Source organism: Marmota monax, unplaced genomic scaffold, assembly GCF_021218885.2.
Source record: "Marmota monax isolate L192 unplaced genomic scaffold, Marmota_monax_Labrador192_F-V1.1 WCK01_AAM20220418_F8-fsc00003, whole genome shotgun sequence".
In the NCBI taxonomy this organism is placed as follows: domain Eukaryota; kingdom Metazoa; phylum Chordata; class Mammalia; order Rodentia; family Sciuridae; genus Marmota; species Marmota monax.
In genome coordinates, this window is record NW_026694084.1 from 28,312,507 (window position 1) to 28,451,114 (window position 138,608).

Consider the following 138,608-nt stretch of genomic DNA (forward strand, 5'->3'; position numbering starts at 1 on the left):
CAAAGCTGTCCAAGGAAGGGACATGGCCTTTGTCCTTGGAAAAACCCACAGAGCACTCCTAGGCACATTCCCACCCTGCTAAGTTGTTTATCTACAAATAACAGGAGAGATCTGCTGAGCCAGGTGTCCCTGACTCAGTCAGGCTAGGTGGGGATTCATAGCAGCCCCCTAGCAGCCACCAATCAGCATGAGACAGGGAAATACCTGGGATGCCAGATAACCCTCCCAGTAGTTTATGGTAGTTGATAACCTGTTGGGAAACCATGTAGTTAAGCACGTACACCCCTCTTGGCTTAAACCAATCAGTTCAAACGAATACCCTTTTTGTACTGACCAATCACCCCTACCCAACTTGTTCCCGCCAGTGAATGTGCTAATCATGTTTTAGAGTTGTTGTTTGGTTTTCACGCAGCATGAGGTAATTTGTTATGCTGTATGTGAAGTCCCTGCCCTTTTCAAAGAATGTATATAAGAATGTATATAAGCTCTGCTCAAGCTGTTCTCGGGGCTCTTTGCTCTTTACCTCTTCGAGGTAGGCTTGGAGCCCCAGCATGCTGGACCCCCAATAAACCCTTTGCTGTTGCATGAGACAGTCTCTTGGTGGTTCGCCTGACCTTTACAATAGTTTTAGCAGAGTCCAAGATCAGCTGGCTCCAAGGCAGAAACATCATGGAAGGATGTGATGGAGGAAAGCTTCTTTACTCATGGGAGCCACGAAGCAGAGAGAGAAAGAGGAAAAGATTGGGGACAACATATAGTCCCCAAGGGCATACTCCACCAAGAACCCCTTCATTCATAATTAATCCACTGATGAGATTAGTGCCATAATGATCCGATCACTTCCTAAAGCCTCACCTGTGAACATGATTGCATTGGGGACCAAGCTTTCAGCACCTGAGCCTTGGGGGACATTCCACATCCAAATCATAAGAGCCTCCCTACAATCTCAGGAGATACTAGAGCCAAGACCTCAAGGGGGTGAAAAAGCAGGCAATGTGGCTCTCTGGGAGAAGAGCAGTTCAGCAAGACGGCAGAGAAAAAGCCATGAAGTGGCAGGGTGCTCACCTGAAGGCCACCAACATGAAGACCAGTGTGGCTAAGAAGAGTGAGAGTGGAGAAAAGGGTCAAGAGTGGAGACAAGGAGAAGGTCACCAGGAATCCTGGAGGACATCACAGATGATTAAAAGGACCTCACATTTTATCTATGCCTGCCCTCTAGTCCACACGGCCTCTTAATAATTCTGTTGAACTGATTTCTAGGAATCGGATTTAAAAATTAGGATATATGAACAGCCTAATTGTTACCACTGTTGACTGGTGACGAGTCCTTGCTTCCCCAATGTTGAAGAATAACACCAGAGAAGCACGCCGAGGCAAGGTCAGAGTGGAAAGTAGAAGTTTATTAAAGGACAGCAGAAAAGACTTCTCCTGGAGGAAGAAGGGGACCCCAAGAGATGGAATCCGTGGAAGCAAGGTTGTCTCCCATTTTTATAGCTGAAGTCTTCATTTAGCTTTCCCTCATTCCTGTCACATTCTTGTCCTTTGTTCTGTCAAGGGTGGGGCACACGTGGGCCGAAGGAGGAATCTGGGCAGGAAGGACTTCTGAGTCAGCATCTTCTAGTTTGCTGGGGGCTGTTCATTAATACTTCTTTGGGATGGGCTCTGGGCCTTGGGCTTTTCCCAGACTTCATTAACATTCCAAGAGTTGTTCAACTTTTTCCAGAATTCATTCTCAACATGGCCTCTATTTTAGATCTGACTCGATATTAGACCCGATTTACCTAACTACACTGACTACCTAACTTTAAATCTGGCTTCATTTTGACTGATACTCCCAGACAGTTTCTGTGAACCCAATCCAATTTAGGTTACAGGGCCCCTAAACCTAAATTCGAATAGGCACTGCCATGACTCTAGGCATTCCATGTTTTCATGATTTTTTTCTTTTTATTATTACCAAATATTTATTATCTCACTAAGTACTGTAAATGCAAACTGCCTCATAACACAAGGAGATTAATGAAAAGTAAGAGGCGTTTTGTTGTCATGATTCAATAAAAACCCAGGAGAGTGAAGAAAACAAGCTACACCCAAATTAGGCATATGCCACAGTGAGGCGTCAGTGTGGGATTGCCTTCCTTCCTAGAAAGGCGGAAAGGCCTTCTGTTCACTTTAGGGCAGCTGGCCTGGGGTTCACAGAAAGAAGACCTCTACCCAGAGAACACAGAATTGAGTACAATTAGCTCCCTAGCTAGTCTAGTCACCCAGTCTCTACCTCATCCTCATAGACTGCATCTCCCTCTAGTCTTTTGCAAGATAATCCTAGCAACTGTGTCAATAAACAACATACATAGAGCATAGGTTTTGCAACACTGGAAGAAATAAAGTGGGAAGCCTTCTTTCAACCAGCCTGCATTCATCCAATGATCATTCATCCATGATCATTTCTGTAATACTGTCATCCTTTACACGTGGTGGGAAATTCAAGGTTTTCGGTAACTCTTGATCTCCTGCATAGATTTAGCTTTCCCTCATTCCTGTCACATTCTTGTCCTTTGTTCTGTCAAGGGTGGGGCACAGGTGGGCCGAAGGAGGAATCTGGGCAGGAAGGACTTCTGAGTCAGCATCTTCTAGTTTGCTGGGGGCTGTTCATTAATACTTCTTTGGGATGGGCTCTGGGCCTTGGGCTTTTCCCAGACTTCAGAACCATTCCCTAGGCAATCTTTTTGATTGACTTTTCATCTCAATCCAAGTGGTTCCAGTTAAAATTCAACATGATTGCTGTATCCCAGAAGAGTGATACTCAACTCTATCAAACATTTTTAAAACAAATACCTGCTATTCCAAAATGGAAAACAGGTGACGAATCACAATTCCCCCCAAATAAATAGAATGCTCAGATTGCCATAGAAGCAGGAAATTGCAGAATATTTATTTTTTACTATATGCGTTATGTTAATGCCCAGGCACAACTATTAGCTGATGTAGTGAAATAGACTGAATGATTCTTACATTAAAAATAGAGTCACAATGAATAAAGAAGTACAGATGCAGACGGACACCTGTGTGTTGTAGCCATGATTCAAACAACACCACCAGTTACATTGTCTGATGACATGATTCTCCAAATGGTGGACCACTCAGGAAAGTTCTCAATGTAACAGAGTGCATCAAAATTCAAATATAATAAAAGAAAATAATAAAAAATATGTACGCATGACCAAAAAAATCCTAAAGTCAGAAGATAAGTGAGAAAGTGGGGGAAAATGTTTTCAAAAGATATCACAGAGCCAGGTGGGGTGAGGCACATCTGTAATTCCAGTTACTCAGACGGCTTAGGCAGGAGGATCACAAGTTCTAGGCCAGCCCCTCATCAAATTGGCAAGACTCAGCAAATTAGGGAGACCCTGTCACAAAAGTTTTTTTTTTTTTTTTTTTCCCATGGGCACAATGTCTTTATTTTGTTTATTTATTTTTATGTTGTTGAGAGCCACAGTTTAGTCGAAATGACGCCTGGCATTTTGCTAGAGGGAATGGTTAAAAGGTGACCCTGCTCCAGGATTAGGGCAGATCCTGCTGCCTTGGGTGCCCACTACTTTGGAGTTCCCCTTTAGTTCTCACGGGGTTCCAGGAGAATTGGCTCCCGGTGGAGGGAGTGTATTCCTGGGAAGTGTGTTTAGAGTGCTAGTGAGAGTTCCGGAATAAAGAGTTGCTGTTTGAACCTACAAGGCTTTGTGGCAGCTCGGTTATTTCGTGCCCAGCCAGACTGCGGCATTATGTGGTGCTGAGGATCGAATTTAGGGTCTCACAACTGCGAGGTGAGCACTCTACCACTGAGCCACAACCCCCAGCCCCAAAAATTTAAAAACCTGGCGATATCATTCAGTTCAATCCCCACTGCCAAAAAGGGGGGAGGTGTGGGATTTTAGTGGTAAAGAACCCATGGGTTTGATCCCCAGTACCACAAAATACATCACAGAAAAAGGCTAATATCCCCCAAGTATATAAAGAACGTGAAAAATGAGTGGGGGGAAAGGACAAAAATTCAATAAAAATGAACAAAATCTTTGAACAGACAATTCAAAAAATAAGATATTTTTACCCTAGTCCATATTAAAATATTTTAAACTTTTCTTGTAATAAAAGAAATAATAATTAACATTATACTAGATACTATTTCTCACCTCTTAGTTTGGCAAAAGATAACAAAACTAACCTCCAGATGGGGAATTTATAACAATAAAACCAAGATATACATTTATACTTTACCCCAAAGATAAACCTATTAAGAGTATAAAATATTATACAAAAAAGTCAGTTACAGGGTTGTTTAATATTGCATTATTTATTTATTTTTATTTGTTCCTTTCAGATATACATGATAGTGGAGTGTATTTTGACATACATACAAATGTATAACTCATTCTAATTAGGATAACTTATTCTAATTAGAATGCCACTCTTACATGGTGTGGAGTTTTACTGCTCATGTATTCACATTTGAACACAGGAAAGTTATGCCGATTCATTCTACTGTCTCCTGTTCCCATCCTCCCTCCCTTCCCTTCATCCACCTCTGTCTAATCCAATGAACTTCTAGTCTTTCCTCCCCTCTCCCCGACCCTTATTGTGTGTTAGCATCCACATATCAAAGAGCATTTGGCCTTTGGTTTTTTGGAATTGGCTCATTTCACTAAGCATGATAGTCTCCAGTTTCATCCATTTACTGGCAAGTGCCATAATTTCATTCTTCTTTATGGCTGAGTAACATTCCATTATGTATATGTACTACATTTTCTTTTTTTAGAATTTTAATATTTATTTATTTTTTTTAGTTTTCGGTGAACACAACATCTTTGTTTGTATGTGGTGCTGAGGATCGAACCTGGGCCGCATGCATGCCAGGCAAGCGCGCTACCACTTGAGCCACATCTCCAGCCCTGTACTACATTTTCTTTATCCATTCATCTGTTGAAGGACACCTAGGTTGATTCCATAGCTTAGCTATTTTGAATTGAGCTACTATAAACAGTGATGTGACTGTGTCACTGTAGTATGCTGATTTAAAGTCCTTTGGGTATATATTAAGAAGTGAGATAACTGGGTCAAATGATGGTTCCATTCCAAGTTTTCTGAGGAATCTCCATACTGCTTTCCAGAGTGGGTGCATCAATTTGCAGTCCCACCAGCAACGTTATGAGTGTACCTTTTTCCCCACATCCTCACCAACACTTATTGTTGCTTGTATTCTTGATAATTGCCATTCTGACTGGAGTAAGATGGAATCTCAGTGTAGTTTTAATTTGCATTTCTCTAATTGCTAGAGATGTTGAACATTTTTTTATATATTTGTTGATCATTCCTATTTCTTCTGTAAAGTGTCTGTTCAGTTCCTTAGCCCATTTATTGATTGTATTATTTTTTTCTGGTGTTGAGTTTTTTTTTAGTTCTCTGTATATCCTGGAGATTAATGCATTATTTATAATTACAACATATTAGAAAGAAACGAAGTGACCATACTTATGAGACTGGTTGAATAAACAACAGCAGCTTTACATACTGGAATAACATGCAGCTGTAAACAAAGAATGAGGGATCTCACATACAGAGCTTTTTGTTACCTAACAGTATCTTTCACTTATTCTCTGATTTGCTTACTGTCTGTCTCTCTAACTAGAAAGGAAGCTCCACGCATGTACAGTATTGTTTTGTTCACCATTATAGCCCAGCACCCGGGACAGTTCTTGTCTACAAGTAGGTGCACAGTTAGAATTTATTGAACTGTTGAAAGAAAATTCCCTTTGTAAAAAGAGCAAATGTAATCTTGGTATCATGAGGAATAGAACAATTTACCTGGAGAAGAGATGCACAAAGAACACCTGAAAACCAGAAGGCTTAAGAGAAAGTAGTTTGAGATGTTTTAGTGGAAGTTGGATGTGCAACTTCTTTTAGCCATGGAATATTACCGCCGTTGCTCTAGACGTGATGTGCATATGTTTGACTGGCAAGGCATATGAGCCGGAGATGCTGCACCTGTCATATTCATCTGAAGCCAATCCAAGCAGTCACTGAGAGAGCTCTGAGAGAATTTTATATCTTGTACATTCTGTCAAAAGCAATAGGGGGAAAATGTGTTGGGAAGAGAGAGAACACATGCTAAACAGCCAGAATGGTGCATGTGTGTGTGGATGCCTTCAGGGTTTCTCCACACAGACGCTGGGACACTTTGGGTTGGCTTGTTCTTTGCTTGTGAGGAGCTGTTCTGTGCATCCTGGGTCACCACATGATTCCAGCACCCTGGTAATGTCTGCAGATATTGTCAAATGCCCTTTGTGGGATGAAATCACCCCTAGTTGAGAACCACTGAGTTATATGACATCTATGATCAACCATTACCTGAGTAGCCTCTAATCTCTCCCAGGATTTATGCACTAATAAAGTTTCTTCCTACACTGAGTCTGGTCTTGATCACATGACTTCTTCAGCCAATCTGGCCGTAGCAGACCTGGCAATGCAAGCAGAGGCTTGGTAAACACATACACATTCAGGCATGTCCTATGATAGCATCTTTTCTTAGAAGCCAATGTCATATAAAGAAGCTCAGGCTAGGGCAGGGGCTGTAGCTCAGTGGTAGAGAGCTTGCCTAGCATGTGTGAGGCACTGGGTTCGATCCTCAGCATCACATAAAAATAAATAAATAAAATAAAGGCATTGTATCCATCTACACTAAAAATTATTAAAAAAAAAGAAGTAGGGCTGGGATGTGGCTCAAGCGGTAGTGCGCTCGCCTGGCATGCGTGCGGCCCAGGTTCGATCCTCAGCACCACATACAAACAAAGATGTTGTGTCCGCCGATAATTAAAAAATTAAAAAAAAAAAAAAGTAGAAGCAGCATCAGCTCAGGCTAGACTACTTAATGATAAGAGGCACTGATGGATGAAGAGCCATTTCAGATGTTTTAGCTCCAGCTGAGCTTCTGTTAAATGCAACCATGAGTGACCTAAGCTATACCATGTGGAACAGAACTGCTCACCTGAGCCCAGAATCGAGACAAACAGGAAATCATCATTGCTTTAAGTCAAAAGTTTTGAGGTGGTTTACTACACAGAGGTAGACAACAGAACATTATCAAATCATCAAATGTTTAAGTTGGTGAAAGCAAGTAAGAGATACAATGTAGGAACCAGCTCCTATTGGCTTATAGGAGCCAACCGATAAATTTTCAGGAATTTTCCGAGTCAATTATTAAACACAGCTATTATTTAAAATTAAATTATATAAACTTACATTAAAAATAAATTACGTGTGTTCCATTTGTGTACAATGAATGAATCTGGTGTCATGTATTACAAATTAGAACAAATAAATTAATTTTAAAAATTAAAAAATAAATTATGGCTTAAAAAGGTAATAAATGCTTCTTAATTATCATACTGCATTTTATTTTTATCTGTACTCCTGAGGTTGTGTCTTGTAACTGTGCAATTATATGATGAAATTTGGCTGAGAAGGGGCCTGTTAGGTGCTGATTTCTTGCTGATCATCCTTACATCGGTCTGTGGCCTCTCTCTCACACACTGTTCAGGATGGCCACTCAAGGGAAGATGCTATGCTGCCCTGGAACATTTTACTGGACAATAAATGCTTAGTTCAATCAGTTTCTCTTCCTACTTTATAGCAAGTAGAGGCCTTTTATTCATGGTTTACTGGCATCATGTCACACTTGATTGATAGCCTGTCCTCTGAGCCCACAAATGTTATTAGAAGCCTATGAATCAAGGCTGATTATCAAGGCCGCAGGAGATATTCCCAGTGTTCTCTGACTCCACAGCCCTCTGCCCAGGAAAGTCCTGAGGGCAGGCGCGCACCTGCACAGTATAATACTGCATGTTTAACTTAGCCAACAGAACCTTCCCAAACTGGGTATACTAATGCCTGCAATAACACAATCAGAAATTAATTTGTCTGGCACAAAGGTTGTAAATATTTTTTAATCTAATTGTCAACAACTAGGGAATTATAAAATTATGCCTCCTCCATAAGATGGAGTATGCAGTAGCGACCAAGCCCAAGTGTCCATAGAGTGACCAGGCTCCTCAAGACAACTTCAGATGTGCACAGTCTGCTAACTCCACACCCTTTTCCTCTCTGGCCACCTGGAAGGGCTGTAAAGGTTGGCAATTGCAGGCACAGCCCATTCTGTCATAGACTAGAGAGCTTCCTCCTTCCTTTGGTGTGGAGAAGGCCTTTTAGAAACACTAGTCTATGTCAGCAGTTTTCTCATTGGATGTGGGCATGAACTTGCTGCCAGTCAAGATCAACATCACATTTTCCCTCTCTTCTGATATTGTACTATTTCAGCTGAAGGTGCCAAATCCTTTTGATTAAACATGAAAAACTGCCCTTGGTTGCTTTCATGTATGTTTTATGAGAACACCTGGGCATGAATATTTATTTAAGCAGTTTGGAACACATCCCTTTGATTTTTTTTCCCAGTTCTGACTCATATTAAAGCTGGAGGGAGGTGCCCTATGTCATATTCACCTGCAGTGGCTTCTGCCTCTGTCCTCCCTCTCATAAGGCCAACTAGCTAAGTCATCTAGGAAATGGAAAACATTGCCTGGGTTTGCATCAGCTGGCAGCATGACACATATTTCTGCAGCACGGATGAAACAGAAGTTTCTTCTGCAGCGTCAGCTCTGCTTGTCATCCAGCTGTTGCCTTCTGTTGCCTTTCCTTCAACAGCTCTTTATGACTTTTTGTCTCAATTGGAACAACAGCTCCTCCCCCCAACCCCAACTCCTCATCCTCTTTCTGCCTCAAGCCTGGAACTAATTTTAACACCGCTGCAGTCTGAAGGAGGTATCCAGAGTTTCCCTAGAACCTTTCGGGATAACACCCCCAAATCCTTAGAATGGCAGTCTGAGTCGTTTTATGTCCTGAAGTTTTTCTGTCTCTTATTCTTATTCTCTCGCCATTTACGCACACAGTGATAATAGTCATTGTTATCACCATTATTATTGTTGTCATTGGCGGTTTCTAAGTGCTAAGCACTTTGTGTGTACTTTGTATAATGCCTGTGCCTCCTGTGCTCGTGATGAACAGAGTAACTCTGGCTTCTGGAAGGTACCACGTTGCTGCACAACCCCCTGCCTTTCTGCAGATGCCGTTTCCTCCTCCCACTTCTCCTCTGCCTTGCCAGCCCCTTTTCATCCTTCCAGCCTTGCCCCCTTGTATCATCATCTCCTGAAGCCATCTCTCGCTCTTTTCCCCCCTCCAGTTCCTACTTTAGAAATACAAGGCCAGTCCTAGCTCAGGTAACCAGAGTACAGCAAAGACAGGAGGTCAGGTGAGCTTCTGGGACAATCAGAACAAGGGACATAAATGCGGCCAAGATGACCACTTACCATGGCTTTTTTTTTTTTTCTTTCCTGCTTTCCCTTGAGCATCAGAAATTCTCTCTTAAACTGACCCTCACTACAAAATTGAAGTTATTCTGGGAGCTCCTGGGCTGAGACTTGCATTCTTCAGTCTCACGCAAAAAAAATCTCAGGGAGGGTTCTGATTGACTCATTCGAGTCAGGCTCCACCCCTGGACCAATCATATGACCAGTGAGGGGGAGGCTACGGTGCCAGTTTCTGCAAGTGTTTGGGAGAAAGCAGTATTTCTCGGGGATGGGCTGGAGGGTTGTACAGGGAGTAGACTGTCATTATAATCCTCCCACGCTCTTCCACAGCCCGACTTGCTTTGTGCTTTGTTATTATTTTAAAATTGAAATCCTCTGTTTACCAACAAGATTCCTTTTAATATGCAAATAAATTATTTTTTAGCAGAGGATGAAACAAAATCTTCTTATAAAGGTTCCTAGAGAATTTTAACCCAGGCTGGTGATAAATTCTTTTCTGGTTTGGGCAATGGGTCTTTGGAAGACATAGAATCACACCAACCTGGCCCCCAAAAGGGCAGAGAGGCAGGCTGAGATAAGGCAGCCAGCTAGGTCTACATTTGAATCTTGGCTTTTTAGCTGTGTGACCTTGGCAAGGCTCAGCTTCCTCATTAGTAAAATGAGGACAAAATTATTGTATTATGCGGGATAGGATATGTAGATTGCAGAAAAAGTCGGGGGAAATCCTTTCCTGCTCAAACAATTGCCAACACCCCTACAACAATACTAGGCTTAGAAAGAGACAAGAATAATGTTAAACATATTTACATGCATATGTATATAGGAGCCATGCAAAATACAAAAACTCAAAAATGCTTCATAAGGGAGAAATGGGGAGGCAGGCTTCAACAAGTTCTGGAAAAGGAAGGTGAGGAACTCCACAACAAACAAAATTTGTCTTCTTTTGCAAATAAAGTCTCTCAGATAAATTCTGGGAGCTGCCTTCAGAAGAACTGATGAAAAACCTGTTTGAAACAACCTAGATGCCCATCAATAGATGAATGGATAAAGAAACTGTGATACATATACACAGTAGACTATTACTCAGCATTAAAAGAGAATAAAATTATGGCATTTGCAGGTATATGGATGGAGTCGGAGAACATCATGCTAAGCCAAGTAAGCTAATCCTAAAAAACCAAAGGCCAAATGTTTTCTCTGATTACTGGATGCTGATCCATAATGGGGCGGGGGGGGGGGCACAAATGGGAAGAATAGAGGAAATTTGGATTGGACAAAGGGAAGGGTGGGGAGGAGAGGAGGAATGGGGCAGGAAAGATGGTGGAATGAGACGGACATCATTATCTTAAGTACATATATGATTACACAAATGGTGTGAGTCTACATCGTGTACAACCAGAGAATTAAAATGTTGTGCTCTATTTGTGTACAATGAATTGAAATGCATTCTGCTGTCATGTATAATTAAGTAAACAAATTTTTTAAAAAGCCTGTATGAATACAGAGACAATTTTGCAGTGCTGGGGATGGAACCCAGGGCTTTGCACACGCTAGGCAAGTGCTCTACCATTGAGTTACACTCTTCAGCCCATGGTGACAACTTTTAGTTTCCTCTGTTCCCAGGTGTCTAAATCTTTCCTGGTTACAGTGTTTAATGAGATTCCTAGGGTGGGACTTTAAGAAATTGTATTTCTTTTGGAATTAATTTTCTCAGGTAAGAGCACTTCAGAGAAAACCCCACCTATGCTTAGGAGAGAAACAAGGGAACATTAGAGAGACCTGGATTCTGAGATAGTTTTTCAGCTCCACGTGTCAAGAAGTCACACTTTGGGCTGAGGTTGTGGTTCAGTGAGCACTTGCCTAGCATGTGTAAGGCACTGGGTTTGATCCTCAGCACCACATAAAAATAAATAAATAGAGGTATTTTGTCCATCTACACTAAAAAAAAAAAAATTAAAACGAATGAGCAACAACAAACATGTCACACTTTGGGTTTTTACTTTCTGAGTTCCAGTAACTACTTTATATTGTGGAAATAAGAAGCCTATAAAACTAAGTCTTCCTTTTGTGCAGAAAGCCTTTTTCACCTCATCTTTCCAGGCCCAACTTGAATGTCACCCCTCTTTTTCACAGCTCTCTTTTTTCCCAGAGAATTCATTGCTCCCTTCTCTCAAATGTACCCATACCTTAATTGTAGCACTGATCACACGGCGTTACATTTACACATCTATTTCTCCATGTACCTCTTATTACATTGAAAGCTGTGATTTTTCCAAGGACAAAGAACTCATCTTATTTGTCCACTGCAGCTCAGCTCCTTGTACAGTGTCTGACAAGTAATTGGCATTCAAAATAATAGATAAAGACCAGCTGATGATTGAATCAAAGATGAATGACAAGAGCAAGACATGGCCTGCCTGTGGACAGAAGGTCTAATCCAGGCTCTTTACCAAATGTGATGGGAAGAAATTTAAAGACACGTCATTTGTAAGCCTTAGGTCTTTAAAGAATAGTTCAAAAGCCAGTATTTGAAGAGTCATTGAGTTGCATAACTGTCCTCAAATTGTGATATCAAAAATTGGTTGTATTGGGGGAACACAAGAGTAGAGGTATAAAGAATAGGTGGTCAGGGTTTGTTTATGTTTGTTACAAAAGTCAAAATAAAGTGACATGTCAGATGTGTGTTGTAAGAAATCGCAAAGGAAATTGTGAAATAAGTAAGGAGAAGAGCCTGTCTCCCACAAAACAGAAATCTTATTCAGAAATCCTGAACTTGACATTGATTATAATGAAGTGCATCCAAGTTATTATGTGTGTCAGTAGAAAATAATATGTGTAAAGGTGTCTGGTTGTGGTCCTCTGGATGCCTATCTGAAAATATAAAATGGTATTTTCTTTATAAGTGCACATAAGAATTTCAAGAAAGGCACAGATAAGCTTCCAAACTGTATATTATATAGAAATGGATGTAGAAGGGGGTTAACAAGGAACTATCCCATTCCTGCTATTTGCATATGAGAAAGTTGGAACTCAGGAAGTTTTGACTTACCTAAGATCATGCACCTATTTAGTGGCTGAGCAAGGATCATAAACTCAATTTTCTTATTGCTTTCCCCTTTTTAACTGCTACTTGGCATTCTTTTAATTTTAAAAACATAGTCTGGAGTAGTTTAAGTTTAAATCATAGCTCAAGTAAGTATTTTTAAAAAACATGTTTTCAGTGTTTACCATGTGTCTGGCACTGTGTCAGATGCCAGGAGGCATAAAACAAGTGAATGCCTCCCCTCAACAAATTTATTTTGTCCTCTTTTTTTGTGTCAGGCTCTATGCTACATTCTGGAGAGGTCCTTGCTTTTATGGAGTTAACAATCAAACACGGGCAGGTTACATTAATCAGTGAATCACACAACTAGTGAGTATGTGACAGGGATAGAAGAGAAAGATTAAATTCCGTGAGTCTATCATCTTTTCCACATTTTAAAGAGGAAAGATGATAGCTCTGGGTTAGCCTCTGGATTCTTTTGTCTGCAACTGCTGTTAATAGGGGTGGGGGGTTTAAAGAAAGACAAAGTTGAATCATATAACAAAAAAGTGAGAGATAGGAACCCTGGTGCTCTATGGGCTTTAAGGAAGCTTTTAAGGAGAGAAGCCCAGAGGTTTGTGGAGGTGTACTTTAGATACTGGGAAACAAGGATGATGTAAGAGTTTTCAGTTCTGTTCACCAAATATTTGGGTTCTTCCTCTGCCTAAACACTTAGTAGTTATTGTAGGTTGCATGATGGTCCCCATTCTCCACTCCTGCCCAGATCCATGACCACTGTGGAAATTCTTAATGCTTTCCTGAAATGAGGAGAACATAGTACTCTGTCCCTGGACTCAGCCAGCCACTTACTTGGCCATTTGAAAGAGGTACAAGTGATAACATGCCAGCTCCAAGCCTATACGTATTTCGTGCCTGTTTGCTCATCCACACTATTGTCACTGCCATGAAAACACACCTTGACTAGCCTGCACGAGGATGAGGCACGAGGTGAGAGACACTTGGGACAGAGTCAAGTAGCCCCAGTTTCCCTAAATGAGGCCAGCTTATAAAACTATCAATCAGAAGCCCCCCAGACATGTAAGTGAGACTAGCCAAGATCAGGAGGGACAGCTGGCTGGTCCAGATACATGAGTAATAAATGTTTATCATTGAATGCTGCAGAGTTTTGGTGGGGTTTTTTTTGTTTTTTGGTGTTTTTTTTTTTTTGCTGTTTTTGTTTTGTTTTGTTTTGCTTTGTCTTGTTTTTTGTTTTTGTTTTTGTTTTTACAGCATTAATGTAACTGCACATAACTGATTTAGTGGGATTGCACTTCCTTGCCCTTTGTGTTTAGATGGGGCCATAGTTCTGGTAGTGAATGCAAAAATAATGATGACATTTCTGTTCTAGAGCATTTCATTGCTTGTGTGAAACTCTCTAAAACCATTTTTTTTCCTCCTGGCATATAAACAAAAAACTCTGAAATAATGGCAACTCCATTAGCCTGGGTCCACAAGAGACTAAGGTGAGCTCAACACCCAGATATAAGGAGTTGTTTTAGGCCATTGAGAATTTGAGTTCTTAATTATTGTGGCATAACAGTTCAGCCTGCCTGAAGGAGGTGGGAAAGGGCATTTTAAGACGGTTGCTGAAAGGTTATTAATTACTTCCTCTTTGATGTTCTCAGAGAGATTGCAGTAAAATTCTTTAATTATATTTTAATAGTTTTTGTTAGTGTGCTACTTAATTTGCTTACTAACATTTGACTGGCCTTTGCTTTGGGGGAAGCATAGAAATGGTTGCCAAGGAATTGGGAAAGAGAATAAGCTGTCTTTCTTTACTTTCCAAATATCTTGGAACTTTCCCAAACAGAAAAGATGCTTAGATGTTGGGCAATCAAAATGTCAATTAAGCTTCAACAAATTGGCAATACTTCTCTCTCCCAACTATATATTATCACAACAAAAAAGAAAGCATCCTTCCATAGTCAAAGTATAGTCGGTGAGACGGCAAGGATAGAGGACTTTGCAAAGAAACAACTAAAAATCCCTTCTATGTACAATTTTCCAACCCTCTAAGGGTGTGTTTGAAATACATCCAAATAAGAAAACAGTTGAGGAAATCTTTGTGATCTTAATCTAGGTAATGATGTCTTAAATATGACACCAAAAAGCACAATCCATAAAGGGAAAGAAAGATTAATACTGATGAAGATCAGTTGATAAATATTTTTTTTGGACAATCACTGCTAAGAGAAGGAAAAAACAAGCCACAGACTGAGAAAAGATATTTATAAAGCACACGTATGATGAAGGGTTTGTATCTAGGATATATATAGAACCCTCAAAACTCAATAATAAGGAAACCAAACATCCCAATTAAAAATTAGGCAAAAGAGTGGACCAGATGTCTCACCAAGGATATATCAAAAGACAAATAATCACATGAAAAGATGCTGAACATCATTTATCAGTTCAGAAATGGAAATTAAAATCAGCAGATACCACTATACTCCTAGAGTGGTCAAATGATAAAGGTTCATTATAGTTCATTTGACAGTTTCTTAAAATGTTAAATCTAGGCCTATGCATGACCCAACTATTCCACTTCTAGTAATTTGCCCAAGAGAAATGAAAGCATACATTCATACCAAGATTTACATAGAAATATTCATAGCAGCTTTATGTGGAATAGCCCCAAACAGGAAACAACTCCAAGGTTCATCAGTAGGTGAATGATAAACAAGTTATGGTATATCAGTACTATGAAATATTACTCAGCAATAAAAACATGAACTATTAGTACCCCAACAATACAAATGAATCTCAAAATAATGATCTCAAGTTCATAGTGAAGGAATGAAGCCAGAAGATTGACACAGAGAGAAGAGAGAAAGGGAGAGAGGAGAGAGACAGAGAAGGAAAGGTTTATGAACTCATATATATTTCTAGAAAATATTAACTAATTTAAGAGATGTATAACAAATCAGCAGTTGCTTGTGGGATAGGAGGGGTGGGAATAGAAACAGGTTACAAAGCTATGTTACTGTCTGGAGGTGCTGGGTTTGTTGTCTCTGTTCAGCAAAAAATTTGAAGAACAGGACACAGAGATAGCAAGTAAGAAGTAGGATTATCGAAAAAGTGACAGAGATTGAGAGAGACTTGTCCAGAGCGGAAGTCTGGTGGGGAACTTTTGACTTCTTTTTATGGTCTTTTGACTTTCCATCTTTCTTTATTTCCTCCCATGTCCATGTGCTCCTCACTTGTTAGTGATTGGTGCCCGCTCTGTCCACTCATCTCTTTTCTATTGAATCCCCCGCTTAGAAGCATGAGTATGGAAGTGTCTGTCTGATTGGGTCCCATGCTTGTGTACACAAGCACTTTCGTCAGCAGGAAATTGACCTTGTCAGAAGACCCTCCCTGTGCTCCTTTATTCTGGCCCCTGACCCTGATCTCCTCACTTCCCATTTTACCCTGACTGCCCTTCTATATCTCCCTCAGATATATGAGGAAATTTTCAGGGGTGATGGCTATCTTCATTATCTGGTTTTAGTGATTTTTTTTGGGGGGGACTTATGTTAAAACTTACAAAACTGCACATTTCAAATATATGAAATTTACCAAATGTCAATTATATCTCAGTTAAGTGTGAGGATGAGCCATAGTTTGTGTTCCCAGGGATCCAGCAATGAGAGATACACAGCCCTGCCTCTTGATGGCTTCTCCAGGCACCATGCTGAAAAGCTCTTTTAATGTTGCTTTCATCATGACTTTCCTTTTATTTTTACATAGATAAAAGCTGAAGGTGACGGAAAAGAAGATGAATATCCTGGAAGAGAAAGCTATGTCACCATGGAAGCAGACAATGGAGTGATGTGGTCACAAGCCAACTAAGCGAGCCTCCACATGAAGCTAAAATAGGCATGGGAGGAACCTTGCCTAGAGCCTCTTGGAGAGGCTGCTGAAACTGAGATTTTGGATTTAAGGTGCCTAGAATTCTAAGAGAATAAATTTCTGTTGATTTACACCAGCAAGTGTGTGGTTATTTGTTGGGACAGCCTCAGGAAAATTTACATAAAAGTGGGATAATAGTGCTACCTAAATTGTAAGTTTGGTATGATAATTAAATGAGTCAATATATTGGTATAATACATAAAAGAATACCTCATACCTATTATGCACTACAGAAGGGCTAAGAAAACTTAACAAAACAAAACAAAAAAATAACTCTGACGTTAACACAACCGGCCGTTGATGACATTGTTTTGCTGGACTGCCAGGGGTGGACTGTACATCACCATATGGAAACCTCTTGTCAGATTGTGGAATTGAAAAAATAATACGGATGATGAAAAGGTGAAGAACAATAAACTATTCATCTATAGGATGCTTTGGAGCCTCAAAGTCCTAGGAAATAAACTCTTCAATCCTCAATGCGTTTATCTCTGTACAATCCCTAAATGCAGTTTATAATGGAAGAGAGGGACCTTGCCTCTGTTGGCAGCCTAAAACCCCCTCAAGGGTCAGACAAGCATTCCCACGCTTCATCTGCAGAAAACTACCATTCCCAGAAGGCTTTGGGGTCCTGGGGGCCGACCTCTGTAGGGGGCGGAGCCTAAGCGAGAAGGTCGTTGGGCCATCCCATTGTCTGGAGGGGTAGCCTGTGTGGAGTTTAGGAGGAATCCGCCTCCCTATTAGTTGTAAATAGAAAGGGGCGTCCCACACGCGGTTGGAACGGTCCACGGGGACCCGGAACGCCGCGGCGGGCGCTCGAATTTCCCGGGCCGGGAGCGCGGAGCCTGCCGGGAAGGTGCCGGGACAGTTACTGAGCCGATCGGCGGCGGCCGAAAGTAGGCTTGGGCATGCAGAGCACCGAGCTGGGCAACAAGGAGAGCGGCAAGATATGGCACCGCAAGCCGTCGCCGCTCACTCGGGACGGGTAAAGGCTGGAGGGCGCGGGTCCGTGTCTGGAGGGGAGTTTGAGGAGCCGCCTTGGGAAGGGACACGAGGGCCGGGCAGGGGTTCGGGTTCTGACCCTGACTCTGACCCTGATCCTGCCCAGAATCCCTGGGTTGGGGGACCTCAGGAGGAGTGGTCCTCTCTGACACCCTTCCGGATTTGGTCCCGGCCACAGTGCAGCTGGAGCAGGAAGTTCTCAGATTTACCTAAGGGAATTTGCTCCGCTGATGAGAGAGCCAGCGCTGTCCTGCTTTAATTATCATAGTGTCCTGATAGCACTTCTGGCTTGTAGTGCGTGCTCAGGAAATATTTGTCACCGCTGGAAAAGAACTCCAGGAGGGATGAGGGAAGGAGAACGTACCCTTTAGTACAGAAATTGAAGTTTATCCATCCTCAAATCATTGCATGTATTAGGTGCTCATGCATTCATTAGCTATTTGTTGAGCACCTGCTGTGTGCCAAGTACACTTCTAAACACTCTAGGAGAGCAGTGGAGCAAAACAAACTAACAGTTGTCTGGAGTTTAGGTATAGATGTGTACATGAGGGGCAGAGGGTTGCTTCTATAATGCTGAGAGCCTTCTAGTACAGCCAGCGATACTTTTCATTCTTTTCCCAGTTTTCTGCGCTGTTTGAGGGCCCAGCTCTCTTGCATGACTTCAGTGGAAGTGGGACCATTTGGGTTCCCATTACTTCTTGCGTCAGGGAGATGTCCTAAGATTGTCGCGGACTTTGCAGTAACGCTTGGATTCATGTTTCAGTGTTTCTTATTCTAGTAGGTTTTTTGTTGATTTTGGTTGCTCCTCAGCAGATCAACACACTGGCTTACTTTGTATGTCCACTGCACAGTGCTGGAGCAGCCACTTGTTTGGTTTCCAGTTGCTGTCTATCCTTTTTATCAATTCCTCTGTCCTGTTCACTCCGTGGGATAAAAAATTTTGCTGAAAGTGGAGAGGTTTTTCCTTTCTAGTTTTGGAGTTTATATAAATACCACCCCTGCCTCTGGTAGTTTCTAAGTGTTCCAAGAGTTAGAGCCAATCCACCTGTTCTTTTTCTTGCTGTTATCAAGTAGATATGCATGCAAGATTTTCACACCTCCTTGTTGTTTATTCCATCAAAACATGGCTTTCTTTTTTTGTTGTTGTTGTTTATTAAAACCCATTGTTTATGGAGTTGAAAGAGGAAGAGAGCACTGAGTATGGAGGTAGAGGCATTTAGCTGGAGGAAGTGTTGATGTGCACCTTCTGTGATTTTAGACCAGTTATCACTGTAAGCCCAATCAGGCAGATTTACTAGACACTGTTGTCTTATAAGTTTGATGGTCAGTAAAAACTTGATGTTCTTATGTTCATGAACTGGGAAACTGTCAGGCAACCTATGAGCAATTGAAATTGCTTGAAAATGGATAGTGATGTGTGATTTTTTTGTTTTCTTTCCAGGAAAGAAAAATTGAACCTAGGGGCACTTAAACCAATGAGCTATGTCCCCAGCTCTTTTAAATTTTTATTTTGAAACAGTATTGCTGAGTTGCCCAAACTGGCCTGGTACCTGAGATCCTCCTGCCTCAGCCTCCTGAGTAGCTTTTGTGTATGATTTAAATGAAGAATCAGGGACAAAATGGTGCTATTAGTCCTGAGTTACATTTATTTTTTTTTATTTTTATTTTTTTTTTTAAATATTTATTTATTTATTAGTTTTCCGCAGACACAACATCTTTGTTCGTATGTGGTGCTGAGGATCGAACCCGGGCCACACGCATGCCAGGCGATCGTGCTACCGCTTGAGCCACATCCCCAGCCCCCCTGAGTTACATTTAGATGGTAGGATTCGTGGGTTTTTTTTCCCATATTTTGAACAATGATCATTTAATTTTGTCATCAGAAGATGTAATGCTATAGAAAAAAGACTGGAGGAGAAAGTTGTCTGCCCTCTGAGGTTTTTTTTTTTTTTTAATATTTTTTAGATGTATAGACCTTTATTTTATTTATTTACTTATATGTGGTACTGAGAATCGAACCCAGTGCCTCACACATGCTCTACCAAGTGCTCTACCACTGAGCCACAGCCTCAGCTCCTTCTCTCTGAATTTTGATGGCCAGGAAGTATTTTGAAGTTATTTTACTACACAATTTTGTGTTTTTAATCCCTTGGGGAATATACAAAAATAAGCAGTGTAAGAAGTCTGCTGTTGCATCTTTAAGGAAGCCTAAAGAAAAGGATAGAAAGGGCCTCTTTCATTGCATGTCAATATACCTAGTATCTAAAAAGGCCCCAAAGGAGTCTCTATATACAGTTGATAGTGGGGAATTCACTTAAAGTTGATGGCAGTGTGATAATGATAAGGGAGAAGGTCAGGCTCAGAAAGATCCTGGACTCCAACCCCTTGAATGACTCTGGGGGAAAAAAGATTAAGTCACAGGGTTTTTTGTTTGTTTTGTTTTTTGTTTTTCTTTGGTATATGCTATGTTGTCCATCCCTCTCCTGGGAAGAAATTTGTTGTGTGAATTAAATGCACAGATAATATTCATAAGGACTGTTTCATAATATAGATTTAAGAAAGGGTCCCAAACTAGAAAAAATAGAAGAAAGTTATAGGTATGGAAATATATTTTAGTATGGAAAATTAGAAGGTTAAAGAAATGTTTCTGGAGGAGAAAGTATTTTATCTGGCAAAGTAATATTCTTGGGCTAGAGTCCAAGATGAAAGAGGACAAAACTAAGGATGTAAAGTTGTGAATGTTAAAATATATTACAGAAGGTAAATCTCAAAAAGTTTGTGTTTGTGATTAAATTGGCTATAATTAGCACAGTTAAAGTTATTTGAACTTTAATGTACTAATATGAAGCAAAGTCTGAAACAATGATCTGCTCCTATCTGTTGAGATAATTTTCTCGTATTTGTTAGGTTTTTGTTACTTGGCGAAAGGAAATCTTAAAGGGTTTTTACCTGTTTTAAAGTCTTAAATGTTTGCTTTGTAACAGGTTAAACAAACTAGTGTAATTTAGGTTGTAATAATAGTTGATACCCAAAATATATGTAACTAGGTATATGTATGCATTTGATAACTATATCTGTCTTAGCCTTGTTTAAGTGCTATGAAAAAGTATATAAAATGAAAGTTTATGTAAGTTTACTAGCAAGGTAAACAATAAGTGCTCTCTTTTATACAATGTATCTGACATAGAAGGGCCACACTATCATTTGAAGACCTGTCTTATATCTGTTTGCTTTGTCTAAGTCAATTTCTGATCATTAACACTGTTTCCTAAATGTATAAAAGATTTAAGGCTATCCTTTGATTTTTTTTTTTTGTTAACCCATGCAGACCTGTGATTATTGTTACCATACAATATGTATTCTAAATTGTACTTCAAAAGTTAAACTTAGTTACTTTGACAAGTTGGTGTTCTTTAAACCAAAATTATCTGTAGCAAAAGCCTCAGATTTGCATAGAAATAAAAAATTTGATTGGTATTTATTCATGTCATTTGATGTTTTATAACTGGATAAAGTAACCTATTGTCAGTCAGTTATATATACAACTTTGTGTTGCTCTTTACACTGAAACAGGAATTTAAATGTATTTTTGGAAGGTAATAAGGAGTGCCCGATCTGTTTAAAGGTGACATTGTAAAACATGGAAGCATTCTGCCACTTTTTCCACCAAAAGAAAGTTTAAAAAGCTCTCTTAGCCTTTCTTTGATTCATGTTTCAGATGTAATATTGTATTGTGTTATTTGTGAAGAGCTATGTCTTACCTGAGATAAGGCTCTGCCTCCCACCTTACTCCATGTTAGAATGGCTCCAAAATAGACTAGACTTCAGCTCATTTAAAGTTGTGTTAAAAAGATTGATTTTTGTTGTAAAGACTACTGTGATCTCAAGCAGGGGATAAAACGTATAACTAAGTAAAGGTTCAAGATTATAAAAGTCATTTTTCTTGCTTTATAGCTATTACAAAAAAAAGAATTTTGTTGTTGCTTCTAATGTGTTTTAAAAGCTGGTGTTTAGATAAACATGAAGAAAATATTTTCACATAATTCAATTTAGTATACTTTAATGAGGTTTATGAAGATAGATATTTCTAATTAAAATTAAAAATTTTGTAAAAATCAATTAAGATAAAATTACATGATTAAAAATTATTGTTGCAGTAAAGAATGTGATTGTTTTGGTCTTCAGGATCAGAATTTGCACACATATATTGTCTTGAGTTATTTCATGATGGAAGTTTTATAAATGGCTTTCTTTATTATACAGAATCCTCCTCTCAAAAAATAGTAACTTTAGACAATATAGCTGTACATTCTTAATAAGGTTGTCCATGAAAATAGCATGTGATCACTAACTAATATGTATAAAATATAGGAAAGTAGAAAGAAGAGGGAAATCATTCATACTTCTGTTACCTGCCAATGACTGCTATTATTTGGATGTGTTCATCCTTTTTTCCTATATATAGGTTTTTCCTTTTCTTTTCTTCCATTTTTTTCTTTTAATTGTGTGTTTACATGTATGCATATATCATCTGTTTAAAATCTGAGGTTAAAATATTTTTCATATAACCTCTTAAGCATTTTGTATATTTTTATAGTATACTTTTAAAAAAATAAATTTAATCTTTGGACTAAGAGTCTGATTAATGTGGGTTTTAAAAGAATGTCTTAAGCCTTCATTCATTTAGCAGTTATTTTCCCCAAACCCCACTCAGTGCCACTGAGCTATGCCCCCAGTTGCCTCAGCAGGCATATATTGGGTGCTTGTTGTGTATTGTGGGCCAGGTATTCAGCGCCAGGTGCTGGGATATAGTAATGAAGCAGCAGTGATCCATATCCTTTTGGAACACACCTGCTTAGGTATTTTGGTAGATCTGTTAGAAGTGAAAATAGAACTCATGTACATTTAATTCACTTTGGACCATTTTCTGTTACAAAAACAACAAAAAATATATCCTATTGTCTGTCATATTATCATAACTTATAAATATTGTTTATATGTATTTTTTAAATGCCTGTTTTTACTACTAAATTCAGTTCCATGATAACAGGAGTCATGTCTATCAGATATTCTTAATTCCTGGCTTATTCAGTGTCTGTCATAAAGTAAATTTTCAAGTGTTTGATGAATAAATGCATAGTAACTACTTTGATATTGAATAATTTTCTGAATTTTTTTCAGAAATCACTTTTAAGTAGCCAAGTGGCACACACCTGTAATCCTGGCAGCTGGGAGGCTGAGGCATCTTAGCAAGTTCAAAGTCAGCCTTAGCATCTTAGCAAGGCCCTAAGCAGCTCAGTGAGACCCTGTCTCAAAAAATAAAAAGGGCTGGGATGTGGCTTAGCAGTTAAGCACCTCTGGGGTCAGTCACTGGTACCAAAAAAAGAAAAAAAAATTGTAAGATTGGTTCTAGGGGAGAGAAGGAATTGCAACAGGAGAAGAGTAGGTAGGCAAAAAACCTTCAAAGTTTGTACATATATATATTACATTTTATATATGATATAATATATACTATAAATCTTTTTCATATGTCAGATAATACTTGGTGTAGAATTTAATATTGTTTTTTTTGTTTTGTTTTGACAGAATTATAGTGAACATCATTCATAACACTTCTGATTATCATTCAAAAACTTTAAGATTTCTGAATGTGGCTTTTGATGGCTCAGGCGATTGCTTAATTGCTGGGGACCATCAAGGAAATATCTATGTTTTTGACTTGCAATCAAACAGGTAAGCAGATGTTTTTGACATCTACCTTATTTAACAAGTTATTAATTCACTCACTATTTTAGTAACTTCCATTCATTATTGGTTCAGAAAGCTTTATTCTACATTTTAGGTACCTTATTTGTAAGTACTGAGAGGAGACAGTAGGAAAGGATAGATACTGTTCAATTTTTTTTAGAGATTTACAGCTTTGGTTTTAACAATATCTCTAGTAGCTTATTCTTTCTTAAATTTAAGTTTTCGTTACTGCCAGTTTGTCAGCTAATTTCTGGTACTCCAATAGTCAACTTAGAAAGAACATAATTTCCTTTGTACATAATTATTATTATGAACTAGATGTGAAAATTTAAAGCATTAAAAATCTGTACTCTTGGCTGGGGTCGTGGTCAGTGGTAAAGTGCTCACCTAGCATAGGCGAGGTCCTGGGTTCTATCCTCAGCACCACATATAAGTAAAGGTATTGTGGGCAACTACAACTAAAAAATAAATAAATATTTTTTAAAAGTGTACTCTTTTTCTTCTTAATTTTTCTCTTTCCTTATAGAACAGTTTAGTCCAGAAGCAGTTAGATAGGATTGATCAAGGTGGGTTTCCATATCAGAGTGAGTGGTGGAGAGCTGTAGCCCAAATCAGAGGAAATCTGAGGGTGAAATGGGGCAGTGATGGCAAGTGGTTATTATGTAGGGATTTGATCAGTAAGTAAATATATTGGAGGTATGAGAGCCAGCTTTCTCACTGTTGGAAAAGGAACTTATAAATATGGGAAGGGGAGAAAACTAGGATGAACCTTGTGGTATTAGATTAGAGTTGGAAATATGAGTGTGAACCCCTGGTTTGGGTATAGATATAAATATATATGTGTGTATATGGAGGGGGAGAGAGAGAAAGAGGAAGAAATAGAGTATGTATGTAAGAATAAGTAAATTTTATGTGCATATATTCCTGAGCTTTGGCCACTCAGAGATCTTGGGAACACCATCACACTGGTAACAATGAATGTACCCTACTGCCTATTTCTTATTTTGCTTTTTGGTACCAGGGATTGAACCCCAAGGCATTTTACCACTGAGCCACATCCTCATCTGTTTTTGGTTTTTATTTTGAGACAGAGTCCCACTCTGTTGCTGAAGGCCTTGCTGAGTTGCCTTGGCAGGCCTAAAACTTGTGATCCTTCTGCCTCAGCCTCCTGAGTCTCTGGGGTTACAGGTGTGTGCCACTATACCCAACCTATTTTTTGTTTTCTAAACACCATTGTTTACCAAAAGAAATCAGGGAGCCTTGAAGAAATGGACAGTTTCAGAACTGGGGCAGGGAAATACAGGATGAGCCTATAACATATATTGCCAGAAAGAGGAAATTTTTCAAAGAATGATGGGACTGTATAAGTAGGACATAGATGCCAGCTTGTAGGAGCTCCCTCTAGTCAAATTGGACATAATTTGAATGTCAAAATAATAGTGAACAAAAATGATTAAATAAATAATAATGGATGATAATCCATTAAGATAAAAATCCACAAATTCCTGTAACAATTTAATGAGGAATTAGATATTGTGTAGTCATAAAGTGCCTCCCCCAAAATTATTATTAATTACAGAAGAAAAAATAATGATTTTACAGTAAAGAGGCATAGTAGATACTACCTTAATGAAATGATTGAAGTTGTCAGGCAGAGTGGCCCACAGCTATAATACCAACAACTCAGGAGGCTGAAACAGGAGGATCACAAGTTCAAGGCCAGCCTTAGCAACTTAGTGAGACCCTGTCTCAAAATAAAATGGCATTTTTTAAAATCTTTTTGTAGGCTTCTGTCCTGATCTGGAGCCCAGGTGTCTGTGCTATGCAGAATCTGAAAACAAACCACAGGGAGAACGCTGAGAACCCTGAGAGCCAGGAAATGGAACTGTTAACATTTATGGATATAGCCATTGATTTTAGTGAAGAGGAGTGGGAATGTCTTCAGCCTGCTCAGAAAAATTTATATAGGGATGTGATGCTAGAGAACTATAGAAACTTGGCCTTCCTGGCCATGACTCCTAATCATATCCAAGAATATTCACCAGAAAAGGGCCTAAAACATATATTACATGAAGTGATAAGTGCAAAATATGGAAGTTGTGATCTTGACTATTTACCACAAAAGAAAATATGGAAAACTACAACTGAGAGTGAACACCAGAAATCATATAAAAAATCAGGCCTTGTTCATCACCAGAGAATTTATACTGGAGAGAAGCCCTACAAATATAAAGAATGTTGCAAAGCTTTTAGTAAAAAAAAGGGTCTTATTTACCACAGAGGAACCCACAATGGAGAGAAGCCCTACAAATGTAAAGATTGTGGCAAAGCTTTTGGTCGAAAATCACTCCTAATTTGCCACAGAAGAACTCACACTGGAGAGAAGCCCTACAAATGTACAGAATGTGGCAAAGCTTTCGGTCAAAAATCACACCTTACTTGCCACATCAGAACTCACACTGGAGAGAAGCCTTACAAATGTAAAGATTGTGGCAAAGCTTTTGGTCAAAAATCACTCCTAATTTGCCACAGCAGAACTCACACTAGAGAGAAGCCCTACAAATGTAAAGATTGTGGCAAAGCTTTTGGTCAAAAATCACACCTTATTTGCCACAGTAGAACTCACACTGGAGAGAAGCCCTACAAATGTAAAGATTGTGGCAAAGCTTTTGGTCAAAAATCACACCTTATTTGCCACAGCAGAACTCACACTGGAGAGAAGCCCTACAAATGTAAAGATTGTGGCAAAGCTTTTGGTCAAAAATCAAACCTTATTTGGCACATCAAAACTCACACTGGAGAGAAGCCCTACAAATGTAAAGATTGTGGCAAAGCTTTGGGTCAAAAATCAGACCTTATTTGCCACAGGAGAACTCACACTGGAGAGAAGCCCTACAAATGTAAAGATTGTGGCAAAGCTTTTGGTAAAAAATCACACCTTATTTACCACAGTAGAACTCACACTGGAGAGAAGCCCTACAAATGTAAAGATTGTGGCAAAGCTTTTGGTCAAAAATCACTCCTAATTTGCCACAGAAGAACTCACACTGGAGAGAAGCCCTACAAATGTAAAGATTGTGGCAAAGCATTCAGTCAAAAATCATACCTTACTTGCCACATCAGAACTCACACTGGAGAGAAGCCTTACAAATGTAAAGAATGTGACAAAGCTTTCAGTTTAAAATCACTCCTAATTTGCCACAGAAGAACTCACATTGGAGAGAAGCCCTACAAATGTAAAGATTGTGGCAAAGCTTTTGGTCGAAAATCACACCTTATTTGCCATAGCAGAACTCACACTGGAGAGAAGCCCTACAAATGTAAAGATTGTGGCAAAGCTTTTGGTAAAAAATCAAACCTTATTTGGCACATCAGAACTCACACTGGAGAGAAGCCCTACAAATGTAAAGATTGTGGCAAAGCTTTTGGTAAAAAATCAAACCTTATTTGCCACAGTAGAACTCACACTGGAGAGAAGCCCTACAAATGTAAAGATTGTGGCAAACCATTTGGTCGAAAATCAGACCTTATTTGCCACAGCAGAACTCACACTGGAGAGAAGCCCTATAAATGTAAAGAATGTGGAAAAGCTTTGGGCCAAAAATCAGACCTTATTCGCCACAGGAGAACTCACACTGGAGAGAAGCCCTACAAATGTACAGAATGTAGCAAAGCTTTTGGTCAAAAATCACACCTTATTCGCCACAGTAGAATTCACACTGGAGAGAAGCCCTACAAATGTAAAGATTGTGACAAAGCTTTTGGTCTAAAATCAGACCTTATTTGCCACAGAAGAACTCACACTGGAGAGAAGCCCTACAAATGTACAGAATGTGGCAAAGCTTTTGGTCGAAAATCATACCTTACTTGCCACATCAGAACTCACACTGGAGAGAAGCCCTACAAATGTACAGAATGTGGCAAAGCTTTTGGTCAAAAATCACACCTTATTTGCCACAGGAGAACTCACACTGGATAGAAGCCCTACAAATGTAAAGATTGTGGCAAAGCTTTTGGTCAATTATCAGACCTTATTTACCATAGAAGAACTCACACTGGAGAGAAACCCTACAAATGTAAAGAATGTGTCAAAGCTTTTGGTGAAAAATCAAACCTTATTTGCCACAGAAAAACTCACACTGGAGAGAAGCCCTACAAATGTACAGAATGTTGCAAAGCTTTTGGTCACAAATCACACCTAATTTGCCATAGGAGAACTCACACTGGAGAGAATCCCTACAAGTGTAAAGATTGTGGCCAACCTTTTGGTCGAAAATCAGACCTTATTTACCACAGTAGAACTCACATTGGAGAGAAGCACTACAAATGTACAGAAGGTGGCAGAGCTTTTGGTGACACATCAAACCTTATTCGCCACAGGAGAAATCACACTGGAGAGATGCCCTACAAATGTAAAAAATGTGGCAAAGCTTTTGGTCAAAAAATAGACCTTGACCACAGCAGAACTCACTGGAGAGAAACCCTACAAATGTAAGGAATGTGGCAAAGCTTTTACTCAAAAAACAGGCTTTATTTGCCACAGAAGAACTCACACTAGAGAGAAGCCTTACAAATGTAAAGAATGTGGCAAAGCGTTCAGTCAAAAATCACACCTTATTTGCCATAACAGAACTCACACTGGAGAGAAGCCTCACAAATGCAAAGTATGTGACAAAGTTTTTACTCAAGTATTACACCTTATTTGCCACAGAAGAATTTACACTGGAGAGAAACCTTACAAATATAAGGAATGTGGCAAAGCTTTTAGCAATAAAACAGGCCTTATTCACCATAACAGAACTCACACTGGAGAATAGCCCTACAAAAGTGAATAATGTGGAAAAGTTTTAATAAAAAATAAAACTGTATTCACCACAGCAGAAGACATCCTGGTGAATGTGAAATGTGAATAAAGTAATAATACTTTTAAAGAAAGACTAAACCTTGGGGCTGGGGTTGTAGTTCCATGGTAGAGTGCTAGTGTAAAGAATCAGATGTAACTGCGTTACTATTACTGTCCTTGATGGAGTCTGCCTGCAAACAGGATATTCTGTCAAGGTATAGATAGGTAACAGCGGACATGCTTGAAAACGAGGTGTCTACTGTCCTTGGGAGGGCCTACTTGCAAACGAGAGACTCCTTCAAGGTTTAGATAAGGTAACTATGGACATGCTTGAAAACAAGGTGTCTACTGTCCTTGGGAGGACTTGCCTGCAAACGGGATGTTCTGCCAAGTGGGCTAAGAAGGCACTGAGAAAAATTTTATTATCTGTTCTTAACAAAGAGCAGAGCTCATCATACTCCAGGCCGAGAATAGATTAGCCATGAGAAGCGGGTCACTTCTGATTAGAAAGTAAAACTTCTGTATGCTATGTTTAATTAGCTGAAAGACCTGATTTATTGATGTTGGAAGGCTGACTTCTTTGTTCATAATACTATAAAAAGATTGCTTGCACACAATAAAGGACTTTTTTTCTGCTGCTGCTTTGCTTGCTCTGCTTCTTCTTTCTTTTCCCATGCTGACCTGCAAGTGAATTACTGCAACATGCTAGCCTTTCATGTTTGAGATCCTGGGTTCGATCCTCAGCACCACATAAAAATAAATAAGTGAAATAAAGGTATTGTGTCCAACTACAACTAAAAAATAAACATTAAAAAAAAGAAAGACTAAACCTTATTAACAGAATTTATACAGAAAAGAACCCCTACAAATTGAAACAATGCTTTTAATAAGAAATCAATTCTTTTCACCACTAGGCTACTTATTCTGGAAAGAAGACATCTAAATGTAGAGAATGTAGAAACATTTTAATTATATATCATATATTACTAGACATCAGAGAAAACACACTGGAGAGAAGCTCTACAAATGAGACCAATGTATTACCATTACTCTAAGAAAGGGACAACATTTAATCCTCACCACGATAAACATAGCGTAGAGAAAATTTTGAAATGTGAAAATTGACAATGTGACAATGCCTCCAAAATTTATTCAGCAATACTCAGCACCTGTGGATGCATACTGGTTAGAGAAAATACAAATGGAAAAAAAATTGTAGCTACATGTTTCTTAAACACTGCTTATTTTTGGAGAATTCATTGTGCCCAGAAACCCTAAAAAGTTAAATAATATATCTAAAATGTATTTAAATTTTAAATTCATTAAACTTCTGAAAACTCATACTAGTAGTGAATATTGAACAGATTTTGTCCAAAATGTATGCCTCATATAACAATGAAACATTTATAATAAATGTGAGAGTATAGTAAAGTTATTATCTATATATTACACCTTGGTGTATATGAGTATCAGTAAAATACTTAACTCATTTAAATTTAGAAACAAGTAGTTGTCTTTAAATTTTGCTTAAATTTATTAAACATTATCAAGTTATTTTGTAGAAATATCAGTCATAAATATATGCATAGTGAAGAAACCTCATCTTTCAAAGAATATAATTGTTTTTCTAAATCAAAAATTACTATTTTCACTTTTGAATACTGAGAAAAGAATTATATGAAATCTATTTTTGATGTGTAACTCTCAAGTGTAATATTTTAAACTTTTTTTTTTTTTTTTTGTATTTCAGTTTAAGTTTAGGTATTTTTATACACTGAGCCACATTCCTAAGCCCTCTCTCCACTTTTTCAAATTTTGAGACTGTCTTGCTAAATTGCTTGAAACCACACTAAGTTGCTGAGGCTGAATTTAAATTTCTGAAATTACTCAGCTTCCCAGTTTGCTTGGATTACAAGCATGGACCATCATGCCAGGTTTACAGTGCATTTTTTTAACCTATATTTACCTTATGTATGCAATATGTCTTTATAACTGAATACTTGTTTATGTGTTAACACTCATGTATTGCATCCTGTTGTTAAATGACAGACATCATAGTAAGAAATAAAAATAAAAATGGCAGAGGATGTAGCTCAGTGGTAGAGCACCCCTGGGTTTAATCCCTAGTACTGAAGGAAAACAACAACAAATGATGAAAGTTAATATAACCAGTATTCTTTGATTGAATCCAGAGGTGCTTTACCACTGAGCTCCTTTTCTTAATGAATTCCTTTTCTTCCTTGCCTCTCCCTCCATTCATTTGCCATTGCTGCCAGGAACATCTTCCTAAAAGACATGCCTGATCCTGATTTTGCTTTGCTAAAAACTAATGGTGGGTGCTGGGGTTGTGGCTCAGGGGTAGTGCGCTTACCTAGCACGCAAGAGGCACTGGGTTCAATCTTCAGCACCACATAAAAATAAATAAAATAAAGGTATTGTGTCCATCTACAACTAAAAAAAAAATTTAAAAAAACTAACTTAATGGTGGCTTCCCATTTTGTGTAAGTAAAATTCAAACTCTTTAATATGACACGTAGCACTTTTCATAACCTACTTTTTGTCTATCAAAATGGCTCATTTTTCTGGGCCTCATTTTCCTCATTTCTAAAGACTCCTCCAGCATAAAATTTGTGGATTTATATATAGAATTTCTGATTATAACTAAGTGATCTCTTCATAGGTTTAATCTTGTTCAGCGAACAACACAAGCTTGCACGGCTCTGGCCTTTAATCTTCATAGGAAATCTGAATTCCTTGTGGCATTGGCTGATTATTCTGTTAAATGCTTTGATATAGGTAAGAAGTCCTCTTCTTTGAGTTTTGAACCAAAGCAAATCATAGACTGAAGAACTGCAAAGAATTAACCCATAAGACTGCCATCACTTCAGACACAGTGGCAAGCTGTGGGGTGAGAGTAGGGAACAGACCCAGGACCCTCTTCACTTCAGATAGGCTGCTTCCCAACTCATGGTTCCCCAACTACCTTCAGGTTCGGTGATTCATTAGAACAACTCACAGAATTTAGAAAAGCATTATACTTGTGATTATAGTCATAACGTAGCAAAAATTAGAGCCAGCCAAAGGAAGGAGAGGTATAATATAATCTGGGAATCTTCTAAAAGGGAAGCTTCCTTTGTCCTCGGGGACACATTACCCTCCCAGCACTGACCTGTAGCAGTCAGCACCAATGTTGCTAACCCCGGAAGTTCACCAAGGTTGGTGTCAGGTTTTATCACTAAAAAGGCATGATTGATTGAAATATCGCCCATGTGGTAGAATAAATTTCTAGTGCTCCTGCCCTCCCAAGAGGCTAGACTCATAGACCTTCTAATGATGTGATTGGTCTTTCTGTGCAGTCAGGCCCTACTGAGTTCTCTTCTTAACATAAACCATTTTTATGTTGCCTGAGGGACCACCATGAATAATGGGTTGGGAAATTACCTCATAGGAGCCTAAACAAAAACCAGACCTCTCTTTGGAGGAAAAACTCCTTATTCTATAGGTATATATTAAAAAGAAAATATAATATATGTATAATAACTGGTATGTTTTATACCACATTATATATAATATATACATATATAAAATGTATTATATATACTATTTATGTTATATATATATGTAATATATATACGTATGTACATGTGTATATATATAATATGAAAAAGCGTGTTCACTGTAGAAAATTTGGAAACAACAGAAAAGTATGAGGATAAAATAAAAATTATAATTTTACTGTAATATGTATACATATACATATACATATTGGAGGGGTTACTGGAGATCGAATCCAGAGGTGCTTTACCACTGAGCTATATCTTCAGCCCTTTTAAATTTTTTTTTACTTTAAGACAGGGTCTCACTAAGTTGCTTAGGACCTCTCTAAGTAGCTGAACCACTTAATGTATCAATTTTTAATTTTGCTAATTGACATTGAAAAAACATAATTTCATTTAATAAAGCAGGGACATTAAAGAATAATATTTTAACATTAGCTTTATGAAAAACTTACAGTATTATCCTTTTTTCATTTTACTGAAGACCAGTGAAAAATTAGTCATTAACTAATACCAGACTTTCCATTGGTGTTTGGAAGCCACAACTGTTTTCCTAAGAAATTTGTTCCTGTATCTTCAGTTTTGACCCAGTTTGAATGTTTCCATGTTGTTGTCTTGCTTTCTGACTATTCTCAGTTCCATCTTTATGGAGGAAGGATTCTGGTCATAAAAGTAAAGCTTGCCCACTGTAGAAAATTTGGAAACATTACAGAGAAATGTGAGGATAAAATAAAAATTATTATACTTTTACTACTTAGTGATAATTATCATGGATAGTTTTTGGTGTTTTCCTTACCAGGCAGTTTCTCTGCTTACACAAATACACCTCAAAATCAGTTTTTAAAATCAAACTTTTCTCTTTCCCATGCTGCAAAATCTGTTCTTCCTCTTGTTTTTCTTACATAATAGTATCAGTATCTACTTCCATAACTAGAACCACTGGAGTCATAATTCCTCCTTTATCTCAATACATTAATTTGATCACTAAGTCCTTTGATATTTCTCCTTCATAGCTTTTGAATTTATTTCATTTTTCCATTATCCTTTCTTAGTTTACCTCATCTCCTGCCTGGATTTTTATAGCAACACATAAAGGAGTCTTGTTGAATATCTTCCCTTCTTCCAGTACATACTCCATATGTGCTCAAAGTATTCTTTGTAAAATATGGACCATATATGCTACTCTTCTACATAAAACTATTACCCACAAGAGAATTCCCAGACTCAGTGTCACATTTGAGGCTATTCTGAAACTCTTTGTAGGCCTCATCCTCTGATACCTCCATCAGACACATGTTACTAACATGTCCCATGGTACACTTTATCAGCCAGCCATGTGGGCTTCCCTTTTCGTGGATATTGGTGGAGGTGCCTTATGTAATATGTAGTTATCAGTTAAATCAGTTCATGCATAGTGTTTACGTACAGTAGTATGTATAGGTGAACATGTAGAATGTATAGTGCTTCACTTGTGCAACAATTTTATTTTTACCATAGTCACCAAGGAGCTAGTTAGCTGGATGAGAGGACATGAATCATCAGTATTTTCAATCTCTGTGCATGCATCAGGGAGATATGCCATCACCACTTCTTCTGATACAGCACAACTGTGGGACTTGGATACCTTTCAGAGAAAAAGAAAACTGAATATTCGCCAGTCAGTGGGCATACAGAAGGTGAGTGATAGGCATCTTGGCATGTGCTTTTCAGACTAAGTTTTCTTTTTTAAAGTTTTATTATAATTACAGCTGTGAAAACCCAACTCTCACAATGTGATGGTTTCAGTTTCTAGCTGCAGCCCCATAATTTTGTTATGAGCAACTTCAATCATATAGCAATTTGTCTGTATTATGGATTTGTCCATCTTCCCATCCTTCTGTTCATTAATTCTTTGTAGTGTGTTTTAAATCATAGACATCAGTGTACTTGAGCCTGTGTTTAATTGACTATAGTTCAATATTTATTAATGTAAGATTTTTATATGATGAAATACATAGGTCTTAAGTATTCATTTGTTAAGTTCAACAAATGCATACAACCATATAACCTATATAGCCCTATCATTACCATTATCCCAGAAATTTCCAACATATCCTTCCTGGGTAAGCACTAGTATAATGTTTTCCACCATAGGTTGGTTTTGCCTTTTCTAAAATTTCATACAAATTAAATTACTCAGTAATAGTTTATGTAAGGTTTTTTCACTCAGCATAATGTTTGAGATTTCATCTATATTTTAGGTATCAATAGCTTGTCCATTTTATTACTTATTAGTATTACATTGTATAAATATACTACCTTTTTAAAAAATTTTCAATTTCTTAACTGGGAATGGTGACAGATGCCTGTAATGCCAGTGACTTGGGAGACTGGGGTGGAAGGACCACAAGTTCAAGTCCAAGCTCAGCAACTTAGCAAGACCCTATCTCAAAATAAACACTATATGGTCTGGGGTTGTGGCTCAGTGGTAGAGCGCTTGCTTGGAATGTGGGAGGCACTAGGTTTAATTCTCAGAAGTGCATATAAATAAATAAATGAATAAAATAAAGGTCCATCGACAACTAAAAAAATATTTTTTAAAAAACCTTATATATATGAAAAATTAAAAGTGCTCAGGGTGTAGCTCAGTTATAGAGTACCCTTGGGTTCAATCCCCAGAACTATACAGACAGACTCACAAATCCATTTCTTTTGCTTTTAAGTTTAATTTTTTTCTTTTTGATTAGCTAAGTACTGTTTTCAGGAGTATCTAGGTCTCCCATGTGATAGTTTACTTTGCTTGAGGTTATATTGTATTTGCAGTATTGCTTTTAATTTCTTTGTTATTAACAGGAATAGCTAGTAATGCATGTCAAACCAAAAATTTGTTTTGTAGTCCCCCTGGAAATCCCAGAGTTCCTTTGTGTGCCTTTAATAATTAAAAAGAGATAAAGTTATAGCCAGCTTATTCAGTAGGGCTTTAGACTAAATGTCTTAGTAGGTCTTTTCTTCTTTAATTGCTTTAGCACTTAAATTGAATTTTAAATTCCAAAGAAAAGAGCATTGGGAATTGGAGCCCACAATGGAAATAGAGTTATAAAACAACAACACAAAGACCATCTGTTCCTTTTACCATGAAATTAAAATTATACACACTAGATAGTTGCCAATGCTAACCTTGCTTGGTAATTTAGACATTTTAGTTTAAAAAAGTATGATTCCAAATATTAGTGGTATAAGAATAAAATTAAATTTGGGGAAAAAAAGTATATGTATGATATATGCATATAAGTGTACTATTTTAAGAATAGAACGCCATAGTCTATAAATTACCAGCAAACTCTTTCTTAAAGAACTAGATTGTAAATGTTTTTGTCTTTTCAGGCCAAGAGTAAAATTATGTAGCCCCTTAAAAATGTAAAACATTCTTAGTTCCTGGGCTATACAAAAATTAGAGGTGGGCTAGACAGTTCTACCACTGGCTTACACTGTTGAAAATAGGAAATAAATATCCTACTCTTAAAGTAAAATTTAAGTCTTTTTAAATTTTTACTAACCCTGGATTTTTATTCTAGGTTCTGATTTCTAAATTTTAAGTAGAACTTTGAAATATTTTTTTATTTTGCTGATGCATGAAATCCTTGAAGTAACTTTCTTTGGGTCTTTTGCTATGAAGTTCATTTTTTTTTTTTTTTTTTTGGCCTTCTGAGTTTGGTTTATTTTGCTTAACATAGGTGTCAAGATCCATCCATTTTCATTTAAATGACATAATTTTTTTCCAGATTCTTTTTTTAAATTTGTTTTAATTAGTTACACATGACAGTACAATGATCTTGACATATCATACCTTTGAATCAAATGGGGTATAATTTCTCATTATTCTGAGTATATAGGTTGCAGAATCACATTGATCATACAGTCACATATATACATACAGCAATACTATGTCTATTTTATTCTGCTGTCCTTCCTATTCCCCCTTCCCTTCCCTCCCCTCCCATATGAAGTTCATTTTATGATGGCACTTTTAGTGCCATCATAAAATATTCCACTTTTTAGTCTAAAAATGTTCCATTTTTTTTCTCCATGACATTAACTTTTTGGAGATATCAGGCCAGTTGTTTTGGAAAATGCCCCACATTCTGTATTTGTCTTAGTGTTTCATCATTGTTGTTTAACTTGTTTTTTGCTACTGTGCATTTCTTATGAACTAGAAGTTAAATCTAAAGACTTTGCGATAGAGTCATGTTAAACTTTTCAACAAAATATTTACCAATGCAAATCACTTAGCACAGTGCTGGTTGCCCAGAAGTGTTTAACTCGGTGGCAAAATATGTTTTGACCTTGGTTAATAGGGCAGCAAAAATTTGAGCTGAATTGATGTGAGGTTGTAATAACATATTTGAGTATAAGCTGTTGGCATAGGTCATATGATGCTATGGAATATGTGTTACATTGCAGTACTTAAGTTGAAAATAATTCTGAAATACATCTGGCCTCAAAGGTTTCAGACAAAGAACTATGGATCTTTGTTTCAAAGTGTTTTTATTTATTTATTTGCTACTGGGGATTGAACCCAGGGGTGCTTTTCCATTGAGATATATCCCTAGTCCTTTTTGTTTCTTATTTTGAGACAGAGTCTCACTAAATTGCCTAGGTGGCCATGAACTTGAGATCTTCCTGCCTCAGCCTACCAAATCGCTGGGATTATAGATATGAGCCACTATGTCTGACTTTCAAAGTGTTTTTTTTTTTAATTTTTTTTAATTGTAGATGGACACAGTATCTTTATTTTATTTATTTATTTTTTTAATGTGGTGCTGAGTATTGAACGCAGTGCCTCATGCACATGAGGCAAGTGCTCACTGAGCTACAAACCTAGCCTTCAAAGTATTTTTAAAAGGACTCTAACCCCTTTCCACTGATTTTTTTTCTTTTTTCTTTTGGTATGTATTAGGAGCAGAAATACTAATAGCAATAGATGCCAGTTGCTTACATACAATGTAACTGGCACTTTGTTTTTATAAAAGGATAAACTGAAGTTCAGAAACATGAAGTAACTTGTTTTTATAAAAGGATAAACTGAAGTTCAGAAACATGAAGTAACTTGTTTTTATAAAAGGATAAACTGAAGTTCAGAAACATGAAGTAATTTGTTTTTATAAAAGGATAAACTGAAGTTCAGAAACATCAAGTAACTTGTCCTGTGTTGCATTGTTTGCAAAAAGAGTTGCAGTTTGAATTCAAACCTGTCTTTCCGAAAAGCTTTCCATCACACCATATTGCTTCTCAGGTAAACCAGTTACACCTCTTCAAATTATTACATTGTGATTCTTTTGTTGAAGCTTCAAAGTAAGATATTCAGTTCTTCATGGATTTAGGAATAAATCCTGGCTTTATGATTCCTGTGGTTTAGTATGTATCAGAAAAAGTTTTTAATTTTATTCATTTATTTAGGTACTAGAGATTGAACCCAGGGGTGTGTACCCACTGAGCCATATCCCCAGCCCCTTTTTTAAAATTTTTCATTTTGAGACAGGTTCTCACTAAGTTGCTTAGAGCCTCACTTTGTTCCTGAGGCTGGCATTGAACTTGCAATCCACCTGCCTCAGCCTCCTGAGCTGCTAGGATTATAATAGGCACGCATCACCACACCCAGCCAGAAAAAGCTTTATGATGGATATCAGGACATGTTTAATAGTGTTGCCAAGCTTAATTCTGGGTCTCCTTACAATGAGAACTTGCTAAATTATGCATTTGACCTTAACTTGCTAATGTAACTATCCTAAAGTCTTCAGACTTTAAGAATAGCTTACATACATCTCAAAATTGAATTGGAAAGTTCTGATTTGGATATAATTTGTGTTTTGTCCCTCAGAGGTGCAAGTGCTGGTCCTTAATGTGGCAGTGTTGGGAGATGGGGCCTTCATTGAGGCTCCACACTTAGAAGGAATCAATGCAGTTCTTGGGGGACTCTGGTAAAGGAGAAAGAGATTGTGAAAAGAGCAAGCCTGGCCCCTGAATTCCTCTGGCTTCTTGCCTTGTGGTTTCTCCCTCTCTCTTACCCTTCCAGAGTGTTGCTGCTATACTGTCTCCAGAAAGCCCTCATCAGGGCTGAGCAAGAGGAGGTACCACACTCTTAGACCTCTATAAATGTAAACTATGTAAACCTCTTTTACAGATTCCCTAATCTCAGGTATTTTATTATGGAAACAGAAAAAAAGACTAACACAGAAAGTTTAGGATTTTTACATTCTACAAGGAAAAACTGCAACCCCATCCCTGAATTCAACACCCCCAATATATATTGTTAATGTTTTTCCTAAGTTTTTTATGGTATCAAGAGATGACACTATCTAAATAATAGTGACATATGATTCATTAAGAACAATTTTGTAATCATTAAAATCTGGCAATTAAAATCACAAATCTAGTAATGAATAATCATGCAGGCACTAATCTATCACAACTATTCCCCTAAAATAGCAATTGATGCTCATTAACTTTTAAGCTTTTGCTTCTCCAGTTGGAATAAACTTTATTACTTTTCTAGAAAAAATGACTGCAAATTATAATAAGAATTTTATTATGTCATTTTTGATATTTTTAAAAAATATTTATTTTTTAGTTGGACATAATACCTTTATTTTATTTATTTTTACTTGGTGCTGAGGATTGAACCCAGGGCCTTGCATGTGTTGGGCAAGCACTCTACTGCTGAGCCATAGCCCCAGCCTTTCAAACAGTTTCTTAATGTATTTATTATAGATTATAATGTATCTATTGTAAATATCTTCTATAAGACCTTTATATTATAAATTTTCCTAACATAATCAATCTCTTAGCAGACTACTAGGAGTTGTGTTTAGCAAGTGAGCCAAACACAAAAAGTGACAAGGTGGATCAGATCCTTGTATGATCTACCAGAATTTTATGTAGTTATTAGCATTTTTATTGTGTCTGATTGACATTAATCCAGAATAGATGGTTTTAATTAACCAGTATATTTCATGGTGTGTTGTATATGTGTAAATATTGTGCAGGGCTGAGGATGTGGCTCAAGAAGTAACAAGCTTGTCTGGCATGTGCGGGGCACTGGGTTCAAACCTCAGCACCACATAAAAATAAAATAAAGATGTTGTGTCCACCGAAACTAAAAAATAAATATTAAAAAATTCTCTCTCTCTCTCTCTCTCTCTCAAAAAAAAAAAAAATATTGAGCAGATGTATTCATAGAATTGAATTTGAGGCCGTTTAAGCTCTGGTGAGAAAATGTTGGTCAATTTTAATTAAAATTTTGTACTATCAAAAGGAAGTATTATTAATGCTTGTATAAAATGGAAATTAAGAGAGTAAAATAAAGACATTTTAACTCTGCTATTAATGAATTTCTCTCTCAGTTCTTTATATAAATCAAATCTGTAATAAAATATGATCATGTATGCCTTTTCACCTTTTTAGTCTTATAAATAATGCTTATATTTATCTTAAAATGATTTCCAACTATTCTCAAAGGACTGTCTCTCTCTCTCTTTTTTTTCTTTTTTTGGTAGTTGTGGTGATTAGGGAGTAGGGGTAGAACCCAGGGGTGCTCAACCACTGAGCTACATCCCCAGCCCTTTTTATTTTTTAATTTGAAACAGGGTCTCACTAAGTTGTCAAAATTGGCCTTGAACTTGGGATCCTCCTACTTCTCAAGTTGCTGAGACTATAGGCGTGCACCACTGCGCCTGGCTGCCTGAAGGGCTAACTCTAGGAAATGAATTAACTACCTGAGAGATGTATTTTAAGACTGCTGAGACAGGTTGTGTAATGTCTTTAGCTAGTGTTCACTCCCTGCAGCAGTGTGTGACACTGCCCTTTCCCTGCACTTTCACTGGTATTTTTAATATTTATCAGCATTTAGTATTGGAACTATTGCTGACTGACAAGGGTCATGTTCTGAGAGACATGTCGTTTGGTGATTTCACAGTTGTATGTTGTGTGAACATCAGAGAGTGTACTTAACACAAACCCTGATGGCATAGGTCACTCACCCTATGTGGCCTCTTGATGTGATCAAGAGATGGGGTGAGCATGACATATATGAGGCTGTTTCCAGGGCAACATAGCATACTTCTTTTTTTTTTTTTTTTTTAATGAGTAGAGTGAGTACAGTCTAAAGTAATGATAAAAAATATAGTATAATAAAAACATAGAGCAGAAACATAGTCATTTATTATTATCAGCTAGCATGTACTGTACATTATCATGTGAACTATACTCTCACAACTGACAGTGCATTAGGTTTGTTTACACCAGCATCACCCACACACTTGAGTAATGAGTTGTGCTACCACCTCACTAGGTGATAGTAACTTTACAGCTCTATTATGATTTAGGAGACAACGATGTTGACCGAAAAGAAACAATGAAACATTATGTGGCAGATGACTGATAGTTAGTTAATTTATAAATATGTGTTGGGTGTGTGTGTGTTTGTGTGTGAAGGATACGTTCTGAGAGATATGTGGTTTGGTGATTTCATTATTGTATATTGTGTGAACATCAGTTTGTTTATGTGTCTGTCATTGGTTTTTGAATAAGTTTGATGCTCAGAATGTTATTTTCATTTGAGTCCTTTAATAAAAGATAAAAAGTTTTAGATTTTTACTTAGAATTTTGTGAATTGTCTAGTCATTACAGTCACATAATCTTTTAGTTGAAAAGGTTTTACCATTTCTTTTTTAGTGTATTATAATTTATGAAATATCAGTATTATCCTGTCATGTGTTAGAAATGTATTTTTCTCTAGTTTAAAAAAAGGTAATTTTTTTAAAAAAGGAAAATTTATAATTTTAAGAGGACTATCTGAACCTTACATAAAAGATAACTTGTTCTATTGCTCTTTAGGTTTTCTTTCTTCCTTTAAGTAATACCATCCTCAGCTGTTTTAAAGATAATTCCATCTTTGCCTGGGAATGTGATACTCTTTTTTGCAAATATCAATTGCCCGCTCCACCTGAAAGCTCAAGTATTATATATAAAGTGTTTGCTGTGACCAGGTAACGTGCATTTTAAGACTGGGAATTTTTAAAGAAATGTAATTTCTGCTGAAAATTACAAATTTTCATTGATTACCTTCTTGTTGAGTAAGGAACAGTTTTCTTCAAATTTAGATGTGGTCTGCAGGCTTTTTTTTTTTACTTTATTTTTGCAAAATTTCAAAAATACACAAAAATAAAAAGGTGCATGAACTCTTAAGTACTCTGACCAGCTACAGTAATCAACTAATGGCTACTCCTGTTTTTGTCTGTATCTATTGCTCCTACTGTATTGTTTTGAACAAAGATTAAGTATATCATTTCATCCATAAATATTTCAATGCATACCTCTAAAAAGAGATAAGGGCTATTTTAAGAACATAACCATAGAGTCATTATCACGTTTTAAAAATTAAATATTTCTTAATATTGCCGTACATCATTGTTAAAATTTCCCTGATTTGTCTTTTTTATGACTGAATTGTTTAAATCAGCCACAGAACAAGGTTCACACATTGGATTTGGTGGATATGTATTTGTTAACTGATCATCTCTCCTGCAGTTTTATGTATTGTGGATTTTACTCTTTATGTCTATGTTGTATTATTAATATGTTCCTATTATGTATGTATTTCCTATACGCTGATTATATTTGTATATCTAAAAACTGGAGACTTTATCTGAGCAAGAAGCAAGAAAATCTTATAAGTGGTTTGTGTACTTTCTTCAGGAGCAATCTAGAACCCTTTCTCTTCTGATTTTAATGGCCATTAATAATCATTACCTAGATCCACTATTGGAAAAGTGGTTAGCACAATGGTGCTATTTTGACTTTCCTTCTTCACTTATTAACTAGTTCTAATTCTGTCATTTCTTCACTTATTAATTAGAACCCTTTCATAGAAACACTTCCACTCGTCCACCCTGATTACTTTGATATATAGTTTGTAAAGGAAAAACAGGAAAATGCTTGATTTTCTTCTCTTTCTTTTTTCAGCCAGTTTTCTATGTAAAAATTGATTTATTGGCATTTTTCAAAGGTGGTCATTGAAGTTTTTTATATTTAATCTTTGTAGACTCATAGATTTAACATAGTTGGTACATTTTAATGCAATGTAGTTTTAGGGGTTTTTGTTTGTTTGTTGTTGTGTGTGTAGATTGAACCCAGGGGTGCTTTAACACCCACCTACATCCTGTCCTTCTTGTTTTTTGTTATGAGACAGGTCTCTTGATAAGTTGCTGGGGCTGGCCTTGAACTTGTGATCCTCCTGCTTAGCCTCCAGAGTCGCTGGGATTACAGGCATACTTCACTGTGCCCAGCTTGCCATTAATAGCCTTGGTGGTGCATTGGTTCTTTCATCTTTGACCAGTGGGATCCTTTTCAAGTTTGTTCTTGAATCCCTTTTGATACCACCCCAGTTGCCTATAGTAGCTTTTATGCTTTCTGATAGGTCTAGATATTCCATGTCTATCTTGTACATTTTGTCCCAAGCCTGGAATCGGCTATTTCTCTAAAGAATGTGAGTTCAGTTTATTGGAAGATGGTATTTTGAGCCCCTAATCTTGTTGTGATTGGGTTGATCAGTATTTCTAGGCCTCTTCAATGGAAGAGCTGGGAAATTGGGGTCAATTCCTCTTTTCTCTTACTCTTCGTCTAGGTCATCAGTAAATCCCATCAACTATCAAACCATCATGGATCTCACACTTTAACAAATTACACTCATCAAATCGAGTTGTTCAAATTTTTTGTCCATTGTCACTGATCTTACCCTAGCCCAAGCAACTTTAGTCTCTTTTCAGACTGCTGTACTAGCCTCCTTATTTAGTCTACTTATTTTCACTTCCATTTCCTAACATCAGTCTCTGCACAAGCAGATAGAGTGATCTTTTAAATCATTGTCAGTGACGCTGGCGATATAGTTCAGTTGGTAGAGTGCTTGCCTAGCATGCATAAGGCCCTGGGTTCAATCCCCAGTAGTAATTAAAAAAAAAAAATCATTGTCAAGTCCTGTCACTTTCCTATATAGCTCTCTTCAAAGAGCTTTATTTCCTCCTCTGTCCCTGGCTGCTACAGTGATAGCTGCCTTTTAGTAGGAACTTGATAAGTCCTCGAATAAATAAGCAATAGCCTTGCAAACCAATACTACTTATCCTTTTTGCACCTTTCCTTCTTTGAGTAGGAAAAGTTTGGCCTTTTTTAATGTTTTTATATGTATAGCAATGCACTATCAATTCTGTATAATTGTATGTGAAATATAAAAGTTGTATAGTTGTATAGTGAGAGATTATGCTATAAAATGTAAATGTTACTCAGAAAACCCCTGATCAAGTGGTCACACAAGTGTTTGTTAAGCTGATGCCTTAACACAAAAGGTGAAAAAAATGTATGCATATACACACCCCTGTAAATGTAAACTGTCCTGTCTGGTAGCCACTGGCCACATGTGATTATTTAAATTAATAAAAATAAAAATTAATTTCCTCAGTAGCACTGGTCACAATTCAAGCAGTCAGTAATCATGTGGCTAGTGGTCACTACTTTAGACAGCATAGAGAGCATTTCTGTCATCACAGAAAGTTCTGTGGAACCGTAATGCTGTTGACAGGTCAGCTGGTCTTACTTTTTCATCTTTTTGGTAATATAGAGATGGTCGAATCCTGGCTGCTGGAGGCAAATCAAATCACCTTCATTTGTGGTGCTTGGAAGCTACACAGCTCTTCAGAATTATCCAAATGCCAACTAAAGTTAGAGCCATTCGCCATCTGGAATTTCTTCCTGATAGTTTTGATGCTGGTTCTAATCAGGTTAGTAATGGAATTGTAGGACATTAAACTATTTTAGCTTATACTTATTTAACTTATACCCTGACAGACAAGAATCTGAAATTCTAAGTATATTTTTTTTAATATTTATTTTTTGCTTATAGGTGGGCACAATGTCTTTATTTTTATGTGGTGCTGAGGATCGAACCCAGTGCCTCATGCATGCTTGGCGAGCACTCTACCTCTGAGCCACAACTCTAGCCCCTAAAGTATATTATTTTTGTGAAGAGGCTAGACTTGAAAAAATTGCAAAATCTTATGTTCTTTATATTTCTCACAAATATTTACCTTAACTTTCTTATTTTAATTGACCATCATGGACCTCACACTTTAACAAATTACACTCATTATGTTTTATGCATACGTACATACATACATATGTATACAGAATGTTTGCATATATATATCATATCTATTATACATACATTTTTGAATAGATAATGCATTCACATGGTTGAAATTATAAAACTTATAAAAAGCAGGTAGTGGTAAGGGCCTCAGCCCTCTCTCCCTTGGGTCTGATCCCCTATAACCACTGTTTTTATATATAACATCATGTTTTCCCCTCTTTTTATACAATCCTTGCACCTTTTATCCTTCACTTAATTTGGAGATTATTCTCTATTAGTATAGAACTTCTTTTTTATAGCTGAGTAGTGTTTCATACTTATTTTTTTAAATCAGTTTTATTATTGGGCTCCTTAGTTAATTTTAGTCCTTTCCTGTTACAAATAATATAGCACAGAACAGCTTGTAGCAAATGCCATTTTACACATCCTATTTGTAAGATAAAATTCCAGAATTGAAATAATGGCATAAAGATCATGTGCATCTATAATTTGGATAGGATCTTACCAAAAGGTTTCCATTAGCTGCAGATGAGGGAGTTTGTTCTCTACCAGCTGATGAAGAGAAAAACACATTTTTGAGACTGTCCCCTCCAAACTAGTTTTTGTATAACAAGCAGCATCTGCATTTTGAGGAATCAGTTGGTGTTACCACTTATAGCTACCTGCTCTGAGAAAGAGCCTATGCCTAAGGCCCAGAGAGCAGAGAGTTTGTTTGCTTAAACTTTTTTATTACATGCTTTTAATGTTTCAAATTCAAATTAATTTTTTCTCTTAAAAGACTAGCTTCCCTCTAACTCATCTACAACAAAGATGTTTTGCAACCCCAAATCTTTCTCCACTCCCCAAATATTAGTTACAATTGCAGAAGACAGGTAAACAGTGGGGAGCCTCACCAGGAGACGTGGGTGCAGGTAGAGGGGAATTGGTAGATAAACCCTGTCTTCTCTGCTTCTGACAGCAGTGGAGGTAAAGGTTTGAAACTGTTAGTCATGTATCCCCTCTGTATGTCATCAGTGGACATGGCATACCTGTGGGGAGGGAAGATTCTTGTGTCACCTTTCATAGTCTCCCAGGATGCATTCCTGGTTCTGGTTAAAGCCAGATTTGGGCTTGAACAGAGCAAATCAACATGAACCATAATTAGTGCTTTTAAAATGTATAATGTCTCACTGAGAATGGATCTTCACTTGTCCCCCTACCAAAAATTATATTCATATATGAATACACACATGCCTAGTAAAGTATACGAATATACAGTTTGACTTTTAGACATTGGAAATGTTTTTTAATAATTCTTTGTTTCTTTCTACCTTTAGGTTCTTGGAGTGCTAAGTCAAGATGGTATTATGAGATTTATCAATGTACAGACTTGTAAACTTCTCTTTGAAATTGGAAGCCTTGATGAAGGAATTAGCACATCAGTAATTAGCCCACATGGACGATACATTGCATCTATTATGGAAAATGGAAGTCTGAATATATATTCAGTTCAGGCTTTAACACAAGAAATAAATAAGGTATGATATCAAGTAAACATCAGTTTTTTTAAAAACATTTCAGTATTGTATCAAGAATAAAATCCATTGCACGAACAGTGCAACTCTACATCATGTACAATCAGAGAATTGAAATGTTGTGCTCTATTTGTGTACAATGAATTGAAATGCATTCTGCTGTCATGTATAACTAACTAGAACCAAAAAAAAAAAAAGAAGAAGAAGAAGAAGAAGAAGAAGAAGAATATCCATGCTCCTCTTTTCTGACTTGGAATTTACCACCTATTTTTTTGGTGTATTTTGTTGCTCTTATTCCCAGAGCCACATTTCCAGTTGTGATTTCTCACCAATGTTCCTTGCTTAAGTGGTTGCCTTTTTAAATGACCTGTTTGGTGTCCTTGTCTCATGCAAGATATCATTCATGATCTCCTTCCCACAAGAGGTATTTAATCTTAGTTTCTTTATTTCTGTCTCCTCTTTCTTCCCATCTTGTGGCTAGAAAACTTGAAGCTCTGTGACTGTTTCTTTATTTCCTAAATCTTGTTAATACTAAGTCATATAATTTCTTAAATTTGAAATATCTGTGTGCTGCTTCTCTGTCTCCATAATAACTGTACTTGTTTTTTTTTCCTCATAAAGTACCCATGAATAGCAGTAATTTAAACAAATACCCTAACCTTAGAGCCCACGGTGCTATCCCTGCCCATCAGTCTTATCTCCTGTACAACATTTTTCTAAAATACTTTCATCATTATTTCTTAAATAATGACACTTTAGTGGCTTCCTTCTTTTGCATTCTGTCCAGACTCTTCTACTTGGCTCTCAATGTCCTCTCTAATCCTTTTACCTCACTTATTTTCCCATTCTTAAAACTTTTCTTATTGTCCATAATCAGTAATCAGCCCACATGGATGATACATTGCATCTATTATGGAAAATGAAGTCTGAATGTATTCGTACATATTCATGGTCCCTTGTTGGAACCATTTTTATTTCTGCATCTGGTACCTACATCAGATACACTCCCAGCCCTCTGCTGTGGTTCTCTAAAAGCCCTCCAGCTAACAAGTTAGATTGTATGCAGACTCCTAGTCGTCCTAGGGAGGTTTGTGCCCCAGCCTAGTCACACAGCTAGTCGCTAGTGGAGCAGGTGTCTGATTCTTTTTTTTTTTTTTTTTAATTTTTTATTGTGGGTTGTTCAAAACATTACAAATTTCTTGACATATCATATTCCACACTTTGATTCTAGGTGTCTGATTCTTAACACAGTATTTGTGTGTGTGTGTGTGTGTGTGTCTCTTTTTTGCCTTTACCTTTTTAAAAACATTATACAAGTAATAAGTGTCTCATTTCAGGAAAAAAATCAAAAACTACCGATAACAAATAAATAAAAATTACTTAATGTCTCAGCATTCTCAGATGACTTTAATGTTTGCATTCTCAGTCTTTTGTCTTTTTTGTATAAATATATGCAGTCACCCCTTGCTATTTGTGGGTATATTTGAGAATTTGCCTATTCGCTAAAATTTATTTGTAATGCCAAAATCATTTCTTGCGGAGCTTTTATAGTCATTTGCAGATGTAGTGAAAATTTTGAGTTGCTCTGTGCCCTAAAGTTGAACAAGGCAGTGCTTTGCTTTCTTGTTGCAGCTCTTGTATTCTAATCTTGTCTCTTTTTCGTGGTCCTTTTAGTGTCATGTTTCTGCACTTTGGGGCTTTCTGTTGTGATTTCATGGTTTAAAGTGAAGCCTAGTCATAGTGCTATAGAGTTGTCTGTGGTGTTTCTGAGCACAAGAAGGCTGTGCTGTGCCTTAAATGAAAATATGTATGTTAGAAAAACTCATTTAGTCATTGTCACACTGCTTTGGGCTCTGGGTTCAATGATAATGAATCAACAATGTATATTGAATGAAGTTCTTTCTTTAAACAGAAGCACACATAAAACAAGGTTATATTATTGATCAGTTGATGAAAATGTTGTGGCCAGAGGCTCCCAGGAATTCAACTCTTTTCCCCTAGAATCAGGATTCAATATTCACTCATTCAGTGTTTGAAGTAAATCCACAGAGCTGCGAATAATCATCTAAACATGTGTATGTGTAGGTGTCTATAAACATGCATCTTCTCTAACATTGGATTATGCTCTGTGGTTCTTATTTAGATTATTATGTTTACACATAACATATAGCAATATTTTATGTATTATAATATTTATTATATATTAATATATTTTAAAATATTTGTACATTATCTATCCTTAATGAGAGACTTTTCAGCCTTATTAGTTAGTTTTTCAGTACTAACTAAACCATAGAAAGAGGCAGGGAGGTATCTGAGAACAACTGTGGTAGGAGTGACTCATAGAGTTCCTCCATGCTCTTATTTATTGAGCAAATTGAGATGACATTGAACAGAAAACCCAGCTTAATTTAAACAAGGTGGAATACTCTTTCCAAGTTTTGGGTACATCCCCTGCACCATCATTGTCTTTATGGATCTTCAGCTGCATATTCTCTAAAAACCTGAACCCACCTGTGTACCATTCCTTCCACATTTTGTTTCTGCACTTTCCTTGTCCTGAGAGAATTTCTGATACTGGGCTAATAATAAGTAAACGGATTCTTATGTGTTGAAATTGTAACAGTACAAAGGTATGTCAAATCAGGTCACATCTCAGGCCCTGACTCTTGGAGGTTGTAATTCAGGTGGACGATGAAGTACAACTAGGGGAAAACAACATTAGAATAAAAAAAAAGTTTGATACAAATTTAGAAGAAAGGGTTGAAGTCAGAGAGCAGATAAACTAAGGATATTAAAGATGAGCATAATATTTAAGTCAAGACTACTTTTAATTCTATTCCATAGATGAAGAATTAAAGAACTAAATCATAGAATATAAATGGTCGTTGTGCTTTAATTGTGTTTAGAATGTGGAAAGTCTCAGTGACCTTATCTGCTTATTTCTTTTGAATAAGGAGTATCTTCTGATTTCAAAGAGAATCTGATGTATGGAGAACAGATTCTAATGAGTCCTTTTACCTTGCATACATGGAAGTTGTCGGTTATTTTCCCATTTGATATACCCCATAAAAATAAGGGTTTGGGTCCTAAGTCATGCCATCTGAGCTGCCTCAGAGCAGTTGATATAGTAAAGAACTGACAGTCCTCACTGAGTGGATTATAGCCTTGAGTCTGGACAGAGAGGTGGGGGTCCTGTGCTGTCAGAGGAAAGTCGTTTGGCAGTTTCCTCTCCCTTGGATATCACTTGAGCCTGAAGACTGCTAGGGTGGTTCTCTCAGAGTTTTGATGACCACGTGGGCAGCTATACCTTCTCTGGAGTAGAGTGTCACTGTACTACTAACCTTGTCATGCAAGCATGGAAATGGGTTTGCATTGTATGGTTTTAGGCCAGCTTTCAAGGAATAATTAAATTCTACCTATTGCTGCTATTAATCATGTATCATTCTTTTTCAAAGAAATATGGCAGAAATTTGCTTTATTAGTCAATAATCTTAAAGCTGGGTGCTATGGCACACTCCTGTAATCCAGTGGCTTGGGAAGCTAAAGCAGGAGGATCACAAGTTCATGGCCAGCCTCAGCAAATTAGTAAGGCCCTCAGCAATCTAATGAGACCCTGTCCCAAAATTTAAAAGAATTTAAAAGCGCTCCTGGGTTCAATCCCTTGTACAAAAAAAAAAAAAAAAAAAGAAGAAGAAGAAGGAAAAGAAAACATTGTTAGACATTTTACTTATACTTTTTACCTGAAGAATAATTATACATAATTTCAGAAATCATATATAAAGACCTATTTTCCAAGGATATCCACTGTGTGTGTACATATAGTTTTTTTTTCTCCTTTCAGCCACCACCTCCTTTAGTGAAAGTAATCGAAGATTTGCCCAAGAATAAACTGAATGCCAGTGATGTTAAGATGATGGTTCCTTCAGGAAGAATACAGCGGCCAACAAAATCCAGAGATAGCAAAATTCAGACTAGAATATTAAAACAAGACCTCACTGGTACTTTTGAAAATAAAGAGGTAAGAATATTTTATCATTAAATTCTGTTTTATCATAACACCATTGTAGGCAAATTTTGTGATTTGTAGGCCACTATCACTTCCCTGTCCTGGAACCTAAAGGAATATTATATGAAGAGAAGAACATGGTAACTGAAATTACATTGTGCTTTTATGCATTTTATGTTTTGACATAAATGTAGCACATGTTTAAGTACTTTAAAAAGACAGTACAGAACTGTACTGTCTAATATGCTAGCCACTAGCATGTGACTGAATACTTGAGGTGTGGCTAGTCTGAATTAAAACACTTTCTAAAACACACTCTAAATTAAAACACTTTCACAGTAAGAAGGTGTGAAAACTTAGAATCAATATTAAGCTGAATTTTCCCTATTTCTCTATGTTTTGAATGTGATTCCTAGAAAATTTTTAATTTTGTAGCCCATGTTGTACCTTTTAGACAATGCTGATACAGAAAATAATAAAGGGGGGAAATTCAAGTATGCCTTTCTTTCTCCTTGCTCATTGTCCCATCTTTATCCTCCTAGAAGTAGCTGGGATGCTAATAGTAGACTTACCTTTGAGGGTAGAAATTTCAGTGAGTTTTCTTCTTATATAAATTTTTGTGTGTTTTCCTAACTTCCTCTAAAGCACTGATAGTACTTTGGAATAGAAAGAGAATATAAATATGAATAGAGAAGTTATGTCATTTTAGAGGAATTTTTAAGCTCTTTATTGATGATAAATAAATACGCACACTTGCAGAGTACACGAGTATACACAAGTATACAATGAATTTTCACAAACCAGACACACCAGTGTTACCATGACACATATTAAAAAAAAAAAAGGAACTTTACCAGCACCTTGCCAACTGGTTGAAGCAAATTTACATGCCCACGAGCAGTATTTGAGAGTTCTAGTTGCTCCATGTTCTCACCAACATTTGGTATTTTTCACATTAGTTTAAATAACTTTATCTTGAAGCCTTTTAAAAATATGAAACACACACACACAGAAGAATGTATAAAGCATATTACAACTTAATAAAAATAAATAAAAAGATCACATATGTACCCTGTGTTGGGTGGCTCTAGTACTGTCTTCATATTTGGTGCTTTGTTACACACATGTAACAGTGAAAAGATCCAAAGCACAATTAGCAAAGGTGAAGTCTAGAGAAAAGCAGGCCACGTGCTTCCCTGAGTACTCTCCCCCTGGGTCACAAGGCATACTTGATTCCTCCAGCGGTAAATTCTGAAGGCATATGTGAAGTATTATCTATCAAGGAAATCATTAGACTCAGTGCCCAAGGCTTTTGCTGGTTATATAGGCACCTGCTTAACATGTTTTAAGTTCCAGACTTTGAGAGAAAAGTGAACACTCTTAAGTGTTCATCATAAACCACATTATACAATTTAGGCACATTGAACAATTCTTATTGGTTGTGAGGATGATAGAAATTCTTCCAAATTCTATCTTCTAGACACAAACATGAGCCAAACTTACAAACAAGCCTTCTAAGGGTAACAGGACTAGACATGCTATATTTACTTTTTTCTGCACATACCCATTTCTACATTAAGATATAAAGCATTAGCAGGAGCTTTGGAGCCTTCTAAGTGCTTATCACACTTTTCTCTTCACCCCATAGATGTAACTGTTGTTCTCTCTTGTGTATTAATGATGTCATTGATTTGCTTTATATTTTTATGACTTCTCTTCATGTAACCCTAGAAACTATCACTTAGTTTTAAAAAAAATTGAATAGCCAGCACAAAGCTAAAGCTGTGTGAAGATTGGGTGGTATTGCTCCTATTCAGTGAACGCTCTAGAAGAAGATGAGCTGAGTGCTACCCGACACTTGACCTGGAAGTCTTACATATGAACCCTGTGTCGGATGGTTGTAATACTGTCTTCGGATTTGGTGCTTTGTTTGATTCAGCATTCCAGGGAATTTACAAGAGTCTTTTCTGGGAAAACTAATGAATATGATCACAGGTGACTTATAAAAATAAAAGGCTTATCACAATCAGAGTTTCTGGCAGTCCTCTAGTGGACCAGTGTGGATCTCCTACCAAATGATGTCAGGGAGTGAGCTGCTTCTGAGGAACCCAGAGCCAGCCCTAAGGAAGAAGTTCAGTGAAACACAGATGTGGGAAGAAATGCATGTCTTCAACGAGGCTTGGCACCAGGAGCTGATGGCCAAGACAAGAACAGATAAAATTCATCCCCAACTCCCCAGAGTGTTCTATAGTTTGTTTAACAAGAGGAATCAGCGGTGGCCAGTATCTTGTTGGCAGTAGTCAGCGTTTCTCCTTCCTGGATCACTTTGCTCCTGACTGGACTGGTTGCACTCTGTGTCTGGTGTCTGGTTCTTGAATGGGAATCTTCTTTCATCATCATCTGGGCTTTCCTTCACTACTTTCTTGAATATTTAGTTTCTTGTAGCAAAAAGATCACTGAACTAAAACAGAATCGGGTGTCAGGTTTGAGCCAGGACTTGCAGATTCCTGACCATGAGCAAGTCACTGAACTCTAATCTTCCCATTTTCATGAATAAAGGAAGATAACATCCCACCTCCTTTATGTAGTTGTTAGCATCAAATGAGATAGTTTATGAAAATAGCTAAAGCCCATAAAAATTATTTTTCTACTAAGATTAAAAATTGACTTGAAAGTTTTAGATGTAAGGAGCTGTCAGAAGTTACTGAGGATAAAAGGCTGAACTAGATAAGATTTTCCACCAGAGTTGGCCTTCGTGCTTTCATTTGAGGGAACTGTTGAGAATTTTAAGAAAAAGAGAGAGAGATGGTGAGGGAAGAAAGAAAATTACAACCATGGCCCCAGTCAGGCTATTCAAGCTAAGAATAATTTTTACATTTTAAAATGGCTACATTTTTAATGGCTATGTAAATATCTACACAATATTTTTTTTATCTTTTCCGTTGGCTCCCAAAACCTGAAGAATTTACTAACTTTTTAAAAAAGTCCTCTCCTGGGAAAAGAATACATAATAAACTATATTTGCTGTGTATCTGTCTGTGCTTAAAAGGAAGGAGGGAGAGAGTGTGTGTGATATAGAATCTGGTGATGTGAATAATATTTCTTACTGTGTGTGTATTCTAAAGTTGGAAAGCCACTGTGGACAAGATGACCATGTTTTCAGTTTCATGATTATGTCACTTCTTTTTTTTCTTTTTTTAGAATGAATTGTCAGATGGATTAAACAAAAAACGTTTACAAATCTTATTAAAAGGCTATGGTGAATATCCAACAAAATACAGGTAAAGTTTTAAATCTTTTATTGTTAAATCATTTTTAAAATTTCAAAATTTTCAAAAAAAAATTTATTTAAAAATATATTTTAATTTCAGAATGTTCATTTGGCGTGCTCTACTACAACTGCCGGAAAATCATACAGCATTTAGTAGCCTAATAGATAAAGGTATTCATGAGGCATTTATCAACCTTCAGAAGCAATACCCCATCAAAAGTAGGAAACTACTCAGAGTATTACAGAGGTATGTTCCGAAGATTGCAGAAATATGTGTATATATAAAACCTGTAACTCAAAACTGCAATGCTTTACAATCCTCCCTTTGTATTGTTCAGTCAGCTTTGATTAGCCTGTGTTACATACTAGTAAAAATAAAACAGATATATATATATATATATGAAAATTAGTTTGCATTGTGTTCTAGAAAATAGGAATCTTTCAAATGATCTTCAGGAACAGAGCTGCATGGTAAAAAGAGTTTTGAATTTGGAGGCAAAACACCCAGTTTTAAGTCCTTGTTCCACCACTTGACAACTGTGATGTAGGAGATGCTATTTTACTTCTCACCCTTCAGTTATCTGAAAATGGGTCTAACAATACCAACATCATAAGATTATTGGAGTAATTAGATGAGAACCTCTTTTAGAATGCTTATGCTAGTGTATATTTCATATTAAGTACTCAACAAATATCAATAATATAGCCCTTTAAAGTACTTCTCATGTTTTAAGCACTACAAATATATATACTTAACTTATTTTACAGATAAAAAAAACATAGAAGCATAGGGGCTAGGGCTATGGCTTAGCAGTAGAGCACTCCCTCGTACATGCAAGGCCCTGGGTTCGATCCTCAGCACCACATATAAATAGATAGATAGATAGATAGATAGATAGAGCGATAGATAGAGCGATAGAGAGATAGAGCAAGCAAGCAAGCATGGAGAAGTTAGGAAATATGACCCAGTCATGTAAGTGCAAGACTTACTAAATTAAGCTTTTTTTATGAAAAGTTGTAAGCATAAGTATGCGTAGGAATATAAGGAATATCTCAGTGGGGCCTGTCACCCAGCTCAGTAGCTGCCCATTCAGGCAAGTCTTATTGTGTTAGTACTTCCACTCACTCCACACCCCTCTCACACCACCTGCCTTGTCTCAATTCACTTTCACACACCCTACTAAATAGTTGTACACATATCTCTAAAGGATAGGGGCTCCTTTAAGATAAGCAAGCACTTTACCATTATCACACCAAAAAAAGAATTAACAAATTCTTCAGTATCCTTAAGTACCCCATCATCTTTTCCATTACTCTGTCTTAGGAAATTTTTTATGGTAAATCAGGGTCCAAACAAGGTGCACACATTACATTTTGTTGTTATTCTTTTTGAGCTTTTGTTTTAATCTACCAATTCTGATTCCTTCTTTTTTTTTCGATTTAGTTGTTGAAGAAACCAGGAGTTAACTTACAATATGAATTGTCCATATTTTGGAGTTTTCTGATTTGTTCCCATGGTGTTATTTACCATGTTCCATTTTGTCCCGAATTTACTATAAAGTGATAATCAAGCTAGGGTCCTGCTCTGGTACAAGATTTTTATTTTTTACCCTTTGATGTTTGTTTTTTTTGTTTTTCAAGAAAACTTTGTAGGTGGCCTTATGTACATCTGTTAGGAAGTTTACTGATTGTCTCTCTTTTGGAGATGTTAATGGTTATTAATGATCATCCAATAGGCCTGTTACTTCCCCAGAGATCAGCAAAACACTGACAAAATCTAGTTCTATCATTTCTTCTCTTTTTATGAACTGGGAAATTTTTTAAATATTTTTTTTTAGTTGTAGTTGGACACAATACCTTTATTTCATTTATTTTTGTGTGGTGCTAAGGATTGAACCCAGTGTCTTGCATGTGCTAGGCGAGCACTCTACTGCTGAGCCACAACCCCAGACCCTAAACTGGGAAATTTTTTAAAGGAAAATTTCTGTTATTTGGCTACTCTAGGATAGAATCCACATAGGAAAGGCAGGTTAAATGCATAGTACTTTTTTTTTTTATTTATCAGTTTTCCAAAAACTAAATTGATTATCTTAAAACCTTACCCCAGGTGCTGGGGTGTGGCTCAGCAATAGAGCGCTCACCTAGCACATACAAGGCTCTGGGTTCAATCCTCAGCACCACATAAAAATAAATAAATAAAATAAAGGTTAAAAACAACAACAACACATGCAAGGCAAACACTGTACCAACTGAGCTACAACCCCAGTCTCTATTTTTGTGATTTTTAAATACAAAATTATTTCAAAATACAAAGTTTAAAAGAAACCTTAAAGGTATTAGAAGTAAATATTGGAGAATTATAATCCAAAGTATAATAAGCTTGACATATCAAAGAGATTGATATGAATACAATATCTCAACATGTGAAAAAAATTTCTACACAAAGACGTGAAATGGAGAAAATACAGGTAAAACATGACAGATGAAAGGCTCATTTCTCTAACATATGAAATATTCATATAAATAATTGTGAAAAAAACTGATCAATGAAAAATAGATAAAGAATTTAACATACAGATCACAGCACTGGAAATTGTTCTTAAACATGAAAAGATGCTGTTGATCTTCCTCATAATAAAAGTGTCATTTCTCACCTAGAAATAAATGGTTGATAATAAATTATGTTGACAAGAGTATGAGAAAACAGGCATCCTTTTACACAAGTGATGGGAATGTAAGTACTTTGTGGATGACAATTTGGTAGTGGTTGTGGATTTTTTTTTTTTTAAACTGGGAGTTAACTCAGGAGCACTTTACCGCTAAATTACATCCTCTGCCATTTTTATTTATTTGATTTTTATTTTTAGGGTCTCACTAATTTGGTGAGACTGGCCTCCAATTTATAATCCTTCTGCCTCAGCTTCCAAGTCACTGGGGTTCCAGCCATGCCCCACTGTGCCTGGTCTGGCTATTGAAATTACAAACATACACATCCTTTGACCCATCAATTCCACTTCTGGGAATTTATCCAAATTTGTATTACCACATGAAGAATGATGGACATATACTCATACTCAGCACAGCATTGTTTATAAAAGATTAGAAGACTCTTAAAGGCCCAAGAATGGGGATCATTTAAAAAAAAAAAGTGCCTGATATTTACTATTTCCAACAGATTATTATTTGTAAAATGCAAGGTACAGAAGAATGTTTATAATATACCATGATTTGTGCTTTTAAAAAGAGGTTTTATAATTAAATTGCTTTAGAGGAAAGGATCTAGATGATAGGTAAAAGGAACAATTTTCACCAAATATACCTTCTGTATTGAAATTTTTATCATGTGACGGTATTTTTTATTCACAAATTTTAATGACATTATTGTTTTCTGGTCTTTATTTTCTTATTTTATTCACAGAACCCTGTCTGCTTTAGCTCATTGGTCTGCCATCTTTAGCGACACACCCTATCTTCCACTTTTGGCATTTCCGTTTGTGAAATTATTCCAGAACAACCAGCTTATCTGTTTTGAAGTCGTTGCTACTCTCATAAGTAAGTAGATAATGATTACAGAATGAACCAAGAATGGATTCTTAAAACATTTTCCTGATGATTTGGCACCTTTGTGACACCTAACAACAATCCTAGATTTCTCTACTTATTTAAGTCAGGAAAGTGTGGAACAATCAGGTTTTACACAAAATGGACATTTCAAACATGTAATGGAATATTACTCAGCAATAAAAGAGAATAAAATCATGGCATTTGCAGGTAAATGGATACAGTTGGAGAAGATAATGCTAAGTGAAGTTAGCCCATCCCAAAAATACAAATGATGAATGTTTTCTCTGATATAAGGTGACTGACCCATAGTGGGGTAGGGAGGGGGAACATGGGAGGAATAGACGAACTCTAGATAGGACAGAGGGGTGGGAGGGGGCAGGGAGTTAGGAATGATGGTGGAATGTAATGGACATCATTATCCAAAATACATATATGAAGACATGAATTGGTGTGAACATACTTTATATACAAACAGAGATATGAAAAATTATGTTCTATATGTGTAATAAGAATAGTGATGCATTCCGATGTCATGTATTTAAAAAATAAAAGAATTAAATTAAAAAAAAAAAACATTTTATTTACAAGAAAATTTGGGTCAGGAGCTGTGTTACACACCTGTAATCCCAGCAGCTCCAGAGGCTGAGGCTGGAGGATCATGAATTCAAACCAGCCTCAGCAAAGGCAAGGTGCTGAGCTACTTAGTGAGGCCCTGTCTCTAAATAAAATACAAAATAGGGCTGAGGATGTGGCTCAGTGGTCGAATGCCCCTGAGTTCAATCCCTCATACAACCACCACCACCCACCAAAAACAGGGGAAATTTGGGTGGATAAATTTTAGAAGATATTCACACTGGATTTGGTTGTGAAGAAAGAAGCAGATCCCCCACTTACTGAAAGGCAGTTATTCTTCATTGGATTGGTGAGTTTGTAAAGCACTTTGCACACGGTGCCTGTTGTTTATCTTCGTCATCTGTGGCTAACATTTATTTGAGCACTTTCTGTGTACCAGACACTGTTCTTAGGTGCCTGATGTGTAGATCAAAGATGTTTTACTTTGTTAATGCATTTAATCTTCACAATAATTCTATTTGGTAGATATTACCTCCTTTTTACAAATGAGGAGACTGAAACACAGAGTACTTAGGTTATCCAAGGTTAGGTTGGTGGCAGCAAGCATCTGACCCAGGCAGTCACATTCCATAATCTGCTGCCATTAAGGTCATTGCCCACCACCATCATCTATGCCAGCAAATGGGTCATTATTTTCATATTAGTAAAATCATGTCTGTTAAATTGGATTAAATTAAATTAAATTAAAATTCAAGCATACATATTATGATATTATAATTCCCTCCATACTTTTTTATTACATTGTACTTATTTTGATAATATTTTTGTTGATCATTAGAGAAAGTATACAGAAGAAAATTCAGTATTTTTCCTCTCCAGAAACAATATTTGGTAATATATTGATAAATTTCTAATGGGTATTTCCTTCCAAATTTCTACATATGCTTGGAAAGCATTATTTATTGCCTGTATAATATAATATTTCAACTTATAGGTATACCATAACTTATTTACCTTTCTACTTTTTCTGTGCTTTAAGCAGTTTGTTATTTAATCATGGTTTTATTTAATATTTAATATTGTGTAAATTTCCCTAATTTTTATAAATTTCTTAGGTGTTTTTATTGATTGTAATATTTCATAGTGTGCATATACTAGCATAACCTATTAAAAAAAGAAAGAAACATAATTTAAGTAAGTATACAAGACTATACGTTTATTTCTAGTAACACACACACACACACACACACACACACATGAGTGTGCTATGCCAATAGCATAGATTGCCACCCTGTGTCTTTACCATGTCAGGTTTTGTTTTGTTTTTGGTGTCAGGGATTGAACCCAGGATCATTTTACCACTGAGCCACACCCCCAGCCCTTTTTATTTTTTTATTTTGAGACAGGGTCTCACTAAGTTGCTTAGAGCCTTACTAAGTTTCTGAGGCTGGACTTGAATTTGCTATCTTTCTGTCTCAACCTCCTAGTCACTGGGATTACAAAAGGCACAATAGTGCCTGGCCATAGTGTCAGTATTTATTGAAGGGCTTTAATAGATTCTCAGAGTACATCAGTTTCATTGGCTTTATTTCACTAAGTCTTCCTGGTTTCACTTGGTAATTACAAAATTTTTTATTCCTTTCCAATGAAATGACTTATATGTATGGCGCTCAAATTATATATCATACTTTACACAATTATATATCTGTAGGTTACCAAAAAAGCTGAAGAATGGTAAAGAGGTCATAGGATTTAAAGAGGCAATGTAAAGAATCAATATGAATGCAAAGAGTCACTGCAGGTGGTTAATTTTGGGGCTAAATAGAACTCTGACTTTATTTGTGTCTGTGTCATATGTCTTTTGTGGTGGTACCAAAGTGGAATAAAAATACTTAAGGCAAATGGTTAATGTAGATAGGATTTTTCTCTTGTTTGAAAACAGTATTCTATTAATGTTATGGGGAGGATAAGAGCTTTGTGTGTGTTGTGGCATAGAGTGACATTGTAGTGTCTGAGACATAAAAGGTACTTGGTAAAATGCTGCTGAACCCAATTTTCCTTTTTAAATTAACTTATTTTAAAACAGCAATTTAGAAAAATTGAAATATTTCTTTTCAAACTTAGTCTTTGGAAGATTTTATTTATGACTTAATAATCTAGCTCACATTTAAATGCTCAGTAATATAATAAAACCCAAAATTAGAAAGTCCCTACAAACCACATGTAATACAATATTCTGTTAATAAAGACTTCTTTTGCTAATTTTAAATAGGAGAGCTTACTATCAAAGGACGAAACCACAACTCAATACAGGTTGAACATTCCTAATCTGAAAATTCTAAATTCAGAAACTAAAATTTTGAGTGCCAACATGACACTTTCAGATTTTCAGATTTTGGAGCAGAACTTTGGGATTAAGGATGCTCACCTGGTAAAGTTTTGCAAATATTCCAAAACCCAAAAAACTCTGAAATCTGAAACACTTTTGGTTCCAGACATTTCAGATAGGGGAGACTCAGCCTGTATTTAAAATTAAAAAGCAGAATTTATATATATATATATACATTTATATATATATATAATTTATATATTTAATTATATAAATTGTATAATTAATAGAGTTGAAGAACCCTGACTTTATATGTGTCTGTATGGCTTTGGAACTTACAGTCCAGATGGTGCCTAGAAGAAAATTTGAAAGCAAACAGTCACTTCTGTGTATTATTTGGAATACATAGACACTCCATACCATTATCCTTTCTCTTTACTCTGCTATGTGTCTGTGTGGCTTTGGAACTTACAGTCCAGAGGGCAGGGGAGGGAGTGTGGGGACAGGAAAGATGGTGGAATGAGATGGACATCATTACCCTAGGTATGTGAATGACTACAAATATGGTGCAACGCTACGTCATGTGCAGAGAAATGAAAAGTTGTGGTGCATTTGTGTACGATGAATCAAAATGCATTCTGCTGTCATATATACCTAATTAAAATCAATTAATTAATTTTTAAAAAAGAATTTAATATGGGGCTGGGGTTGTGGCTTAGCGGTAGAGTGCTTGCCTCGCACATGCAAGGTCCTGGGTTTGATCCTCAGCACCACATAAAAATAAATAAATAAATAAAGGTATCGTGTCCAACTACCATTAAAAAAAAATTTTAAGTGTGTGTGTGTGTGTGTGTGTGTGTGTGTGTGTGTGTATGTATATATATGAATTTAATATCTAAAGGACAGTTGAAGCAGTAAGCAAAACTAACCAATTATCTTTTGAGAAGACCTTTTTTAGCTACACTGATTACACAGGGCAGTGAGTTTAAGTCAGCCTTAGAAACCTTTTCAGTGAAATGGAGTCTAATTTGGACTAGCTGACTTTCAGAGAGTACTGCTGGTTGGTTATGAAATTCAGGTTTACTGAAACAAAATGTCATTGATTAATGAAATTTAAAACTAGTTCCTATGGTACTTGTTATTATGGTTATAAACAATCAGTCTTTTCCTGGGAATGGGGACTTTTTAATTGTCATTTAATGGATAAAGGCTACAATATATAGACATCTGTTTTAAGTATGTGTGTATGAATATGTAAGAATGTAATTGTGAGCATTTTTCCTAAACTTTTCTAACTTTTTTTTTTTTTTTCTTTTGGTACTGAAAATTTAACCCAGAGGCACTCTATCACGGAGCACATTCCCAGCCCTTTTAACCTTTTGTTTTTCCCAGCCTTTTCTTTTTTTAATTTTTATTGTTGGTTGTTCAAAACATATAGTTCTTGATATATCATATTTCACACTTTGATTCAAGTGGGTTATGAACTCCCATTTTTACCCCGTATACAGATTGCAGACTCACATCAGTTACACATCCATTGATTTACATATTGCCATACTAGTGTCAACCTTTTGTTTTGAGATACTAATTGGCTGAGGCAGGCCTCAAGCTTGCAATCCTCCTTCCAAGGAGCTGGAATTACAGGCACGCACTATCGCACCTCCCAAAGCTTTTCTAACTTTGATAATGCATAAATTTTAATAGATTTAAGGAAGTAGGCATATTAACATTGAGCACATTTAAGGAACACCTGCATAGGAACCTTTTACAAAAGGGATCCTTTACTCAAGAGAAGGATAAAACAGGAGGTCCCAGAAACCAGAATATCCTATATCCTGTAACTAAGATCAGAAATACCTTGGAAAGGGGCTGGAGTTGTAGATCAGTGATAGAATGCTTGCCTGGCATGTGTGAGGCCCTGGGTTTGATCCTCAGCACCACATATAAATAAATAAAATAGATAAAATAAAAAGGTCCATTGACAACTAATATATATATATATATATTTTAAAAAATTGACACATTTTCTAATTGACATATTTTCATTTACTACTCTGAAAAAGTTTGCACCTAAGATTCTATTTCAACATAGAATTTTAAAAATCGCTTATTCTAAGAACAAATGTAAAAGGTTATGTTTTTATTCATGGATATATTGAGGACAGAAACAGTGGATACATTTAAGAGTTATAAAGACCTTTGATAATATAGAAAAGTATTTAAAGATGAATTTTCTGTTTTTCTTTTTCCTTTGTAGTCAATTGGTGTCAACACTGGTTTGAATACTTTCCTAATCCTCCTATCAATATTCTTAGTATAATAGAAAACATTTTAGCATTTCATGACAAGGAACTGCTGCAGCACTTCATAGCTCATGATATAACATCTCAGGTAAGAGGTATAAGAGTTTTAGAATAACATAACTTATTTGAGGAGTTAACGTTGATTCTGGTATAAATGGAACAGTATTTTTGTGAAGGCATATAATAAAAAGCATAGTAAGCCAGGTGCAGTGGCCTACACCTGTAATCCTAGCTAGTTGGGGGTGGTCTAAGACCCTATCTCAAAGTAAAAAATAAAAAGTGGTGGGGATGTAGCTCAATGATAGAGCACCTCTGGGCTTAATCCCCAGTACTTCAAAAAATAAAACAGTAAACCATTCTTTATATTTAAACTGCCTTCCTTAAAGTCTACGAAGAGGTAGTTTTTTTCATAATTATGTATTTAATATAATTATTTTCATAGCTTGAATATCAGAGAATATTATCAATGACTTCATTTTGATTTTTCATTAGAAAACTAATGAATTTTTTCCACATTTATTTTAGCTGTATGCTTGGCCTCTTCTTGAAACTGTGTTCTCAGAAGTACTGACAAGAGAGGAATGGCTCAAATTATTTGACAACGTCTTTTCCAACCATCCCTCCTTTCTGCTGATGACTGTGGTAGCCTACAGCATATGTTCTAGAGCTCCTTTGCTCAATTGTACTCTTAAGGATGATTTTGAGGTAAATATCTATTCTTAAGAGAAGGTTTTCAAATTTTAACTATTTCAGTTGAAAAATGTAATTGAGCACCTACTACTGTATGTTAGGCTGTGGTGCTAGGTGGCAGGAATATAATGGATAACAAGTTGGACTGCATCCCTGTAGTTTGTACGTGATTAAACAATGACAGCAGGCTCTGAGTCTTACAGTCATGGTGTCAGAAGAAAATTATGATAACGTTGGGGTTTTGTACTTATATTTGTTTTTCTTTAATTAAAAAAAAAATCAGCACTGGGTTTATGAGCAGGCAAGTGTTCTGCTACTAAGCTACAGCCCCTGGTTTTGTGATTTTTTTTTTCTTTTTCTTTTTTTTTTTTTTTTAGCCTTTGTAAAAGATGTTGACCACTTCAGTAGTCAGTTATTCTGTAATGATCTTATCAGTGACCTATCTGACTAGCCCGTGGTTGGGATGCTTATTACACATGCAAAATGGTGACTGAGGGTCCAGGGGCTTGCTAAGAAAGTGACTGAAAGAAGGCATTGGAAGTGGGTTGTTTTTTTTTAATAGTTTAATGTACTTTAATAGTAAACTTATAAGATAGACGATATCAAAAATGTATTTACATGTAGGACAATTTAGAAAATATAGTGAATAGGTGGAATCTACCACATGATAAAAATGCTGTAAACACCATTTAGTTGTTGTCAGTAAGACATTGACTTAAAAAAAAATGAAAATCTGAATGTGGGCATTGTACAGAATGGGGGTGGTTTTAAAAAGGAGAGTCTCTTTTGGTGGATTGGATGAATTCGTTCAGGTTTTTGTGTGTATTTGTAACCGATTTTGTGATTTCTACCAAATTAAACTTTACTTTTACTTTTTGGTTACATAGTACATACATATGTATTTTAGAAATTGGATCTGCCAGAACAAGATAATATAGAACTATTTCAGATATCTTTAAGCCACCCAACTAATTTATTTTCTAATATATTTATTTTGGATTTTGAATTTTTAAAAATCCAAACAGTGGAAATGGTCTCATTTGTTAAAGCATTCTTTTTCTACTATAATGAAAGTCTTCATATTCAGTTAAAATGTAAACTGTTTGATTTCAAAATTTCATAATATAGTTGTGGCATCTTATTATATTTTGAAAATACAAAATTGAATGTTTATTTTAAAACTTGGATTAAGAAAGCCTTCAGTGAATTTGCCAAAAAAAAATGTTTAAATTCACATTTATATTTCTGAAATCTTGTTTTAACTCTGCCTCAAAATTGTTTTGTTAGGTAAATCTTGATTTAAACATCAAGTTTTTTTACAGTATTTTTTTCACCATCGGAATAACCTGGATATAAATGTTGTGATTAGAGAAGTTTATCATCTCATGGAGACCACGCCTGCTCACATTCACCCAGACAATGTGCTGGATGTTTTTGTTGCACTGACAAAAGGACAATATCCAATATTTAATCAATATCCGAAGTTTATTGTGGACTATCAGACACAGGAACGAGAACGAATAAGGAAAGATGAATTGGATTACTTGAGAGAGAGGTAATCATGAAATACTTGTTCTTTGATAGAAATGAAATCTGTTATAAATATAAGCCAGAAAATTTTTAATGAAAAATCTATTAAATTTTAAGTATTTTTGCAAAATCAAAGTTTGAAGGCTGGAGGTATCTTTAAACATTTAATTCTTAATCTGGAAGTAAAATCAGTTACTGCATATTAATCAAGTATACATTTTGTGTTTTGATTGTCTTTGGACTAAATCACTAAGCTTGCTTGTTTGTGTTTTCATAATAATAAATATTGTCTCCTTAAGGCAGGCAGTTGAAGATATGCATGCTGAAGTGGACCAGCAAAGAATCAAAGATGAAGCATGGTACCAGAAACAAGAGCTGCTCCGTAAAGCTGAAGAAACAAGAAGAGAAATGCTCTTGCAAGAGGAGGAAAAGATGATGCAGCAAAGACAGAGGTATGTTTGCATCTGAAAGAAAACTATGCACATGAGTCAGTTGAATAACTTTTCTTTTCTTCCATTTCTTATATAGGAACAATGCTATATGCAGAATTATCAGTTTAGTTTCCATTAAGCAAATGTGTAAGTTAATAAAAAAATTTATACCACCTTTCAAAAAAGGTATAAAATAAAATATAATTTTAAAGCTATGCTGAATATGATATAACTTTGCACTGATTACTCAGAATTCATATGAGATCTAATGTACCTTGAAGAAGATTTCCTAGAAACATTACAGTAGGCAGAAATGCTTTGTAATAGAATACTGGGTAAATCACATTAGGTGGAGTATAATTGTATAATTTTTTTTTCAATTTTTTTTTATAGAGGGACACAATATCTTTATTTTGTTTATTTATTTTTTATGTGATGCTGAGGATTGAACCCAGTGCCTCACATGTGCAAGGCAAGCACTTTGCCAGTGAACCACAACCCCAGCCCCTGGAGTATAATTTTTTAAATTGTGTTTTGAACATAAGGATGTGACCTGACAATTGAAACATAAAATAATTCTCATTATTCATCTAATGCTTTGGAGAACAAGGGAAGAAATATTAAATGCTTTTTCAGGAGTATGTTAATGAGGTAAAAATGTTTAATTACGATTATTGGATAAACAATTAGACTAAGCCTGTTTGGAAACTTGTTTCTGTGTTTATTGATTTTTATTTTGGGGTGAAACTTTATGAAACAAAATTCTAGGTTAAAAGGAATTACAGAACTGAGCTTTTAGCATTCTATTAAAATTCTAAAAGAATAAGCATACGTCATGTTTGGTAACATTGGAGTATTTTTTGGCATTTTTCCTTCATATAAAGTTTATCAGCTCACGTTGAAACAATCTAACTGGTAGACCTGTTCGAAATGTGAGTGTAAGAAGAATAGCCCATTGTGTGTGGGCCATTTATCATCTACATGCCTACATGTGGACTTGTATAGTTGGGCATTGTTCATTTATGTGTTATAAACACCGTTGTGTTACCATGGCACCAGTTAAATGGGCAAGTGGCATCAAAATAAGTTGCAGGTTGTTATTGTGAAAAAATTAAGTCTGTATTGGGAAATGTTCCCTTTGATGTATTTTGTACCTAAGATTAGCTGCTGTGAAAAGAGAGCTGAAGATAAAGGAATTATACTTACAAGATGCTGCTAGAAGGCGTTTTCTGAAGCTTCAGCAAGATCAACGTGAAATGGAACTACAAAGACTGGATGATGAAATTGAGAGAAAGGTTTAGTATTCTGTTTTTTTATATATTTAATTTTAGTTGTAGTAACTAGTCAAATTGACTAGTATTCTTGATGACTATTTCTCCAAAATAAAAATGTATCCGTATCAGTTAATCATGAAGTTAATTGTGATTTGGGGAAAGGTTCCTTTTTAATGTAAATATTTATGTATCATCAATGTAGAATTTCCAGTATAAAATATATAGAGTTAAAAATGGACCTTTTCCATGCTTCATGTTTTCATCTTCAGAGATAAACTGTTAAAAAATAAATTGATTGCACAGCTTTTTGGGTCTGTTTCTATACATGAAAAGTAATCACACTTATATTTTTTTAAAAATGGGATTATTTTCCCTACAACTTGTTTTTATACCATGCCTTTAAAAATGATATATGTTGAATATCTTTTCCTATTGCTGTATTTCTCTTTTTTTTTTTTTTTGTGATTGCTACTATTTCTTTTTTTAAGTATTTAACATCTCTTTTTCTTTTTAATATCTTTATTTTATTAATTTATTTATTTATGTGATGCTGAGGACCGAACCCAGTGCCTCTTGCATGTGAGGCAAGCGCTCAACCACTGAGCCACATCCCCAGCCCTAGTTTGTATTGTATTTAGAGATAGGGTTGCACTGAGTTTCTTAGCAGCTCCCTTCTTTGCTGAGACTGGCTTTGAACTCACCATCTTCCTGCCTCAGCCTTAAGCATTTCTAGTAAGAAGAAAAAAATGAAATTAATTTTAATTATCTTAATTTTAGTTATTTTAATTATTCAACTCAGTATGTTGTACATCAATACTTCAGTATTCAACTGGTATAAAAACATTTTTGGTGGACTATTTGTTTACTTTTTTTGTACTAAGGCTTTGAAATCCACTATTCATTTTACACTAAACAGAACACCACAATTTGGACAAGTCACATTTTAAAAGTTCAACAACCAACAGCTAGTGGCTGCTTATACAGTGTAGGTTGGGGGAAACTAACCTGTTTGTCTGTTGAGGCCAGCCTCAGCAATTTAGTGAGGCTCTAAGCAACTTAGTAAGACCCTCTCTCAAATTAAAAAGTAAAATAGGCTAGGGATGTAGCTCAGTGGTAAAGGGCCCCTGAGGATTCAATCCATAGTACCAAAAAATAAATAAATAAATAAAGTAAAAATCAGTAGGTCTGGGGATATAGCTCAGTTTTAGAACACTTGTCTGGCAATGTGTGTGGCCCTGGATTTAGACCCTAGTACTAGAAAAACGAAAGAAAAGCAGAAGTAAAACTCAGACAATGGCATTTCATGATATTACATTTTTTAAAATATATATGAATTTCAGACTTCAGGGTCTATAGATGAAACTTTATTGGAACATTGGTGCATCCATTTGTTTCCATATTGTCTGTGGATGCATTTGTACTACGATGGCAGAGGCCAGTGATTGTGACAGAAACCTAATGACCCACAAAGCCTGAAGGATTTACTATCTGGCCCTGAACAGAAAAAAAATTGCCAACCCCTAGTTTGTCTGAAAATTGAGTGTAAGGTATGAGTTAGGTACTAAGCTTTTTTCTGTGCAGAAGGCTCATCCCTTGTCCCAGCACTGTCGAATGTTAGTAGTCATCTGCCAATGGTTATTACATATTGAATTCCCTCATGTAGTTGACCTTCTCTCTTGTTCTGTCTGTTCCTAAGTTAGTGCCATGCAGTTTCAATGTGTGATAATTGTGATGCTCTACTATCTAGGCCTGATTCTCACTCATCAGTCTTCCTTTTCAAGAGTTTCTTCAGTATTCCTAGATGTTTAGCATTCCAAACAGACTGAGAATTTTATCACACTCTGAATCCCCATCTCCCCACATCCTATTGAAATTTTTATTAGGATTACACTGAATTTAATTTACTTTAGGGAATTTCAAACTTGTTTTTTATAAAATACTAAATATTTTTAAGTCTTTGGGACTATTTTTAATTCATCTGTATTAGAAATCTATTTTCTCTTTTTTTATAGCATAATACTTTTGTTTAAAGCTAATTTAAAAAAATTACTGAGGGCCACACTAAATTGCTGAGGCTGGCTTCGAACTTGAGATTCTCCTTATGATCCTCCCAAGCGGCTGGGATTACAGGCAGGCACCATGGCGTCTGGCTAAGGCTAATTAATTTTTAATTGGCTTTTTTTATTCTCTTATCTAGTGGATCAAATTAATATTTCATTATTCTCAAAGAGTATATGTTCTTCCCCAAAAGTAAGGCAGGCTTAGAACTCTTAAATCTTTATTTCCAGGGTTTTTTTTTAATATTTATTTTTTAGCTATAGGTGGGCACAATATCTTTATTTTGTTAATATGTGGTGCTGAGGATCGAACCCAGTGCCTCACGCATGCTAGGCGAGCGCTCTACCACTGAGCCATGGCCCCAGCCTATATTTCCAGTTCTTGAGGCGAGGCAAAGCGTTTTGTGGTCAGAGTATCTTAATGTCCTTTCAGCAGCATGGTCAGGCATCTGCCTGCCCTTCTAGCCCCCTACTCTGCCAGGTGCCTGTTCTAACATGCTCTCACCCTTCCCAACTGCAAACGCTCCTCTCCGACTCCAGCAGGAAAGACTGCCTCAAAGTCCAAAGTGACATGTATATGTGACTTCAGACATCTGTTAGCAGCAAAGTGATCTGTTTTTGTTCTGGCACGTGGCTGTTTATGTCACTGAAAATTCATAAGCAGTGAGCTTCTGTAGCTAAAATCCTTAAAAGGCACACTGTACTGTGCCCGACAGCTCCTTCACCCTTTGGCTTCATCACTGCTCTTGCTTCCTAGACTCAAGCCCCCCACCTTTGAGCCAGCTGCTTTCCCACTTACAGCCTTAAGGTGGACCAGCTTCTTTGACCCCTAGGATGTGTATATTCCCACTATATTCTCATTTTTATTGCTTCTCCTATTACATGCTATTTTATAGCATGTCTTTTAATCAACAGTATCTAACCCTCAGTAGTTGAAGGTGGTAATTCAATCATCATATGTTTGTTGAATAAATGAATGGGGGGGGGGGCTGGGGTTGTGGCTCAGTGGTGGAGCACTCACCTAGCACATGTGAGACCCTGGATTCGATCCTCAGCACCACATAAAAATAAATAAGTAAAATAAAGGTATTGTGTCCAACTACAACTAAAAAAATTTAAAAAATAAAATAAAAAATAAATGAATGGGGATTGACAACTGATTGGTTACAGTTTGTTGTTTTGTTTGAAATACATACAATGTATTTTATTCTCACTGCTAAAAATAATTGGGGCTTTAGGCAACCAAATAGTTAAGATGATTTCTAAGATTCTCTCAAAGTATCTTGTCTGAACCCTCTAGTATATAGGAGGGAAAAGCTTTCAAGAAATCCAATTCTAGAGAATGGAGAATTCTAAATGAGCTATGTCTGTCTGATCAAAACACAAGTTGAATAATCCACAGTAAAGTCCAACCTGAAGTTATTGTCAAATTGATTTATAAAAAGTATAAATCAAAAAGAACATTAAATAACCATTATATTTCATAAGATTAAACATTCTGTATTTCTGTAAACCCCAAATTTAAGTTGTTCAAGTTTTTCTAACTCAGTGTTGGTTACTGTAGCATGGTAAAAACTGCTGCCTCTTTTTCCAGTCTATCCAAATGAGTCTATGGTAACTATGTGATCTTTTTTAAAAAATTAAGCATAACTTCAACTCAGAGATTAGTCCTAGATTCCACAGTGAATATTAACATATTATCAGTTACTCTGGTTCCTGAAACCAATTCCTGTTATTTTTTTTATATATCTTTACTTTTATTTGTTTTTATGTGGTTCTGAGGCTCGAACCCAGTACCTCACACGTGCGATGCAAGTGCTCTACCACTGAGCCACAACCCCAGTCCCAATTCCTGTTATTTTAAATACTGTCATTGAGTTTTCACTATATAAGATTACTAAATTTCTTAGAAATGAATTTGTAAATTATTTTTAATACTTGTGTTTGTTGTTTGGCCGTAGGTACAAATGAGAGATCAAGAAATTGCTACCACAACCAAAGACCTAGAAATGAGGCAGCTGGAACTTGAATCACAAAAAAGACTTTATGAGAAGGTAGAAGTCAGTTATTTCCAGTGTAAGAAAAGCAGAGTTTGTACGAACCCTTTTTAGGCTGTATTTATTCATGGTTTCTTAATGTTCATTTTAATCACTTTTGAAACAGCATATAGTGTCATCCAGGATTGTAAAGTAGCCAGAATGTCTGAATGTACAGTTTGTTGTAATTCTTTAATTCATGTTTCTGTAGCAGCTTAGCCTGGTGTCTGAAGCACCAGATGTAAGCCCCAGACATTGCCTCAGGATCTTTACCAGTTTACTAAGTTTTCCTACATTTGTGCAACTAACTGTGAAATTATCCCAATACAAGTTGATCATTCTTAATCTGAAAAGTCAAAATCTGAAGTGCTCTGATAGCCAAAACATTTGAAGTGCCAACTTGATGCCCCAAAATTTCAAATTTTGGAGCATTTTAAATTTCAGGCTTTCAGATTAAGGATGCTCAACCAGTAAAGATTATGCAGTATTTCAAACTCCCAAGAAAATTCCAAAATCAGAAATACTTCTGGCCTTGAGCATTTGGAATAAGGAATACTCACCCTGAGCCTTCTAAGGATCTTGTGAGGCAACATGGCAGTAACTGTAAAGTACTTTAAATTTAAATCTTCAGGAATTAGATCGGCAAATATTTGCTTAGAACCTACAACTCAGTTTTTATACCACTGGGGAAAGCTATGTTAACATAATTTTTATTGGAGGAAAATGTTTTGTTACTCATTTATGTTGAAACCATAGGTTTTTATTTCCTTCAGCCCCTTAAAATCAGACTTTGAGTTTAAAGTTGACTGCAGGTTCATAACAGGTAACATACACAAGATTGTTATCTACATTAATATTTAAAACAGCATCCATTATATCTGTAATACTTTTTAAGTTTCTTCTAGAACTGAACAAGGAATTTCCAGTAATTTTAAATTAGATGTAATTAACTTGGACTAAGCTAGAGTTTACTTTTGCTGTCTTTCCTCTAGAAATAAGAGGTGTGTGGCAATTAGGGGACATAATTTCAGAATTAATAGAAATTTTGCAAGAAAAATCCTAAAATTTTCAAGATATTTTTCTCTCAGCTGGGCACAGTGGCACATGCCTATAACCAGCAGTTCTGGAGGCTGAGGCAGTAGGATCATGAGTTCAAAGCCAGTTTCAGTAACTTAGTGAGGCCCTAAACAACTCAGCGAGGCCCTGCCTCTAAATAAAATGTAAAAAAGGGCTGGGGATGTGGCTCGGTGGTAAAGCGCCCCTCAGTTCAATCACTGATACAAAAAAAAAAAAAAGATATTTTTCTCTCAGATTCTCAAATATTAATGTTTTGCTAAATTTTTCTTTCCATCTGTACACATATACATATTTTCTTCTCTGGACTATTTAAGGGTAAGTTGTAAACATGACACTCCTTTACCCCTCAGCATTTCAGTATACAAGGAATCCTATTATATAGTTGCAGTATATTATCAAAACCAGGAAGTCAACATAATATTATCTGATCTATAAATACCCTTTTTCAGATTTGATCAGTTATCTCAAAAACATTCTTTAGAGCAAAAGAAAAATCTAAGATCCATATTTCCAGGTGTCTCATGTCTTCTTTACTCCTATTTAAACTCCTCCAGAATTTCCTTTGTATGTCATGACACTCATGTTTATTGAAGCATATAGGCTAGATATGTTACAGAATGTCCCTCAGCATTTACCCATTGTGTTTTCATGGAACGATTCTAGTGATGCACTTTGGGCAGGAATGCCACTTAAGTAATACTGAGTTGCTTTCTGAGTATCAGATTAGGAGGCAAATATTTATTAATCCCTTTTTGCTATCTTTTGAAGGAAATATTTAAGGAAACCTACAGGGTTAGAGAAGAATTAAATTAAAACTAACATAAAATCCTAAAATTTATCTGTTCATTTAGCTACAGATATATTGCTCTCACCTTTTTAAAAGTGGCTTTAGTGACCAACACTTTACCTGCCAAATTTCTCTCTTACATTACACATGAATTAAATATCTATTTCCAACCAGGTGTGGTGTTGCACACCTGTAGTCCCAGCGTTTTGGGAGGCTGAGGCAGGAGGATCGCAAGTTCAAAGCCAGCCTTAGCAACAGCAAGGTGCTGATCAACTCAATGAGACCCTGTCTCTAAATAGAATACAAAATAGGGCTGGGAGTGTTGCTCAGTGGTCAAGTGCCCCTGAGTTCATTCCCCATTACCTACCCCCAAAAAATGTCTATTTCCAAAGACTTTGGGCTGGGGGGCAGGTACAGGAGACTGGGCATTGAACCTAGATGTGCTTTACCACTGAGCCACATCCCCAAGTCTTTCTATTTTTTATTTTGAGACAGCATTTCACTAAATTGCTCAGGGCCTCACCAAGTTGCCGAGGCTGGCCTTAAATTTTCAGTCCTTCTGCCTCAGCCTCCCAAATTGCTGGGATTATAGGTATGCTCCATTGTACCTGGTTTCTAAAGACATTTTGTTCCAGAAAATATCATTATTAGCTCAATGGGAAATACGAGCTCAACATTCTATATACACCTAATTTGATTGGTATTTTTGTTTTGTTTTGGTTTGGTTTGATTTCATTTGGTTTGGTTTTTTGGCGGTGCTGGGTATGGAGCCCAGAGTCTTGTACGTGCTAGGCAAGCCCTCTACCACTGAGCTACACCCCCGACCCTAATGAAAAAAGAAGAAAAATAAGAAAACTAAGCATAAAGACCAACAAATAAATTCTGACCTGTGATCCAGATCCCTTCCCTTCACCTTCCAGGACCTTGTTTTAATGAAGTGGGTTTTGTCCTTCTCTCTATCTTTCACATGTAAGCACCTTCTCTGTGGAATAACAGCATCCTTGAAAAGATCGTTATGAGGATTATAAATGAACTAATATGTATATGTCGCAGGGTCCCCAAGACCACCCTTGGGTTCATTGATTCATTAGGACTCACAGAATTCAGTAAGAACTCTTACACCTGTGGTTTCATTTTATTGAAGTAGAAGGAAATTAAATCCAGTAAACTTAAGGGTCATGTAGGTGGACTCCAGAGCAGGCAGATCTTGCAGCTGGCATCTCCCGTGGGGTTGTGCAGACAACACTGAATTCTCCTGGCGTAGATGTGGGACAGTTGCACAGAGAACCGCCACCAGGAGGCTTGCGCAAGCCTCGTTGTCTTGGGTATCACAGGGGGTCAGCGTAGGAAAGGAGCACACAGGAGGCTGCCCTTAGATGTCTTTCTTCAGCCCCTCCAGAAGTCAGGCTAATGTAGTCTGGCCAGCAGCTCCTACCAAATCGCATTGTTCACATAAGCCCATGGCGTGGCCAAATCCCCAGTAATGCAAAGGCCTCAGGCAGAGTGATCCAGGCCCAAGAGCTTATCTTCCAGGAGCTAGCCAAGGGCTAGTCTTTTCTTTGAAATGTGCAGTGTTTGAATAACTCAGACATACTGAGTAAAACCTTTCCTGCACAATGTCTGATACATGCCGCCTGCTGGGGGGATAATAGTTTCCCTCTTCCTCCATGGCCTAAGAAAACTATAATAAAAAAAATGAATTGACAACTTCCTTTACCCAATATGCTGCGTCACACCACTAACCCGTCTTCATTCCTCTTCACTGTGGATTTTCATTCTTTTCTCCTAGTTCTTTTTTGGTGTTAGGAATTGAACCCAGGAGTACTTTACCCCTGAGCCACATCCCCGGCCCTTTTATTTTTTATTTAGAGACAGGGTCTCACTAAGTTGCTTAGGGCCTCGCTTAGTTGCAATTTTCAGGGGCACTCGACCACTAAGCCACATCCCAGCTCTATTTTGTATTTTATTTGAAGACAGAGTCTCACTGAGTTGTTTAATGCCTCACTTTTGCTGGCTTTGAACTCACCATCCTTCTGCCTCAGCCTCCTGAGCTGCTGGAATTATCCTGTTGTGTGCTGTCAACCACGATCTACTGCCTCCACAGCCAGGATGTTCAATTTCTAATTGTTTTCTACAAATGTCCCTGAGGAACTGGCTGCACACACTGAGTTCTGAGTGAGGTGATGTGAAGACAACGTAGGCAGTGGGGTCTTGCAGAGACCCGCCAGTAAGGTCAAGTAATGGTGACTCTCAGGGAATGGCTTGAAGGAGCTCCAGCCCCGTCTCGCCTGCCCCATAGGTTACCAGGCTGCTGGTTTTCAGGGCTAACCTGAGCTTGGGGCTGGGTGGGAATCAGAATACACAAGATAAAATAGCAGAGAGCTTGCTGTTTCTTACTGAGGTTTAGCCATTTTAATGAGTAAATGCTCTCCAGATTGCTGTAAGGCTTCAGTCAATTTCCATAATTTTGAAGAAGTTGATTCTGACAGTTTTTGCTTTTAGGAAGGAGAGAATTTTCAGAGTTACTTGCTTTGTGGTTTTCACTGATATTCTACTACTTGCTTTTTACTTTGAAAATTAAATGGTTACAGTTTTTATTTGTATATGTATTAGTATTTTGCAAAAAGAAAAGCCACTTTGTGTTTTAGTATTATTATATAAATCAGCAATTTTTTTAACAGAATCTTACTAGAAATCAAGAAGCTATTGCAAAAGAAATTAAGGAAGATGCTGATGCCTATAGGCGAAAAGTGGATCTTGAAGAACACATGTTTCATAAGCTAATAGAAACTGGTCAGACTCAGAGCAGAAAGACCCAGAAGGTAAACATATGGCAAATTTAGTGTGTACATAGGAGGTAATTTTCCATCCATAGTTCTTTTAAGAAAACAAATTTAGAATAAATTGTGAAATTGAGATAATTCATTGCTTTGCTTCATTAATCCAGGTTCCTAGAGCCTCACATTGCTGTATTTATTTACAGGGTGCTTGCTTCATTGAAAGTCATATATGAGTCTCTGTCAGACTCTTTATAACTACCGTTTCAAAGGAAATAGAAACTTTTACAAATTATGCTCTTCTGTCATGCTGTGTCTCAGAGATTTCCCCTAAATGGTTGAGGTCCCTGTCTCGTATGGAAGCCAGCACTTCCAGAGTATATTTGTGGAATTCTAATAACTGTTATTCAGTGAAGTGGGGGATGACCAAGTATTGGAAATGCTGTCCTAAAATAGGGGGTTTTTTAAATGCCAAATTTGAGAGTTTTGTACATTCTGAATCATTAAGAAACATTTCCAGACTTATTTTATAGAATTTCTTACAGAGTATCCTTTCAGAAATGATGATTTAAATGAATTGAAATAAAACTTGAGGCATTAAAAAAAGAACTTTCTCTATTATACCTTTAGCAAAATGTTAAATGAGTGTATGTCGAGGGTTGGTCCTCTTTCAAGAATCAGGAATGGTGTAGAAACCTTCTGTTCTGCAACAGTCCCTTAGCTTATTCACCCAAAATATTCCACTATTTTTTTTAAATTGTAGACTTTTGTGAATCTGTAAAAATAGGCTCTTTTGACTCGTTTTCATGGTGTTGAAAACAAATATTACTAAATCCTACCCATCCCCTAGCCTGGAAGTTCTCACTCTTGCTATACATTAAAATCACTTACAGAGTGTTTTAAAATACCAATATCCAGCTGCACCAGAGATGGATTTTATTGGTTTGTGGTGGGCCCTGGGAGTCAGTCTGTTTTAACACACCAGGTGACTGTGATATGCAACCAAGCTTATGAACAGCTGTCCTAGATACCTGGACACATGATTTTAGAGTCTGACATTGTTTCTGAATTTTTACAACTTTTCTTAGATAATTGAAGAAAATTTGGCAAAAGCTGAACAAGCATGCTTAAATACTGACTGGCAGATTCAAAATTTACATAGACAAAAATGTAATGATCTACAACGAAATGAAGGATACCGAGAAGTAGCCAACCTCCTTCGGAAGAACAGAAGGAAAGAATCAGAGGTATTAAATGCAATGATGGAGGAGGAAGCTAAGAAGGTAAGAATCGTATTATAAATTTTTTATTAGATGAAGCATTTAAATATCAGAATAATACATAATCAGATGACAAAAGCATCAAACCAAGTAATTTTAGTTGGGAAAAATTATCTAATTTTAATGGTTGTTTCTCAGAGAAGTTATCTAATATTGATGCTACCTAAAAATTGTTAAGCATTTTTCTCATTTATTTTAGTGTGTCTCAATTTGTTAGCTCCTGGATTTGTTCTGGCTAATTGGGTGGTATTACCACTTTAATTTACCTGCTTTTCGTTTTTTGTTTGGTTGTTTGTTTTTTAAGTCTGTGGTAATATTATTATACTTTTTTTTTTTTCAAAAAAAAAATTTGTTTTTAGTTGCCAGTGGACCTTTATTTTATTTATTTATATGTGGTTCTGAGAATTGAATCACACATGCTAGGCAAGTGCTCTACCACTGAGCTATAATCCTAGCCCCTCATTTTAATTTTTTTTGTTTGGGAATTTTTTGGTTTTAGAGTTTTGGTTTTTGATTTGGGGTACTAAGGATTGAACCCAGGAACATTCTACCTCTGAGCTATATACCTAGCCCTTTTTAAATTTTTTTACTTTGAGACAGTGTCTTGCTAAGTTACTGAGGCTGGCCTCAAATTTGCAGTGGTCCTACACTAGCCTCCCAAGTAGTTGGGATTATAGGCATGGCACCATCATGCCCATCTTTACCTCATTCTTTATACTTACAAAAGATTTTGAATAAATAGAAAATGTTTGGAGCTGCTAATAACAAAACTCAAAATAGTAGTGACAAGATAGAAATGCTTTTCTTTCTCACAATTTTGGAGATAAACAGTTTCAAGCTACTGAGACTTCAAGGCTACCATGTTTCTTGGACTTTTCTGTACTGCTTCCTGGTGTATGGTTTTCATTCTCAATGATACCTTATCATCCAAGTTGACTGCTAGAGTTCCAGCCATCACATGTATATGCCAGACACCAGAAAGAAGTACAGGATCTTCTACCTCCCATCAGAGTCAGCTCTTTCTCAGGGTCCCTATTTTAGTCACCTCTTTCACTACTATGACTGAAAGACCCAACCAGAACAATTGTAGAGGAGGAAAAGTGTATTTGAGGGCACATGGTTTCAGAGGTCTTAGTCCATAGAAGGCCAACTCCATTCCTCAGGGCTCAAGGTGAGGCCTCATGGAAGAAGAATGTAGCAGAGGGAAACAGCTCACATAGTGATTAGTGATTAGGAAGGAGAGAGAGAGAGAGAGAGAGAGACACACACACACACTCCACTTGCCAGATACAAATATAAATCCCAAAGCCACATCCCATTTCCCACCTCCTCCAGCCGCACCTTATCGCTTCAGTCACCACTTGGTTAATCCCAGTCAGGGTATAAATTCACTGATTGGGTTAAGACTCTTAAAATCCAGTCATTTCTCCTGTGAACCTTATTGTATTGTCTCACATGGGAGCTTCTGGGGGACCCCCTCACATCCAAACCATAGTAGTCCCATATCATATTTCTAACCAATTTGGTTGCAAAAGATTCTGGGAAATGTAGTTTTTAACAGGGTTTATTATGAACCTAAATAAAATTAAGATTTATTCTGAAAGTAGATTCAAAATGGATTTTGAAGAGACAGCCAAGAGTGTATGTCACACAGATGTATCTTTTGGTGACTTCTCCTAACACCTGGAGGCCCTGTGCTCTGTAGACTCTATCACAGATACCGTGGACTTTCCTAAGGGTTCTGCTGCTGGGGAGAGATGAGGCTCTAGATAACTGGCTTTAGTTCCTTCCTCCTTCTGCAGCTGCCTCAGGTGTCTATTCTGAAAGCTGCTTACCACGTATTTCAGACAAGTCGCTATTCCAGAGTGTCCTACCACCTCCCAGTGGCAAGGGGTCCTGTGTAGAACCCTTCCTTTCAGGAACAGGGAAGGGGGTGTGGGGAGGAGTACTGTCCAGGACACTGAGGCCGTTGTCTCAGGAGTACTGTGGTGGAAGCCCCCACCCCCCCTCCCGTAGGATTGCTGATACTATGGCTGGACTGTGAAATTTGGTGCTATTATACTTGGGTAAAATAGTACATTTGAGAGTAGATGGAATCGTTGTAAGGGCTTCTCACATTATGCAGAAATTCTTTGTGTTTGGATCCTGAGTTCTAAAGCTAACTTGACTTTTATGTAACCTTGGGGAATCCCCAGACTCAGTGCCATCATCAGGAACACCAAAGGGATGGGTCTCTGGTTGTGTTTTATGATTCTTTAAAGCTTTTATTTAGTACATTGGTGTTCTCTTCATGAAAATGATATGAGTTTTTCCATATAAAAGCTGTAGCATTTCTAGAACATTAGCAAATATTATAATATTTTAAATCTGTTATTTTAGTTATCCTCTGAGCTGATTTTAAGGTGATGGTCATTTTCTTGGGAAGAAATCAGGGGACTAATAGAAATTACTTGACTTCCTTGTGGTCAAGGTATATGCCAGAGCTGGACAAAGAATTAATTCTCTGAATTTTGTTGACTTTTTTTTACTAAGGCATAGCATTAAAATTAAATAAAATTAATCACCATTAATACAAAACCAGCTTAGACTCCTAAGATTTGAAGCACATGGAAATGAATGGTTGTTTCTACAATGGTTGGGACCTGGCTATGGGTTCCATGGCCCTCAGAGGTGCTGAGTACTACACAGAATGTGCCTCTGTTCCCAGAGTTCTTCCATAGCTGTGGAACACCACACCCGCCCCAGATCCCATAATACCAAGCAGATAGTGTGCACCCTGAGACTGTGAAGGAGGAAGAGTAGAGGAAAAGGTAAGAGTTTGTGTTACCACAATTTTTATGTGATCTGTTTTCACCACTTACTTTTATGTAGTGGAAGGAAGCTGAAGAAAAAGGGTTTCATTTGAGATCAGAAAAGAAAGCTTCTGCCCTTTCGGATGAATCCAGAAAGTGGTTTTTACAGCAGGAGATGAGTGCTGCCTTAGAACATGCTGAAAATCCATGTAATAAAGGTGAGTGTCATTGAGTGTCCTTCATACTGTCACACATTCCTCTTTTCTGTTCTCATGAATAATTCATAGAGGTGTATTTTGGCACTTTCATTCAAACTATGCACTGCTAAGAGGTAATCACTAGTTACCTTTTTTCTTTTGGGGGAGGAGCGGAAGGGGTGAGCTGAGGAGGTGGTTATGTTTAAAAACAAAGCTCTGATCAAGAACAGTGTTTCGCCTTTCCTGTAGGACTGTTTCCTGTAGGACTTTCCGTAGATCCATGGCCCCTTGATCCTCTTAGTCTTCTAGAATGTGATTTGTTCCCAAAGTGCTACTTATAATTATTTTAGTAAAAATATGTGCTTTGCCAATATCTGGCCCTCAGAATAATAGTGTATTAATGTATATCTTAGAGATCTTCCTATAGGATCTAATCAGACATTAGGCTTTTGTTACAAGGACTACAAAATCAACTGAAAAAATGAAAATCATAATTTATATATTATAATTTTAAAATTCTAAAGTAGAGTACAGATACAGGAAAATTTTATTATGTTGTATTGTTTCAGTCTTTTATAATGTATATGCATTATTTTTAAAATCACAGCTTTGCTGATGTATAATTCACATACCATACAATTTACCTATTTTATAGTGTACAATGTGTTGTATTACTGTATGTTAAGAAATCTATTCAGAGCTGTGCAACTATCACCACAAGCAATTTTAGAACTTTTTTTGACACCTCAAAATAAACTCTGTACCAATTAAAAGTTATTCCCCTCTTCCCCTCACTCCCCACCAGCCGCTGGCAACTACTGATCTACTTGTGGTCACTAGATTTTTCTCTTCAGGAGATTTCATGTAAATGGAGTCCTACAATATATGGTCTTTTGTGTCTTGTTCTTTTACTTGGCATAATGTTTTGAGCTTCAACCACAAATCTGAAAAGTAAAAATCTAGGTTAGATGCTGTCATCAGTTACTCATTCCTACTTTGGCAACCCCTCATTACCTCTCATGCTTGAGATTTAGTGGTCTCAGTTGCATCAAAAATAGTAGTTGGGAGAAATTGGGGAGAGAATGTGACTTTGCACAAATTAAATATTTAAAACTGGCTCACAAAAGATACTGTCTTCTGGAGCTATCTTTTCTCCCTGACCCTTTCATACTTACTCCTGTTTTAGAAAGGAAAAACTTTTTGAATCTTTTCAAGAACCTACATATTTAGAAATAGAAAAATGTGGGAAACTTCAGGAAGCTTCCATCATCATTGGTCTAACAACATACTTCCATCTGCCTCCGTAATGGCTCCCCTCCTGCTACCTAAAGTTTAACCCTCCTAAATTTTACCAATGAGAGAATTTGTTAATAAGCATCCAGTTTTTAAAAGGTAAACCCCTAAAGAACTGTCAGTCATTTCTTTAATCAGGATGTATAATTTAGTCATAATCATGTGACCCTAAAACCAGAAGATAATTGGCTATAGTTAGGAAAGCATTTTGATTGGAGATGCTCAGCATTGGTTTTTCACTCAGGCCCCAGAAGACAGGTACCAAGACGTAGCAAACAGTCCGCATGTGCTAGGGACAGAAGATTTACTTAACATTTTTGCCTAGTATTGAAACTTTATCAGCAATGTCAGGAAATTCTTACTATCTTTCAGAAGACAGAACTTTCTGGTTCTTGCCTGGACGTCCCTAAAATCCCAGGCCTAGAAACTTAATTTTAAAATGGCAAAGCATGTGAATAGACATTTCTCCAGAGAAGATACAAAAAATGGCCAGATGCACATGGAAAACATGTCCACTTTATTAATCGTTAGGGAAAGGGAATTGAAATAAAAACCACAATGGGATACCACTCCACACCCTCTAGGTTGGCTATAGTCAAAAAGACAAATAGTAAAGGCCGAGAGATGAGGACAGTGCTGCAGGGAGTGTAAAATGGTGCCATCACTTTGGAAGTTAGTTTGACAGTTCCTCAGAAGGTTAACCCAAGTAGTGCATCCCCTAGGTATGTCTCCCAGAGAATCAAAAGCATGTGTTTGTGTAAAAACTTATTCGTGAATTTCGTGGCATCATTATTTGAAACAGTCAAAATAGAAACAACCCAGAGATCCTTTAAATGAGGAATGGATAAACAATGGGATATATCCATAGAACAGAATCTTACTCATTTATAAAGACGAGTGAGTGCTGATCCATGGTACAAAATGGGTGAACTTCAGGACTGTGGCGGCAGCTCATGGAGGGGTGGGTGCTTGCCTAGCATGCACAGGGCTCTAGGTTTCATTCCCAATACCACCAAAAAAAAAAAAGAAAACTGAACCTTAAACCCCATAATACATTAAAAAAAAAAAAAACAGACCTAAAAGGCCACATATTATGTGATCCTGTTCATATAAAATGTACAGAATTGGAAAATCTGTGGAGATCAGAGTAGTTAGTGGTTGGCTGGAAGTGAAAAGGATGTGGAGTTTCTTTTGGGGTGATGAAAATGTTCTAGAATTAGTGGTGACAGTTGTGCAACTCTGAATAACTCTGAATATATTAATAACACTGAATTGTGCACTGGGAAAGTATCCAGTTTGTGTGGGGGGTATGGATTATATATTAATGAGACTGTTGCTTAAAGAAAGACATCAGTAAATGCTGTTGCTGAGTAAGGCCACTGGACCAGGTTTCAAAATCACTGGGCCTTGAAGAAAGGGGAGAGTGTAGAGAAGCAGGATGACACTTGAGACAGAGAGGGTGCACCCCACTCAGGACACGCCCACTGTGTGGGTGTGGACAGGAGGGTCTCAGTACACTCAGCTGCTGTCACTGAGCTGTGTGCTTCTGGTTAGTTTATTTAACCACTTGAATTTGGATTAACTCAGGAACATTTACTGGTCTTCGGTTTTGTATTTGTGAAATGAGAAGATTACAGACTTGGTGATCTTTAATTTTGTTACAGTCCTAACATTGCGTTATACTGTTTTGTAACCACCTATTGTTTCTGGACCTCTTTGGGAAACATCTCCCAAAACATGCACATACACATACGCAAACAAAATTTTTCCTTATGTTTATGTGAATTGGTCAACCAAAAACTTCCATGAATTTCAGTTGTTCATGAAGAACTTGTTAATTGTGATTAAACAATGGTAGGAAGTTGCCTGTCTTAGTGATTTAAGTTAGGCAAGCTGGAGCAAAGAACTTGGTACACTCTAGCCCTAGCAATCTCAGAAAAGATAGATAATAAGGACTTCAATGCCAGCCTGAGGGGGGTGTCCTTCTCCTGTTGCTGTAAGTCTGCCTCCTAGGCAAGGAACTTGGAGGCAGTGTTGGACAAGGCAGGAATTTAGTTGTACCTTTTTATTCCTTTTGAATCTTTCAGTATATATAATAACAATTCATTATATAAACACTAATTCAAAATAATAAAAAGGCCAGCACAGTGGCTCATGCCTATAGTCCCAGCCACCCAGGAGGCTGAAGCAGGAAGATTGCCTTGGCAATTTAGACACCGACTCAAAAAAAAAAAAAAAATTGTTGTTGTTGTTGTTTTGTTTTTAAAAGCTGGGAATGTAGTTCAGTCCTTGCCTAGCATGTGCAAGGCCCTGGGTTCAACCCCAACACCACAAAACAATAAGAATAAATAAAGTGATAAAGAATTGCCTTTGGAGCCTTAGATACATTAAATTAAGAAAAACAAAGCAAGTTGCAATACAGAAAGTATAGGAACTTTCACTTTTCCTCTATTCCTTATATGTCCAAAATTGTTACAATTAGCATTTGTTATTTTTCATAAATCAAAGATTTTTTTTAAATTCACATACCCAGGACCTCACAGTGTTTGAAATATCGCTGTGAGCAAAGGGAACCACCGATTATTTGAACAGAGATAATATTTACCAGACAGCCCCTGGGGAAGGTGAATTAAATGCAGTGGCCAGTGTTTTGGAGGACAGAGGAGAGGCAACTGGGAGATGTGGACTCTGGAAGCGGGGGAAGGCCGACTTGTGCTGCGCCCCCTGTGCCGGGGCACTTGGAGGCTGGCGAGCTTGTCACCGCACTCCGTTTTCTATTCCTTCCACGTGTAAAGAGGTTGACTCTTGGTCTCCTCTTGGTAAGTCTCGTTAGAAACTGCCCTCGGCGCGGTGCAGGCGATGAGTGCGACCTCCGCGCCACGGCGCCCCTTCGCACACTCCTGTTCCGTTCGCCCACGCCAGCTCAAATTAGTCACTTGATAATTAGATTTATCTTAATGCCTCGTGAGCTAAACCTCCGAGTGAAAAGAGCTGGTGAAGTTTGCAGCAGGTGTCGCAGGGAGCCTCTGCCGGGCCGCGGCCGTGTGTGGAGGCTGGGCTGTGGTGGAGTGGCCAGGGAGAGGCCTGAGATGGGGTGTTAGGACGGGACTTTTTCAAGGAAGACTTTGGTGTCATTGGATGTGAAGCTTTAGGAGTTAGGGGCAGTGAGAGAGCAGCTGAGAGGCCAGTGTCAGCCAGTGAGAGCACTTGATGAAAGTGGGAGGCGCCTCTGGGCTCCAGAGCTGGCTGGGCCTCCTCTCTGGAGGCTGCGCGGGGCCAGCCTCGCGGGGTGGGCCTGTGGTCGGGCCGCGTGGGCGAGGCTGGTGCGCGGCCCCGGCAGTGCTCGCCAAGGGCTTGCTGATCGCTTTCATAAGCACTTCCAGTAAACATTGGGGATCTCTACCCTAACATCTGTATTTTTTAGCTATCTGTTGGCTTTTTGTTTTAGCTAGTGGTGTTTTTAAAAGATGTTATGAAAATTTCAGCTGGGCTCTTAATTCTCACTGTGCTTTACTTGCCTTCTGGCTGATGGTAGCATTTTTTAATTTATTCTAATTAGTTCTACATCACATTTTCTTTATCCATTCATCTGTTTAAGGGCATCTAGGTTGGTTCCATAGTTTATTTATTGTGAGATGAGCTGCTATAAACATTGATGTGGCTGCATCACTGTAATATGCTGACTTTAAGTCCTTTGAGTTCTTTGTATATCCTAGAGATTAATGCTCTGAGGTTCATGTGGTAAAGATTTTCTCCCATTCTGTAGGCTCTCTCTTCATGTTATTGTTTCCTTTGTTGAGAAGAAGTTTCTTAGGTTGATGCCACCTCATTTATTGATTCTTGATTTTGCTTCTTGCACTTTAGGATTCTTGTTAAGGAAGGCAGATCCTACGCCAACATTTAATGGTGGTAGCATGTTTTCAGAATAGAAAAGAAAGGGTTTAACCATCCTGACAATTTGTGTGTGTGTGTGTGTGTGTGTGTGTGCTGGGGATTGAACCCAGGGCCTTGTGCATGCAAGGCAAGCACTCTACCAACTGAGCTATATCCCCAGTCTGACAATTTTAATTTACTAGGGACCACTGGCATTAGTAAAGGCTTTCTGCTCCTTCCTGAACATCCTCTCTACCTCATTTTTGCAGCAGAAGTGCTCCAGTTGCAAAATGAACGGGTTACGTTGAGCAGTTTGCCTAGAACCTCAGAATTAAATGACATTTCTGATATGGATTCCTCAACACAGAGTAAGTTGATAAGCAAGAAAGATTTCTTCTGTCATTTTTTATTTAACAATATTTAAGCAAAATTGTGGTTGCAATGATATTTATAGAATGTCAGTGCTGGTTCTTAGGTCCCTGATAGCAGAAAACCTAAAATGGAGTCAGCAAGAATCCCACGGGTTTCCAGCTAGAGGAAAAAACCAGATACAGACCAACTCCAGATAAAGAAAGTCTGCTGAATGCATTCATGCCACTCCATTTCTTTATATCAGTATTGCTGCCCCAAAAGAGGTAGAAGCCCTAACTGAAGGCCCTAAATTAATAATATGAGGTTTGTAACTGCTTTCACATCCTTTCAAAAAGAAAACTTCAGCACTACCACATATGTGAATTGTCTTGTGTCTTCCTCTGCAGCCATTGGGAGGGAGTCCATGCTATATCAGGTGCGCTGCTGCCAATGAAAGGCTTTGTGCTGGCTAATGGGTGACTTCAGATCCCTTGGCTTGATGCCCTGGGGGATCATGTTTATTTTTGGAAGGGACAGGATGGCATCTTACAGCAGTATAGTCACACTAACCCATAAAGGAGCTAACAAGTATATTACTAACTGTGAAAAGGGGAGAAGGGACAGGAAACTGTAATGTTAGACATTCTTTCAGCTGACATTTTCAATAGATGAAGCAGAATTTAAGGAGGTCTTTGAGTTCTTTTAAAAGAACAAAATTTTATGCAAGGTCTCCAAAAAATGAGCTTTTAAAGAAATATTTCTCTTTTTTTAAACTATAATAATATTTTAATAAATTATACAAAAAAGATGAGACAAATGTGCATTTGTGGAATTGCATGTTGGTAAGGCCAGATCCCTGCAAAAGGTTCCTTCTGCCATGAATGTGTATGTCTAGTTGTCTCCCTCTTAGAGCAGACATTTACCTTCCTCATACACCACCCATGGGAGGAGGGCTGGGACCACGAAGATGATTGATTTGACCCATTCTTCAGGGAGGGTTTCCTATTGACCGTCTTCCATTGTCGAATCTGGAATCAAATGAGTTTTTGTAGCCTCTTTTGTTTTCACATCTTCTTGAGGAAATTTTGAAGAACAAAATCACAAATTCAACTGTTCCCCAAAAGAAATGTGTTATCAAAGACAGTGTCCCTGAGGACTGCTCCGGCACTTGTCCATTCGAGCTGTAAACCATCATGGCTTGGTTCTTGGCTTCCCAGTGACTTACAAGAAATATTTCTAATAATAAGTCATAAGATTCCAGTATTATGTGAAATGTTTTTGTAACTCATAGTTATATATGCACCTATATATTCTATGCCAGGATATGAATTAGACTAAGAATCATTTGTGAATCAAATGAAATACAGAGATTCTCAACTGTTCTTATTCTGACACCTCAGAACTCCCTCTTTTTCTTCCTCACCACGTTTCACAGGCAGCCTTCACACCCCTTGGGCTGGCACTGGCCTCCTGCTTCAGCCTGCAGAGCAGCTGGGAGCGCAGGCCTGTGCTTCTCGCCCAACTAGAACTTCAGCTTTAACCAGACAATTCTAAATTTCAAACTGGAGTGAAAGAACTGGCTCAGTCTAGGTCGTTTGGAAAAAAAAAAAAATGAAAGTTCTTTGAGAGAAGAAAATAGTTTTTCAGGAATTGAAGCTGACTGGTTATGAAACTAAATTTCAGAAGTGTATTTTTAAGTTGTGGATTTTCCTCCCAAATTCCATATTTACTAACAACCCCTTAGTCCACTTGAAATGGCCATTACTCTTAGACAAATTGTTGTATTTTAATCTTTGCTATTAATTAAGAACATTGGTTTGTTTATTTTCTTATTGGGAAAGCAGTCATGGAACACACTTCACAGTGACTAGAAATGACTTTTCTCGTTATCATTGACATCATAGTGAGGAAGCTTACTGTTTTGAAGAACACAAATTCTTAGTCATGCTTGGTTCCTAATGTATAAATTTTATAAATGCTAAATCACTTAAAATATACAAGTTTGCTGATAGAATTTCTTCAGTTCTATAAATAAATATTTGAATTGTAAATAGAACTACTTAGGGGCAGGTAATTCATTCAGCTTTTTGTTTAAGAAGCCTTGTTTTTACAATATTCATTTTATTATTAAGGTTTGCAGCACATTACCTTCAAAATAATTACTCTATCATTGCTAACATCAGAAAATTCAACTGCTAGTAATATCAGATCTTGTTTTCAAGTTTCTTTAAATAGGAAAACAAGAGAATGGGACAGCATGGAGCAGAATCTTATCAAGAAAGTAAGAAATCTCCGCCAGAGGCTCACCGAGCAAGCTCGTGAGAGATGTCGGACCCCTCACCTTTTAGCTACGTAGAGACATGTCTCCTCAAGATAGTCAGAGGGAGATACCTATTTGCAATCAATGACACTGATTTTTATATTGTTTATTTTAAATTCCTATGGAGACCATCCTTCTGTATAGAAAGAATGTGTTCATAAAAATTATGTTTTCTATTTAATTCTAATACTTTTTGACTTATAAATGACTTCTTGAACTTTTCACAGTAAAAGGTTTTTGGAAACTCTTAAAGCTGTTCGGCTCTCAGTTGCAAAGACCAGCTTCAGCAACTTTAGCAATGAAAGTTTACTTTAAAGATAAATGAAGGGGCTGGGGCTGGGGCTCAGGGGTGGAGCACTCACCTGGCACGTACAGGGGCACTGGGTTCAATCCTCAGCACCACATAAAAATGAATAAATAAAGGTATTGTGTTCAACTACAAATAAAAGAAAATAAGAAAGATAAATGGATAGAGCTGGGGTTGTGGCTCAGCAGTAGCGCACTCACCTAGCACATGCGAGGCCCTGGGTCCAATCCTCAGAACCACATAAAAATAAATAAATAAAATAAAGATATTATGTCCAACTACAACTAAAAGCTAAAAATTAAAAAAAAAAAAAAAGATAAAAGGAGAGGGTTGGGGGTGTGGCCCAATGTAGAGCGCTTTCCTAACGTGTGAGGCACTGGATTTGATTCTCAGCACCGCATATAAATAAATGAATAGAATAAAGATCCATCAACATTTTAAAAATATTTTTAAAATAAATGGAGAAATAAAGCCCACAAAACCATCTCAGCAACATGCAACCAGGACTGAGAGAACTCAGCAGCAGCTGGAGGCTCCATCAGCGTGGACTTGGCCTGAATGACAGCCCTCCTGCCCCCGTGTCACCACAGCAGAATCTCGTCTGCCAGTGACCCCACCACAACCACAGACATCTCAAGCTCTGCTTCCCTGGCCCTCTGCGTGCTGCTCTCAGCAGAGCTGTCTGCTGGTCCTCCTCATCTCCTCGCTCCCAGCAGGGCTACCCAAGATTTCAAGAACCTTGCTCTCCCATTTTTAAAGGAAGAATAGAAATAGCTCCCAGCCTTTATGTGAGGACTACATAGATGAGGCGTGTGCAGTTCTTTACCCAGTGCTCAGCATGCAATGCGTGTGCAGCACAGTAGTCATTTTTTTTCCCTGGGGTCTCAACACATAAGCTTACAGTGAACCAATCCTCTTAGTCGGGTTCTCTTATCAAAGTACTAAAATAATATCCTGTCACTGCAAGGCATTGGTTTCCCAAGAGTAGTTTCTTCAACCTGATTTTCTGTGCATTTTCAGTGGTTATAATATATGCCTTCATGGGTCAGGCTGATGTGTTTTGCAACAGGAGTCACAGGGTATGAAATATATAGGGTGTGATGGGAACTTGGATGAACTAGAAATTGCTTGTTCACCTAAAAGCATGCAGAGTCTAAAAATGTTGTGACTCTGCCTGCAGGAATCAGCTGTGTATTGCCAACTTTTACCTCTCTCCCAGGTCCTCTTTTTCTAAAATTTATACTACTCAGATTGGTTTTGCAATTATACACATGTACGGCTTTATAATGTATCACAATTGTTTCTTTAAAAGTTGATTTTTAAAAATGAGCTCTGATTGCTCAACCAAATGAAGTTCTTTTGAATCACATTCTTCCAGTTTTCTCTGGGCTACGTTTCTCCCAACAACGATCTTGATAAAGTCACTGCCTTAGCAGATTTCAGATATTTGGCTGAGTCTCTAGTCATATGTGCTTGGTTGGCATTTCTAAGACTATCATGTCTGCTGAAGTACATAAAGTATGTTTCTGATTATGTCTTCTTGGCATCACAGCCTCAATCTTACCCCAGTTACTTTAAAATGAGAATTCTCTGGGATCGAATAAGGGTTGAGCCTGACACAATGGCTATATTCAGAAAGTTTCTCTCCGATACTCCCTTGAATTTGTGTAAGAAGAGCAATACCTAAACGCCTTTTCATGTTTTTTACCTTCAGAAGGTTTCCATCTTGTGCAAACTGGACCATGTTAGATAAGTGTTGGGCTTCAGCTAAATCTCTCTCCATCTCTGTCTACACTTGAGGGGGTTTTTCAGTGAATTAAATGGTATTGAATGGGATAATTACTCGAGTTGAGGCCTTTTCATATTTTACATTCAGAGTTTTTCTCCAGTATGAATTCTGTAATGTTGAGCAAGATTTGAATGTTTCCACAGTGGTACGTGTTGACCACAACAGAACTGTGTATAAGGCTTGGTTTATGAATACAGATGAACTTATCAGAAATTCTGAATTTAATGTTTAATCTCATCATATCAGTCTAGGTCCATTCAGGAGACAAACCACACAATGAGGGAGGTATAACATAAAAGACTTGTTAAGCTGATGGGAAGCAACTATGAAGAAGTAAAGAGAACTCTAAAGGGTGCCACAGATGGAGGGGGAGCTCTCAAGGAAGGACGGCCTTGGAAAGGGAGCCCCCTTCTGTTCCAAGGCTCAGGGTCAGACATGTCCAAGAAGGGGTGGAGAATGGAGTGGTTCGTGGGTTGTCCAGGCCAGAGCTAGTCCACATCCAGAGCACGTCATCCAAAGCTGGTGGGTAAAAGTGCATAAGGTATCAGGACCCCTAGGCTGGAGTGTGGCCTGGTGTGTGCACTGTGCAATCAAGAGGACCACAGGAAACAATCCTCAGCCACAGGCAGTCCAAGGCTGATGTGCAGGTGCTCAGAGTGCATCAGGATGCTGCTGCTCACCTGGAACATGCCAGTGTCATCAAAGGACTGCAGTGAAGTGGTCATCGAACTGGGGCAGTCAAGAGCAATGGAGTAAAGGAGCAGACTGCACTTCCCTGGGGCACATGACTACAGAAGAGCACCCCTGGATCTCCCACCCATGCTAACTCTGAGGGGCTATGAAGCTGGAGCAAGTCAGCTGAGCAGCACCGTGGAGTTAGGAAGAGAAGCCCCATTCCCGCAGTGTCCCTCCAGCACCCTCTATTGACAGCTGAATAGCATGCACACTAAGAAAAGAAATGCGGAAGAGTCCAGGCCATTACTGCAGAGCAGGGACTGAGAGGCAGTCAGTGGATAACCAGCACCCTTGTGCAATTGGAAGTGGCTCTACAGTTTACATGGTTGGCTGACAAATGTGGACTCGATATTGGCCTCTATTTGATAAGAATGACAGGATTTCACTGGTATGATGTCGATGAATATAGCCAAAGCTTAGACAGAAAGGATTTATCACATATGGACCTCCATACCTTCAAACTATGTACTCTGGTCCTAAAAGACTCTTCCTTCTTTAAGGCAGTGAGTGAAGGAAGCATCTGCAAACCAGAAAGCTCCATGGTGGCTCCCCTCTGCAGACAATATGTGACAGTAAGGGAGGCCACCTCTGATAATGAGATTCCATGCTAGTGAAGCCAAGTAGCAGCGTTGAATTGCCAAAGACAACTATCTACAGCAAAGGGCAGCATGGAACTAGTAGCATTAAGGGGTCTTTGTTGATAATTGATTAGTGTCACAAAGAATGAAATACATAAGAAGCCTATTAAATGAAATTCCATATATATAACAGGATAAACACCAACCTGATGGCCAAAAGCCTGATGAGTTAACTGGAGTCATGCCTGCCACCCAGTTTCCAGACCTAAAGCCACTTGAGAGGAGGGGCTGTGGCTCAGCAGCAGCGCACTTGCCTGGCAGGTGTGAGACACTGGGTTCGATTCTCAGTACCACATATAAATAAATTTTTTAAAAAAAGGTCTATCAACAACTAAAAAATATTTTTATTGTTTGAGTTCTTTTTTTGGTGGTGCTGGGGATTGAACCCAAGGCCTTATGCATGTAAGGCAAGCACTCTACCAACTGAGCTACACCCCCAGCCCTAAAAAATATTTTTTAACAAAAAAAGCATTTCTTGGGGCTAGAGTTGTGGTTCACTGGTAGAGCACTTGTCTCACAAGTTAAAAGAAAGTATTAAAAAAAAAAAAAAGCCACTTGATTGAAAGAGTCCAGATCCCCTTGAGAAAAGACCTTACTGCATGCTGTAAGTGTTCTTTAAGGTTTCCTGAGGGGACCTGTGGCCCTTTACTTGAATGATTGTATACTAAAGAAAACACCCAGACCTTACAGGGATTTCTAGACCCCGAATTGATGCTCACTACTGTGGCCCATCAGGGAAATTCAGAGGTAATGGGCTCAGGTGATCAAGGAGTCGTGGGCAAAATTTGCATTACCCGCAGGTGAATAGGGTCACAGAACTAACCTGTGCTTATTTCCCCGAGTATCCAAATAACTGGAATAAACATAGACCGGTAAATGACAGAATCTGCACCGAGGCCTGTGATCCACTGAGTAAGGGCTATTACCCTAGAAAGAGCCAAGTGAGAGCTCCTGGGAGGACCTCCATGCCAGGACAGTAAACCGGAAGTATCACCGCAGTCTTCCCAGGGACTTGCAGAGGCTGGAAGATGAGGAGCAGGGAACCGCTGTCACATCTCCTGAATTTGCAATTCACCTGTGGAGAGGGGAGATGATCTTTGAGAATGAGTGACACAGTAGCTGCAGCAGCTCTCGATGCAGCCACGACAGAGCCCCTGGCCTGCTGCGCCCTAGCAGCTGCCTCCGTGATTCCTGAGGTCCCTTCTCCCGGTCCCATCACAGCCGGTCACTCCCCCTTCCACAGCCCCAACTCCCCGCCATAGTGTTCGATGCTCTCTGCTGTCCAGCATCTGTTCACACGTCGCCCTCGCTCCCCGCCTCACGGTGCTCCGGGTCACTACGCCCGGGCCTCGGTCCCAGGAGCCCTACTCTGCTGCGACCCATCGACCTTCTGTATTCTGCTCACAGGGTGGTCCCGGCTCAGGCCAGAGGTGTCCTGTGCCCCGCGACAGTCAACGCTCAACCGCAAGGGCAGGGAACTCGGAGTAGTGGGTAGGCAGCGGTGCGACTCCAGGCTCTCGTCCCGAGCTACCTAGCGTGGGCAATATTTCCCGCTACGTCCCTTCTTAAGGTCAGCCCCAGACAGACAAGCAAATAAAACCCGGGTTTACCCCGCAAGGATGAAGAAACTGAGATCAAAAGTATTGTGCCCCGTGTGAGGATCGAACTCACGACCTTCAGATTATGAGACTGACGCGCTACCTACTGCGCTAACGAGGCACCTAGAGGCTTCTTTAGACTACAGATGAATGAGGCTAGTGACGAACTCAATGCGCACGCTCAGAAGATACCGTTCGGTTTGGTTTAGTTTTCTCGTCTCCGTGGGCTATTTCCAGCCTGAAATTGTCGATGCTTTTAGCCTCCGCGACGGGTGAAACCTGTCCACCTGCCTAGCGCCCTTCTCCGCCTGCCCTGCTGTTTGCCAATCAACAAATACTGCACTCTGAGGGGCTGTGAAGCTGGAGCAAGTCAGCTGAACAGCACAGTGGAGTTAGGAAGAGAAGCCCCAGGGAGAGGGGAATTCTTCCTGCTGTTGTGAACTCTTATTTTGTACAATGCTAACAAAGCGTTGGCACACTCGTGATCTTTTGAAACATTAGGCACCTACTGTGTTCCTGGCCCTGTACTGGGTGCTGCGTTCACAGGGACGCTCGGCCTAGGGAATAGAGCTGCGGGAACAGGATGGTCATGATCTATCTGCAGGCGCACGCGCGCGCCCCACCGCAGACCCCAAGTCCTTCCCGGTCCCCAGGTTTCCACCGCCACACAAAGGTCCCCGCCGAGACCAGGCTTCGAGGTGTCCCATCGCCACAGCCTCAGCATCAGGGTCGCCTCCTCTCCTCCCCTCCGCCCTCCCCTCTCTACCCTCCCCCACCCCCAGTTCTTTATATCGGCTCATTTAGATACACCCACCCTTAAAGGGAACTTCGTGTCACTAGTACAAATGGAAAACAGGTGGGGGTCTTCTCTCACTCGCGTTACAAATACTTAACTGTTAAAAAAAAAAAAAAAGACATTTTCGCGTACCATCTAAACCCAACCAGACTAAGGCACACCAAAGATGTGTGTATTTCGGCGTATGTAGATTTTATCTCTGAAAGGTACATTGAAAGGAACTCCAGCCGAGGACGGGCACAGCTCTCCGGGAAGTGCTCCGAAACCCGCAGGCTGAAGGTGACAAAGACGAGACAGTTTGAGGGACACACAGACTTAGGAACTGGGAGGTGGCTCGGGCCACAGCGAGAGGAGCAGGGTCTTAACCTAGCCCTAGGTGGGGAGGATAGGGATAGTCACTGTGCAGTTGTCAATTTTTCTCTTTATCTGAAAATTGTCCTTAGAAAATGGTTAGAACGAAAATTTTAAAATTACCCAGAATTGGAAAGAGAAAGGGGTATGAATTAGTGTAAGGAGTTGGGGAAATATTTGACAGCAGGACTAGAGTTGCTGGGGAAGGGGAGCCCTGGAGGATGGTCAGGGGGTTGCCAGGCCTCCTAGAGGGGGCTGGACCAGGAGTTCCAGTCCAGGGAGAGTGCAGCCGGGTGGCCCCCGGAGTGAGGAAGGAGAGAGGAGTCAGGACACCCTGTGCTGGGAAAGCTCTGACCTACCCCAACCTCGGGAAGCTCCCACCTGCCCAGTCCTCGGGCAATGCTGGGGATAAGGTCGCTGGAGCGGCCCTGAGAAGGCAGACTCGGGGTGTCACCCCGGTGTCACACAGATCTTGCAGGCTCACCCTGATACCCAGATCGCCAGGCCTGAGAAGGCGCCCAGTGTCGTGAGGATTAAATCTCAGCTGCTCCGTCTACCGCAGTTACAAACGGACCCACTCAGGACCTGGCAGTCCAGCGACTGAGAAGTTGTCCAATACCACATGTCCAGGGGTATTCCCTAAAGTTGTGGTTGGGGGGGGGGGGAAACGGGGTAAAAATGGGAGTTCATAATCCGATTGAATCGAATGTATGAAATATGATATGTCAAGAGCTTTGTAATGTTTTGAACAATTAATAATAAAAAATAAAATAAAAAAAGAAAAGAAACAGCCCATCTCCATCAACCTCAAGGGCAAGACATCAACAGGCCACAGGAATGAGGACCAGGCTGTTAACAAGAAGAAACACTGTGTTGTTCCAGGAAACGAGAAGAAAGCAATCACAGAACTGAGCATTGGTGAGCTATCATTTCTGTAAAAGGGGCAGGGATATTTAAATTTGCTGCTGTTTGCACACTAAATCTCTGAAAGGTACACACATGCACACGTGCACACACACACACACACACACAAGACCAATAATTAATACGTACAGGTGTGGAAACTGCACAATTGGGGGCAGAGGTGATATGAAGACTTTTTTAAAAAATAAACTTTATTTTTGAACAATTTTAGATTCATAGAGAAAATGCAAAAACTAAGACTCTCCATAAAGTCCACACCCAGTTTCCCCTATTATTAACATCCTACATTGAAATATGTTTATTACAACAAACGATCCAGTGTTGATACATCTTGATTCATATTTCCTTGGCTTTTACCAAGTGTCCCTTCTGTTCCAGGATCATATCAAAGAGACCACAGCACATTTAATGGTCTTGTCTCAGGCCCTTCTTGGCTGTGTGTTTCTCAGACTTTCCCTAGTTTTGAAGAGCACTGGGCAGGGTTTTGTAGAATGTTCCTCCGTGTTGGAACCTGCCTAAACCGTTTTGCTAGAATGCACACTTTTTACTGTATGCCTTTGAATAGTTTATTCTTTAAACTACCTGAACTATATGAATCTGTTACCTGTTTAAATTAATTAAAAGACAATCTGCAGAAACTAGGAAGAAGGGAAAGGAGAGGGAGGGCAAGAAAGGAGGGAAGAAGAGGAGCAGGAGGGCGGTAAAGATAAAATGTAATTTGCAATGAACTCTACCCGAGGCTACTTACCCCAGCTACCCCTTCACCCAGGATCTCCCTACGTGACTGTGAAAACCTCCAGCACTGCAAATAAAAGCAAGACGAAGAAAGCTGGTTTAGAGGTTGGGAAAGCCTGAGGGCTTGGGTTTTTGACCTGGTCACTCGGACCGACTCCCCACAGGGCTAGAGCACGTGCAGGGTGCCAGATGCAGCCCAGAGCAAGGGTAGCCAGCACAATTTAGACCGGTTCGTGGATGACCGATGACGGAAGGAACAGAGTGGTGGGCGGAGCAAATATTCTGCTAAAAACAACAACAACAAAAATGTGTTTCTAGGGCTGGGTTGTGGCTCAGTGTAGAGCACTTGTCTTAGCATGCATGAGGCATGGGTTTGATCTCCAGCACCACATAAAAGAACTGAGTAAACAAAATAAAGGTATTGTGCCCATCTACAACTAAAAAAAAAATTTTTAAGTATTTCTAACTTTTAAATACAAATGCCTCTAATTATCAAAGATTTTTTTTTTTTTTTTTGAACCATTGAATATACTGAAACACTCACTGCCTTGAGGAAGCCCAGGCTCCTGCAGGACCCCGGCGGGCGCTCCTGGCACCTCGCGGAAGCTCTGGAGGAATCCCTCCTGAGTCGGGAAGACAGGTGGTCTGTGCACGTCCCCAGCGGGTGGAAGGCGCAGGGGTGAGACTGCGCAGAGAGGTGTCTGCAGGCGGCGACCCCAGGTCTGACTAGTAACTGTTGGCCAGGACTCTCTGGCTGAGCCCGCAGGGGAGCACCCTGAACAGGCCCTTCCCGCCCCCAGCCCTTCCCGCCTTGAGGCCTTTGCAAGGGTTGCCCTCTCGGCCTGGGCTTGCCGGGCCCCTTCCACCCTTGGGCAGCTTATTGCGATCAGGTCGCTTCCTCGCGCCAGGTCAATCCCGTCAAAGGTCAGCTCCCTGTGAAACCTGACCCGCATTTCCTTCCCTATCTGACTTCTCCCCTACGTCCTCCTGTCCTCCTGATGAGGTCATCTCCCTGAACCCTTTCTCAAAAGGCCCTGGGGGGGTCAGACTACCAACGCCCTTGACCCTTCTCTTACAGAAGCGCAAAGTAATTCCAAGAGTTAGGCAAAGAGCCCGATTTAAAACCCCAGCACCACCCCAGCAGTTCTCCTCTCGCGCATTTCTTAAAATAATTTACCTATGAACCTCCTTCTCCTAATGTCATCTAAACTTTCTCATTGTAAGTTCAAGCAGCTGCAAAAGATGTGATTTCAGTGTATTTTGTAAATGCTAATTTAAAGAATAACTGAGTATAAGGTGTTCTAAAGTGTTCTGAATGAAATCGAGACACACACCACCCCCCATGGATACCACATAAACCAGAATCTGTGTTGAACGAACACAAATAAGCTTCTCTTTTTTTTTCTTTTTTTATTGGTTGTTCAAAATATTACAAAGCTCTTGACATATCATATTTCATACATTAGATTCAAGTGGGTTATGAACTCCCATTTTTACCCCAAATACAGATTGCAGAATCACATCCGTTACACATCCACAATAAGCTTCTCTTTAACATTTGGAAAGTTTACATTTTATTTCCCACTTGAACTCATATTTTCATACTCTTCCCCCCTCCAAAATTTTTCTTCATATAATACATATTTTATGCTCGAATGCATTTATTAATCACTTAGTGTGACCCTCAGCATTTATTGATCACTTAGTGTGCCCCTCAGCAATACAAATATTTCATAAATGGACATTTTTTCTTGGGACCATAAGTCCCTGAGTGTTCGTGGGAAAGGACCAGGCCAATGGCAAACTTGACAAATCATTTCAGCCTTTTATTCAGAAGCAGGATTACACCCACGGGAATGGCCCCATCCTCCTTGTGGAAAATGAGCCCCTGGCCACAGAAGGAGTTTGGGCTTATAGAGGTGATTTGGTGAGCATGTCAATTTGGGCACTCAGGAATTTGGGTTTTGGGGTTACCAGGGTTTTGGTGGTAGCCAGGATTTATCTTGGAAGAGATTAGTGTTTCCTAGAGACTATCATTCTAGGTTTGATAAAACACTTTCTCCCCATCAGCGGCCACTCTCTGGAAAGCTGTTTGTCTTGAAAGAGATGAAAGCTATCAACGTATGGCTTTCTTTTTCATTCCCTTTCCCAGGCCTCACTATTTTGGGGTTTTTCATTTTCCATATCTAATACTGAATGTCAAAATTTTCTTCTAAATTAACATATCATTACTTTTATAAGTACTCAATCATAAATATATGTATATATTTTTTTAAATAAGTATTACATGGAAAAATATAAATCAATTAAAAATGAATATCCATGAAGTCAGGTGCAATACCACTAGCCTGTAATCCCAGTGTTGGGGAGGCTTGGTGGGGGAGACTGAGGCAGGAGAAAGGGCAAGTTGAAAGCCAGCATCAGCAACATAGGAGGCCCTAAGGAACCTAGTATTACCTTGTCTCAAAATAAAAATGGGCTGAGGATGTGGCTCAGTAGTTAAGCCCCTGGTTTCAATCCCTGATACCCGCCCCGCCCACTATTAACTCTTCCTGTTTTTCACATTTATAGAATGTACAGGCTGAGAAAGTTGTTCCTGTGAAGAAGTAAAAAGGGGTGGAGAGAATTTTGTTAAAGCTGTTATAACACTAAAGTTCTACCCCTTAAATACATTTCAAGTTATTTTCTAAGAATCGGTAATCAAAAATTATTTCCATCAGTCTAGAAGCTTGCTGGGTTCCCTTTCAGCTTTAAACTGGAAGTCACGATTGTCACTAGAGTCATTCACTTTCCCAGCTTCTAAACCAGCATTCTGCGTATTGCTTTTGTTTGCAGTGCTGGAGGTTTTCGCAGTCTGTACTGAGATCCTGCAGGGTGGAAGACACTGGGGGTGAAAAGGGTAGATGGGGAAAGAGCAGTAGCCTGACCCCAGCAACTCTCTCCAGGTTACCAATTTCAGAAACACTCTCTGTGGGATTGCTCCATGTACATGTCCAGATGGCATTTGATGGGGTTTGGATTTGACCTGACAGGCAGTGGAGGCTGTTGTAAGCTCATGTCACAAAGTGGAGTGTGTGTGTGTGTGTGTGTGTGTGTGTGTGTAGGCTGGCTCAGGGCTGGCTGGGCAGAGTAACTGAATGGAAACGTGTTGAGTGATTGTTCTTTGTGTTGGATGGGCCCAGGCAGGGAGACTACCTGGGAAATGCTGACCACAGTCCTGGCACCAGCACCAAGCAATGAGAACGTGTCCTGGGAAGTGGTTGCAGACACAAAGAGGAGGCACAAAGTGGGCACAGGGGTCAGGACTGGGGTCTTGCTTACTATCAGCAGAAGGTAGAGTTGCTCCAGATAGGGATGAGCAATGTCCAGAAACATCCTGGTGCCACCATCAGGGAGGACAATGGGAAAGAGGTCTGTTTCTAGGAACCTGATAAATTCTGGGGTTGCATACTTTCTATTACACAAATAATATGTTTTCATTAAAAAATATAAAAATATATACATACATACAAACTGTATCAGTCAGCTAATGAAACCATAGTGCTGCTTAACAAACAATCCAAAACTTAATGGCTTAAATAATAAATATGCATTTTTCTTTATTTAAAAAAGGTTTTACTGAGATATAATTCACATATGTATAATTAGCCCATTTTAATTGTGCCCTTGAATGAGTTTGGGAATGTTAGATTATTTTTCAGTTGTTATAAATATATGTAACAAAAAATTTTACCATTTTAACCATTTTAAACCATATTATTCAGTAGTATTAAGCACATTCTCAATGTTCTGAAACCATTACTTATTTCCAAAACCTTTTTTGTCATCCCAAACAGAAAAACCCTATACTTATTAATTAATAGTTCCTCACACCCCCTTCCCCAGCCCCTGGTATTAGAGATACCCAGGTACCACAAGGAATCGAACGCCTGCTTGGAAGCCTGTTCATCAAAATTCCAATAGCCCACCAGGCAAGGTGGCACAAAACCTGTAATCCCAGCAGCTGGGGAGGCTAAGGCAGGAGGATCACAAGTTCAAAGCCAGCCTCAGCAATTTAGTAGGCCCTAAGCAACTCAGCAAGACCCTGTCTCAAAATAAAATATAAAAAAGGTTGGGATGTGGCTCAGTGTTTTAAGTTCCCCTGGTTTCAATCCCTGGTACAAAAAAAAAAAAATCCAATAGCCCAAGCAAGTCACAGAGTCCAAGTTCAACATCAGTGGGGCAGAGAGACATACTGGGCCCACAGTGGGAGGGACTACAGAATCTCAGGCAAAGGAAAGGAGGGAAGAGTTGAGAACCAAAATCCAAGGTGCCACACATACTCACATACACAAGTATAAATTTCCTTCCCCTACCCTCACCTCTGATTCTGTTCCCTCTCCAGAAGGACCCACCATGAGTATCCCTTCTATGGACAAAAATGAAAATAAACACTTGGTTTCCAAGTGCATAAGTAGGATCACACTGTGCTTATTTTAGTTCTGCAACCTACTTTTTCCATTTAACAATGGAACTCTTTTCCTGCCCATGCACGTAGATCTCCCTCATTCTTTCTAATCACATAGTGTCTGAGAAGAGGGGAAGGGGACCCACACGTGCAGAAGGAAGACACGTGAGGATGCAGGCCAAGGAGAGGCCTCTGAAGACACCAGTCCGTCCCCACCTTGATCTTGAAAGTCCCAGTGCTGTCCAAGGAATGTCTGTGGCTTGAGCCCCCCAGTCTATGGTTCTTGGTTACGGCAGTCTGAGCTGCCCTGGGTCTTCTAGTTCTAGAACTTCTAATTCTTCCCAAATACTGTAGCAAATACTGCAGGGGACATCCTTGTATGTGTTTTGGACCACAAAAGTCTGACAAGCTTGTGGGCAACCAAAAACGAAAAACCAAAAATGTTCTTCCCTGGCCTCTGGCAGATCTGCTGGGGCACTCTGGGGAGATCTCATTAGCAAAAGTCTCCGCTCCCCCGAAGGCACAGACCAGGAACTCAGCTGGTACCTACCAGTCAGGACTTGCCACCCCTGACCTCTCCCTGCACCTCCTTCCCACCCCCAGGTCACTGCACCCATCTGCTTGGCAAGGATCACAACCAGCTTGAGGGCCACATCTGGCCTGGCCACAACACAGGCTATGACCACTCCATCTGGCGGGACTTCAGGGGCAGCCTTTGCAAATCTGTGCACACTGTGACTTCCATCCCCTTCCCAGCCCTCTCTGCTTAAAGGAAAACTAAAATTAACTGGAGAGAGAGGCAAGCACTGGGCAGGGGCCGAGGACAAGCCCTGTGGGGCTTCCCTTGTGCTCTGGCACTCTGGGAGATGGCCAAGGTTCCCGCCTGGCTCCCTTCCCAGCCAGGGCTTGATGACATGGCCGGACTTGGTCGTGTGCCCAAGTGTCTCATTTCATTATTCTAGCTGTGACAAGCCAGAGGGAAGGGAGCAGCCAGTTGGGAAAGTGGAGGGAGGCCCAGGGAGCCCAAGAGTGGGTGAGGAGAGCTTTCCTCAGACGCCCCACAGGAAGCAGCCTGTTCCTTTGTCATCTGTCCAAGGAGGCAGAAGGCCACCATCCTCCCAGCTCCATTCTTGACTCGATGAGTGGACACGGAGGTGTGAGTCAGCATGTTGTTGTTGGAAGCTTCCAAGAGGCATCTCTCTGAGCCCTGTTGACAGAGCTGAGAAGGCTGCCCTCCAGATGTGCACTGAGAAGTTCCACGTGGCCAGAGGAGCTGTCACTCTACTAGCTGACCTTGTCTGTGTCCCCAGGAGCAGCCTCAGCAGGTCCCACTGTCCACAAGATGAAGGCCAGTCCTCCTGTGCCCCCAGGTCTGCCCTCCTGAGCTCTTCTTGTCCACCACCCTCCCCCACCTACACCCCTTCCTTCTGCTGCACCCAGCTAGTCCCTACTGTCCTCCTGGTCTCCACCATGACCTCAGAGAGGCCCCCGGACCCTGAACTAGGCCAAGTCCTCTGCTCCGTACTCCCCTCTCACAGTCCCTGGCCTTACTGCTTGTTACAGCTCAGTGTGTGGATTCTCAATGGTTGTCTTTTCCATGGGGTCACAGGACCTCCTCAGCAGGGCCAGGCTGTGTCCCCTGTGCAGAGCCTCCAGTGGGCCTAGAACTTTTCAGGATGGTGAGGGACATTTCCACACTTTGCTGTAGAGGCTGGTCTTCCCTGGAGGGAAGGGCTGGGGATCTACCCAGGTATCCTCAGCTCTCCTTGTGAACCAAGACTTATTACTTCGTTCCAAAGCTATGCAGGCTCTGGCTTCCCTAACCAGGTTGGGCTTTCCAGGAACCAGCCAGGAATGGACTATAGGCCTTTGTCCTCCCTTCATGAAACTGGGTGTGTTGGACAGCAAGCTCCCCTAGGCAGAGGAGAGGAAAGGGTTACAGCACACAGCTGACAACAGGCCCTCCCACTCCACCCTTAAGCCCCAGCTTAAGACCGCAGTGGGGGGTGTGGTCTCAGCAGGAGCTGGAGGCGGATCCAGGCCTGCCCCTTCCAAGTTCAGACCCAGAGCAGGGCAGTGGCTTTGCCCACAGTTGAAACAGGTATGACCGCAATGGCAGGGGTCACCGTGTGTGTCCTGTAACCTAAGGCTATGTTGGGGCACAGAGCCATGAGGCCCCCTCCTTTGCAGAGCTCATGGGTGTGTGGTTTTTAACATGTTAGAGCTAGGCTCACAGGGGCTGGGTCCTAAGCACCAATCCTTTCAAATCATATCACTAAAATCTACTCTATCATCATGGGTTCAAACATTGAGTTGGTTGCACAATCACACTATGACAGAGTTCCACCACCTGGCTTATGATTTAAGGCTTAGAGGTTTCCATTAATTTAGGCAACAGGGAGAAGGTCTTATTACAAAGTGGTGTTTAATCCCCTCAGGATTTGTTCTAGGGGTGCAGAACCACTCCAGCACTCCCACGTAGGCACCAGTTGAGGGTTTGTAAAGTGAAGAAATGTTCCAATCCTTGCTATCCTGAGCCTGAGCCTTTTTATATTTAGAAATCTGTTTCCACTCAACACACACACACACACACACACACACACACACACACACACCACACACCAAAGCAAGCCTGTGCTCATAGAATGGAAGCAGGGACCTCATGAGCTGATTCACTCTTGCAGCCTTTAAGTCACTAGAGCCAAAGAGGGAGGGGCACAAGCCAGAATCTTCTAGAATATTGCAACATTCATGAGAATCCTCTCTAAGAGGCGATTCCAATATGAACTACTTAGGCATTTCTTCCTTTACCATCTGATAACTTCAACCTTCTGACCCCAGCTGTGTGTGTGTGCGTGCGCGCGCGGGGGTGGGGGGGGGAGTGGTAAACTTCAGTGCTCTCATTCACCCACTCCAGCTCCTACACAAAGCTGGGGTGGCACAAAGAGATTGTTCCAGGAAAGTATGATATTGTGATATAATAAAAAAGACATATTTGGATTTCTGTCTCCAGTTGCCGGCACAGACTCCTAAATCCTTGTAATTTCTTGGGTGATAGCAACGAGGGGAACGTCTTCTGTCGCTATGTTTGGTCTTGGTCCTGGGCTCCTGGTTCCTGACACAGAGCTTCTAAGTCCCCTGGAATCTCCAGAGTGATGAGTCTCTTCTTGTTGGTTGGACCATATCTTGATGGTTGGAATTTCATCATCAGGGTCCAGAGAAACCCTAAGGGACTGTGGAGAGGTTGCAGGTTGGTGAGCACACCCACATGTCGGGAGGGCCGTGCGCCCAGCTCCACGGGGGCAGAAGCTTCTGGGTTTGGGGTCCCTCTGAACCTCCCCCTAGATACCTTCTGGTTCTTCACTTGAATCCTTCACAACACACTGGGAAATGTCAGTAAAGTGTTTCTCCAAGCTCTAAGAGCATCATGGCAAATTATCAAATATGAACAGGGGGTTGAGGGAAGCCCTGACTGGAAGCCAAGTGGGGCAGAAGTCGGGGTAACCTGGGGACCCACTCTTGCAGCTGGAGTCTGAAGTGGGCAGACTTGTGGGACTGAGTCCTTCACCAGGTAATAGTGTCCGAATTGAATGAAATTGTAGGACACTCATTTGGTGTCTTCAGAGAACTGGAGAGTTGCTTGGTGTGGGGAAGCCCACACATTTGGTGTCGGAGGCATTCTGTGGGTAGAGAAGCAGTTTTAGTGGCCTCTTTGAAAACCAGTCAGTATCATCCGAGCTCCCATGGGACCTTGGCCTGGGCTGTAGGCTGTGAAGGTCATGGAAGAACAGAGTTTAGTCTTGATCTAGACAGTTTCACCAAGAAACAAAGTACAGGGTAGATCAACAGAAAACTCTTCCCAAAGAATGTATTACATAAGACTTCAGGGATTGAATGCTTTTCTATTACAGGAAACTTTTTTGGGGGAATTGGGGGATACAGAGGATTGAACTCAGGAGCACTCAACCGCTGAGCCACATCCCAGCCCTATTTTGTATTTTATTTAGAGACAGGGTCTCACTGAGTTGCTTAGTGCCTCATCATTGCTGAGGCTGGCTTTGAATTTTCGATCCTCCTGCCTCAGCCTCCAGAGCCACTGGGATTACAGGTGTGTGCCATCACACCTGCCAGAAAACTAATTTTAATGCCCTGTTGTCAATGTCTTGAAAATCTCAGCGAGTTAATGGTTGAACTTGGGTTTTGTGAGTCCAGGATGGGCAGTAGAGGCATGTGCTGTGCTGTCTACAGAACCCTCCGGATCCAGCCCATTCCCATTCAGCCCTGGAGAACTGATTTCTGGGACCCGAGACTCAATGTGTATAACTGTCTGACCTCTGTGACCAAAGGGAGTCCCAATGGACTGAGAAGCCATACTTTATCTTCACACCAAAACTGGTTTCAAATATAGAAAAAGAATAATGGAGGGCTGAGGTTGTGGCTCAGCGGTAGAGTGCTCGTCTAGCATGTAGTGAGGCCCTGGGTTCGATCTTCAGCACCACATATAAATAAAGGTATTGTGTGCAACTACAACTAAAAAAATAAATACATATTTAAAAAAAAGAAATGCCCAATTGGTTACATTGTACTCAAAATGACAACATAGAAGAACAGGGAAAGAGAAGACTGCCCCTAGTTCCTTTTCCCTTCAGCCTTTCTTTATTCATAGATAAAGCCAGAGGTGGAGTGTTGGTGGAAAGCCCACAAGAAGAGAAATAGAAACAGTTGAGCTGGCTTTGAACAGCATTTCCACCTTCTGGTAAGAATGAAGCACATCTGCATGGGCCATCGGAATACCAATTTCAGTGATTCTACATACAAGTTCAATGCTCTCCTATTTGCATTTAAAATGACATTGCACAGTCTGAGTGTGGTGGCACACACCTTCAGTCCCAGCTACTGGGGCGGGGGGAGGAGGGCAAGTTCAAGGCCAGCCTCAGCAACTTAGTAAGATCTTGTCTTAAATTTTTTAAAAGTAAAATGAAAAGGACCAGCGATATAGCTCAGTAGTAAAGCACCCCTGGGTTCAATCCCCAGTACAAAAAAATAAATAAATAACATTGCACAATCTAAAGAAGAATGGCAAAATTTATGCTAATGATTCCAAATTATAATTTTTCATTACTTAAAACATAAAGAGCAGGGGCAGGGGTTGTGGCTCCGTGGTAGAGTGCTTGCCTAGCATGCATGAGGCACCAGGTTCCATCCTCAGCACCTTATAAAAACAAATAAATAAATAAAGGTATTGTGTCCGACTACAACTAAAAAATAAATAAATACTTAAAAAAATAAAGAAAAGAGCTTTTTGGTTTAGTAACTTTAGTGGTATTTCTTTCCTTATGTTTTGAAGGGGGACCTCATGTTTTTATTTTGTGTTGTGCCCCACAAATTATGTAAACAGTCTTGAAGTTACCAGCAATGCATGCTATTCTTTTTTTTTTTTTTTTTTTGTACCAGGGATTGAACCCAGAGAGGCTTAACCACTGCGCCACATCTCCACACTTTTTATTTTGAGACAGGGTCTCACTAAGTTACTTAGGGCCTTCGCTAAATTGCTGAGGCTGGCTTTGAACTTGTGATCCTCCTGCCTCAGCCTTCCAAGTGGCATGCACCACTGTGCCCAACCTCATTTCTTAAAGTTTGTTCACTAGCAAAGATTTAGAGTAACTGGAAGTCTCGTTCACTGCTGATGTGGATACAAAATGGTACAGGCCCTTTAGAAAACTGTTTGGTAGCTTCTTACAAAGTTATCTATACACCTACCATAAGATTCAGCAATCTCACTCCTAGGTATTTACCTAAGAGAAATGTCAACTTATGTTCATGCAAAAACCTGTATATGAATATTTATAGTGGTTTTACCGTTAAACACCCAAAATAAGAAAGAGCCCAGTGTCTTCTTTAGGAAGTAGAGAAAGTGTGGTACAGCCATGTGATGAAACACTGCTCAGCAACAACAGTGGCAGCTGCACACACACACACACACACACACACACAGAGGCTGGGTGAACCCCCAGGGGACTATGCTGAGCAAAAGAAGTCAGACTCAGAAGGCTTCGCCTATGTGATTCCATTTATGTGACATCTGGGGACAGGCAAAACTTAAGGGGCAGATAACTGAGCAGTGGTTGCCAGCAACCAGGGGAGAGGAAGCAGCAGTGTCTGCCAAAGGTTGCCAGAAGTTTTTCAGTGATGGGGTGACCCGTACCTTGATGGTGGTGGTCACATGACCACATTTTTCCACACTCAGAGCTGTACATTGACAGGAGTAAGTTGTACCTTAATTTTTAAAGGCTTCTCTAAATTTGCTAACCAAAAGTAGGTTCTCCCATCATTTTTCATGCAGATCAGAAATCTCCAGCAATGGGTTCTGAAGTAGAAATTTTTAAGAGGGCAAACTGTGGACCCCTGGGAATCCAGCTGTGATTCTATAGGGTGCTATGGATGGAATCAATGGGGATGAATCCAGAGCAACTGCTTCTCTGGAAAGCTGCTGTGGGAGGCCCTGAGTGGGTGGGCACCTAGACAACTCTGGCCTGTTCCTGCCCCCACCCCTTGTGCCCTGGTCCACCAGCAATGCGGCAGCTGCCCAAGCTCGTCGCCCTGCCCTGCCCTGCCTTCACGGAGCTGATTTTATGCAGAAAGGATTGATTGGTGTTGACAGGGAGCTATTTACCTGTCTAATTAATTATGCCAACTAATTTTCAACTTAATTGCACTTCTCAGGTCACTGGGTAATGAGACTGTACAATTTTCTTGCTGCTGCAGGCTTGATGGGGAAGTAGAGGGGCGAAGGTGGCAGCTGCTCCTGAGGTCACCCTTTGCCTCCGGGTCCTGGCCACAGCCTTCAGCCCCTGGCTGCCCCATGCACAAGCCCAGGCCTCCTATGTGTGTCCATTCTATCCATGTGAGCTGGCCTCCCCCTCAAGAGCTCCTGGCCATTCATCCTCCCAACAAGCATTGATTCAGTACCACCGTGGTGCCAGCCACTAACTAGGGTAGGCCCTTGGGGTGCCAAGAAGCCGAGGCATACTTTGCCTGCCCCCAGCTCCCAGCCCAAATTGCTCAATATGAAGGGGAGGATTCTGGCTTAGACTAGCAATGACTGAATCTGGTTGTGCGTAGGTGCAAGGGCTCCAGGGATAAACCCAATCCAGGATCTGCCTTTGGTCCCTGAGGAACTGGGCCTCAGTTTCCTCATCTACAGAAACATGACAGGGCTGTGGTAGGAGGCAGAGCAGATGTCACAAGACTAGACACTTCCTCCTCGTCCCCACTGTGGTCCTGTTGCCCCTTTGTCTTGTAGATGGTCCCATATTCTGGGTTTGTCTGATTGTTTCCTATTCACAGAATTGACTAAAACACACTTTTTTTTTAAATCAAAAGGTTATTGAAACACAGTACACAGAATTTCCTTCTTTCTGAACAATCAAGAATGAGCTGTGCACAAAGTGCACATCACCTCTGAATATTTTTTTCTCTGTTTCCTATAAGCTAGGACTCTCTCCTGCAAACTACAGGTCAACCATCAAAATCAGGAACTCAAGACAGGCCTGGTGACACACGCCTGCAATCCCAGCAAACTCAAGAGGCTAAGGCAGGAGGATTACAAATTTGAGGCCAGCCTTGGCAATATAGCAAGACTATCTCCAGAAAAAAAGGGTGGTGGTGGTTGGGAATACAGCTCAGGGGTAAACACCCCTGGGTTCTACTCTCAGTACTGTCAACAAGAAAAGAAAAATCAGGAAATCAATAGTGATAAATTGCTACCTTTAATCCTCAGGTCCTGTGGGAATTTTGCCAACAATCTACAGTCTCAGTAAGTCATGTTTCATAAGCAAAAGAATCCAGTTCAGAATCACAGGTTGCATTTAGTTAGCAAGATTCTTTGGTCTCCAGGCTGGAACAGTCCCAGAGGTCCCTGGATTTTCATGACTTTTAGGATAAGAGGCAGTTACTTTGTAGAATGTCCCTCCATTTGGCTCTGTCTGATATTTTCTTATAATTGGATTCAGGTCACACATCTTTGCCTGGAATGTCATGGAAGAGAGTCTGGTGTCTTCTCATTGCACCTTAGCACGTGGCTCAAGATTTCAATATGTCCCATTAAAGATGGGAGTCCTTTTGATCACTTGATCAGGGTAGTGTCTGAGAAGCTTCTCCATCGTGAAGTTTTTTATTCCCCCTTTGTAATCACTAAGTATTTTGGGGATTCACTTTTATCTGACAATATTTTAATGTCCCCTTCCTCCTAAAACTCTTAAGGTATCTATTTATTTATATCGATATGATCATGGTTTCTTACTTTATTTAATGCTTTATCATCCTTTAATACCATTATTTTGATGCAAAAGTTTTCCCAGTTTTGGCAGGTGCGAGCCCTTTCAAGTTGGCTTCTGAGTCTCTTTGACACATCCTCCTTTCTTCGTTTGGCTCTTTCTTGCTTTCTGGCACAAGAGGTTCCAGGATTGTTTTGCTCTCTCCTGGCCCCGAACATGAAAGTGGCTGTTCCCCCAGGAGGCCCTGGGCCCTGGTGTACACCTTGTGGTTGGAGAGGGCTGTCAGCGGGCACAGCTAGGGGACCCACATATTTACAGCACTTGTTCTTATTTTTGTATAGTGTAGTTGATATATTTACAAATACATTTATTTATAATCTATATTAGAATTAATTTTAATTTGGGGGGGGGGACTGGAGGTTGAACCTGGGGATATTTAACCACTGAGCCACATCCCTAGCCCCTTTTTTATTTTTATTATTATTTTTTTAATTTAAAGACAGGGTCTCACTGAGTTGCTTAGGGCCCCGCTCAATTTCTAAGTCTGGCTTTGAACTTGTGATCTTCCTGCCTCAGCCTTCCCACACGCTGGGATTACAGGTGCGTACCCCTGCCCAGCACACTGGTTTATTTGCTCAATGCCCTGTATGTACCAATCTACCGTCGTGCCAGCCACCTCTTCTAGCTCAAGCTTTGCAGGCTCTCCCCTCCCTGTGTGGATTCCCTCCTTGCCCTGCTTGAATTTCAACTGTCCCCTTTAAAGACACTCCCTGGTCCTTCTCTCTCCTATATCCCTCCCTCAGCTTGGGCTCCAACATCTGCTCTAGGCTGCCAAGCCCCTTCCCCATCACTGATGCCCACCTGGCTCGCTGTAGTCTATGGTTGGTACGCAGGGCTCTGTGCTGCTAGGTGAGCACTCTACTCTAGTGGCTTTAGGACTGAATCATTCAGGAAGAAAAGGGATGTGGAGATATGAAGGGGGAAAGTGGACACTTTTTCGCGTGTGTGTTTTGGTACTGGGGATTGAACACAGGGTCACTTTATCCCTGAGCTACATCCCGGCCTTTTTTATGTTTTATTTTTAGACAAGGTCTCGCTAAGTTACTGAGACTTACAAGTTGCCTTGAACTTGAAATTCTTCTTCCTAGCCTTCTAAGTGGCTGGGATTATAGGCATGTGTCAGAACGCCCGGCATGTACATATTTTTAATCATGTGAAAACTAACAAGGCAAAAGAGAAGGCAAGAAATAAAATTTCGGGCTGGGAATGTAGCTCAGCAGTAGAGTGCTCGCTTAGTAGGCACAGAGTCCTCCGAACCAACCATAGAACTACTGTGAGTAAATACATAAATAAACAAATAAATGAAATTGCACATGTAATCCAATAGCAAAGATGTAAAAAGCTCAGAAGAGCCGGGCACAGTGGCACATGCCTGTTATCCCAGGGGCCCGGGAGGCTGAGGCAGAAGGATCTCAAGTTCAAAGCCAACCTCAGCAATGGCAAAATGCTAAGCAACTCAGTGAGACTTTGTCTCTAAAAAAATACAAAATAGAGCTGGGGATGTGGCTCAGTGGTCTAGTGCCCCTGAGTTCAATCCCCAGTACCCTTCCCCTCCCCCCCCAAAAAAGAAACTCTGGTGCTGTCTCAGGCAGAAGAGCTAGGAAAGAGAGAAAGAGCAAGTTTCCATCACTGGTCTGCCACAACTCACCCTCAGACCCCCTGCCCCTCACAGTTACTCCGTGCCCGATACCCATCATCCCTGAAACACCCATGGGAAGAGCACTTACTCAGAGGAGGCATCGTGAGGACTTAAAATGGAGCCTAGCACACAGCTCGTGTTCTAGAAATGTCAGCTGTTACCAGATGGATGAGGAAAGAGGAGCTCAGTGAGGTCACCCAAGTTACCTACAAGGTCACACAGCAGCATTGGCACAGTCTGAGCCCACCTGTGCCCAACTCCAAAGCTCACGTATTTTCCCAAGACCCCACTAAAAGCAGGGGGAGATGAAGCAGGATACCCAGGGCTAGTGCCAGGCTGATGGAGACGAGTTCCCCAGCTCTGGGCTGTCTCAGAGGAGCAGCAACTCCAGACGGTGGCACTTGCTGAGAAAAGCATAGGTGGGGTCGGGGACAGACCTTGGATACTGAGAGAGACTTGAATAGGATGTGATGGTGGAGCCAGCAGAGGGAACAGCCTGAGCAATGGCAGAGGTCTGGAGCGCCCACATGCCAGACATCACAGGGTGAGGGTCAGTCACCCACAGGCCTGGCCCTAGAGCAGTGCTCCTGAGCCTTGGCACTCTCAGCATTCTGGTCAGATAGTCTGCTGTTGGGGCTGACCTGTGCACTGGAGGATGCCAGACAGCAAACCCTCCCCCCATATGACAACCAGTCACTTCTCACTCCTGGGTGGAAAATCTCCCCTGGGCCAAAATCTCCCACGGTTGAGAACCATTGCCCTAGACAAATGGAATTCTCCGGAAGCCCCAGCACCAGCCTTTGCTTCACGTCCTTTCCCTCACTGTAGGATGGCCCCAGGAGCAGGACACAGCTACACCTCAGTCACCCACAGGAAGAAGAAGGCAGGGACACCAAGACCTCCTGATCCCACAGTGCCTGCGGCCGAGGGCTTTGACGAGGCCTCCTGGGTGCATGAGTATTCAGTCCACCTCAGTCCACCACGGGTCAGACTTCCTGGTTCAGTGGTGCAATCCCAGGTGAAGAAGTTTGTTACTACAGCAGCGGATCCAGCAAGAATGACGACATTTCCCAGGTTGGGCCACAGAGGAGAGACAGGAGCTAAGCTGATGACAAGCACTGGCCAGCAGGTGACTCGAGAACAGTCACTCCTTTCTGGGCTACAGTTTCACCATCAGTAAACCAAAGGCTTGCAGTACCGCCAAGATTCCAGGTGAGGGCTTCTCTTTGATCCCTAGAAAGGGCAATGAAGGGATAGTTTTCAGCTTATTGGGAAAGAGTTCTATGATCAACTAGTAATGTCTGCCACGAGTGCAGATGTGGAAGCTGTGGGTGGTATCAACACTGTATAGTGTATTTGCTGACTCTTCTGAAGGACCCTAGAAGTCTCTGGGGTCTGAGTGAGGGTCAGGAGCTGGGGATAGGAGAAGCCAAGTTCCAAAAGGGAAAGTTCCACACAAAGGTTTTTCGGGTTTTTTTTTGTTTTTTGTTTTTAAGAGCTGTTTGTTCCGTGAAAAAGGACAGGGAGCAAATGTTCCCTATATATGACAAAGACCTACCACTGTCTCAGGGAGCAGTCATCATTTATTCATCCAACAAGAAAATTAAGGGCGGGTGAGAGGAACATCCCCAAATAAACATCCACCTCTTTTTTTCCTTCCCTACACACATCCTAAAGCTAATAAGAGAACTTGCAATGCTCTGGAAGTAGAAAGGGAAGCAGGAGAGGGAAGGAAGGGTGAAGCCTGGCATGGGGAAGCACTGGAATTCCCGGCCTGAGCTGTGCCATTTACCAGTCGTGTGATCCGGGAAAGGTTACTCAGAGCCAAGCAACCCATTTCACCCTTGGTGCAGGCAGCCAGCATGCCGTGAGTCCTCCATGAGAGCCAAGGGTGGGGAAGGGCAGACTGCAGTGTTGATGGGGTCGTTTTGTGCAGGGTCTCAAGAGCTGGGCTTAGGACTTGGTACTTAACTTGGCAGGCAATGGGGAACCATAGACAGCTCTTGAATCATGGAATCAACTGGAACAAATCCCATGGATGATTACTCCCGGCCCAGGTCTGTCTCACTAGACTAGGGACTGGGCTTACGTGATGCAGAATCAGAGGTTGGTTTGAAGAGGACACAGTCTAGACCAGAGTTGGGAAGTGGGAGGAGGCTGTGGGAGACGAGATGGAGTCAACTCCATGAGCAGGAGTTGGCAGAAGACAGAGGGAGAGGGCAGAGAGCCAAAGAGGAGATAGAGGAAGAAGGATTGTTGGGGTTTTCCCCCTTGAGGCTCCAGGGACTGTAGGGAGGAAACATGGAATAAAAGGAGCTAGCCTGAGAATGTGAGCTGGATTCTTTCCATGTTTTTCAAAAGAGAAAAAGAAATTCCCTTTAGACTGCTCTTCTCCTCTTTGGATTGCATTTCAAGCTACATTGCTACACTATCAGACTAAGCCAGGGGGCCACCGCTTCTTAGGGCTTTGGGGGCCCTGGGCTATTTCCTCTGAGAAGTGGAAATGCCCCAGAGAGACCCATGCTCTGCTGCACACTGGCTCTTGAAGACTAGATGTTGATGGACCTTTATTTTTTTCACTTATTTACGTGCAGTGCTGAGAATCAAACCCGGGTGAGTGCTCTACCACTGAGCCCCAGCCCCAGCCCCAGGACCGTGCTCTTGTCCCTCCTACCTACCTCCCACTGTCACACTCCTCTCTTCCTGAAGCACCGCTTCATCTAACTCATTCTCCCTGCCTTAGGCTCGCTCCAGCGCTGCCGGGCAGATCACACGGCAGGCCAGAGTGCTGGGGAGCAGCCCAGGCGGCCCTCCACCAGAGAGGAAGGGAGGCTACAGATGAGGAAGGGAGGCTGCAGCGTTCTCCCCCTTTGGGTAGGAAACCGAGTTGTGTTCTACCACATCACCCAGAGGTTCCCACAGGACTGGATGCCCCTAGGGATGTCTGTGAACCCCAGATGGCCATGATACAACCTACGCATGAACTTGCCCTGGACTGGCTTCCTCCCCTCTATCTCACCATCCACCCGACCCCCTGCTTCTTAGAATCACCTTCCAATGTTCCTGTGCTCAAACCCAAGTCTCAGAGCTGTTTCCAGAACCCAAGGCAGTCAGGTTCCAGACATCCTGTTCCACTGTCAGGCCATGATCTGATCTGAGGGGAAAATATGCTTATTCCCTTCAAAACTGAGTTCACATGATTCATTCGTAAGTACTGCCCCCAGCCCTCCAGCCCCAGGACAGATGTCATCCATTCCTGAGCCAGGACACAGCCTCCGATTCTTCTCCAGACCAATGGGTCAGTGTTGGCTCAGCCTCTTTGTGGACTCTGCAAACAGGACAATGACAAACCAAAGCAGAGATAGGAGGGCTCATTCACAGGACCACGGGGAGGGGTGCATCGAGCCCCTGGTGGCTGGTGGTCTCTAATCTGCATTCTGGTTTTCCTTCCTTTTCCCAAGGCTCACCATGGCCACAGTACTGTCTCCCAGGGAAATTCTTGCCTCTTGCCTTTGAACCCAGGAGCACAGGAGGGTACCTTATGGCCCTGGTACCCTCCTCCTTCAGGCCCACTTGTCCATGGGCTGGGAATTGTTCCTAGCTTTGTAACAAAGGCCTGGGGCTCCAGCCTGGTGAGTTGTGCAACCGAGCGGGAGAGCCGGCTCAGCCACAGCTGGAGGAGAGGAAATATCCCATGGCTGACTGTGCCAAGGTGGAGACTGAGCCAGCCCTCGGGCCTGCGGGCTGGGCGGTGGCCCTCGGAGATAAGCCAATCCCTCAGCTGCAGGTGAGGATCCCTGAGAAGCATTGTTCAGGGACAGAGGTAAGTCACTTCTCTGAGCCAGAGGAGGGGTGGCAGGTACCCTGCACCCAGCCCAGGAAGCAGGTGGTCTCCAAGAGTGTCGGGAGCCCCACTCCTCCGTGTGTTCCGTGCTCCCCACATCTGGAAAAGCTCCAGTGTCTGCCTCTCCCTCCACGACTGAGGGACGGGGAGCATGAGTCGGTCAAGGCATGTGGGCAAGATCCGGAAACGTCTAGAAGATGTCAAGAGCCAGTGGGTCCGACCAGCCAGGGCTGACTTCAGTGACAACGAGAGTGTGCGGCTGGCCACAGATGCCCTCTTGGATGGGGGTCCTGAGGCCTATTGGCGAGCGCTCAGTCAGGAAGGTGAAGTGGACTTCCTGTCCTCTGTGGAAACCCAGTACATCCAGACCCAGGCCAAGGAGCCCCCCTGTGCCCCGGATCTTGCAGGAGGGGCTGAAGCAGGCCCCAAGGGACTCGACTCCTGTTCCCTGCCATCAGGAACCTACTTCCCTGTGGCCTCAGAGGGTAGCGAGCCAGACCTGCTGCATACCTGGGCCTCAGCTGAGAAGCCCTACCTGAAGGAAAAGTCCAGTGCCACTGTGTACTTCCAGATGGACAAGCACAACAACATCAGAGACCTCGTACGCCGCTGCATCACCCGGACCAACCAGGTACTGACGGGTGCCTGTGTCCCCTTGGCCATGGCACGTAGAGCAGGGAGAGGGGATGTGTCCTGCTCTCGGGGACAGAATCCAGGTAATTGGGGTTTAGGATGGAGTTGGGGACATTGTGCTCTGCCTTGCTGTGGATCACTGACCTCCTAATGTCACCTGTCACAGCCTGGGCACAAGCCTCCAAAAGCCATCACTGGGACTCTTGCAGTCACTTCCTCCCTGGCCCTGCTCTTCCCTCTGGTTCCCAAACCACCCAGTCTCCATGCCGCAGCAGAGCCTTTCCCTTTCCCTTTCCCTGAGAGTCTAACTTGGCCCCTTCCCTGTTTAGTGCCATCTGTAGCTCTGTCTGCAACGATGGGAGGAGCAAAGTCCTTCTCGGGGCTCACAGCCCCCATCACCTCCTCCCACTCAACCCCGTGGGCCCTGTGGATTCTTCACCCACCAAGCTCTGCCTTCAGGTCCTTGCATGCCGCCCCTCTGCCTGGGCGCCCCTCACCGTCCCTGATGCTACTCCTTCTTGGGGAAGACTGTTCTGAATTCCCCAGGCTGGGTTAGGAGCCCACTCTAATGAGGGAGACCTCTCCATTGAGGCACACCCTTGCCCCTGGTCCTTTCAGACCCTGCTTAGACCTGCCTGCCCACAGGTGCTGCTATGGCACCTGAACCAAGCCAGCAGCGAGGCAGAAGATGGGGCCCACAGCAGGGAAAGTTTCTCCCTCCCTGGATATTGATATTTTAACCAATATAGACTTTAGAAGAGGAAGTCCTTAAGACAGAGCATGCATCGGCCCAGTCAGGCCAGGCCAGGAGTTCTCCAGAGCCCTGTACCTCCGTCAGCAGGGGAAGAAGTGGAAGGACTTGCCATTTGGGGCCTCACCCTTCCCAGGTGCACTATTTAGCATAGGGCTATGGATCTCCTCTCCTCCCTCCAGAAGCTGCAGAGGGGCAGAAGTAAGAACAAACTTTAAGGAAGGAATTCTGACATCTGTAAAGATTGACAGATTCATCATCTGTAGAGATTGATTTTTGCCAAATGTGTTGATACATTTGGAATCCTAGCTACTTGGGAGGCTGAAGCAAGAGGATTGCAAGTTTGAGGCTGGCCTGGGCAATATAGGGAGATATTGTCTGAAAACCCAAAATGAAAAGGGTCAGGGGTGTAGCTCAGTGGCAGAGCCCCTGGGGTTCAATCCTCATTGCTTAAAAAAAAGTCTTATTTTTCTTTTTGTAACTAAAACTATTTATTTTGTTATAGTAAAAAATTTAAAAAAAAAACTCTTAAAAATACATGCTGATATTTTAGCTTATTTTTTTGCTTTTTAGGGTCCCAGTTTCATGACTGAATCCCCTCCCAGGGTCAATACTGTGTGGAATCTCGAGGTTCTAGAGAAGGCCACCAAGGTGGGGAGGCTATATGCAGAAAGGGAGGAGAGTGAAGATTCTGGAAACTCAAACGGAAGGTAGCAATGGGCAGAGTGGCTCCGTGTGACTGGGCTGCTCTGGAGCGTGTTTCATGTTTCTGTGACAGAGAGGCATCAGATTGACAGACAGGTCTGGGCAGGCAGCCAGGAGCCTGGGCTGCCTGAGGCCACCGGCGCCACCTCTTTCAAGTCCCCTGAACTCCTGGCACTCAGCCTGCATGCTAGACAGAGGTCCCTTCTGGCTCCCAAGGCCTGTTCCCAAGTGTGTTTCTCAAGCCCAGGGTTCACACACTTGGGAACAGGCCTTGGGAGCCAGATGTCCAGTGCCCTTCTGGGGGTGATGTCCAGTGCCCTTCTGGGGGTGAGACCAGAGTCGCAGAGAGACCCTCCATCACAGCAGCAGCTGCAGAGCAAGAGTCCTGGAAAGAGGCCAGTCAGGGCCTGAGAGACACAGCCCCTGCTAGAGCCCCTCACCTCCTACTGCCCAGCTGGCAAGGCACCCCCTCCACCTGTGTGGCCCTAGGGTCTGTTCATGTCCCTTTGAACAACTCAGCATGTTATAAATTTAGGACAACACTAAAACCTGCAGATTTCACCTAAAAGTAAGAATTTCTAGCTCCCCTTGGCAGATAGGGTGCTGAGCTGTGGTCACCTCTTGGGTCCTCTTTGCCACACAGTCCCCACTACTCCCTGTTGTCTTGGGCCCCTAAGGCCTTCAACCAGTTTATCACTAACCAGGCTTCTGCAGGCTGTTTGTGATATCGCTGTCACATACACACACACACACATAGACTCGTTCACACTCACATGCTCACTCACACACACACACACTCTCACACACGCACACACTCACACTCACACATGCGAGGGCTTGGGGATGGCCTGTTCCCAGAGCTGTGGCAGCAGGTTGGGCTGGTGCCCGGTCACAGGCTGTCTGCAGAAGTAGAAGGAGGAGAGAGGGAGGAGAGGTGGGTTGAACTCCCCTCCCCTGTGGCCTCATCCCCCTGGAGAGGAGGAGAGAGGGGACAAGCTGAGGAGCCGGCCCTTCTGGAGCAGTTCCCACTCCCCAAGAAGCAGGAGCCACCTTCCTTCCAATCCCTTTACTCCACAAAGCGCAGGATGGCAGAGTGGGACAGGAGAGGTCACTTGTCCTTGGGGAGCTTCTGCCGTCCGCTTGCCCCTTGCAGGGAGAGGATCGGACGACATTTCAGGAAGCTGCCCCAGGCCTGGGCAGCCCTCAGTGCCTGGAAGTGGGTAGAAGGTGACTAAGGCAGGCTTCCCAAAAAGGTGGCCTCAGAGCTGAGTCGCTAAAGCTGAGTAAGAGTTTGCCAGGCAGAGAAGGAGAGGAAAGGAAGTCCAGTCCTAGGGAGGGTCAAATGCAAACATCCAGGTATCTGAAAAGTCTCATGTGTCCTGAATGTGGGCAGACACCATTGGACCCTGGTAGGACCTGAGCTTGGGGATATGGGACCTCGAGGAGGGGTAGAGCTTGGGGATGTGGGACCTCGAGGAGGGGTGAGCAGTGGGAACAAGGAAGGTGGGACAGCAGCGCTGTGCCTTCTGTGTTGAGCCAAAGGGTGTGAACAGCAGCTCCCTAGGGTGGTCACCAGTCCCTGCAGAAGGCGGAGGCCCTCCACAGGTGCCCTGAGGACCAGCCTCTCCTTACTCGCCGCTTACCCAGGGGAAGCTGGATCATCTTCGTAGACTTCCACCCAGGCCAGGTATCTAGCAGACTGATGCAGGAGACAGAAGAAGCCACACTCCTTGGTGAAGGCAGACATCACAGAAATCAGCAAAATGTAAACCCAGAGCGGATCCATGGTAGAGCACGTGTTCAGTCCGCACAAGGCCTTGGGTTCCATCCCCAGCTCCACCATATGCACGTGAAAATGTGAAACAAGTGAAACAAGGTCACTCTTCTCGCCATATTTTTAGAGCTAGTTCTTTTTTCTCTGTTTTCTTTTTTTGTACTGGGGATTGAACCCAGGGTGATTAACCACTGAGCCACATTCCCAGGCCTTTTTTATATTTTATTTAGAGACAGAGTCTCACTGAGTTGCTTAGGGCCTCACTAAGTTGCCGAGGCTGACTTTGAACCCACGATCCTTCTGCCTCAGCCTCCAGAGCTGCTGGGATTACAGGTGTGTGCCACTGCACCCATCTTAGAGCCAGTTCTTTTCATTAAGCCTGTCATTTTATGTTAATATATAATAGGTCGCCTATTGATATCTTAAAATAATTAATAAAACTATTCAAAAATTTCTTAGTCTTAGATTCTGATATGCTAAGTATTGATAGCTTTAATCCACATAAGTAAAAGCTCTTTGAGATTGTCGATGATTTTTAAGAGAAGAAGGAAGGGATCCTGAGACCAATAAACCTGGGAAGTTTATTAGGCAAGCCTAAGGCCATTGGAGAATTTGGAGTGGAGACAACATAGAATCATATTGTCTGGCAGAGAACTTGGAAACTGGAATTTTTTTTTTCTGGATTATTCCTCCTTCATTTTCTCTCCCTCAGGCTGTATCTAATGTAGACAGACATCAGAACTCTTCTTATAGACCTGGAGCAGAATAATGGGGCACAAGTTCTGGGCTGACGTCTGGGGCTTGTCTACCCCAGTCCAGCTATTTGGCTAGGGAAGGTTCCCTGGCTCCTCTCCTGGGAGGCTGGGGGACTGGTTGTGGAAATTTCATGAGATAGACCTATTGCTGGTAGTAGGCCAATAACAAAGCCTTGCTATTGCTATTACTCATCCTTCAAAATAAAGACAAAAACAAAAGGAACATTAGAATATAGAAGAGAAAAAGGAAAAGCAGAAGTGAGCACAGATTGGGGGTTGGGGTGCTGAGTGCCCCCAGTGGCTGACCCCAGCACTGGGGGTGGTCACACCAGGACCTAAATCCCATTTCCTTTCCCACACCCTGCCTTTCCAGAAGCAGCAGATCTCCAGCCCCTGAGGAGCTCCCATGTGTCAGGATTGGCTCCCCGTCCACAGGCTGGCCCCATGTGCAGGGTCTGCCCCATCAGTCTAGCAACCCCCTGCCTGGGCTCATCTCTCAGAAGCTGTGGACTCCTGGAGCTGGCCTACCAGGCTCTGCTTCCAAAGCTTCTTCCCTTTCAGCAAGGTGTTATACAAAGGTCTTCCTTGTTTCTCCTTCTCAGCCAGCCTCACCTGCCTGTGCTGGTCCCTCTGATTGGCCCTATCCAGATCCAGCCCTGCCTACCCCGTCCCTTTTGTTTATGCCCATAGAGGAATGAACAGTCCTTTTAACCCTCTTCCATAACGTGTGTTAAGACCACAGTCTTGCACAGTGTTATTATCTAACGTTGTCTGTGCTTTCTTATGAACAATGCATATAAAAAATGATAGTCATATTTAACAACATGTAAAAATAACCATGTTTACTTGAGTGTGGAGCTTTTATCTACGTTATAGTTAGACCCACATTGCATGATGGCTAAAACTCCATTATTGAAGAGTGTTTTTTAGGCAAAGAAACTGAGACCCAGAGAGGTCAAGTGACTTATGTAGTCATTCAGCTGGTTTCCAGAAGTTCCAAGACTGGAGTCAAAGTTTCCTAATCCCTCCTACATCTCTATTCCTCTTTACTACCCATCTGTGTTAGTTTCCTGGGGCTACCAGAGCAAACTGGCACATGTTTGCTGGTTTACAACAAGAGAAATTTATTCTCTCCCAGTTCTAAAAGTCAGAAGTCCACAATCAAAGTGTCATTTGGGCTGTGTTCCTTCCAAAGGCTCAAGGGTTCCTTCAGTCTCCTGGTTTCTGGCGGCTCCAGGCATTTCTTGGCCTGTGTCTGCCCAACTCCAATCTCCACCTCTGTCTTTACACAGTCTTCTGGTACCTCTTACAAGGACGCTTGTCACTGGACTTAGGTCCCACTGAGTAATCCAGAGTCACCTCACCTTGAGATCCTTTATGTAACTACATCTGCAAAGACCTTTTCCCAAATAAGGTCTCACCCACAGATTGTGGTGGTTAGGATGTGGACTTGTATTTGGGGAGAGCACAGTTCATCCTGCTACACCCTCCAAGGTGGCACTCCCATCCAGGGACTGAAAAAGAGTAGTTCAATCCAGTCATTGACCTCAAATTAACCCAGCTGAAAGCCAAAACCCACAGGAAGCCAACAGGACAAGATACTGTGCACCCATATTTCTGAACATTCTTAAATCAGAACACCAGGTCATTTCCAAACCTGCCCCGTCTCTAGTCAACCATCTCTGCACCAGTGCTGTCTCAAAGGAGCAGGGACTCGCGGGCACAGAACTGGAAGGATTCACTGAGCTATCAGAGTGGAAGCTGTCTCTTTTGTCAGTACCTCTGAAGTGGAGGCATTTGTCTTTCAGCACAGAGAGAGGGCCCTGGCCATCTTTGGTGCCGTAAGCTTAAATGTATGCAAACCTAATCCTATGATAACAGGGCTGAGTTCTAATGGGTCTTATTAGAACTCCTTTTGTGATACCCGGTGGAGGGTGAGCAGGTCCCTCCCTGTCCAGACAGCCATGGCGGCTGAGAAGAAAGCCAGCTCCATGAGGTGCCTGGCCCCTCTGTTCTCCCCTTCCAGCCTTCTCCCCGTCCCCCTCTGCATTCTCGTCTGACATGGGCATGGGGACCTAGACAGTGCAGTGGGAGGTGGGTTCAGGACAGGGACAGAGACCTCCACTCTAGCTCTTTCTTTCCCCTCCTTGAACCCTGCTCACTCACCCTTCCTCCTACCCCCTGCTTCCCTCTCCCCTGGCCCTCTCAGGGATTGGGGCCTCAGTAAATTTGGCTGAGACTGGTTAGCATCTGGCCCTAACTTCCCCAGTAACTGAGCCCTCTGCCCTGGCCCAGGTCCTGGCCATCCTGATGGATGTGTTCACGGATGTGGAGATCTTCTGTGACATTCTAGAGGCAGCCAACAAGCGCGGCGTGTTCGTCTGTGTGCTCTTGGACCAGGGAGGTGTGAAGCTCTTCCAGGAGATGTGTGACAAGATCCAGATCTCTGACAGTCACCTCAAGGTAGGGGTCCCCATGAGAGTCCTAAGGGAACTTTGTATCAGTGAGGATCTAATGGGCTTTGCCATGGTAACACCCCCCCCCCCCATTTAATGATCCCTGTATGGATCAGATGGTCTCCCTCTATCTAGTGACTACGCCATAAGGAACACATGGCCTCCAAAACAGCAGGGACAGAGGGAAAAAATATGGCAGGAGGATTCTGCAGGGTGTTCTTAGGATCTGACCTAGAAGAGATTTCCATCACTTGCACTCGTAACCCATTGCCCCTGCCTGGATGCCTGGGCCTGGAGTGAGTGGGAGCCGTGCCTGGTGAGCGTCCCTCTCCATGTATCCCTCCCCTCCTCCCAGCTGGGGAGCCCAGTGGATGTGCCTCCCAGGACAGGGCAACCTCAGCACCTGCGGATACACGGGCAGAACTCCTGGGCCCAACAGGAAATTAAGGCTCTTGGACTTCACTGAGCCTCCCATTTCCGTCTCTGGCAGGAGGGAAAGAAACCCAGAGACAAGAATTAATTGGCCACGCAAACTTGAGGGCAGTGAGTTCAAGATCATAGGGAAAACCACCCGCATCTTTCCTGAGTAGCTCAGCTGGACAGAGGATGGGTGGTCCTCGGGACTCCTTTGGTGACTCCCCTCAGCTCAGGCAGGTTGGCCTCCGGGAGAGCCTCTCAGACAAGGATGAAGCCTCCTCCCTCCCTCCCTCCTGTCCACGCTGATGGTGCCACGGCGGTGCTGCCTGACATTACCTGGTCATCCCTCCTTTGTGGAGGCCACGGAATCAGGTCAAGGGAGTCAGGGCGAGCCTTCCGTGGTGCACACTGGCCACACCTGACCGTCGTCTGCTCACCACAGGACAGTGGGATGTGTCCCCCTCCCACCATCTCACAGAGAGCCTGGGTGTGCCCCTCAGAGCCTGCCTGGCGACATTGGTGGCATCTGGCAGTGTTTCACCTCCCCAGCCTTAACCCTGAGACAGAGCCCCACGCTTCACCTGCTTTTTCATTTCTTTCAGGCTTCTGAGGGGTTCCACCTAGGGCCGGGCAGCAGGGGCTGCTGGGGAGGCCAAGGACAAGTAGGGCCAGGATTTGGGTAGAGGTCACACCCTCTCTGGACCATACAGGATCCACTGGGAACTTGACAAAACCACTCCCTTAGACTGCTCTGGGCTGAACCTCTGCCCAGCTTGCGGTCAAGAACACATGTCACCAAACCAGTTAGGAGGCTTGCCCCTAAGTAAGTGACAGACTTCTTGTGGCCTGTGGAGAGCTAGGCTGAGGGCTCCACAGGCGTCAGGCCCTTGTCTTGTTTGAATTTTGCCCTCTCCCCCCATCCCTTTTTCATTGCCAGCTAATGCTAGGACAAAGAGGAAAACTTAGAAAGTCTAGCCAAGCAAAAAGAAAAAAATGGCCCTAATCCCACCTGAGAGCACATGTTTACAACTTGATGACCATCCTTCCGGACTTTTCCCTATTCAGACTGTCTTAGTCTGTTCATGCTGCTATAACAGAATACCATGGAGTGGATGTCTTATAAACAGCGGAAATTTATTTCTCACAGTTCTGGAAACAGGAAGGTGCCAGCAGGTCAGCGTTCAGTGCGGGACCACTGCCTTGTTCATAAAGGGATGTCTTCTCACTTTTTCAGAGACTTGGCAGAAGGAGGAAGGAGCTCTCTGGTATCTCTTTTAAAAGGACACCAATCCCCTTGGTTAGGGCTCCACCCTCATGACCTAATCACTTCCCAACGGCTCCACCTCCTGATACCATCACACTGGGCATTAGGTTTCTACACAGAATTAGGGGGGACACATTCAATCTACAGGTCAGTCTATATCTGCAAATGTGCAATTCTAAGTGGCACATTGATATTTCCTTCCAACAGAACATTGCCATCCGGAGTGTGGAAGGAGAGGTGTACTGTGCCAAATCAGGCAGGAAATTTGCTGGCCAAATCCAGGAGAAATTCCTCATCTCAGACTGGAGAGTTGTCCTGTCTGGATCCTACAGGTGAGCACTGGGTTCCCTCCTGGTGAGGCTTTGGGACTTTGCGGTGCCAAGGGCCAGGTGAGATACAGACCAGCATCTAGCTGCTCACACACACCAGCAGCAACCAGGGTGTCTTGTCTTACCACACAGATGGGATGGGAGACACAAAATATGTATCCATTCAGGGCAGAAAAGGCTTGCCAGGTGCCTCAGTTTCCCCTGATACTGCAACAGGATATAGATTGCTCTTTTTCTCTTCTCAGATCTCTTCAGTGTGTCTACAAGGTGCTTTTATTGTGCGTGCCCATGCTCTGTTTCATCTTTACATTTTTATTACTTTAATACAACAAATTTATTAAGATTTATTAATTCACACACCAAACAGTTCACCTGCTTAAATATACAATTCAGTTTTTAATATGCACAGTGTTGTGCAACCACCCCAAATTAGAATGTTATCCTCACTCCAAAAGGATACACCCTGCCCATTCACAGCCACTCCCCATGGCCCCAGCACAGAGGGTCCCTAGGTAAACACCAATCTACTTCCTGTTTCTATAGGTTTTTCCTGATTTGGACGTTTCATATCAATAGAATCATATAATATGTGGTCTTCTTTCACTCAACACAATGTTTTCAAGATTCACACCACTGGGGAGACACACCACATTTTATTTATCCATTCATCAACTGATAGACATTTGTACTATGTCCACTCTTGGGAACAATTCTGCTAAGAACACTCCTATAAAATGTTTTTGTTAACTTATGTGTTTTTTTTTTTGCTACATTAAAAAAATTTTCTTAGTTATACATGGACACAATATCTTTATTTTGCTTATTTATTTTTTTAATGTGGTGCTGAGGATCGAACCCAGTGCCTCACATGTGTGAGGCAAGCACTCCACCAATGAGCCACAACCCCAGCCCTTTTGGCCACATTTTTAATTGGTGCATATAGTTGTAGAGAATATGGGATTTATTGTTACATATTCGTACACGCACACAATACAAAATATAACAATATAATTTGGCCTCTATCACTCCCCAGCACTTTCCCCCTCCATCCCCTGCTCCTATTCCCTTCAACTTAGGTTTTTAACTCTCTTCACTCAGTATGTGCCTCCCTGGGATTGCTGGGCGATGGAGTGATTCTGTGTTTAACCTCTCAGGGAACTGACAGCTCTTTATTCCAAAGTGGCTGTATCATTTGCATTTCTCCCAGCAATGTCTGAGAGTTCCAATTTCTCTGATCCTAGGCAATGCTTGTTGCTGGTCGTTATAGCCATTCTGGCGGTGTGAAGTGATATCTCTTTGTGGGCTTGGTTTGCATCTCTGAGGCTAAAGATGCTGAAGTCTTGTGCTCTTGGCCCTTGGAACATCTCTGGAGAAATGTTTGTTTTTACCACTTACATCAAGACCCTGCATCCAAATGTCTGACCCTCCACTTATTCCACAATGCTGCCTTGCTTGGGTCTCTCTTTGAGACCTGCCTTCAGATCCTAAAGTACATTCTGCTAAATGTCCTTGGTGGTGGCACTGGGGATTTGATAGTGGGTTTCAGGGAGGGAGGCAATGAGGGTGCAGTCATGGAAGGGAGGAACAGCTGAGGCCATTTGTGAACACTGAGTTGAGAAGGTCAGGAGTGTAGCAGAGAGTGCAGTGGGGATCTCCCTTATTACACTGTGAGCCCAGGAGCGACTGATAAAATAAAATAAAATAAAAGCAGGAAGACAACACCGGGAGCAGAGTAGGCTTACAGCACAGCAGGACAGGGGATCGGGAGACCTGCAGCATGCCCTCCTTCCCCAGAGCAAGAGCACGATACACCATCCAACAGCCACAGGGAGGCAACTGCAGAATCCCCAGCCAGGGATGGAGGAGCATAAAGGGAGGGAGAAAAAGGAAACAAAGGCTTACATCTGAAGTGCACCATCTTTCTTCAGGTTATTAATGCCTTTGTGCTTAAATCCTACTTTCTGTGATATTAATATTTCCGCCTTTGGTTTTCTGTTGAAAACAGAAATTTATACAGTGTCTTCATCCATTTGGGCAGCTATAACAAAATACCATCACTGGATGGCTTATGAACTACAGATATTGATTTCACACAGTTCTGAAGGTCTACGGCCTGGTTCATAGGCCCATGCCTTCTCACTGTCTTTATGGTGAAAGCATGTCTTTGCCCCTTTATGGCAAAAGGAATAAGGGAGCTCCCTAGGGTCTCCTTTATAAGGCACTAATCCCATTCATGAGGCCTCCACCCTTATAACTAATGACCTTCCAAAGGCTCACCTCCTAATACCACCTCATTGGGGATTAGGGCTTTCAACATTTGAATTTTGGGAGACATAAAACCGAATACTTAGCACAAAATATATATTTTTCCATACCATTTTCATTAGTCAGCTTTGTGTTACTTCAACAAAATACCTGCTTCTGAGGCAAGTAACTTTATAAAGAGAAAAGTTTTATTTAGCTCACAGTTTGGGAGGTTTATTCTAAGATCAGGCAACTTCATTTGTTTGACTTCCGGTGAGGGCAGCACACCATGGCAGGAGTGTGTAGAAGCAAGTGGTCACATCTCAAATCAGAGCAGAGAGGGGACAGCAGGGTCCCTACATCCCTTTTGAGGACATGCCTAAAGACTGAGGACCTCTCCCTAGGCCCCAGCTCCCAAGAACACCACCCTGGGGACCAAGCCCTTAACAATACGGAACTCTGGGGGGCACACCCATATTCAAATCATGGCACTATTATTTTCACACTTTCTGTTAGATTTTGGCAATTGTCCCTGATCCCAGAAGCCAAACTGGAGTGAGGAGTCTGTGTGGAGAAATTATCTCTCACTTTAGTATCACTTTAGTATTCATATAACATAAATATAACCACTTCAAAAAACACCATTCAATGGCATTTAGTACATTCAAGACATCGTACAACCATCACCTAGTTCAGAAATATTTTCATCATCCCCAAAAGAAACCCCATGCCCATTAAACAGTCGTTTCCTAACCCTCCACTCCCCAATGTGCATTTGCCATGTGTTTACCTTTCTAGGTGTTTCACATAAATACAATCATATGGTACATGGCATTTTGTGAATGGCTCCTTCCACTTAACATGATGTTTTCAAGGTTCACTCAAGTTGAGCAAATCGCAGTACTTAATTCCTTTTTATTATTGAACAATCTTCCATTATATGAATGAACCACAATTCGTTCATCTATTCATCCACTTATAGACATAGGGGTCATTTCTACCCTTGGGTGATTGTGAACGGTGACTAAGAATTCTTGCAGAGACTGAAGCCCCACTTCTAGTCACTTTCTCCTCTGGAACTCAGGTTTTTGCCTCAGCAGAGGGAAAGGAGGAGATGAGCCAAGGTCTGGAAGAGCTGAGAGTGACTGGAACTTGGGAAAGAAATCAAAGCAGGTGCCACCTGAGCTCCCTCCCTGCAGCAGCCCCTAAACAGTTCACTTTAAAATGATCTATTTTCAATAGATCAAAGTTTGGATACATTTAAAAGAAAAAAGATTTCCCCCAGAAACTCTTATTTATAAGACCACACCCCAAAGTTAAAGATGAGGAGACTGTTACTTTTGAGCAATTGCGCACCTCCAGAAGCTACCATCTACATTCTGCATTCCGTGAACTGGAGAGGCCTGGGAACGCTGCTGCTGAGAGACTACTAATGCAAGGGGCTGAAAAGAAAATGCAGAGAAGCAAGTGCCTGTTATCTGTGTGCAGAGTGAAAACCAATGAGGGAGCTCAGGGGGTGGAGAGATTTTGAACCCAAGGATCATTTCAGGGAGATCAGATCCGGGCCTCGGTGGGGGGGGGGGGTGTTCCTCCTGATAAACCTGCCTTAGGCACCTCGGGGAGACAAAAGCTCTGTTCATCTTCAATTTGTCAAAATGGGAAACTTTTCACCCTCTGATCCCAAAGTTGGTAACTGTTTTCACTTCTGAACAAAGCCAAACAGAGTATCATATATTATGTTTTCCCCCAGGAGAATAACCATTTGAATTTGTTAGTTCATAACTGCTCTCTGATTTTTTTCTCTCTGGGCTGTTTTCCTCATCAGAACAAAATGGGAAACACTCTATAAGATTGTTGTGAGAATTAACTAAAATAGCAAGTGCAAATATTTAGCTACCTGACACACGAGATACACTCCAAAAATGTTTATGTAAGTCAGGTGCAGTGGTGCACACCTTTAATCCCAGTTAGCTACTCAGGAAGCTGAGGTGGAGGGTCCCAAGTTCAAGGCCAGCCTCAGTAATTTAGCAAGACCCTGTCTCAAAATAAAATTTAAAAATCCAAAGAGGCATGGAGAAGTGGTCATGGAGGAGGGCACGTGTGCTGTGAGGTCAGCATGAGTAAGCATGTGCTCTGGGGCGGGCCAGAGGGGGCCGCCCTTCTTCTCGCAGGCTGACAGTATTGCTTAGAGTTGGGCCTTGAATGATGAGGAAGTTCTCATGGGGTGAGGGGAAGGTAGGCAAAATCAGGCATCAGGAACAGCATGAGAAACAGCACGACACTAGCATGGACTTCCAATTGGCCCCTGCCCTGACCCCAATGCCACCCATGGGTTTTTCTCTCCCAGGGACAGAAAGATCCAGATCAAATCATTCCCATCTTTAAAATCTTTCAACTCTTGCCGCTGTTCTTAGAAAACAAATTATAAATCCCATCCTTACCAGGCCTCCCTCTCGGCAGCCTGTCTCCTGTCCCTCCGTGTTGGAGCCACACCCACTCCTCCTAAGGTCCTCACGTTCCTTGGTACCCCCAGACCTTGGCTCTTGCTGCTCAGGGCCTCTGCTGAGGCTCATTTGCTCTGCTAAACCCTCGTCTTTAGGACACTGACCTGGCAGCTTGCAGATCAGTGCCTCAGAGACCTTCTCTGATCACCCCATCCAGAGTCCTATGGCCCTCACCGGCTTCAGACTCGTGGCAATTTGTAATCATTTGTGTGCAGGCTTGTTTGGCCAAAATTGTAAACACTATGAGTTCAGAGAGGGGCTGCTCTGTTTCCTCCTCCATTGTGTTCCTGGCACGTTGCATGTGCCCATAAATCTTTGTTGAATGAATGGTGAATAAAAGCAGGTTGGGTTCCTGCCACCCCGTGTGGCTTAAGGAATAAAGTCTTCCAAACTGTGTCACCATCCATTAGTGGGGTGTGAAATCAACTTAGTGGACGATGTCCAGAATTCTGTGAACATGAAATAGAGTAGAATAAAAATAAACGGCACACAGAGGAAAGCTGAAGTCCGTGGCTGGACCTGGAGTGAGAAGCACTTTCCAGTGGAAGCCGGGGAGGCACGGCGGTCACGCTGGACCCACAGTGGCTCTGAGGTGACGCAGAGGAAGCTTCTGGGTGTGAGCAGGCTGTGGTGGCACAAGATAGGGAGTCCCCCAAACATCAGCAATGTGAAAAGGCCGTGGTCCTCTGCCCTGGCTGCTGACTGACTGACCTCCCCCATCTCTCCTCTCCTCCAGACTCTCAGAGGTTTGGGTTTTGTTTTTTTTTTCCCCTTCTTGTCACATTTTATACTTTTCCAACCAACACAAAAACAAAAAGACTGACAATACCAAGTGTTGGATTTCCGGGATCTTAGACACATTGCTCATAGGATGGCAAGTGGGGACAATGACTTTGGAGTCCGGCATTTTCTCCTAAAGCTGAATCTTCACCCTTTATGATCTGGCAGTTCCACTCCTAGATAAACACCTGAGGGAAACGTGGCCACACTCATGGTGGAAGGCTTGTGTGAGAATGTTCACAGCGGCCCTGCTCACGACAGAAATAATCCAAGTGCCGTGTGTGGCAACAAGTCACAATATGAACACACCTTAGCAAGGTGCTGTTAAGTGGAAAAATATCCCCAAAGATTAGATGCATGTTAAAAAGAACTAAAGTGAAAATACTCACTTTCAAGAGTATATTATAGCCGGGATTGTGTGATGGCATGTCTGTAATCTCAGCAGCCCCGGAGGCTGAGGCTGGAGAATCTCAAGTTCAAAGCCAGCTTCAGCAACTTAGTGAGGCCCTAAGCAACTTAACAAGATCCTGTATCTAAATAAAAACTAAAAAGGACTGGGGGCATTGTTCAGTGGTTCAACCCCAGTTTAGGAAGAAAAAAAAGTGTATATTATACATCACTTTTAATTATGGAAAAAGAAAAGACAGGGAGTTATGATCAGAGGGTTCATGGTGCTGATTTCCTTTATTTTACACTATTTCTTTTTGCAGAGCTGAGGATTAAACCCAAGACCTCACACATGCTAGGCAAGTACTCTACCACTGAGCTACACCCCCAGCCCAAAGCTGATATTTTAAAGTTTAGGATCCTAGGAATGGATTGCAGGGACACCCATGTGGCTGGGTGCCGGTCATGGTCAAGAGGCTAGCTTTTATTTAGGTGGGGGTTCATAGGCACTGATGACATTATTTTAAAAACCTAATAAAATTGATAAATGAATAAAACATGGGCCTTGAATAGGCCAATGAAGAGGATGAGTCACGAGCCAAAGATCATGACTCAGTGAATGCTATGTACAATAAAAATCAAGCATATTTCTCCCCATGGATTGTGGAAAGAAAGAAAGAAAGAAGGAAGGAAGGAAGGAAGGAAGGGAGGGAAAGAAGGAAGAAAGAAAGAGGGTAAAAGCTAAAGCATGTGATAAACAGATGTACTGAGCAAATATGGGCATGCAGGGAATGAATGGGACACACAGAGGTAGCCGGGGTGTCACAGATAAGTATGGGGAAATGGGAGCCACATGCATGCAGAAACACAGGGGCTTAAGAAGTTGCCAGGATGCTTTGGACCTGCTTTTTTAGCAGAGCCACCAGCCATGTGGCCTGACCTGGCCTGGTTGCGAACAGCAAGGTGTGATTGGTTTCTCGTGCGGCCCAGCCCCACTGTCCCCGTATCTGCCCTCTTCCCTATCACCTGCCTAGCTTCTGGCTCAGCATCAGCACCCAGCTCTCCGGGGCTGTGGGTGCTCCTGAGCAGGGGAGAAGGGTTTAATCAAAACCTTATTCTTGTTCCCAGGATTATCCTGGTCACATTTGGGCCCACACTATCTGACAAAGCAGGGATTCTAGGGCTGGGGCCAGGCCTTTGGGTACAAGACAGGCAGACTAGGGCTGGAAGCTGAAGACCGTATCCTTAGTTGCCCCTTTCTGTTTAGCTCTGGCACTGTCCCCACTAGTTACCCAAGTCCTCTCTGTCCTTCCCTTGGCACTCCCCACCTGGACCTGGTCTCTCTGAGTAGGGACCCAGTAACCCTGTTTGATCCTCCGGGCAGAGCTGTCAGGATTTTTAAGGATTTGGGTAGGGGTGAGCTGAGAGAAGTTTTTCATCAGAGATAGAAAAGAATTTGCTTAAAACAGAAAAATCACAAAACACAATACCCAAGCCCTCTAAATGGAGGGCCAGGGCGAGACTTTGAGGGCGTCTTCCCATGGTGTTTAGATGACTTTCTTGCACAAACCCAAGCTGTCTGCATTTGCTTCCTGTGGCTGTGCCCTGTGCTCCCTGTCCCGTCTCTCAGATCCTGACTTGAAAATGGGGCTGGGTCCTCTTCACAAGCACTTCAGATTATCGCAAAAACACAGCTGGCCATTCCAGGAGCAGCCACCTTCTAGCAGTCATTCTTTGCATACCCCTGAGTGGTGGCAAGAGGCAGGTGTCCCACTTCACAGGTGAAGAGACTGAGGCCTCAGCTGCTGAGTGACTCCTCTGAGCACAGAGTGGGGGCAGCTGGGACTCAGCTGCCACTCAGCTCCTTTCTGCCTCCCCAGGGAGTATGTAAGGGCCCTGCTCTGAGCACCAGGAGGGAGCCTTACAGCTGGGGACTCGATTGCCCTCATAATTGCTCATCTGCAAACATGTCCTGGTCTCTGAGCCTCCGTGTCTGCCTCTGTTAAGGGGGAAAACGACAGCTAGTCGGGGTTTAGATAACAGGGTTTCCGCCAGGATGAAATGAGCCTGCTCAGGAGTTGGGGGCCTTATGTGCACCCCTCCCTTCCTGCCCTGAGAGGTCCCTGGTTCACAGACATGTCCTGCCTCTCGCGCCCACTTCCTCACCCGCTCTCTCCTCTTGTCCTTCAGCTTCTCCTGGCTCTGTGGACACGTCCACCGGAACATCCTCTCCAAGTTCACGGGCCAGGCAGTAGAGCTGTTCGATGAGGAGTTCCGCCACCTCTACGCCTCCTCCAAGCCCCTGATGGGCCTGAAGTCCCCGAGGCTGACCACACTCCTGCAACCCAGAGAGGGTCCCAGCATCCCCAACGGCCGTCTGAGTGGCAGCAGCTGCTCTGCCAGTGACCGCACATCCTCCAACCTCTTCAGCAGCCCGTCGACAGGCAGCAACCCCCACAACCAGAGTGTGTCCATGTCCTCGGGGCCTGGCAGTCCCCTGGTCCCAAACCCTCCCCCACCCCCCAGGTTTCAGCCTTACCATGGGCCTTGGGGAGCCCCATCTCCACAGGCCCTCTTCTCCCCCAGGCCTCACGATGGCCCTCCCACCCCCTACAACAACCTCAATGCCTACAGGCCCACTAGGCTGCAGCTTGAGCAGCTTGGCCTAGTCCCCAGAGTGACCCACATCTGGAGACCCTTTTTACAGGCCTCACCTCATTTCTGAAGGGCTCTGCTGTGCTCCCAGGGCCAGGTCAGGGCACTTCTGAATTTGTTGGTGCATAGACCCCACCTCAACAACTAAGAGTGTTCAGCCTGATTCCTTCAAAGGCACTTGGACAAAATCATCGCCTATGTCAGAATGTTCCCAGGCCTAAAACCATCTGCTTGCAACCCCCACCAGCCCCTGGGTTGCCCCTCACTGGTTTGGCCTATGCAGCCCTTTCCAGAAGGTTTCAGGAAGGCGGGGGTAGCAGGGAACTAGAGGACAAGATCATGACAACCGAGCCCCTGTCTTCCGAAATCACCCAGAGCTTCAGTGTTAATGGAGTCCCCAAGTCTCCATGATATAAAAAAGGGGCAGATGTGGTGTGAGACCTGGGAACTTTAGACTCTACCACACAGAAGTGAAATTGAGTCTTACGAGCACAAAAATTAAGGAAAAACCTTTATTGGGGCCTTCAATTGGAAAGGGAGACACAGCTCCCACAGGAAGGTCAGGCTGGCTTGCTGGAACCAAAAAGGGCCTATTTTTACTGGCTGCTTACAGGATGGGGGCTCAGGAATGTGGCCCTGATGAGCTACGTGAATGCACCCCAGCTCTAGTGATGCCCACTGTTGAGGAGGTAACTGAGGCACATGAGCCAAGATCTAGGGGTGCATTTGCCCTTTGTCCTCATCACATATGCAGCTTAAGTTTTACTAATGGGTAAACTGAGGTACCAACATGTAGATGACTGGTAGGTACTTCTGTTTCCCAGGAACGGTCCACTGCCTGGAGATTTGGATAAGAAAGAGTCAGGAGAGGATGTGGGGACATTCTGGATGTTTCTGGGAGAATCAGAGAAACTCCTCTTCCCTAGAAATACTGGGCTACCCTTGGTCCCAGTGAATTAGACAGATGGCATCTATCTTATTTTTTTTAAATTCTATTCCTATCTCATTTTCCTTCTTCCCTCCCCCCGCCCAGAAAGTTAAAAAAATAAAAAGAGACCAAGAAACCTTTGGTTCCTAATGGTATTTCATCCCCAGCCTGCGGCTGCTGTTTCCCAGGCAAGACTGAGATGGGGGTAGAACTACCAGGCCTGGCTGAGCCATCAACTGAGAAAGCTGAGGGAAGGGGAAGGCTTCTTGGGTGACAGAAGGTCCTGAGCCCAGATCTCCAAGGCCCGCCCTGCTGGGTTCAGCCCTGGGGAAGGGAAGACCCAGCTCTATCCTGACTTCTCCCCACCAGCCATTTTCCCTCTATGGCCAATCTGTCATCTTAGGGCTGTTCACAGATACGCTATTCCACCTCTCCTGAGTCCTCGGACCATGGCAACAGCCTGCTGGCCGGGAAGGTGGGTGTGCTTCACTTTGGCTAGTGACACGTGAGTGGAGGTGCTGGGATCACTGATAGACCCAACCTGGTCTTTTCTTGCGTCCTGGTCTAACAATCACCTCCAGGCAGAGGCATGGGGAGCCTGGGTGCAGTGACCCACATAGAGGGAACCCTCAAGCTGAAGCCCTCTCCCACCAGCCTGGGTGCCTAATAGGCCACAATCAGTAGACACCACTATGGCCACCCAACCACCCACCCAGGTATGTAGTAGGAACAAGAAATAAGCCTGTGTCATTTAAGCCACTGAGAAATGGGTGTTTCTTTTTTGCACCATGACCCAGTTTTGCTGATTCTAAGGGCCACTGCCCTGAGGCAGAGACATCCTTTGGGATGCCTTGGGCTCATTTCCTAAGACCCATTTCTACCAGAGGACCAGGAGCGGTTTTCCACGTCTGCAATGGAGTAGCAGGAAACCAGAATGAGACCTTAACCAAACTTCAAATCCTACAAACCTGGTCTCTTTCCATCTCTAACTCTACTCAGGGTTATAATTGCCCCTGGACCTCCTTGGCAGGGGGCCTTGCTGGAGGCCGTCCTTAGACATATCATCTTCTACCATGTGAAATCGACAATGGCACCTGAGCACCAGCTCATGTCAACTCTGGGCGACACATCTCCCTGTCCTAAGAACATGATGTCAGCTGGGAGGGACCTACACATGAACACCATCAGAAAGAACCAGAGAACATGGAAGAAACAGCATGGCACGATGGTTTTGTCCTGAGGGAAGGGTGCTTCACTCATGGCAAAGGCGTCCCCTATACCAGGGCTGGGGACCACAGAACCTCCTTCCAGGATAATGGGCCAGCACCAACTGAAAGTGTTGGCTGCTCCCAGACTGAGCCCCTCTCCAGGGCACTGTGCACTCCTTGGTCCTCCTAGGATAATGGCTGTGTGTCTCTCCATCCCCACTGTAAGACCCCAGGGGCCAACAGTCTGCTGTGGCCCCAGAAGGCCAGACATGGGGCAGGGCTGGCCCAAGTGCACAATCGAGGCTCCCAGATGGAGCAGTGGTGAGGACTTTGCTCTGACAGCCCCGGACCACCTTGATAGGGCATGAAGGGGCCCCATCTTTACTTGGGTTTCGTGCTGACCAGCTGTGAAAGTGCCAGAGAAGCTTCTTTGAATATTTCCTTTTCTGGACTCAATTCAAGAAACTGTTGGACACGGAGAAACTGCCACTCACTTTCTCAGCTTCCTTCTGAAGAGTGTCTGTGTGTCAGGAAAACTGCTACCAGGAATGTAAATATAGCAGACACACATGGACAACCTCCTTTTTGTGGCCGCTCAGTGTATTCTGAGACAGACGTGTTGTTTCTCAGAGTGCCCATCCTTCCTTCCTCAGCAGGGGTGGTGAAGGAGGATGTGCTAATGAGGAGGCAGTGTGCCCAGAGGCGACTGCCACAGCCCGATGCACACCCAGGGCAAAGGCACTTGCAAGGGTGTGTGCCAAGATCGCCTTCCTCCGCGCTGCTCCCAAGACAGGCCAGGGTGCCCTTTGCAGAGACACCTCCCAGGCTGGGAGCCCTGGCTTGAGAGCAGATTTCTAGAACCTTCCCCTGAAAGGGGAGTTAATGAAGAAGACCAAGCTCTTGGAACCCCACCCTCTCAGTCCCACCTAAAAACACAAGCAAGGCCTCTCCCTTGACTTTCCAGGATCAAAGAGGAAAAGGCAAGGCAAGCCCTGGAGGCACGGGATCTGCTACAGACCAAGGAAAGAGGGCAGCCAGGGAAGAGTGTCTCCTCAGGGGACAGGGGGCTCCTGGAGCTGCTGGAACCCAGATACCACAGACAAGGCGGCTTGAACAACAGGATTTTTTTTTTCCTCCTAGTTCTGGAGGCTGACGTCTAAGATCAAGGTCCTGGCAGGGTACACTCCTCGGATGCCTCTCCTTGGCTTGCAGGTGGCCCCCTTCCTGCTGCCTCTTCACATGCGTGTCCGTGAGTGTCCCCTCTCCTCTTCTTATAAGCCTGTCACTTAAGCCAAATTGGATGAGGAGAATAAGGAGCAGTGTGCAGGTGCCAAGCTGACAAGAGTGGACTTGTGTCAATTTGACTGTGCCCAGATATCCGGTCAGACATTATTCAGGGTGTCTCTGGATGACATTGACATTTGGCTCCTAGACTGGGGAAAGCGGATTGCCCTCCCCAACAGAGGTGGGTTCATCCAGTCAGCTGAAAGACTGAATAGAATAAAAAGATCAACTCTGCTGTGGGGAAGAGGGATTCCTCCTGCCTGATGGCTACCAACCTAAAACACTGCTCTTTTCTCTCGCCTTCAGACTTGACCTGAAACATCAGCTCTTCCGGTCCTAAGCCTGTAGCCTTCAGACAGGGACTATGCCAGGAGCTTCCTTTTCTCCAGCTTAGATAGCTTGAGACAGCCTCCATAATCACATGAGCCAATTCCTCCTCATCTATCTATCAACTATTGTCGAGTTCCCGGCGACTTAAACACTCAAACCTGCCCTCCCACCTGCCACGTTGCACGTGACTAAAACACACCCGGTCACTCCAGGGGAACTGGGCTGCATGAAATAACCACATAAGAGACAGAGATACTTTTTTCTTTGGGGGTGCTGTGATGGCTCCTCTGCCCTTAAGGGTCCACAGAAAGAGACAGCAAGTGAGTGTTTTTATTGAGAAGCCATTCAAATGAAGCAAGGGGTCAGGTTTCAAGGGGCTAAGTCTAGCTTCATGATGTCTGCTGTCAGCAGGCTGACTGACATCTAGGAAGGCCACACCCAAGGGAGAGTAAGAGAAGGGACACACAAAGGGCATTTTCATGGAACATTCTATCCCAAACAGAGCAAGGGGTAATATCACAAAGGAACAGGTGAGCGTAGCTCGACCCATGGGCTGGCTGTAGGAAGGCACATCCATGCACGGAGACACATTTATGATTTCTCTACCCTCAAGATCAGGGATACCGTCTTCAGTTACTTAAGCAACCAGATCACAAGGTGATGACAGTGCCACACCGATCAGGAGGGGAAGCAAACACTGGCCGCATGCTATGTCAGCCTCCCACAAACTATCTATCACCTCAGCTATCTCATTGTTTCTTTTACCCCAGAGAACTCTAATACAGAATCCGGTACTAGGGATTAAGGTCTGTATCTCCTACTAAAGTCACCTTCTGAGGTGCTGGGTTTAGTACTTCACCACGTGAATTTGGCAGGCACACAAATTAGCCCTGTCAGGAGCTCTTCCGTAGAGGCTCAGATGCCAGAGGGGCCCTGGATGTCCATCCCATGCTGCTCCTCCCACCCAGCTTGCCCTACTTCTCCACAACACCTGAGCAGATGCAGACCCCTCCCTCTCCAGCCCCATGTGGGGAGAGCTGACCATGGAGCCTTCACGGTCAGCCCTATTTCACCACTAGCAGAGTAGGGGTGACTTCTGGTGGCTGGTCTTCCAGCATGCAGTGGCCCTTGGTTCAAGGCCAGGGCAGCTTCCTGAGGTGCTGGCAGGGCAAGCACTGTCATTCTGGGAGCCCTCACTGTGAGCACAGTAGGAAGGCACATCAACGAAACCTTTCCTTCCTGACTATTCTAGTCCACACATCCTAGATTGCCAAGAGAAAATGGATGTGGAGCCCTGCAGGTCTGGGCTTAGGGAGGCCGGCCTTGGCTTCTACTCCAAAGGGCCTGCTTGTACTTAACCCTCAACTGGCCTAAAATGTGCCAGGGACAGGGACAAGGTCCTGACTCAGAGCACCCATGACAACATCAACAGCCTCATTGCCACCAGTGTGTGCATTCCCCGACCTGTGGTTTGTTGGTTTGGGAGAGAATGACAAGGAGTGACAGGGGTTAGGGAAGGTCTGTATGAGGGGAGACCTAGGAGCTGAGACTTCAACTGAGGAGGAGTTGACCATAGAGCTGTGGCCCACATGTCAGACAGCAGCACAGCCCTGGGCGAGTCTGGCTGTATCCCAGGTGTAGAGGGAGCTGCTAGAGGCCCACAAACTCCATAATAACACCAGTTCCCTAAGGCACCTGGAGTCGGCCTCCTCCATGTTGGAGTTCATATCTGGGACTCTGTAGGCCCAGGAGACACACATTGCTTGAAGCTCAAAGATTGTTTAACATTTGGAAAGTAAAACCAGATTCCCCCTTCCAAAGCACAACCCTAAACCAGCCATTCCCCTGTTCAAAAGCCATCTATAGCTCACAGTTGCCCTCGGAGAAAAGTCAGCTTTCTTATCTTGGCATTAATGATGCTTCATAATTTGGCAATGGCTCATCTGCCCCATCTTCATTGACCTTCATACCCGCTGAGGCCTCCTCCAGGTCTCCGCTCCTGCTACCCCTCAACTTAGGATCCCGATGTGGCTGCTTTTGATTCTCCGCTGAGCCTGCAGCAAATCCTTCCCTCTTCTAAGGTCCAAATCAGATTTCCTCCTTCCAGAAACTTCTTTGAAAGCCCCAGCCCTCCTCAGCACTTCTGCACTATCCAGACCTCCCTCCCAGCCCCTTCTTCTCTTCTGCTTTTGTGGATGTCCGTGACTCCACTGTAGATATGCTCCTTGAGGGCACCTGTTGCTTCTTCTCTTTGGTCCCTCCTACAACAATCCTACTCAACAACGGTCGCATTTTTACCATTAAATAAATGAGTGAAAGAATATTATTTAGAAAAGAAATTGCCTTGTGAGGCACAGAATAATTATTCCAAAACCAAGAGTAAAAGATGCAAGCCATCCAGAGTAGGATTTTTGGGTTGTAGGTAACAGAAACCAGCTCGAGCAATCTTCACTTAGGGATTACTTTGCCTTATTTTCTATTGCTGTCTAACACATGACCACAAATCTAGTAGCTTATAACAACACAGATATATCACCTTATAATTCTATAGTTCAGAATTGACACAGATCTCTCTGGGCTAAAATCAAGGTGTCAGCAGGGCTGTGTTCCTGGACACTTTAGGAGAAAAACATTTCCTTGCCTTTTCTTTTACATACTACCCAGAATTTCTTGGCTTGTTCCCTTCCATCATCTTTGAAGCTACCAACATAGTATTTCTGTCTTATTCCATATGCTGCCATCTTCCATTTTTCAAAACCCTGGTGATTATCTTGGTTCCACCAGGATCATCCAAGATAATCCCCTAAAGTCAGCCAATTAACAACCTTAGTTCCCCTCCGCCATATAACCTAATGTAGTTATAGGTTCTGGGGGTTAGGGGTTAGACATCTTTGGGGGGGAATTATTTTGCCTGCTATACTCATGGAGACGTCAGGCAGGCTCTAGAGGCCAAGAAGGAACTGAAATCAGGAAGCAAAAAGCAGACAACTGTCCCTTCTGCCCCTTTTGGGGGATCACCTGAATTTTCTGTCTCTGCAGATCTCTCTTCCTGCTCCTGTCACCTTGGCAAAGAGCATGCCTCTCTCAGCTTTTGAGCCTGTTAGGTTTGGATACACAAGAAGAATCTACTTCTGAAGCCCTTGGAGAGAATCTAATTATTTCAGCTTGGGTCAGGTAACTTCTGCCACTCCCTAGCAGTTAGGGTGGATGAGTACCAATATGGCAGCCAGGTACCCGCCACTGTGGGCCAGAGAGTGGTTCCCATGAAGCAGGCAGGTAGTCACTAGCTCAGAAGCTGAGCACAGAACACCAACATTTTATGAAGCCATTCATGAAGCCATCCTGTTTCAAGGAAAAGGACAAAGAAGACGAATGCCTGCCCTCTGTTTCTCCCCCCTCCCCTTCAGGAAGTCTGGCAGTGGCTGCCCTTTGGGAAGACAGGATTGGAGCTGCCACTCCTTGGACTGTTGTTCTGCTGGCTTGGGGCATTCTTCCAGCTTCACTGGGTCCACAACACCAACCGAAGGCCTGGGTTAGCCAGGGGATAGGGCCAGGTATGGAGAAGGCAAGCTCCACTGCGTCTGACTCAATTGGATGCACAGTTGAACCAGCAGAGCTGCCGTTTTTCTTTAATGAAGGCCCTGAAAAGCAGAGTGGAAACTACTTTCATAGACTGAATTTCAAAAGCATTAGGAAAGCTGCTCTTTAAAATGATCTTTTTGTCTACTGTGGCCTTGGATTCATTTGTAGATTTTGACCTGTTTTCCTGAACTGAAGCACATCTTTCCTGAAATGCCATACTGCACAGGTGGATACAGGACACCTTTGGTCCTGGTGGTCAGGCTCTGTAGGGATGGGTCTGTGAGTTTCTGGGTCCATGCTCAGGCTGCCTCTATAAGGGCTAATGCTCCAGGGAAGCAGCAGTCACGGCATGACTAAGGCTGAGCTCCACCATTAAAGGGTAAAGCATAGAGAGCATCCGAGAGCCAATGATCTGGCAAGGAGGAATCACACAATGAATTATTTAACTCTTACAATCACCTGGACAAAAGCACAGGGCACTCTTACTTTTGGAATCAGGAATATCCCAACAGTGACCTCTGAGCTGATATCTGTAGGAAAGCAAAGTGTACACAGGGCGGAGGTGAGGGACGGGGGTAGAAGCAGGGGAGAATGTGCCAAGTAGAGGTTACTGGGTGGGCAAAGGGCTTAAATAAAGGAAGCCTGAGGAGCCCAAGGATGTGAGAGGGAGCCAGAACCAGAATGGTACCAAGTGGGCAGAATGAGTGAGAACTCATGGGCCAGGGCCAGGCTGCAGAGGGCCTCACAGGCCTTGTGAAGGACTTGGATATGGTCTCTATAAGACTCTGGCTCCAGCATGAAGTCATAGAGGTCTAAGAATGTAAAAGGGAAAAAAAAGCCTCTCACCAGCTCAGGCACCCAGCAGAGTTTTCCTTGGGAGAAAACACCAAAGATAGGCCTGTGCGAGCACAAGAGGGAAGGAGTTGGTCTGGGTTCACCCACCCACCCAGAGTGCAGTCACATCAGTGGCAGCCATTTGCTCATCCTGAGTGACTCACTCACTGACAGGGCAGGCGTCTGAACAGGCAGGCCTGAAGGCCTTTCCTCAGCAGTCACTGCCCACCTTCACGCCTCCGCCATCTGTGCTGGAAATGGCCATGAGGACTTTGTATGATGAAATCCAGAAGTGCCCTATTTTCCTCGTCCTTTCCCCACTCTTCCTGACAGCCAGGCATCGGAGGTCAGCAGGCCTAGTCCTCACCTGCATCTATACGCCGCTGCCAGGAAGGTGAGGCGGGGCGGGAGTGAGGTGTGGGGAGGATCCACGAAGATCACTAGGGCCATCAGGATGGTGAAGACGTGGGTCTGGGAGGACAGCCTGAGAGCTAAAAATGCCCTCAGGACAGGGCAATCCACAACTAGACCACAAACTCCACGACAGACAGCATGCTTGACACATAACAGGAGCTAATAAACAATGGCTAGCAGGTGAATGAATGGAGGGAAGGCA

At 41.4% G+C, this 138,608-nt stretch overlaps 2 protein-coding genes, 2 non-coding genes and 1 pseudogene across 8 annotated transcripts; 2 read left to right on the forward strand and 3 right to left on the reverse strand.

The window, feature by feature from the left end:
* Positions 1 to 17,107: 17,107 nt before the first annotated feature.
* Tbc1d31 (TBC1 domain family member 31) lies at positions 17,108 to 86,285 on the forward strand. 5 transcript variants are annotated; one of them, XM_046464859.2, is made up of 22 exons: positions 17,108 to 17,365; positions 22,969 to 23,115; positions 30,654 to 30,769; positions 33,028 to 33,206; positions 40,402 to 40,553; positions 43,178 to 43,337; positions 45,022 to 45,222; positions 49,064 to 49,240; positions 52,430 to 52,509; positions 52,600 to 52,746; positions 55,918 to 56,051; positions 61,223 to 61,356; positions 61,794 to 61,973; positions 63,281 to 63,513; positions 63,788 to 63,940; positions 65,079 to 65,214; positions 69,212 to 69,304; positions 73,832 to 73,972; positions 75,016 to 75,210; positions 78,079 to 78,217; positions 83,635 to 83,730; positions 85,936 to 86,285. In XM_046464859.2, exons 1-22 carry the CDS (start codon positions 17,289 to 17,291, stop codon positions 86,067 to 86,069), a joined length of 3,204 nt encoding a protein of 1,067 aa, XP_046320815.1. In that variant the 5' UTR covers positions 17,108 to 17,288; the 3' UTR covers positions 86,070 to 86,285. The 5 variants fall into 5 exon arrangements, with proteins under 5 accessions (XP_046320815.1, XP_046320816.1, XP_046320814.1 ...); XM_046464860.2 differs by having other exon boundaries at positions 17,109 to 17,385; positions 83,632 to 83,730; XM_046464858.2 differs by having other exon boundaries at positions 17,109 to 17,365; positions 83,632 to 83,730.
* Positions 84,642 to 84,905, reverse strand: LOC124107023 (selenoprotein K-like; annotated as a pseudogene).
* A 3,582-nt stretch (positions 86,286 to 89,867) lies between the features above and the next one.
* On the reverse strand, positions 89,868 to 89,940 carry Trnav-uac (transfer RNA valine (anticodon UAC)). Its single transcript has one exon. It is a non-coding gene; the product is annotated as a tRNA-Val (tRNA).
* A 1,208-nt stretch (positions 89,941 to 91,148) lies between these two features.
* On the reverse strand, positions 91,149 to 91,221 carry Trnam-cau (transfer RNA methionine (anticodon CAU)). The gene has a single exon. It is a non-coding gene; the product is annotated as a tRNA-Met (tRNA).
* Positions 91,222 to 111,809: 20,588 nt separating this feature from the next.
* On the forward strand, positions 111,810 to 130,877 carry Fam83a (family with sequence similarity 83 member A). Its single transcript, XM_046464915.2, has 4 exons — positions 111,810 to 112,803; positions 119,086 to 119,253; positions 121,135 to 121,259; positions 129,362 to 130,877. Exons 1-4 carry the CDS (start codon positions 112,324 to 112,326, stop codon positions 129,894 to 129,896), a joined length of 1,308 nt encoding a protein of 435 aa, XP_046320871.1. The 5' UTR covers positions 111,810 to 112,323; the 3' UTR covers positions 129,897 to 130,877.
* Positions 130,878 to 138,608: the final 7,731 nt, after the last annotated feature.

Bases quoted from the DNA above. Each gene is read 5' to 3' on its own strand.
- Tbc1d31 (XM_046464858.2), top strand. From the start codon at position 17,289: ATGCAGAGCACCGAGCTGGGCAACAAGGAGAGCGGCAAGATATGGCAC. The intron at 23,116-30,653 runs GTAAGCAGATGT...ATCTCTTCATAG, and splicing joins TTTGACTTGCAATCAAACAG to GTTTAATCTTGTTCAGCGAA. The intron at 30,770-33,027 runs GTAAGAAGTCCT...TTTTTACCATAG, and splicing joins TGTTAAATGCTTTGATATAG to TCACCAAGGAGCTAGTTAGC.
- Fam83a (XM_046464915.2), top strand. From the start codon at position 112,324: ATGAGTCGGTCAAGGCATGTGGGCAAGATCCGGAAACGTCTAGAAGAT. The intron at 112,804-119,085 runs GTACTGACGGGT...GCCCTGGCCCAG, and splicing joins GCATCACCCGGACCAACCAG to GTCCTGGCCATCCTGATGGA. The intron at 121,260-129,361 runs GTGAGCACTGGG...CTTGTCCTTCAG, and splicing joins GTCCTGTCTGGATCCTACAG to CTTCTCCTGGCTCTGTGGAC.